This window comes from Lagenorhynchus albirostris, chromosome 6, assembly GCF_949774975.1.
Source record: "Lagenorhynchus albirostris chromosome 6, mLagAlb1.1, whole genome shotgun sequence".
Lineage (NCBI taxonomy): Eukaryota > Metazoa > Chordata > Mammalia > Artiodactyla > Delphinidae > Lagenorhynchus > Lagenorhynchus albirostris.
This window is the reverse complement of record NC_083100.1, coordinates 56,657,652-56,801,830: the sequence shown is the minus strand read 5'-3', so window position 1 is coordinate 56,801,830 and position 144,179 is coordinate 56,657,652. Positions and strand designations below refer to the sequence as shown.

Here is a 144,179-nt window from a genome sequence, read left to right as displayed (position 1 = left end):
AGATCTCCTTGTCTTTTTCTCTCCTGCTCTCACAAAAGGAAGAGGAGAGACAACTTGAAGACTTTGTTAGTTGGTTAGTGTTCTGAGAAAGGTAGCTGCACATCAAAATATCTCAGTGGCTGAATTCCCATTTCCAAAGTCAAGAATTACAAAGGAGGATGGGAGAGGCCAGTAGTCGCAGCTTTCCACTTCCTGTAACCCGGACTGTCTAGCCTTGTAAGAGCACAGGGGTGCCTTTCTGTTTTTTAAAAAATGATATATTTTCAAATGAATTCTTTGGAAGAAGTACAGGCAGAAAATTGGAAAGTTGGCCAGAAAGTATGTGATAAAAAACTTCTAACCTTATTTTCATCCAGCCCCCCAGTTCCCATCCCTGAAGGCAACTGTGGTTTTTCAAATATGATTTGAAAAACTGTGGTGTTAATACACAAAATCATCTGGATACTTGGGACAATTGTTGGGGGAGAGGGCAGGTCATTTCCCTCACTTTATAGATAGCTATAGCTCTATCTTTAAATTCTCTGTATAGTTCAACTGAAAGGCTTAAAGGCCCAAAATAATCCAGCTAAGAGCTTCAGCTCTCCTGTTAGCTGAATTTCTAGATTCTAGTGTAGTACTTCAACCCAATAATTCAGAAGTTTAATAACTGTGGAGGAATACTTTCCCTATAAAACAGTCATGATTGTCTTAGAAGATTGAAGTTACACTTAAACTCTTGTCCATTGCACCCACAGTTGAATGGATTTGAAGAAATAAAATGATCAGCTCTAACAAACTCAGCTGATTAGGGGGGAAAGATATCATTTAAAAAGCAGGTCTGTCAATATTATTCTTGTGTTTCACCATCTGCCCTTCACTAACTTGATGCTAATCGGATCTTGTTTGAGACAACAGCTCCCCCTCTGAGCTCTGTAGCCATTTGAAAGGACTCGTTAAAGACTTGTGATCTGCTTGCTCACAGCTCTCTCTGGGCTTACCCTGCAGTGGTCTTTGACAAGACAATGTTTCTTTTTTGATAAGCATTCAAAAGTGCACCTAAACAAAAAAATACCAACACGCTTGGTCATTTCCTTAATCTACCACCCTCTTCTCTGAGAAAAATAAAGCTTTTCCTTTTGAAGCTACTACTAGCACTTAGCCCTGATGGATGTCTTCCCTGATGAAGGTGGCTATTTTGTCATACGTATAATGCTGTTCTATGAATCAGGCCAATATTAGCTATTTTTTGACCAACCCCAGGGATCTTTAAAAGCTTTCTTAATGCATATCGCTCTACAGCTATATTCAGTATTAGGGAGAGTCCTGGCTGGAGATTGGGACGAACTAGGTGACCTCTGGAGGTCCCTTCCAGCAATGAACATGTTACAGGAACAACTCAATGACTTCTGCCAATTTTGTTTTAGGCCTATCATTGGAAGAAAGAGTTCAGTTCTGAGAATGCAGCCCCTAGGATTACAGTGATACTGTATTTATACAGGAAAAGTGCATATTTGACATTATTAAATACATCTCACCATTGGAGATAACCTGGCCCATGTGGATGTTTGTAGAACATTCCCCTTCCCATTATTCAGAGCCTTGTGTTACTTTGAGTCAGATCCTCGATGAAGTATGATGGTTACTACACAAATTGTGAAATTGCTGAAACAATCCATCCCATTTCTATTTTATAAGGTTTCGAACTAAATATGCTAATTTACCCTCTAGCAACTCGCTACAAGAATGAATACACAGTGGACAGCTCTATCTGTTATATAATGAACTATTCAATGTTCTTTTGTCTTCACAGAATGACCATGTGTCTATTTTTCTGGATTCAGGATAGCTGGGAGTGAGGATGAAGAAATAAAGCATTTAATAACATAAAAACTTTTCATTACTGTTCCTGACTACTGGCAAACAAAGGACTTGCTGATGTAAAAACCAAAAGCAATGTCACTTAGATCCTCAAAAAATTAATTGTATGTGATTTATTCTGCCTCAATCTTACATAAGGTGAGGCCCAAGACCAGAAGAGGTTATGTCTGATTATCATGTCATCAGAAAAGAGGAACAGGCTCAGGAGAGTTGCATTAACTCCGAAGTTCCAAACAAATGCTCTGTATTTGCTGAATATTGAATTTGAAGACATCAGGACCTAATCACCTTCTAAGAGATGTTTAGCTTGACCACAGACCTCTCAACGAGAAAAATACTCATTGTTAAAACTTTATTTGTGGTTTTAAAGTGAAACCATACTGGACGTATCTCACAACTAATGATAAATCTCTATCTAAATAGAAATCAAGATTTTCATGGCTTTGAATTCTACAGCATATTTCTGGGGCCTGAACATGCAACAAATATACAAAATAGTTCTATTTAACATCTCACTTGTAACTGCTTCTGAAGTTATACTTGTTACGCAGAGATATAATTTCAATAGAAACTGTTTAATTCAAGCCAAATGGAAAGAAATCCTAAATATTGGTATGAAAGTAAGGTCTATTATTTAGATTGTAAAGTGTTAAACACTATGTTGTCTATTTCTAATAGTCTTATGGGTATATTTAATAACTATAAAGAACAGCCAAAGAGTGGTCATTTGGACTTGTAATAGCTAATAAAGCAGGTCACTGACATCTTCGAGGCAGTTCTAGAGGGCTCTAGACTGTTTAGCACATCCCATTCTTAGGGGTTTTGTGCAGCCTAAACTACAATTTGAGGGAAACTCTTTAAGAAAAAAAAAAAACCCTCAAAATCATAAATACAAAATTGCTAGGGCACCTCCCTAGACCTGGTAGGGCCCAAGTTAGTGAAGTTTAAGTTTCTCTGGCTTCATCTCTGTCCCTTCCTGAAATGGTTGCTCTATTCCCACTACCCAGCCATTGCCTGTAAGATGATATCAATAATTGCTTTTCTCCGACATCTTGGAGCCAGAATTACTGTTTGCTCCTCTTCAAGTGTATCAAATAGTAGGTAATGTGAACAATGGCAGACTGGGGCTCTGTTCTGCTCTCTGAGCATCTCAACCCCACTCTGTTCTTCTGGACTGCCGGCTGGATGAATTACTTCACTGCCTTGGAGTGGGAGCTCTGTCTCATCCTGGAGGTTCTTTTCTGGTGTGTTTCCTTCTCAATGATACAAAGAGAAGAGAATTGTAGAGCTAAAGATGACACAGCTGCACTGCTGACTTCTAAGCATTTCCTGGAAGGGTGGAATCACTGAGGCTGAGGAAGAGGGCTGGGAAAATAAGAACACTGTTCTTAAGGAAGGGGACCTGGATTTTAGCAGTAGTTGTATTTTCGGATTAAATGGGAAAATAACTTCCCTGGTCTCGGTTTCTCCTATAAAACGAAGGGGGCTGGTCTGGATGATCATTACATTTCCTTATCATCTTAGTATCCTTCCATAATCCTTTGCTGGTTATTACTGAAAAGTTTATTTAACTATAATGTAGCTCTGTAAGATTAGCATCCACAAGAGGCACTTATTGAAGTAATATCTGAGTCTTTGGTAAGTTAACCTACAGAGCTTTAGAATGTATGTGTGGTGTGTGCGAACTGGGTAATGTTTCTCATGGGTCTCGATGCACAAAAAAGTTAACAATGAACAATGGTGATAGCCCCCTCCCCTGAAGTTACCACTTTGCTCTGAACAGATAAATTAGGGTCTACTAAGAAACTTCAAATGGGTGTCAGCGCTTTACATTCAGATTCTCAATCTCCTTGTTCTTAAGTCCATATTTCAAGCTTTCAGAATAAAGAAGTAATTTTGAATTTGTCTTCTTTGAAGATATGTGGGACTCCAAAGTAAATGCTTCGTTCTGTTGAAGACAAGAGATATGGATAACCAACTCACTCCTGCTTTCCATTAGTCACCAAGTTCTGCCTATTTTTCCTTCACGGGCTCCATCATCATTCATCTGTGCAATGGATGCCTTCCTTGTCTCCTTGCCTTCAGTCTCTTCGGCCAATCCATTTTAAAGCCACTTCTTCACCATGTTGTTCCACTGTTGGTTGTTTTTTTTTAAATATTTATTTATTTATTTAGGCTGCACTGGGTCTCAGTTGCGGCATGCGTACTCTTAGTTGTGGCATCCATGCGGGATCTACTTCCCTAACCAGGGATCGAACTCGGGCCCCCTGCATTGGAAGCATGGAGTCTTACCCGCTGGACCATCCTGTTGTTCCACTTTTAAATCCTTGGTAGCTCCTGGTTGGTTGTCAGTGGGAGAAACTCAAATGTCTTTAGCCTGAGACTCAAGTCCCCCAACATCTGTATTCATCCATGTTAATCTCATACCATTGCCTGACATAAAAACTTAACCCCAGGTAGTGTGATCTGTTCATTCTTTCCCCAAGGCAATTTATGCTTTTCTGCCTCTGAACCACTTCTCATTACATTCCTCTCTTGTAATTTTCTCCCACCTTCTCTTTGCCTATCCTACGTCATCCTTTATGGCACAGCTCAAATCCTATCACCTCTGTAAAATCTTTTTGCATCATCCAAGTTTAAAGTGAGCTCCTCTGAGCTTCTGTAGCATTTATTGTTTGTATTACTTGTTCAGCACTTACAACCTCCTGCCATTTTATGAGACCTCTTTCTCGTTCACTTTCTCTTTCCTTCTCCCTCTTCCTCCCTGCCACTGTCTCCCTCTTCCCCCTCCCTCATTAGTTCTCTCTCTATACTATTTGCTGAAAGTTGAATGCAGTTTTAGCAGATGAAGCGTACAGTGCTACTTGTTAAGTGCCTCTTCTACCAGGTGAAGAACACTATAACCACTTATTTGCTAAGTACTCTTTATATTTTATTATTTACTGTAGAAGACAAGCTATTCTTGACCACAGGATAAAATACCAATATCAGGCCAGCAGGTGAAGGAGGGAGAACTATAGACTTCTTTCATTGTGCCTCGAGGCACATTCTTTTGATTGAATACATCATAAACTAACAAAGAGTGTGAATGTTGTCTAAAACGATCCATTTTATCCTTTCAGACTATAATTTATAATGTACTTTGGTTGTTGTTTGAGGCTTTCTAATATATTGTGTTAATTACTACAGTTACAGTTACAGTTACTTGAGGACCTTATGGGAGCAGAACCTTTAGAGGAGGATTGTTGAAACCAAACAAGGTCTAGTGTGGAGTTTATTAAGAAAGGTCTGGAAACAATTAAATGTAGTGGTTACAAGAGTGGAGGCAGATAGGCTTGGGAGCAAATGCTGGGACAGATGACTCAGTAACACTTAGCTTCTACATTCCTCCCTTAAGAATGGCAATAATAACGGGACTTCCCTGGCAGTCCAGTGGTTAAAATTCCAGGCTTCCACTGTAGGGGGCATACGTTCGATCCCTGGTGGGGGAATTAAGATCACGAATGCCACGCAGCGCGGCCTAAAAACCCCCCAAAGTAACCATAAAAATAAAATAAGAATAAATAAAATAAAATAAAAAGCTTCTGCACAGCAAAAGGAACAACGAACAAAATGAAAAAGAAAAAAAGAATGGGAATGATAACGTCCTTACTTCATTGACTTTTGGAGATGAACAGAGATAATACATGCAGACTGCTTAGCACAATGTCTGATGCTTAATAAACAACCACTAATTACTAACACAGAATGAATTATGAGAGTTGTAATAGGCAGCCAGAACGAAAAGATGCAGGCTAAAGGAGAGAAATAATTTAGATATACCACAAATATTTATTGAGCTCCTGGGTGCCAGGCACAGAATATTAACAATCAGAATTGAAGAGATATTGAGAAGAAAACAAGAATTGCAGAGAATCAGTTTGGAGAGAATAAGTAAAGTCCTAGGGTTATTGATAAAGTTAGCAAAATTTGGTGGCACATGGTAACAGACTAAGGTAAAACGGCACTTAATGGATACCTGATGAGAGCAGTGGCTGAGAACTCTCTGAATTAAATAAGAGCCCAGGACCTTAGAAGAAGCCTGGGGGAAATAAAAAACAAAAGGGGCATTAGGGCTTCCCTGGTGGCACAGTGGTTGAGAGTCCGCCTGCCGATGCAGGGAACGCGGGTTCGTGCTCCGGTCCGGGAAGATCCCACATGCCGCGGAGCAGCTGGGCCCGTGAGCCATGGCCGCTGAGCCTGTGCGTCCGGAGCCTGTGCTCAGCAACAGGAGAGGCCACAACAGTGAGGAGCCGGCGTACCGCAAAATAAATAAATAAATAAAAATAAAGGGGGCATTAGGCCATTAAACACTGCTTTCAATTTACTGGATCATTCCAGGCGACGCAGAAAACTTAAATCCATCACACTTCTGCTCAATTTTTCTCTATCCAAAGGACATGTGAATTGACATGCATGGTATTTTAAGGGTCAGGTGTCATAAATTAGAACCAAGTGCTGATTTACATGACTTTCCTACATTGGGACACCTCCCTGTGTTGAATGGATCATCCTTAAAAATAGACTCTGGTTGCTGTGTTCTGTTGACTTCAAAGTTAAAATATGATCAACCACGTTTTTTCCTTTGTTACTGCAGAAAGGAGGAATTCCTCTCTTTACCTACTCTGCCAGTGGGGAATTGTGAATTTCTCAACTGTGCATAAACCTATAACTATTTCCATTGTGGGTTTAAGAAAGCCTGCTCTTAACCTAAAACAACAACAACAGAACAAAACAAAACAACTTGCTGCGAAAAGGACACTTTGAGGTCTTATATAAAGTCCTATATAAATAGAAAGTATTTTATTTTTCCTAAATGCCTAGGACCTAATTGTCAAAATAGTGTTAGTATTCAATTGCTTGCATGAGTTATTATTCTACCATATATAAATGTTTATATCTTCTCTTCCATTTGAAACCTGAGCTACATTTCAAATTCATGAATTGTGTTGGCTTCACTATAGGGGGCAAGAAAGAAATTATCAGCTTATGAAAGAATTGTAGAAAAGATAGATTCAATGTAAATAAATAAACTGAGCTCCAAAGGACAAATTAAACTATAATATTTCTCATTCAGATGAAGATAGCATACTATTTGTCCCTAACATCTTCAATTGACTTTAAAAGCAATTTGCATTTTCTTCAGTTTACCTGACAAAAAGCCCAATTTATTCTTCTGTTTTGACTGCAAATAAAATCCCACATGCAATCAGAATAATCTATTTTTCTAGCAGCATATGGTTCGTTTGCAAAATTCAAAAGCAGCTGTGTTTGTACCTCTGAAGACGCTTTGGAATTTGTCACATGTTTACACTATCCAAGAACTAAGTCCACTGTTATCGAAGGTTTGTGATTTTTGCCTTGGCCCTCGATTTTGAAAATGTATATATAAGAAAATGTTACAGGTTCCTTAACTCATCCCACATAAACACAGGCTATTGTAAGTTACATATTTTGTTATACCACTGCACTGAATAATCTTCATTCTGAATGATCAAAGATAATAAAAGTATTGTTTTATACCTGTCCCTAACTCAGTATGCATCACAAGGACAAAGGCAAGCCAGCCCCGGGTTATTCATAAGTAACAGTTTCATATTTTCCAATTCTGTCCTCTTTCAATTTTAGTTATAAAACATAATTATCATTTGAACTCAGGACAAATAGAATTAACTTAAAGCTTTCTCAATTAAGGTTATGTGGCATTAGGGACACTTTAATAAAATTCAAAAACACATTTGGGTCACTAAAAAATCCAAACTTTTAAATATTTTCTTCCCTTAATGTCAGAAGGTTCTATTAGAAGCTGCTCTCTTAGTGAAGAAGAAACAGTTATCTGTTAGTTTTACCTGTTTCTCTCTTTTGTTAAATTTAATATTTTTATTTAAAAAATAATATGCATGGTATGTAGCCAGTTTTATAAAATTATTTCTGTGTACCAAACTATCTCTCTATGTGTGCATCTATCATTCCTCACATCTATGTATATATAGAGATGTTAATATTAATGATGATTATTTCTACATAGTAGAATTTTGTTGATTTGTTTTCTCTGTAGTACATTTCTATATTGCTTAAAATTTTCAAATAATGAATCATTAAATGTAGAGATAATAAAGTCGTTACTTTAAAATATATGAAAAAGGGAAAAATGCGTTTGGTAGCCACATTCTTTGCATTTATTTTTGCCGGTGGAAGACCCCAGAGGAATTAGATAATGCATCTCATGTGCCAATTCCTGAATAATTAAATAAAAATGTCTGTAATATACATGGGTGTACACACGAGTCAAATAAATGATAGATAAGGTCTATCATTCATTTCTTCAATAGGGAATTCAGTACTTGGGTGTCACATATGTTCAATTTTCATCCTACCAGTTGGAAACCAGCTCTGAATTGTGCTGATAAAAGCAGAATTCATGACTAGCATAAGAATACCTTTAGCCTAAGGAAAATGGAGAACCAAGAAATATGGAAAACTACACTTCAGAGTATCATTTTTTCCGTACTTATAAAGCAAAACTAAAGAAATATTGGCTTTTATTTTATTATTATTATTTTTTTTGCGGTACGCGGGCCTCTCACTGTTGCGGCCTCTCCCGTTGCGGAGCACAGGCTCCGGGGCCATGGCTCATGGGCCCAGCCGCTCCGCGGCATGTGGGATCTTCCCGGACTGGGGCACGAACCCGTGTCCCCTGAATCGGCAGGCGGACTCTCAACCAGTGTGCCACCAGGGAAGCCCCTGCCTTTTATTTTAAAAGCAAGTTTATAAAGATACAAACAAACTTTTTATAAGAATGCGTATTCTTTTTTTTTTTTTGGCTTCGTTGGGTCTTCCTTGCTGCGTGCGGACTTTCTTTAGTTGCAGAGAGCGGGGGCTACTCTTCTTTGCGGTGCGCAGGCTTCTCATTGCGGTAGCTTCTCTTGTTGCGGAGCACGGCCTCTAGGCGCGCAGGCTTCAGTAGTTGCAGCACACAGGCTTAGTAGTTGTGGCTTGTGAGCTCTAGAGCACGGGCTTAGTTGCTCCACACGGGCTTGGTTGCTCTGCGGCATGTGGTATCTTCCCGGACCAGGGCTCAAACCCGTGTCCCCTGCACTGGCAGGTGGATTCTTAACCACTGCGCCACCAAGGAAGTCCCTATGAATGCACAGTTTTAATGAGCTTTGCATTTTCCTGGAGAGCAACACCAAAATATTCTTTAATTTCTTTCTTTCATTTCTGTTGCAGAAAGACAAAATTTCATAGTGGTCTGTGAGATAAACACACAAAAGAACAAGTCTAGTTAAGCCTCTAAGAGGGTAGTTAGGAATTAGATAACCATGATGAGAAAATGCTAGTTCTTTCACTGTTTTATTTCGAAGTTGGCTTATTTCATTAGCAACTTGATACCTCTACGTATGTGTGAGAAAACTTAAAATAGATGCCTATGTTTTTCAAACTGTGTTGGATATCTCCATTTGCCTGAAATTGTGAAAATTCTGTGGAGCCTCTGCTCTACAACGGCTGCCGTCGTTTGGTTGTTCTGGGCTGCCCAGTATCCACTCTTCCTTCCCGTAACAGCCCTTCACTTTTCCTTAAGGGAAAGGAACGGTTGATTCTAGTGGCCGTGGTGGTGATGCCAGCTCTGGGGCCTGAGCCTGACTTACTTTCAGGGTGTTCTCAGCCGCCTGTGGAGCCACCTGCAAGCCTAGTTCCATGGCCCTCCTGGAGATATAACTAAAATTAATCTTTTTTGTTTTCTGTTTAAACTGGCTTGAATGAGTGCAATATTTGTCTCTCAGAACGCTGTGTGATGCACTGCCCTCAAGGAACTTATAAACTCAGGAGTAAGGGAGATCAGACGAGTCCAAAAATAACGTTAAGTGCTTTAGGGGAGCTTCACATGCTGCGGACGGTGTCTACACAGCACAAAATGAAGTGGCAGTTGGGCATGCATCCAGTTGCTTTAATAATTTTGGCAGCCCATTGAATGCATAAGGCTGCAGGGTGGATCATGAGATCTCTGGAGAAGGGGATCCTACAACTTCCACTGGGAGCTTGCTGGGAGTTGCTTCACAGACTCTGGCAATGGAGAAGAAGAGTGGGGTTTTTTCCTTCGTCTCTTTTGGTTCCGAAGAACTTTCTGAGCTCAAAGTGGGAATTTTGGACTAAATGATAACAAAGCTCTCACTACCAATTGCTTCTTGCTTGGTTTCATAGTTTGATTAATTTTGATTCCTTCTGTTTCCACACCCTTCTGTGCTCCACTCTGTACTTCATACACATCTTTATTGTATTCGGATTGCTGGTTATTGCAATGATCTGCGTCCACGTCTCTCTCCTCCAGGGCAGGAACTGTAATATGCTCATCTTCCTAACTCTGGATTCTCCACCACACCCATTTTTGCTATGTTTGGTGTTATGCTGATTTTATGTACCATAATTACTGGAGAGATTTTTTCTTTTAGAAAGTTGTCCATGTGCTCCACTCTGATCCTTTTAGAAGGTGCTTCTTTCCATGCTTGGGTTAGAATGAAAAAGTAAGACAAGTTTGTCTCTGTATCTTCTTTTTCTGAGGCTCCTTCTGTCATAACTCCCCTGTGGGTCTACCCACACCTTCCAGTCAGTCGTGGATTAAATCAGCTCTAAAGCACTCACTGGCAATGTTCTGTCTTAACCTGGTTACATGAGTGATCTCTTTTATTGTTTTTTAAACTGTACCCAAAATTTCAATGCGCCCTTCTCCAATCAAAATAAGTGAAATAATGCACATTAAGAACACGTATCTTGGGACTTCCCTGATGGTGCAGTGGTTAAGAATCCGCCTGCCAATGCAGGGGACATGGGTTCGATCCCTGGTCCGGGAAGATCCCACATGCCAAGGAGCAACTAAGGCCATGTGCCGCAACTACCAAGCCTGCGCTCTAGAGCCCGCAAGCCACAAATACGGAGCCCATGTGCCACAACTACTGAAGCCCACGTACCTAGAGCCCATGCTCTGCAACAAGAGAAGCCATCGCCATGAGAAGCCCGTGCACCGTAAGGAAGAGAAGCTTCCACTCGCCGCAACTAGAGAAAGCCCGTGCGCAGCAACGAAGACCCAACGCAGCCAAAAATAAATAAGTAAATAAATAAATAAACAATTAAAAAGAAAAAAGATGGGATGCCCAGTTAAATTTGAATTAAAAAAAAAAAAGGACATGTATCTACCACTACATATACTGGGTTTCACTCTGTGTGAGAGAGAAGACTGTCTTACTACATTTTAAGCTTCTTCTAGAGGCAAGAACGAGACACTGAGAGTATTAAGCTCTGAGATGACATGGAAAGCAGTGTTGTAAAATGGATTAGATGGGAAGAGATGGAAGTCAGCCAGGCCATTTCAGGGTTCATTTCCATAGCATTGATGAGAGATGTTGAAGTCTTGAGGCAAAGAAGACAAAAACATAAAACAGGCACTTGGGAGGAAAAATGGGAAGGCGTTAGTGACTGATGCAAAAGAGGAGTGATAAGACCAGATACAGACCTTAGAGCTCTAGAAACAGAAATGACTAAAACAATTTTTTTATCATGGTAATATACATAAATTAAAAGTTACCATTTTACCCATTTTTAAATGTACAATTCAGTGGTGTGAAGTACATTCATACTGTTGTGCAATCATCACCCGATCCATCACCAGAACTTTTTCATCTTCCCAAACTGAAACTCTGTACCTATTAAAAACTAACTAACTCACCATTACTCTTCCCCTCAGCCCCTGGTAACCTCTACCCTACTTTCTGTCTTTGTGAATTTGCCTATTCTAGGCGCCTCACATAAGTGAAACATAATACCTGTCCATTTGTGTCTGGCTTGTTTAAATTAGCATAGAGTTTTCAAAACAGATGAGTTTGCTGTGCCTCACCTCCATTACAAGTCACTTAAAGATAAAGTTGTATTTTTCAAAATGACATCCATTATGTATATGCTTAAATTTAAAAAGCCTATTTCTGGGTTTTCTGATTGCAAACTTCTGGATAATTGAAGCCAAACTTTTCTCTCTCTGTGTGTCTGGGGTGTGAGTGGGGGGTGTGTGTGTGTGTGTAGGGGGTACTCTCTGCTCACCTACTAAGTAAGCACTCCTCCACTGCTCAGGAGGCCTTCCAACACCTGGAAACGCTACATTTTCAGATCTTCCTTGGACTCACCCCAGATTCAAATGTATCTGGCCAGTCTCCTATTCCCTTTGGGCTCTGTTCTCTGCTAATAGGTCAAGGAGGGTAACAACAGGTTGGTGTGCATTTCCCAGGTTAAATATTTACACTTTAACCAGGAGTATTTTTAATGGACCTTAATGAATCCTGGAGAAAATGTGGAAATGGAAATGTCAGAAGAAAGGCAAGCTGGTGGAGAAGAAGGTGAGACTCATGTGGCCAGGGCAGGCGTGGGGCTCTCCCAAACCTCCCGTGCAGATAGCACCCAGGATGGCTGCAGGGCCCTGGCACACACCTAAAGGTGGAGGTGCTTCAAGTGCCACGAGGTAGGGTGGAGGAGGAGCCCCTCACGGCACAGAATCCTAACTGTTTGGGTGATTGCCTAGTCCAGTTCCAGAATATGGGCTTGGAAATTAGAGGGCCTGAGTTTGAATTTCGGCTTCATGGCTTCGTGCCTAATTTTGGGCATGTCATTTGACCTCTTCTGTGCTTTCCCCACAAGTTGCCTTGTGGGGAAACGAACAAATGGTATCTACCTCATAAGATTGTTGTCAGGATTAAATAAAGACAATCTATTAAAGAGTATTTAAGAATGTTTTTTGGTATATAGTAAGCACTAAATCTATGTTAGCCACCCTTCACTTTACTCTTGAAAAAGACTGAGGCCCAGAGGTATTGCCCTGATGGTTCAGTGTAGAGCCAGGGTTGGAGCTACAGGAATAGGAAACTTTATGTGCCCATTAGCTCTCTGGGTTTCTTTTTTTTTTTTTCCTATTGAAATATAGTTGATTTACAGTGTTATATTAGTTTCAGGTGTACAGCGTAGTGATTTAGTGTTTTTACATCTCTGGGTTTCTTAAAGCCAGGAGGAGGAAGAATAGCAGGTCATAATCAAGAATGTTTTTATCCAAGTCTGAGGGAGAAGGTGACCTACTGCCCAAAGCACTGCATTTTATTTTCCCACGATAGAAAGAAGGCACGGGGCGGGGGGAGCCTGGTGACGCAGGGGCTGACTGCCAGTGAGACTCTTACGCGCGTGCGCGCACACACACACACACACACACACACACACACACACACACACACACACACACACACACACACACACACACACACACACACACACACACACACACACACACACACACACACACACACACACCCCTACCTGTTAGTTCGGCATTTTTTTTTAAGTGAGAGATTCTGGTTAAAGTATAAATGCCCCTCAAGAGGGGTTATATATTAACCTCCTGCATTAGTTATCCATTGTGGTGTAACAAATCACTCCCAGACTTAGTGGCTTAAAACAACAATAATCATTCATTAGACCCCCCAGTTTCTGGGGGTCAGGAATTCTGGAGCGGCGTGGCCGGACGGCTCTAGCTCAGGGTCTCTCACCAGGTTATGGCCAGACGTCAGCTGGGCTGCATCAGCCTGAGGGCCTGACTGAGTCTGAGGATTCAGTCCCAACCCGGCTCGCTCACGTGGCCGGCAACTCGATCTTCTCACGTGCGCCTCTCTGTGGGGCTGCTTGAGTGGCCTCCTGACATGGCTACTGGCTCCCTCCAAAACAAGCAGTCCAAGAAGCCAAGGTCTTTCTGAACAAGCCTCTGAACTGACACACTATCACTTCAGAATGTTCTGTCAGTCACACAGTCAACTCCACTCGGGGTGGGACGGGACAGCAAAGTATGAAGACCAGGAGGTAAGGATCTCAGAGGCTGGCTACCACGCCCATCTTCAGCTCCAATCCCAGTCGTGAATTAACCCAGGAATTGGAGAAACATGGAGGTGGTGTGGCGGAATTAGAGAAACATGGAGGCGGTGTGGCGTCTGGAGGGAGGCCTTAAATTGGCCCTGAGGGGGAAGGCAGGAAGACAGGAAGGCAAGCTTCATCCACCTTTCTCCGCCCTAATAAAGGGTCCGAAAGGCAGCTTGAATCACGAAGGCGTAGCCCCTGAAGGAGGCGACAGACGTCAGAAGCACACTCATCACTGATAAGTACCGATAAAATGTTTCCTCTTTGAAGCAAAGCAGTTAGAACTTTGAAGCTTTTGACAAATGTCCTGGTACTCACTGTCACCTGGCTGGACAGCAGTTTGAGATAGCTGCTGTCGCTTCTGCCAGTCTAATGTGTGTGACATCAAGTCAGTCTCTTCATGTCTTACTGTCTCCATCCCTAGAATGGGTTTGACAATATTAATTCACTGGTGGTTGTTTTGAAGAACAGGTTTATTATTACCAATACACATTATACTTATTTTCATGTTATCATTTTGCTTTAAAAAATTCATTAGTATGTTTAAAAGATAGTACAAAGATTCTCATAGATGCATTAATCAACACATTTACTTGCTCATTTTTCTTTTAATTTTAGTTTTCAAAAATGCCCAAAGGCTACATCCATTACAGGGTAATGGACTGCAAAATGTTATTTAATTGCAACGAACATATTTACTGGAGTTACGGAAAAGAAAAAATATATAATTCTATGAACTTCTATCAATTTAAAGGAATCAAAACAACCCCTGGAAAGGGGTAAGAGAACGCTTCCTCATGTTCTCACTCTCCCTCTCGCGCCCTTCTCTGCTCATTCACCTTAGCTCCACTGACCTTGAGAAAGCAGGAGACCTTGGGCCAGAGTATCTTCTACACTCAGAAGGCCCGAGACCCGTGGCTCAGAACTCTTGGGAGATGGATGTATCTCACACCCTCCTGGTTTGATTCTGATACAGGGCTTTAGAAAATTGCTCCCCACCAGCAATTTTCCAGAGCCTTCCTCCTCTGCAGCCTGAGAATGTTCAGCAGATAGATCTTCCAGGGACTGGCGGGGGGCAGGGGCTGGTGGGGGGTGGGGTGAGGGTGGGTGCAGCAACCACAAGCAATCCCACTCGTTGTGAGTTATTCCGGCGCTTTCCTCATTCACCTCACAGATAGTCTGAGCATTTTTTGGAGGTGACTAACCATGGCCTTACACCAACAATCTTATTTATGATTCTTCAATTATAAAATATTTTAAGGGAAGATTTTCCTCATAAATTTAAAACTGATAATTAAAAATATCAATAGATAAAACACATAAGTTCAGGTATACTTAATATACCCAGATTTTTCCAGCAGATCCTGGTACCATTACATATACGATTATATTTAATTCCATCGAAGATGATTACTTTGAACTGGATTCGCCTGCTGTCTATTTCTTGTTCCTCAGGGATCCTGTGAAAAATCCAAGGAAATTCCTTGCTGATTGGGGAGATATTAGATGCAACATATGGCCCACACATGTGATTAGTATTCCTCCAAGGAGAAACGCCAAGGGTTATATTTAGAATATGGGGTATGTGTTCAGTGGTTCTGGATGACCCAGGGGATTATTAGATTCTTTGTGTGGAATTTTCTGTAGTTAAAAGAGGAATCTGGAATTCTGACTGTGTGTTGGAGCTCATCTGTAGGCTTTGTCAGGTGTGAGGCCTGCCACATTTTCACTATTGTGTAGTTTCTTGAAAGCTATTCCTATGGCTCTTCAGAGATTTTCTGAGTTTCAGGGTCTCTACCATGTATTTTAGAGGAGGCTAAATTTTTACTTTAGAAAGTACACAGGTACTTTCTAAAGTAAAAATTAATAATTCACGAACAATGTTATTGGCCCCCAAATAAAATGGATTGAGCCTATAATAGCATTGCCAGTTTTGCGCCTACCTTAAATGAAATAATTCTACATTTTATTTTATTGTTTGTCCTGATGTTTCACCACAATGGTGTTTTACCATGCATTTGATCACGGCACTAGAGAATGGGATAGGATTTCTGATAAAATTCTGATGTTCATGTCTCCGTCCTGGGAGGCCACATGCTGATAAGTCGGGATTTCTGCTGCCTTGGTCCAAGGCCTTGGCTCATCTGACCACCTCAGATGCTCCACATTCCCTTCTCCATCTCCTGGTAGGATGTCATCTACTGTACTATGAACTCCTAGTTTTCTGTGTACCCTACTTAAGCCACTGAAGTCCTGAAGAATGTAAGGGCTGCCTATACTTGACTTTTCCACCTGAATATCCTACTCTCAACTCAGAATTAATACCCCTGACCAATTTACTCCTCAGAACTGGAGGTTCCCTTTCCCAGTTACCTGACTGCTGTCCCTGTGGTGACACCTACTTCTCTTCACTTCCAGTCAGCCAGATGAGAACTCTTGGGAAGTATACTTTTCTTCATTGTCTTACACTAATGTCTAAGTCCCTTTACTCACTTTTCTCTTCAAGTGTTTGGATTCACTTTCCATGTTCTCCTCATTTGACATTGCATGGGAAGCTTTGATTCTAGCTATTTGCCGTGACTCCTGTGTCCTCTCTCTCTCTCTCTCTCTCTCTCTCTCATTTGTGCTGCTCCCCTGGCCTCTAGGCAAACTGCACCAAGCTTAACTAGTTTATCTCACTCTCAAGGGCCACCTCTAGTAAGAATTTGCTTAACTCATCCAGCCTGGTTTTCCACTACTGCCGAAAAAACCTTCACTTCTCTCAGGTTAATTTCCTTTTGTCTTTTATTCATATTAAGATTTTACTTGCTTCTGTTTATTTTTTCAGGCATTTTTTTCTTCCTGAAATATTCCTTTTCCCATCTTTCAGTTCTCCATATTCAGACCTCTGATAATCCCGCCTCACAGTACTTTCTTCTTATCCTGTACTTAAAATTAACGAAACAGATCAAAACCATAAAAATGTGTTCATACTCTTTGATCCAGTAATACCATTTCTAGAACTGTATCCTAAGAAATGAAAAATTAACCAATGAGAGAAAGCTCTTGGGCACAAAGTTTCCTCTCCCGCACAACATTATTGATGATAATATTGAAGAACTGGAAACAAACTATATATCCAATAATAGAATTAAATAATTATCATACATCCCTCTGTGGAAATTTTGCATGCACAAAACAAATATTATAAAGACTGGAATTATATGAAATTTTATTTAAAATATAAAGTTAACTAAACAATAGAAACAGAATGCATAATATTGTATGTATATAAACATTTAAAGTCAGTCCTTAATGTGCAAATTTTAAACAAGCTTGGGTATTCCCCTTTTTTAGATAATTTAACACTAAAGACGTTACTGACAAAAGAAAAACACATCCATTTACAAGTTTCTATGTAAATAAATTTGAATTTTTGTTAAAAAGAATCTAACATCTCTTATGTGCGTATGACATCCTAGTTACTTTATAATCATTTAATCCTTAAAACGTACCCAGTGAGGCAGGTATTATTAGCTCCATTTTGAAAAAAACAAGCCAGGAGAGGGTAAAGAACTCTCCCAGGATCACACAGCTAGGAAATGGTAGATTCAGAATTTTCCCAGACTCTGATGCATGATAATCTGAAACAAAACATTTCAGAGGACTTCAATATTAGATAATGTGACTATTATCATCCTTAAAAAGTAGGGGACAAGAGAAAGAGAAAGAGAGTTTTGGAATTACTTACATGGACTTCTTCCTAAGGAGTAGTGGAAAACATCACAGAGGTTAATGACAAAGGCCATGGTGGTGGACAGGGTGTCTTCTGGGAGTCCTTGTTCACCATTCTTAGCTTAAGGTTTATGATTCAGAGGTGACAGTGATAAAATTCTTCAAGCACTTGAATGGTTTGATTAGGATGCAACCCACCCTCAAAATCAGATAGAAGATTGGATGCTACTGTCTTTCTATAGATGGCGATTCAGCTTGGTCCTTCATGAGACTTTGGTTGCAAGTAATCTGTCAGCTTTCCAGAGGTAGTTGGAGCTCCAGACTCAGGGCTGTTTCTGGAGCACAGAGGATCCTGGAGTTATCTCCCATGTATAGGTCATAAGAAGCTGTGAGGTTTGGGCAATCTTTGGCTGCAAGGGATACCTTGATCTGCAGAGAATTTTGCAAAAATAATGTTGGCAAAAAGCTAATTTTACTGAATTCATGGAACTGGTAGCCACCTGGAAACGGGTATTTCAGAGATTCATACATTTTCCTCTGGGACTTAACAGTGTGGATTCCTGATTGAAGAGGACAGGTAAGATGTAGTTTTTGAGCTTCTTCCATGCTCTTCGAGCTATATGGGGGTGGCCTAGGCACCATGGATGCAGTGCTAGCGAGAATTTTAATCTCACAGTGATTTGGTTATTAGGTCAACCTTTGATTCTACCCAAACTGTGCTGTACTTGTCAGAGCCTATGGATAAATAACGCCATTAGTTAAAAAGATGAGACTGTTCATACCTAAAAAACTCAAAATTTGTTTCACATGGCTATGGGCAGAAAAAAGGTCAGTGGCTAGTTTAGTTACTCATAAGCACCATCAGATAATTTTCAGAACAGTCCATGGGGTTAGCATGAATTGGGGAAATAATGCTTAGAGACAGCCCTTTGTTACTAGAGTGACCAAGACAGACAAGGATGGAGTGTACATTTGTTGTGTGGGAGGAGGGTCGAGGTAGGATGGCTAAAGATCATGTACGGCCAACTCTTATCAAAGTAAAAGGGAATGGAACTGCCTTTCCCCCTTTCCCCACACACATTTCAGGCTTCATATTATTCATATTGCATTTATATATAGTATGATTCATATTGTTCATATATATTCATATTGCATTGTTTTGACATTTTGTTTGCTTTCAAGTCTGCCCATACTGTGTATTTTAACTTGAAATCCACTGTGCAGAAATTCTGGGGTGCGGGAGGTCGTGAGGAAATTTTAACTTCCCCAAGCATGGTGCTAGCTTTTGTATCTCCCTCGGGGTGGCATTACTTTGGTTAAAATTTGCAGTTTTGTGAAATCTGTTCCCTGTTGAAGAGTGAGGAGTCCAAAGTTTAGAAGTGCCTCATGTCCACCAGTAGCCTTAGCATTGTTACCAACACGTTGTTAAATAACTCGGTTGTGTGGTATTTGCTAATGTGGGTATTAAAATTCCAAACAATTAAAAAAAATTAAAGCTTTTAGCGTGAGCAGCTTCAGGGGACAGAATATGCTGAAATTAGCAGAGGGGCATGGAATGACTAAGAAGATCCACCAACCCTTCTACCTGAAAATCTTAATGCCAGAGTAGAGAGGCCTCTTAGATCTTTGTTTTTCTTTCTTTTTTTTTAAAAAATTTTATTTATTTAGTTATTTATTTATTTATGGCTGCGTTGGGTCTTCGTTGCTGCACGCGGGCTTTCTCTAGTTGCAGCGAGCAGGGGTTACTCTTTGTTGCGGTGCGTGGGCTTCTCATTGCGGTGTCTTCTCTTGTTGTGGAGCACAAGGTCTAGGCGTGCGGGCTTCAGTAGCTGTGGCACGTGGGCTCAGTAGTTGCGGCTCACAGGCTCTAGAGCTCAGGCTTGGTAGTTGTGGCTCATGGGCTGTAGGCACGCGGGCTCAGTAGTTGTGGTGCATGGGCTTAGCTGCTCTGCGGCGTGTGGGATCTTCCCGGACCAGGACTCGAACCCATGTCCCCTGCATTGGCAGGCAGATTCTTAACCACTGTGCTACCAGGGAAGCCCTGTTTTTATTTCTTTTTAAAAGTACTTTTAAGCTTACCTAAAGTCTCTTTTTATTATGGAAATATAAAAGCAAATATGCAGTCTAAACTTATCTTGAGAATTCTATTCACTTGGATGATTTTCAAGCTAGATAACTGTGATGCAACTTGGATATTTTCTTAGCTTATGTTTTCTGAAAAAAAGATTCAATATTTTGCTTTTGATGTACATCAGATGAGCAAAGAATGGAATATCATATCTCGATATGCTACTTAGGGATTCTATTATGAAGAAATTTTGGAGTTTTCATAGTGGTTGTTATATGAATGGTATTATTTTTAATAAAAGCATGACTTTTGGCCATCATTTTATTCCCCTTTCACTGAGCTATAAGCAGCATCAGATAACTTTCTTAAGATTGTGAAGAAAAAACCCTATTATTCTATCGGTGACCTTTGCCAGGCACCTGCTCTCTTGAACTGCTCATGTCTCTGGAGTGTCTGACTAAGGTTTCTTCTGGTCAAGCCATCGACAATCCAAATGTCAAACAACAATGTGGCCATTTTTCATCTTGAGATAAGCGTTTCTCCAGTAAGATGATCAATTAGTCTCATTCACATTTTAACACTCCTCCCCATGTATTTTTATGCCATACAAGGATCTCTATAGTCCTATTACCTTCTTATTAGAAAACCTCTTCATTTAAATTTCAGGCTATTAGAACACATAGTCAATCCAAACACACCTCATGTATGACCTATACATGTATTGACAATTTCATTATACCAAAACATCCTGCAAAGGTGGTATTATGAAAAAAAAACTCTCTTCTTAAGGATATGAACTAAAGTCTTTCATAGAAAATGTCCCACTTTATTTCAAGTTCTGGAAATGTTTTTTTTCCTGAAGCAAAACTTATGTTTAATTAATTACAAATAGGATTTTTTTTTACTTGGAAATAAAGCATTTCATGGAATGTTATGTAAGAAAAATTCCAAAATGTATTTGCTTTTTGCTGTAAAGACACTTAAGATGCTATATTTTATTCTAAAGAAAAGTATAATGTGGGAAACATTAGGTGTACATTTTGAGAATAATTCTCAGAGAATCATTACATATTACTTTTGGAAAGTTTGAGTGCTGTCTGGGTTTGCATGGATATAGCTATAACCACTGCTTCAAATGCAGCCAGATTTTAAATATGAACTGTTTTTTTTCTTAATTCCTTGTTAATGGTTCATCATCCACATCTACCCAAGTTTTTGAAACTGTTTTACATTACAGCTGGACGATTTATAAATCCTGCCCAAGAGATACCTATGTTTTAGAGAGACTTATGAATGCTCTCGTTTTTAGAGAGCTAATTTTTAATTAATGAAATTTAAAAAGACCCTTTCAGAGAATGTTACTTGGGAGCTCAGAGTGCTTACACCTCTGAATATAAACTGTTTCAAGTCATTTTAGGAAGCACAATAAAAATATAGTACTAAATATATATGCATATGTGTGTCTGTGTATAGTGAGAGAGGAAAAATAGTTCCATGTCCAGAATCAGTTTTTAGTAACACACTTCAGAAATTTGGAATAGTTAACATAATCAAAACAGCTGGCTTAAAATAAGAAGATACTTTTCGACATTTGAAAGTGAAACAGCAGGTCCAATAGGCATTATTAATAGAATGATCTTCATTGGTTTATTAATTCATTCTTTCCTAAGACAAGCCAGTGACAAGCACCTAATCTGGGCCAGGTAATGTACAAGGCACTAGAGATACAAAGATAAATGACAATCTGTGCCCTCCTAGAGATTTTTTTCCTCTTGGAGTTTTAATGTTTAATTTCTTTTGTGCTTTTATTAGGAAGGAAAGGCAGAAGAGGAGGAAAATGATTGTCTAAAATAGGAATGGAAGCTTGAGTCAGAAGCCTGAACTCATTCCATTATTAGAATGGTCTCAGTTCTCCAACTGAAATGAAACATACACACTCCTTTTCTCTCATGCAAAGGGAGGATGAATAGTAACAAGAAAAGGGCATGGGTTCTGGAGTCAGGAAGGTATGGGCTGGAATACTAACCCTGCTACCAGTTGGATTGTGCCTTTCTGTAATTTACTTAACTAGCCTCCTCGTAGATTGCTTTCTTCATTGCAGAATGGGAATAGAAACATAGGTTGGTCCTTGCTAAAAGCCAGTTCTTTCCCCTCCTAGTGCCTTCCTTTCCCTTCAAGCACTGAATATCACTGATCTGAAAACAAGGCTCCAAACAAAAAAAATTAAAATAATTTGAAACCTGGGAACTATAACTTTCAAACGATGTAGCTTAACTGCTAACCTGGATGTTTTATAAGTTACTGGAGTAAAAATGATGTTGGGGACCCCTAATTTCTTGGTCTGGCTGTGCATGCTTGGCACTGGTCCCAGACTAAATATAGCACATCTTGCTCCTTGGGTCAATATAATTTCTAATCCCTAGGTTGAATGAGCAAACCTTCCCAGACAAAATTTAATTCTCAAATGCATTTAGGTAGACAGTGGTTGTATCTAACAGTGCATCACCAAGTGAAAACAGGTCATCAACATTAGCTCAGCTAACTGAAAAGAAACTTGCATTAGGAAGCCAGCAATCTCACCAACAATCCTGCTGGGGATTGACTAAACATAACTGTTAATTGAAAAAAAAAATGAAACATAGAATATTAGGGATATATTCTCCCACATAATTCCCCGAAGAGTAAATGGAAGCTCAGCAAGTGTATCCTCAGAAGAGAATCTACCTCTTAACATCCATGTCCGTCGCTCAAGCTCCATTCACAGACTCTTGGAGGGGGGTGAAAAAGGAAAGAAAATCCCATGGAATTTTCAGGTAAGAGTCCATCTCTTTGTACTTACCAGTTCATCACAACATAGCCTTAGCTTTAAAATGGCTGGACCGTTTAGAGTCACGTGTTCTCATCTCTGGAGGATGGACTTGGCCCTTTACCTTTCTAGAATAGATTAATGGGTTTCATCTCACTTACCCACATGAGGGACAAGGTTTAAAAAGCCAGGCCCCTCTGATTTAGATGGACTGTAAAGCACTTTTTTTTTTTTTTTTTTTTTGGCCTTGGTCAAAATGTCTCTGAATTCTTAGACTTAAAGCTGAAAACAGGCTTTATGCTCTCAGAGTGTCAGGAGAAGTTAAACGTCTTTATTTTTCCATTCATTTCCCTTGAAATAAACAAGCTTATATTTTCCAGTTTCTTCACTAACTGGAATCAATTTCTGCCGTGGATGAAAGTTACTATCACAACTGAGTGTGAAAAATCGATGAGAAATTTAAGACTGCTGTTTCTGCCACCACTTGTAATGATTACGACAGCAGGCTTAGACTGCCTACACAGTAGTCCTATAAGCCAGGCCCCAAAGAATCCTTATATCTCTGTGCAATCCTTCCTAGTAAAACAACCATTTTAATCTAAATGAGACTGAAAAAGGTATCCTTTAGCAATTTGTTGTTTGGCTTGTGGCTGGTATTAGTTTTCTGTAACTGCCTTAGCAGAGTAGCACAAACTTAGTGGTTTAAAACAATCCAAACTGATTATCTTACAATTCTGGAGGTCAGAAATCTGATGTGGGTCTCACTGGCCTAAAGTCAAGGTGTTGGCAATGCTATATTCCTTTCTAGGGGCCTTAGGGGAGAACCTGTTTCCTGGCACATCCAGGTTCCAGAGGCTCTGTATTCCTTGGTTCAGAATCCTCAAAGCAAGCAATAGTAGGGTGAGTCTTTGTCATATCACATCACTCGACACTGATTCTTCTTCTGCTTCCTGCTTCCACTTTTAAAGACCCTTGTGAATACTGGATAACCCAGGATAATCTTTTTATTTTAAGCTCAGCTGACTAGCAACCTGAACTCCATCTGTAACCTGAATTCTTCTTTGCTCTGGAACATATATCCACAGTTTCCGGGGATTAGGACACAGACATCTTTGTCTGCCACGGGCTGAATAAAACCTCCTCTCAAAACAAATAAAAACAAGCAACAACAAAAAAGGCAATACATTTCCCTTTTTCAGAAGAGTAGAATAAAAACCTTTTTCAGATGAAGACATTTGTCATTTGGTTGGAGCCTTGGGAGCAACTATGTTTGAATCACAAACCCCGAGTGAGCCTTGTCGAGCTGGAGGAGTTCCCAAACTAGTGACAGTCGGAGCTAAAATAAAGTTCTGAGTCCTCTGGGGGTTCACCTCCTGTTTCAAACAGTAAAATGGAGTAAACAATTACTTTCTTACAGGTGTCTGGAGGAAACAGTTTAAATATGTATCATTCTAATCTGAACTGGGCTGAGAGAGCTAGCTGTCTCCCCTTTCCTAAAAGCTTACATTACAAGTTCCTGTACTAGGTGTGAAGACCCTGACTACCGTACTGGCAATCCAGGGTGGGCAATTTTGTAGAGAATGGCTTTGATTGGCAGCTGGCGCATAATTAGATACTTACTATCATTCCATAATTGATACATCTTTCTCTATCTTTTTCTGATAATTTGGGGATAGGGAGTCATCTTTATTTCCTCTTCTTCCTCCCACCCCTCATTTCTGCCTGATTGTGTCTTTACCCAGCGCCTCGCAAATGGAAGGGTATAAGTTATCATTCTGTGAAATGTGTGAAGTTTTTACAGCAGAATCCTATGTAACTGAGGCAAATCACTAGATTGGGCTTGGGTTTTCTCTATTGCCTTCTCATTCTTCCTCTGACCGTTTAAAAAATGTGATATAAAGGACCTTTCCCAAGTCAAAAGATTCAAAGTATTTCCATATTGCTATAAAAAATCTTTGTACTTACAACTTTTTATTTATTTACTTATTTTTGGGTGTGTTGGCTCTTCGTTTCTGTGCGAGGGCTTTCTCTAGTTGCGGCGAGCGGGGGCCACTCTTCATCGCGGTGCGCGGGCCTCTCACTATCGCGGCCTCTCTTGCTGCGGAGCATAGGCTCCAGACGCGCAGGCTCAGTAGTTGTGGCGCACGGGCTTCGTTGCTCCGCGGCATGTGGGATCTTCCCAGACCAGGGCTCGAACCCACGTACCCCTGCATTGGCAGGCAGATTCTCAACCACTGCGCCACCAGGGAAGCCTTGTACTTACAACTTTTATTGGCTGCATAATATTCTCGTAAGTGGAAGTACAATAACTTACCTGATTTCCTCGTTCTCTTTGGGCATGTTGGTTACTTTCTATTTTGTTATTTCAATTTGCAGTTGAAAATAACAGCAATTATTGTCTTGTGTATCTGGTGCTGTCTTCTTTTTTTCTTTCACCGCTTTGGATTTTCCTTGGTACAGTTCTCCGTTTGTTGTAGTAAGTCCTCAGATAATGCTCAGTGGTCAGTGGATGGCAAAATTTCTGAGTCACTTCATGTCCAAAGTTATCTTTGTTTTTCTCTTCATTAAATATTAATTTAGATGGCCGTTGATTTTGGGTTGAAAATTGCCACACGCAAATATATGGCAATATCAAACAAGAGAAGTTCCATCTCCTCAATAAGAAGATAATTTAAAAGTTTTCTGCTAAAATTGAATATACAGTTTTATACATGCAAACAAAATAGGTAATGTATATTTATAATATTTAACTTTATCTTTAATTTCATAACACAAGCATTTAAAACAACATGTTAAAAAATCACTTGTTCTTGTTTGAAATACTGCTTTCTTTTTTCTTGTTGAATTCTTTAATATTTTTGTTGTGGTAGAATATACATAACATAAAATTTACCATTTTAACAATTTTTAAGTGTACAGTTCAGTGGCATTAGTACATTTACATTGTTGTGCAACCATCACTACTATCTATCTCCGATTGGTGTTATCTTCCTTCTGGATTAGGAATTTATTATAGGTGTGATTACGTGGTTAGAGGGTTTGAATCACCTGCCTGCTTTGAAATTCAATAATATTGTAGTGTCAAGCGCATGGATTATAGCGTTAGACAAATCTAGATTTGAGTCTTGAATCTGAGTAATATTTTACAACATTGGGGAAGTTATCTAACCTCACTAAATCTCACTTTCTTCTTCTCCAAAGTGGCGGTAATAATGGGACCTAATAATACCTAATAATAATCTGTCTGAAATGATATATATAAAGTACATAGTATGGTGCCTGGCACATAGGAAACACCCATTATTTATTTAATAATATGTAAACATATGTAGTATGTAAACCTATTATTTATCATTATTATCATCATATTCACAATCATATAGAATCAATTATTCTTTGAATACTGTGGCTTCTGGCATTTTACCTCCATATTGTAAGGATATTTTAAACAATATTTGCATTTTGAACAAGTTGTGATAGTATCAGGATTATGTAAGGTGCCATTGGGGTGATTCTTGTTAGACTTGAAGGATCACCTTTTTACAGAACATGGAATTAAACCACAGAAGTATTCACAGCACACCACAAGGCAGATTTCAATATCAGATGAAGTGCGGTGGGAAAGAATATAAAACAATGAAAGAGAGAGACAGAGAGACAGGGAAATAGATTGATTTTGAAAAAGTCAATAACTAGGGAAGCTTCTAGTTATTAATCCATTAAGGAAAGCAATTGTAGAAAAAAAGGGGATCAACGTATAATCAAGTCCTGCAAATATCCTCACAATACACTCATGAGACAGTGAAGAGTGTCTAAGCCTAAATACAGGAAAGCTTACTATTCCCAGCCTCACACAGCCATTCATTGGCTGATTAGAATTTAGGTTCCCAATCCCATGATTCCATTTGCCTGTGGCTCACTGATTAAGGACTGATTTTAGAAGGAGGTCCTTTTTACTTGGAACAAGTGGGTCTTTACACAGACACAGACTCATGGAGAATAGACAGAGCACAGCTGAGTGGCAGAGCTGACATTTGTCCTATGAGATCCCTGCCTACCCTTCTCCACCTTGCTCCCTGCATCAGAATTGGCAGGCAGAAGTTGCACTAAAGGGCTCTCTCTTTTTTTTTAAATATATTTATTGGAGTATAATTGCTTTACAATGGTGTGTTAGTTTCTGCTGTATAAAAAGTGAATCAGCTATATGCATACATATATTCCCATATCCCCTCCCTCTTGCGTCTCCCTTCCCCTCTCCCTGTCCCACCCCTCTATGTGGACACAAAGCACCAAGCTGATCTCCCTGTGCTATGCGGCTGCTTCCCACTAGCTATCTATTTTACATTTGGTAGTGTATATAAGTCCATGCCACTCTCTCACTTCATTGCAGCTTACCCTTACCCCTCCCCGTGTCCTCAAGTCCATTCTCTATGTCTGTGTCTTTATTCCTGTCCTGCCCCTAGGTTCTAAAGGGCTCTCTTGCCCTCCAACTTTCTGCTGGTTTTGCCCAAGGAGACTGGAGGGAGGAGAGTTTTATCCTTCTTGTCTCCTCCCTGCGGGCTTGGGTCAGGCTGGCTGTGTCCTAGCTTCTGTCTGGCAGCCCTCTGGGCACAACCCCTCAGTCTTCAGGTTCCGGTAACTTCTCTACACTCTTGTTAGTGCAGGGTAAAAATAACCCCAGTGCACTATCGTATTGTTCCTTGTTCATTCCTTATACCTTGATCATAACCTTGTAAATAGTCCTTTTACCAAAATCTCCTCAAACAGTCCCCATATTATCAGCTTTCTGCTGAGACTCCAACTGATACACAAGCTTTATTGCTGCTAACCAGAACTTTTGGGGAAGAAAGAGGAGGTGACCTAGCCTAAGAGGGATCTAGATGCTTACCACTCCAGACTGGGTTTGGCCCATGCTGATGGGAAAAGAATGTGAGTGGAGTTATTCCAATAGCTATGAGTCCTCCAGAAAACTGGATCCTTCCTCTTCCAGTCAAAGGGGATATGACATTTGCATTGATGGGGTCTCACCAGGACAAGAAGAGAGACCTGGACTGGGTGGTGTCCTGTTGCCCTGGGCTGTCCTGGAGAGTTGGCCATGAGGCCCCTCCCCTGGGTATAGCCTTTTGTCTAGAGTGGCCAGGCAATCTGGAGCTGGGCAGCCCAGGCATTTACTGATTCTTAAAAGTCATAGAGCTAAAAGGCAGCCGAATCCTTACATTTCAGACCTATCATTGGCACCTAAATTACAGTGATTTTTTTGGCCACACTGTGTAGCATGCAGGATCTTATTTTCCTCACCAGGGATTGAACCCATGCCCCCTGCAGTGGAAGCGTGGAGTCCTAACCACTGGACTGTCAGGGAATCCCTAGTATATATAATCAATATAATATCCCAGTATTATAATCAAGCTTTATATCTAAGGCTTTCAGGCTTTGGATACTTCAAGGAACAGTTTAGTGACCAAATAAAGTCATTTGTTTGGAGGTCTCTAGACTCCTGAGAAGAGATTATCCTGGGAAGCCCTACCACAAGACCAATGTTGTCCCATATGGGGACAGCAGCTTTGACGTTGGAGTTGCTGCTTTATGCCCTCTCTTGGGAATGCTTTACACATTTGATAGGCTGCCAGGCTCTAGCCAACAGGGAGAGCTTCTTCTATTCTGTACGAAATGGGAAAGCCCAATTCTAACCTTACCTCCAAACCCCTTGACTATCATTTAGCTATCTTCGCTTCTCTAACTGCTTCAGGCTTTAATTTTCTACCCCTCACTTTGGTCGCTGACTGTGTAGAGGCTACCTTTTGTTGTTACTTCAAAGGTGTATGTTCATTTATTTATTCAAGTATTTATTGAGTGGGCAGGGACTGGGCTATAATGGGCAACTGTGAATATGATGAATATAATCTCTGCTGTCCTAGAATTTATAGTCTAGTGGAAGATACAGATACATGGAAAGATAATTACACATGCTTGTTCCTTGTTTTGCCAACTTTATTGTAAACAAGAGGCAGAATTCATACCTACTGTTTTGTGTCCATCAAGTACTAAGTACATAGTAACATTCAGTAAATACTTTGTTTTATACATTTCCTGTTAATAGTTCAAAGTTTGTTACTCTGTGTATTCTTTGGTGTGAAAGGCATCAAATCTGGCCTCTAGGCAAGGAAGGAAATCAGATTGCAAACTGATGCTTTCTCAGCACTCTCTCTACACTCCGGGACATCGGTCAAAGCAGACTAGCTCGCTTCGGGTGTCTGCTAGACCTGGCCAGCTCCCCTATTCTAAGCCTTCTTCCTGGAGGTACCCATGCTCCCTCACTGATGAGCCTGCCCACCACACTGGGAAGAACTATTTTACAGTAAGGAAAAGAAAAAAAGAGGAAAGAACAGAAAGCTCTGTAGCTAAACCAGTTTCATCTCTCAGGGATAAAAAGCTGTTCTCCAAATGACTTCATTGTAGGGAATGGGAAAGGAGTCTATCTGAGGCTCACTGGAGTTCAGCCACTATCTCTTACTTTGGTTTTCTTGCTACATTCTGGATATGTATTTCCACTGCTTGATGTATTTTACTATTGCTCTTTTAGGAACTAAAGCCCAGTTATTCCAACTAATATATTCTAATATTGTTTGGGAATGGTTAGTTTCAATTATTAATTTAATTTCCAACATTCTTGACATTTTAAGACCTTTAATTAAGATGAATTTGTTAAATGCATCAGGATTTGCACGATGGAAATGGTTCTTTGCGAGGTTCTTTTTAAACTGAGTGGTTTTAAATGGACAGTAGCCCTTATATTGGTCACTATCATTTAGTATTAATACTAGCCTTTCCATCTAGATCAAATTAAAGACTTAAATCAAATGCAAATTCAAGAGTTAAATCAATTATAGTTATAATTACATTAATAAATTTCTTCAAAATTTTATTTTTATGAAGTTACCCACTTATGTAACTTAATTTTCATTCATCTTAACCAGTTATGATTTTTATTTAAGATTGTTACCTTAACCTGCCAGCATGTCCATCTTATATTTGTAGTAATTTGTTCATGATCTTAGGCTTTATTATGTATGTATTTATTTACAGTTTTATTGAGAAATGATTGACATATAACACTGTATAAGTTTAAGGCATATAGCATAACGGTTTGATTTACATATATTGTGAATAGGTTCAGCTAACATCCATCTTCTCATAGAGACACAATAAAAAGAAAAGAAAGAAGAAAAGAATAACGGAAAAAAAATTTTCTCCTTGTGATGAGAACTCTTAGCATTTACTGTCTTAACTTTCCTGCCTATCACACAGCAGTGTTTGCTATAGTCATCATGTACATTACGTCCCTAGTACTTATTTATCTTATAACTGGAAGTTTGTACCTTTTGAAAACTTTCCTTCAATTTCCCCTCACAAGTCTGATCTCTTTTCTATGAGCTTGGTTTTTTCTTTTTTTTAGATTTCCCATGTAAATGAGATCACATAGTATTTGTCTTTCTCTGTCTGACTTATTTCACTTAGCAAAATGCCTTCAAGGCCCATCTGTGCTGTTGCAAATGGCAAAATTTCATTCTTTTTTACAACTGAATAGTATTCCATTATACACACACACACACACACACACACACATATGCTGTATCTTCTTTATCCATTTATCTGCTGATGGACATTTAGGTTTCTTACATATCTTGGCTATTGTAAATAATGCTGTTATGAACATTGGGGTGCATGTATCTTTTTGAATTAGTGTTTTTGTTTTCTTTGGATATATACCCAGGAGTGGAATTGCTGGATCAAATAACAGTTCTATTTTTAGTTTTTTGAGGAGACTTCATACTGTTTTTCACAGTTGCTACACTAATTTACATTCCCATCAACAGTGTACGAGGGTTCCCTTTTCTCCACATTCTGGTCAACATTTGTTATTTGTGGTCTTTTAGATGACAGCTATTCTGACAGGTGTGAGGTGATGTCTCATAGTTTTGATTTGCATTTCTCTGGTGAATAGTGATATTGAGCATTTTTTCATGTGCCTGCTGGCCATCTGTATGTCTTCTTTGGAAGAATGCCCATTCTGGTCTTCCGGGTTAGACTTATTTATAATTTTGAGGCCACTGGAACTTCTTCTATCACTGTCTGCAGGGAACGAGGTAAAAGGCTCCTCTGCTGTTTACTCTGCTGCTAGACTAAATCCTAAACTACTCTTCTAGACCCAATCTGGTGCTCGCCGATCCCACTGAGACTTTCTCCACAGGCGACTATAACTCATTTATCCATATAGTTCATTTATCCATCTAGTTCTTACCTTGTCCTTCTGACTGGAAGTGCTCCAGTTGTCTTCTGGCTTACAACTTCAGCATCTCCTAACTTCCCCATTCCAGCAACAACTACAATGGCTACCACAGGAAATGTTCTCCCAACCTCCACATTGGAAGGGAAATGATGCTTCCATCAGACTTGTCCCAGGCTTGAGATGGAACCCAGATGCCCTGTTCCTTAAAAAAAAATTTTTTTTTTTTTGCTAATTAAATGTTGAATTGTGGAAACTGGTGGGATGGATTGGATCCGAAACCAACCTAGAGGTGGGCTTAGGGCTGAATGCTTTAGATAGAATTAGAATATAGCACGCTTTAGCAGAATTAGAATATGGCAGAAAGCCAATAACTGGTATTTTCACCTATTACTTTAATATTTGCAGCTATTCTGCTGTTTAAATCCTTTTTATAACTAGGATGAATTAACCAGAGCTGTGAAAAGCATAATTTTTCTCAAGGAATCTCTAGGAGAAGGAGTAATGATTTTCAAGGTAGAGAAAAAAGTATAAGTATTAAGAATGAATTCACCTAAGATGGAATAAACCAGGAATCTATAAGAAAATACATCAGTTAGGTTTAAACCTTGTAGCAAGTAACAGGAACCCAAAATAATAGTGGCTTTACCTAAGTGGAGCTTTATTTCTCTCCATGTAAAAATATTTCTTGATTTCTAGATTTCTACTTCTGTAGACAGTCCTTGAAGTCATCAGGGATTCAGGCTCCCCCGTCTTTTGGCTTTACTGTCTCTAGTGTTCCATTTCCTGGCCCAAAGTGGCTGCTAAAGCTCCGGCTGTCACGTTTGCATTCCAGCCAACAGGAAAGAAGGCTATTACATATATATCTATTACTTTATCACATTAGATATAACTTAGTCATATGGCCATACCTAGCTGCTAGGGAAGCTGGGAAATGTCTTTTTCCAAGTGGCCACATGCCCAGCTAAAAATCAGTACTATTGCAAGGAAGAAGGAAAGATGTTGGGGAATAGATAAATATGATGTAACTGGGGACTGTTGGGGGTAAAAGGATCCATGAGCATTCTATGAAAACAACTGCCAAAGAATTTCTGCCTTCTAACATTAAGCAAATAATTTAAAATAGATGTGAAATCATTTTCTGGAACATTTTTATAATAGAACTACAGCACAACTCTCAAGAGCCCGGTAGTAAAAGCACATGACAAGTTATAACTCTTAATGTAGGTGCTGAGAATGAAGAAGAGTGAGTGACTGTTGAAAACAAAGACCTCAGAGACTTTCGGATGAAGGGACACCAGAAGTGTAACAGCAGCCTGTCACAACGTGAGGAATGGTTTTGATCATTGTCAGAGGAGTACCTCTGAATCGCAGATTTGGGACTTGCAGAGTTTTATTTGGGTCAGGTTCTCATGGGAAGCATTTCTGTACTTAGATTTTCAAATCAGAGAAACTGAAATCTCAACTCCAGAGGATACCAATTATTTTCAAAGTAGCATTTTCCTTCCAAATGAGTCAATTTCAGTCCCTTCTTGCCATTTCCTGAAGCAATAATATATTTATCCAGTGTACTCCAAGTTAACTTAATGTGTTTAATTTGTTATGAGGGAATGATTCATGTACCCTGAAAAATAGAATTCACTAGTTTGAGTGTGGGGAAAAAATCCAAAAGAATGTTCCCTATGAACCACCAGATCACTTACCATCACATTTGGCCTCATTTGTTCCCTCTGGAGGACTTTCAGGTCAAAATCTCTTGAGGCTAGGGAATCTTTCTATTTCACTTGGTATCCCAAGTGCCTAGCACAGTGGCTTTCACAGAGCTAGCTCTCCATAAACATTTGTTGAAATAGTCTGAAGATGGTTCATCAGAGACATTGACAGAAAAGCACAGAATCAAAATTAACAACACAGCTCTTAGTTAGCCTTGGGTTGTTTTTAGTACTTCTAAGAGAAAAGAAAATTCACAGCAAGACGGCCCTGGGAAGTCTTGAGCTTTTGTAAAGAAGTGATGAAGGAAAAATATTTATTTGACAACTGCTCTTCAGTGTGAAAAATCCACAGCTGTAAACCACAACGAAGCAAAGAAAACCTAATCTATAAGAGCTTAAGCATTTTTCCATACTACATGTCAAGATACACGATTATTCCTTTTGCTACTTCTGTTTGCCAGTTCTGCCCATTTGCCAAAATAAAGACGTTCTTTCTCCAGCCAAACCTCAGCTGTGAGAGTGAACTAATGACTTAAGAATGGAAAACATGCTTCCTGCAGGAGGATTCCTGGGGAAGACAAAAAACACGTAACTAGGACCAGTTATAGAGTTTGTGAGGCTCAGGGCAAAATTAAGATGTTGGGGCCCTTTGTTCAAAAGTCAGGAAAAAAGTGCCATTAAAGTTACTAAAATATAAAGCTTTTTCCTTTCTTCCACCGCCTCTCTCTTGACTTGTCACATTGCTTTTTATTATTACTTAGTTTTGCTTTAAGTAAAGAAGAATTAGTTTAAATTACTGGTATGATTTTTACCATTCATCTTTTTATCGTGGAATTCCAGTTTTTTTTTTTTTTTTTTCCGGTACTAGGGCCTCTCACCGTTGTGGCCTCTCCCGTTGCGGAGCACAGGCTCCGGACGCAGAGGCTTAGCGGCCATGGCTCACGGGCCTAGCCGCTCCGCGGCATGTGGGATCTTCCCGGACCGGGGCACGAACACGCGTCCCCTGCATCGGCAGGCAGACTCTCAACCATTGCGCCACCGGGGAAGCCCTCAACTGTTTTTTATTTCACTTCTCGATACATGCACATTCTACCAACACTCCACAGAAGCCAATGTCTTCCATAAAATGCTTACCTTGTACTTGCTTTGAGTCCTGCTGAACTCCCATGCTGAGTCCACTAGAATTCTGTGCTCATGCAGCACCAGGACCGCTACGTGCAAATGGGCTGGCAAGGAACTATGGACACACATATATTGTGCGTATCTGCTTATGCTGCACTATGCTGTGCCTTTGGACTTCACTTACAAAACACAAGTTCAAAGATAAAATTATTATGAATTTCAACACAGTGACAGTAGCACATTAAACCAAGTATGGGGCCCTTCTGAATGTGGGGCTATGTGACTGCCCAGGTCACACATCCATGAAGCCAGCCCTGCAAGTAACCAAAGTAAGAGTTACTCTTTCTTTTTCAATAAGTTGAAAAATGTGTAATCATAGGAGGAGCACAAACAAAATGAGCACATGCCAATAGGGGCAATATAAAAAAATAGTACTGTAATGGGTAACTCAAACATGAGGTGAATCTTGAAATATTTAAAAGAGTTAATAGGAAAAAAAGAATCTGAAGGCAAAGTTCAATTGAGAGACATCTGAAGTGCAATAATAGTTGTGTGGAAAATTAGTGGATTAAAAATTTTTAAAGAATTAAACATTTTTGTTTATTGCTGCAAACCTTACAACTTTTAAGAACTAAAGTTTAAAAATTACAGAGCGGTCGTATTAAAAAACTACTCACAATTTTAATATATTTTGAAAAATTTGTTGCATATATCTCTAACATAACCATGTTTACTCCTAAATCAGGGAGATGACTTAAGAATAAACAGTCTTGTTCTTTTCATGCACTCAAATTTTGTATAACTTTGTTAATGAGAGTCAGCGCCATAATAGCCCCAAAGGAAAATCCATCTAAACATTTTCAACTTGAAGAATTTAAAGAAACAATGATAAAGAAGCCATTAATTTGTTTTCATTTTAATGTATCTTGTTTTATATTAGGGTGAAAAATTCAGCTATATTTTCAAATGATCAATAAAAATAGAAATAGCTATATTAGAATGATACAGAAAATCATTTGTGACAAGAGGGCCATGATTAAGTTGTATGAATATACAGCTCTGTGAGTATTAAAGTGTTGCTGCCAAATAAAGATGTATTATACACTCACTAATAATGTTTTATAATAAAATTAACCAAAAGCCAGATTGTTCTTGTGCTTAATCAAATATTCCTTAAAAATAACTCTTCCAAACACATACGCATGCGTGCACGTACACACACCTACACCCACACACACACACTTGACTATGCATTGAGTATTTCTAAAAGAACATTCAGGAAACTGTAGTTAGGTGGTTCCACACCTCTGGGAGTGAGATTGGGTGTTGAGAGAAAGACTTTTACTTTTCACCTTTTCCCTATCTTCTATGCTATTTGGATTTTTTGTCAGGAACTTGATTTTGTTTTAATAATTTAAAAACTGGTTAATTAACAAAGGTAGTCATTCAGTGTGTATACACTAAAACACAATCTACAGGCACACAAGGAAGATACATGTTTCTACCTTGCCTTCATTTCTTTCTTAAGTTGGTTGCAGCCAGCCTCTAGCCAGGGGGGCATCTCTGCATTAATAATGTCATTGGGGGTCCCCAGAGAAACAAACGTCTGCAAAGGAGAGGCACTTCTTGCAATAGAAAGGCTTAATTGGCAATCATGAGGAAGAGCAGTATCCATGAACCGTTTCCTGTCATATGTTGTATGTAAATGATATTCTCTCATACTTTTAAAACATTTTTTAAATGGAAAAATTCAGATATATACAAAGGTAGAGAGAAACGAGGCCCCACGTAACCATCACCCAACTTCAGCCATGGTCAACTTATGCACAATCTTGTTTTGTTTATACTCCCACCCATCCCCTCCTCCCAACTGAATTATTTTGGAGCAAATCCAAATATCCTATCTTTTCATCCATAAATATTTCAGTATGTATTCCTACGAGGACTATAAAAAAATAACCACAATACATTATCACATCTAAGAAAATTCTCAGGAATTCCTTACTATTGTTAAGTATACAGTTACTCTTAAAATTTCCCTGATTGTCTCATAAATGTTTTTTATGGTTGACTTGTGTCTCTGTTTTTTTCCTTACCCTTTATTTGTTGAAGAAACCAGGTACTTTGTCCTACAGAGTTTTCCGTAGCTTCAATTTTGCTGATTGCATCCCCGTTATCAACATGTTTTCTGTCCCCTGTATTTCTTGTAAATTAGTAGTTAGATCTGGATGTTTGGTCAGAGCATCTCCTATTATTGGGGAAGACTACTTCATAAGTGGTACTGTGTACTCCCTGCTACATTACCTCGGAAGCTGCATCATGCCTGGATGTCTCTCTCTGTGTGAGATTAGCATTGACCGGCAGTTTAGGGGCTGTCAGTAGAGCGCACTGTAGTATCCTTCTCACTGGTCTCCCCACTTTGCCCTTGCTCCCACTCCATAAGGGGTATTTTCTGGGGAGACTGAGCTGTAGGTTGGCTCGGTGATTCTACTGATCTCTGTGGGTCGGCTGGGCTTGGCTGGGTGATTTTTCTGGGCTCATCTAGGGCTCACACACTAGTTGGTCAACTAGCAGTCTGATCTAAGGTGGCCTCCAGTGGGATGGGATGAGCCCAAGCATGTTCTCATGGGTAATTACAAAGGTCCAAGAGCTTTCCATATTTGATATAATCTGAGTCATTAAAAAGAGCAATCCTTCTTAGAAAATTCTTCATTGGGCTTCCAGTTAGTTTTCAATATGAGCATTCAATACAGATATACTATCTGATAGAGCTGACCTTTCTGAAGTTTCGGCAGTTCATTTTGTTTCTTATGTAACAGGATAAGGTTTATCATTAACGTTTTCTTGTTCTTGTACTTACATAGTTTTATAGACTTTCTGACGTGATTAAAGGTCTTTATCATTTTATTCTTGAGCTTGTCAGTTCAGTCCACACCAGAATTCTTTATTTCCTTTAACTTGTCTCATTGACTCTTTTACTTCCTGAACAATTCTTTTTCTTTTGGAAGCCCAAGCAGATTTACAGACATTCCTGTTTTAGCTGTGCCGGCCTGTTTATTCAACTTATCCTTAGGAGATTCAGGTGAAACCTGTTGCAGTTAGCTTATAAGCTTCTGTGATATTTACTTAACAAATGTGGCCTTTAGGAGATCAAGGTAGGCATTGACTGAGTTGACAAATAAGGAAAATAGTGGGATGGCAAACTCAGGCACAGGTAGAGGGGAGAGTCACTCTGGTATGATGCTTATATGAGATGAGGGATATTTTCCCCCCCAATGTTGGAAGCAGCTCTGCCAAATCATTCATTTCTTCAATAATTTACAACTTCTTGGGCCTCTTAGAGTATAAAAATTATATCTATATCTATTTTTGCCCCCTTGGCTTGACCAAATATATCTTATTTGTTGCTTCATACTCTTCAAACAATTTTAAAAGTAATAATTCACTTCATAGTGACAAAACCTTGTGTCATACTTCAGGAAGTATTAATTCAGAGGCAAAAAAAAAAGACCCTAAAGCTCAGGAAGATGGCTTTCCTCTAGCTCATGGCAGAGGCGAGAGCACACAAGCCTAACTCTATGCTTACAGACAACCCCTTACTCACCCCATATGCAAAAGCAGGTAACTTACAGCCTGAACTTGAAGGATGTTGCATAAGAAAGTATTTTGCTGGAAATTAAGAATTGAAAGCCTTGGATGGATTTTGCTAAACAACACAGTGATCTGTGAATGCTAAAGAAGTGGAAAAGAAAAGCAACTCTTTTTTCAGAGCTTAGCCAGCCTTATGTGGACCCTAAGGGACAAGCTCAACAATAATTAAAAATGAGAAAGAGCTTGAGTGTCTTACATTATAAACAACCTTACAATCTGGGAACTTCAAAAAGCCTTCTGGAATACCATTATGACGAATCAGTTAAAAATATTATCAGTTTAACACTGATCAATAAAACATTCTCAGTTTAAAAATATTTCTTGAATGTCTTAACACTGTGTTTGGTACTTCCAGGGAAGGCAGATGAAAAGAAATTGGCCCTCATAACTTTTTAAAGAGACAGTAACCTCTTTTGAGTCACAGACTACTTAAGGATCATTTGAAAGCTATGAATTGTCTCCTCAGGAAAATGCACATCTGAACATACACTCCAAATTTTACATTTGGTTTTGGGGAGTTTAGTGGGCTTTCCAGAAGCCCTTTCATGGATCCTCTTGGGGTGAGTTATGGACTTCAGTTGCCCCTAGTGCACTGGGAAGAAACTAAGTAGGAGTCAGATATTCCCCTAACTTGCCATTTGATCTTGGTGAAGTCATTCATCATCTTCAGGACTCAGTTTCTCCATCTGTGGAAAAAAGAATAATGGACTCAATAACCTTCTTTACATAACGTCCTCTGTCTTTTGGACAGTAATCTGGCTGGAAAGTTAAAATGAACATTCACAAAAATTCAAGGCAAAATTTTCCCAACATTTATTATGAAAACTGTTAGACAAACAGTGAAAAGGGGAGAATTTTATAGTGACCACCCATATCTCCTTCATTGAATTCTACCATTAAGTTTTATCACATATTTATGCACTTAGTAATTCCTCTATTCATCTATCAATTCATCTCTTTAAAAATGCATTTCAGGGCTTCCCTGGTGGCACAGTGGTTAAGAATCCACCTGCCAATGCATGGGACAAGGGTTCGAGCCCTGGTCTGGGAAGATCCCACATGCCACGGAGAAACTAAGCCCGTGAGCCACAACTACTGAGCCCTCAGGCCGCAACTACTGAAGCCCATGCACCTAGAGCCCGTGCTCTGTAACAAGAGAAGCCACCGCAATGAGAAGCCCGCACACCGCAACAAAGAGTAGCCCCCGCTCGCCGCAACTAGAGAAAGCCTGCGCACAGCAACAAAGACCCAATACAGCCAAAAATAAATAAAATTAAATAAATTTTTAAAAGTGCATTTCAAAGTAAATTAGATATCCCTACTTTCTAAGTTCTTCAGTACACATATCATTAAGTTGAGTTCAACATTTGTTTGCAGTTTTCTTCTTTTGGTGTGAAATTTACATATAAGGGAATGCACAAATCTTAAGTTTACGTTTGTTGAGTTTTGACAAACTAGTCACTCTATAATTGATCACTTGCTACACCCCAACTCTTCTGTCCCTTCTCTGTTTATTGTACTCAGCTGGAGAAACAAAACTCTGCTTAAATCCAGCTCTCCAACCAATAAAAACTTATCTGTGATGCTTAATGAGATGAGACAGAAACAACTATGTTGACTGTGTGTTTTAAATTCATGATTACTAGCATCAAGTGGGGGCATCATGCTTCCTAGCAGTTATACTGTTTGCTTAGTCAGTTTCTCCCACATTTTAAACAAGTGTTTTTCAAACTATCTGTGGTGAAGGGCCAGTTTCTTATAATTTAAAATTCATTTTAGAATAATACTTTTTTTTTTTTCGGTACGCGGGCCTCTCACTGCTGTGGCCTCTCCTGTTGCGGAGCACAGGCTCCGGACGCGCAGGCTCAGCGGCCATGGCTCACGGGCCCAGCCGCTCCGCGGCATGGGGGATCCTCCTGACCGGGGCACGAACCCGTGTCCCTTGCATCGGCAGGCGGACTCTCAACCACTGCGCCACCAGGGAAGCCCTGGAATAATACTTTTATAAAATACAACTGAAATGGGTTACAAGAAAAATGAAATAAAGACATGCAAAATGCAAATTCTAAATTTGTCTAAAAATTACTCTGTCAAATTGCTATAAAAGATTCTAAATGCTTACTCTTAATTTCTGTATTTATCCTTTCATGGACAGGTAACAGAGAATTTGCAAGAAAGCACTGGTCTGCGTGCTACCCTTTGAATAGCACTACTGTAAGTGTCTAGACTATTTTGTACCTTCTCTCCTCAAACCGCCACCACCTCCTTGCCTTTTTTTACTCTCAGTTGATGACTTCCCTTCACCAAGACACTTGAATGAATCAGAAGAGAATTTTCACAGCTCTCACCATCTACCTGTATCCGCATCCACATGCACTGTCCTTTCTCATGTTACTGTGGATGAAGTGCCACATTCCTTGAAAAGGCCAATCCTTTCATCCATTTACGGCGTCACACTCTGAACTCAAGGGTGTTGCAACGGCAATTCTCTCCCTCTCTTCTGCATCGTTGTTCCCCCTCCCTATCTCTATATATCATTCCCATCAGCACACAATCATGTTGTTATTGCTCCCATCTTAGAAAACCTCCCTTGGCCCTCCCTTCCTGTCCAGCTACACACTTACCTCTCTGTCCCTTTCCTGCAAAACTCTATGAATGAGTTGTTTATACCAGCCCTCTCCAATTTCTCTCCCTAATTCTCTCTTCGACCCACTTTAGACAGATCTTCACCCCCAGCACTGCATTGAAACTGCTTTTTTTAATGTCACCAAAGGCATTCGCATTTCCAAACCAGTAGTCATCTCTTAGTCCTCATCTTCCTTGACCAATTGGCAACATTTGACAGTTGATCCTGTTTCTTAGAACACTTTCTACCGTCTTCCAGGACATCACTCTAGTTTGCCTTTCCTCCGACTTTTCTGGCCTTTCCTTTGGAAATGTTGGAGTACCCAATCCTTGGATTTCTCCTTTTTCCTGTCTCCATTTATTCTCTATATGATCTTAGTCAAATTCATGACTTTAAATATCATCTATAGGCTGATGAATCTGAGGTTCTCGGAACCTCTCCCCTGAATCCCAGATCACCTGCTTATATCTCTCATTGGGTGTCTAGTGAGCAACTGAGCATTTCAAACTTAACATGTTCAAGCATGGCTCCAGATACTTCCTTCTGCCCCCAAATGCTTTCTCAGTCCTCTGTATTTTAGTTAATAGCAACTCCATCCTTCCAAAGCCCTAAAACTTTGGCATCATCATTGGCATTTCTCTTTCTCACACACCACATCTAATCCCTCAGCGATTCTTGTTAGGTATCTCAGTTTATCCAAATGATGAAGAGTTTTTGCATAAAGATTGAAGAGTAATACTTTTTAAAACAGAAATACTAGGTGAATGCCAATATAGCCTCTGTGCCCATTGCATATGGGGATGGAAAATGAGCAGCCTCCATTCCAGAGGGCTGCAGAGGGTTGCTGGGGCACAGAATGTTCTCAGATTCTCCACAGGCAAGAGGGGAGTCAGATTTTGTAAACAGACTGAGGATGAGAGGAATTTGCTAACGTTAGAATTACTGTTCAGAGGGCACAAAGGAGAAGACTCAGGAGATAACACTGGGAGGTTATGTCATCGCCATCATCATCACCATCATTGTCGTCATCTCCATGTAGTCTAACAGCCTATTAGAAGAGTAGTAGGGATACGTATACATATAGATGCATTGGGTTGGACCCTAACATCTTAAATGTGATATACATGTGGCAATGTTAACTTAATAATTTAATGCCAAGGCCAAGTAATCAATAATGAAGTCCCAAATTGTAGCTAATTTATAAGAATTGAAGAAAAAGGACAAATATTGCATGATTCCACTTACCTAAGATACCTAGAGTAGTCAGATTCATAGAGACAGAAAGAATGGTGGCTGCCAAGGGCCACGGGAGGAAGGAGGGGAGTTAGTGTTTAATGGGTAGAGAGTCTCAGCTTGAGAAGATGAGAAAATTCCGGAGATAGATGGTGGTGGTGGTGATGGTTGCACAACGATGTGCATGTACTTCATGCCACTGAACTGCACACTTAAAAATGGTTAAAATGGTACAGTTTATGTCATTTATTTTTTACCACAATAAAAAAATTGAAGCAGTGTGTATTTTAATCCAAGTGAGTTCACAGAATGTCAATTGCACACACTAATAGGGGTCTAATGCTGTGGAAAGTGTTCTACTCAGTTCCTTTTGTTTAATCCTCACTCAGCCTCATCAGGGAAGTATAACTATCTTCATCATAGAAGAGGGAAAACAGAGAACCAGAGAGTGTTCCTTTTTTTTGTTTGTTTTCTGTTTTAGTTGATTTATAATGTGTTAGTTTCAGCAAAGTGATCAGTCATATGTATATATATATATATATATATATACACACACACACACATAAAAAATATATATAAAAGAATCTGAAAAAGTATGTATATATAATATAGATTATTACAAGATATTGAATATAGTTCCCTGTGCTATACAGTAGGTCCTTGTTGTTAGCCAGAGAGTATTCTTATCCAGTCATATAGCTGGTAAGCAATGGAGCTGGGAATTATATCAAAGCAAACGTGTCTCCAAAGTGTATGTGCTTTCTACATGCTAATCCCATCACACTGCAATAGGGGAGATGTCAGTTCTGTTTTTAAAATGTTCTGAGGTCCACATTTAAGCATGTGGCACAGTAGCGGACCGCTGGCAAACACTAGCAACAGGCAGTTAAGGCAGCTTCTTGTAGACAAAAGCCAGACTGTGCTCAAGTTGAGAAGCCAGTGCTGTGAACCAGAGCAAGCTCCAGGAGAAGTGACCGAGGCCTTTAATGAAAGAACACTGCTCAGTGGGAACACTGCCGAAGGACTCACCAACATACATCGGATTCCTCAGCCATCTCTGCACACACAGGCAGTAATTGCTGTCATGGGGCATCACCTCTGGATAACGCACAGCCAAAACACGATGTGCTCAGAGGGAAAATTAAAAGTTTATATCTGTACTTTATAAATATAAGCATTTCATAAATACAAGGCATGAAAATGATTTAGATTTCACAAAGCAGTGTGGGAACAGGAACGGTTTTATCAGATGCGTGTCATAAAGTTCATGAACTGCTAAAACAACGGTGCCCGAAAGGAATTAGGTACAGACCACTCAGGGAAGCTTTGTATAATGCCACCTTGATTTTTTTTTTTCTTTTTCCCGCCAAAGCATGTTTTGGAAAATCTATGCATGTATCCTATTGTATAGAAAACTTCAAAAGACTAAAGTGGACCACTGCAGAAACCTCAGAATACTGTCTTGAGAATACTTCAAATATTTTCAAAACACATCAGTATAAAACATCTGCACTGTAAGTTAAAGATGCCAATTGGGTTGCCAGTAAGGGCAAAGTTTAATATTCCCAGATGTTATTATACAGTATCTGTGATATGCTGGCTGAGTAGGGTATTTGAATACCCTGTACCACATGTACACTGTGGTATTTTTTCAAAATGTAAATCTAGTCCCTGGAGATATAACAATAGCAAGACTGAATAAATTGTCTGAAAAGTAAAATTCATATTTCTTTTTTATTGTTAGTTTGAAAGATGGGGGAGGGAAAGAGCAAGAGAGCTAATTCCGCTATTAAACAATATATTTTTCTTATCAAAATTATAAGTAAATTCTTAATAAGCATAGATGTGAAATGAATACTTTTTAATTTTGGCACTGAATATTCCTATTACAGATCTTCAGGAGGAAGTAATGGAAAGTAAATATGCTAATTTACTTAATAAACTCTCTTGTTGTGGTATTGACCGTGTTATAGTATACTCCATTTTTAAAGCTTCCTATATTTTAAGACAATTGATTGAATTCTATCTAAGATATTCAAAACAAAACAAAGCATGGTGATTTCACAACATCAAAAAGCCACACCTATATTACAGAAGTATTTTGGAGAATCCATAACATCCTTCCCCTTGTGGGAGTTGGTAGCGACGATAGAACAGTAAAAGCAGTTTCATTCTCGAAACTTTCTCCTACTTAACTCCATTCGGAGTTGAGATTCAGTGATAATAACCACAAAGAACATTTTTAAGTGCAAAGTTATTTTGGTTAACCCAAAGAAAAATTTTTATCCAGTCACTGTCTCATTCAATTATTCGATAGATTTTGAACTCAAAATATCATTATAGAAAGCAGAAAGGGAAAGTTATCAAGTTGTCCTTCATAAAAGTAATATAGCTAATGTACCAGTCTCCAAATATTCTGGCATTATGCAAAAACCTTCAAGGTATAGATCAGTAAACAAGATTTCTAAACTCTAACAGTGGGCAGTTGTGCAACATTGGAAAAGTAATTTTAGCTCTTTGGAACTATGTTTCTTTATCTTCAAAATAAGAAAGTTAGGTTAGACTGATGAAGTTAGCTTTATCATCAGAGTACCTCATTTCAGCAGTTGTCAGAGGTGTCCTAGTTTGGAACTTCTAATTAGCTTATGTAGTCAATCTGAGGACAAATGCACAATGTCTGTTTGATGTTAGGCTAGGATGAGGGGGTTTTCAAAGTTTCCTTCCATCTCTAACCATCTATGATCCTATGACTTATTTGGTGGCTATCTTTCAATCATCTTCAACAACAATGTGTTATGGGTGTTATTGGGCTAGGCAAGGAGGATACTAAAAAGTTTAAAAGATTCCTCTTCAGTCTAATTGGGAAGATAGGTTAGATAGATAAAATTAAGGGAACAGAATAGTGTGTACTGGTTGGGAATGACGCTCTAGGACCAGAGTGTTGAGGAAGGCCTTCACAGATCGGACTGGAAAGAGTTAACAAGGTAGAAGAGGGTGGACCTGTGCGAAGGAGTGATAAAGCCTTTCTAGGTGGGATAAACAGAGTCACTGGGAACATAGGAGCAGGAATATTTAATGTCTGTCTTGGAATAATGCGTAGGCCAGTTCAGCTGGAAAGAATTGTGTTATTATTTAATGAGTCTTTAATCCCAAATTGTGTACAGCAGCTTAGCTGTTATTTTAGCAAATGTGGTAGTTATTATTGCTATGTTTAGCCAGCCTGTGGTGCATCAGACTATCCAACTGTTTACAATTACTTTTATTAACCCTAGGGAAATTATTGACGTGTCTCAAAATCTAACATTGACACAATGGAACAATCGACAAATATTTATTGAATCCATATAGCGTGCAAGTCTTTATGGGGCCTAAAGCTGGATTGGAAAGTTTCTGGCCCTAAGGGAGAACACTAGCTGCTGTTATAAAATGCCCTCGAGGAAAAGCAAAATAAAATACAAGACAATATAGCCAGTTTAGCACCTTAAAAAATAAACCTTCAAGCCACCTATACTTACAAAAATGATCTTACTCATACCCACGATGCGAATGATTATCTTGGTATGCTGATCGGTCTAAACCTCTAGCTCTGGTCCAAGTCACTTTTTTTTTTTGGCTGTGCTACATGGCTTGCGGAATCTTAGTTCCATGACCAGGGGTTGAACCCAGGACCTCGGCAGTGAAAGTGAGGAGTCCTAACCACTGGACTGCCAGGGAATTCCCCCAAGTCACTTCTTACCCTCATAAGCTCTGAAACAGCATTTCCTTTATTTTTTTCTGCGGATCTCTACCTGGTATCTCACAACCATGCCAAACTTTAAGCTCCAATAGATTTTGACATAATCTTCTCTCCCCAACACAACATCTCTCTCCCAAACAAAATATAACAAAAGCAGAAACCACTACCATCATAAAAAAGCAGCCACTAAAAAACTCCAAACCAAACAAATCCAAACCCATCCTTTCTCTGGCAATTCCCACCTTGGTGAATGGCACTACTTCCAATAACCCAGTCACTAGGTCAGAAATTTTGGACCCTGTAAGAAGGGCATGATGAGATGAGGGAGTATGGCATACACGAAGGGGGTAGGGATAAGGAACCATTATGAGGCCAAGGGATGTGCCTGTCTTAATCACTGTATTTCTACAGAATCTGTCACTTAGTAATTGTCCAATAAATGTTTGTTAAATTAAGTAGAAAGTTGCCCAAGAGCAGAAATTATTGCTTTATCAAAAGGGAGGAGTAAATTGTTATTCATCTTTTTGCTTTTTTTGGACAGCATAAAATTTTGACCCACAGATTCTTAAACTGGTCCTGAGCTCTTGGGTTCAGTTTCCTTAAAGGCTAAGTAGACTTCTGTGAGCTAGCTTCAAAATCTACACAGATAAAAATGAACTTATTTACAAAACAGAAATAGACTTACAGACTTTAGAATTTATGGTTACCAGCGGGGAAGGGTAGTGGGGAGGGATAGTTAGGGAGTTTGGGATTGACGTGCACACACTGCTCTGTCTAAAATGGATAAACAACAAGGACCTACTGTATAGCACAGGGAACTCTGCTCAATATTATGTAACAACCTAAAAGGGAAAAGAATTTGAAAACGAATAGATACATGTATATGTGTAAATGAATCACTTTACTGTACACCTGAAACTAACACAACATTGCTCATCAACTATACGCCAATATAAAATAAAAAGTTAAAAAAAATCCAACCAGCATTTATAATCTGACTTCTGAGGGAGATCGTATTCAGCATTTCAAGCAGCCAATTTATAAAGATATCTTTGGAATACAACTTGTTTGTAAATTGGGGATTCTTTGTACTCTATGTGACAATGATGAGTGAATATTTGAGATGCTAGAACCTAATGGTGTACTCAGAGGGGCAAGATTCCTTCCAGGGTGTAGGTGAGAGAGCTTTTCAAGATGAAAGATTTGAATAGAAACTTTAAAAAATGGGCAGGGATTGAAAAGGAATAGAGAAGGAAGACGGGCATTCTAGATGAGAGTAAAATTATGAACAAAATCAAGAATTAACAAGGAGTACAGGCGGATAGTGAGTAAATGTCTAAGTTGTATAGGGAAGTATGAGAGAAATGTAGAAAGCATGTCACTCAAAGAGCAGCTTTTTAGGAAGATTAATCTGGTGGTTACCTGTGGTATGATTTGGAATTGAGAGAGACTGGAAATGGTAAAATTGGTTGAGTCTATTTTATAAATTCCGGCATGAGGTACTGGCCTGAACCAGGGTGATAGTAGATGTACAAGGAATATGAAAAAAGATAATAGGAAATGAATGATATTTTATTATTTCACAGAGCAGAAATTATATCCTAAGCCTTCTGATTTATAACTAATATATAAACTATAGTGAGACATTCTCTGAAATACATCACTGTAAGATCTTGTATTATTTTTCTTGAAGGTACTTTTAAAAAAAAATTGTTTATTTGTTTGTTTTTTTTGGCTGTGTTGGGTCTTCGTTGCAGTGCCCAGGCTTCCCATTCTCGTGGCTTCTCTTGTTGCAGAGCACGGGCTCTAGGTGTGCGGGCTTCAGTAGTTGTGGCACAAGGGCTCAGTAGTTGTGGCTCACAGGCTTAGTTGCTCCGCAGCATGTGGGGTCTTCCCGGACCAGGGCATGAACCCGTGTCCCCTGCATCGGCAGGCAGACTCTCAACCACTGCGCCACCAGGGAAGCCCCTCCTGGGCCTTTTGACTCCATTGGTTTGGTGTTCTCCCTAACCCTCAACAGCGTCCCTCTCGTCTTCAGAGCACCCTCCTGCTCCCCCCAAGCTCACAGGTGCCGGCTTTAGAGTAATTCTCAGCATGCTGTTCAGCTGGGGCTGCGGTGTGTCAACACTAGGAGTACTCTGGCAATCTTCCAGGGTAGGAAAGTTCTGTTTCCTGTAAAATAAAAATAAAATTCCTAGATTCTGTGTTTGACTTTGAAGGCAGAGAGGAGGCTGAAGAAAATTGGTTTACAGTGTGCTCTAAAATTTCCAAAGTGTATTCCAAGATACATCTTGTCCTGAGGATCCCTTTGGAAAAAAAGATTGGTTAGGGCATCATTAGGTGGGACTTCCCTGGTGGTCCAGTGGGTAAGACTCCGTTCTCCCAGTGCAGGCGCCCGGGTTCCATCCCTAGTCGGGGAACTAGATCCCACATGCATGCCTCAACTAAGAAGTCTGCAGGCCACAACTAAGAACTAAATATACTGCATGCCACAACTAAACATGCTGCAGTGAAGATCCCACTTGCTGCAACTAAGACCCGGCGCAGTCAAAAAAAAAAAAAAAAGGCATCATTAAGTTAATTTACTACAAAACGTATGCAAAATATTTCTTTTTGCACATAGTATGACCTCTATTAAAATGAATGCTACAACTCAATGAACAGATTTTTGAGAAATCCATCCAACTCTTTGTTATCTGGCTTCCACTGTTACTATAATTTCTTTAACTTTTAGTTGGTTAAAAAAAAAGTGTAGAGATCTGCATACTGTTCTCTCTTATGGGAATTCATAATCCATGGAAGTATGTTAATAGCTCTGAGAAATCCTGTTTAATTTTGATTAATCCAATGTTTTTCAAAACTTTTTGCTCTCCATTAACATTTTTCGAATAATACCTGTTATCAGCCTGAAGGAACTAGAATGCTGGGAACTGAGCTTTGGGAAACACCAGAATTACCTGCATTCAATGGCGTTTGCTCAGGCCTCACTGACTTTGCAGCTTCTGCATAGAGGCTCACTTTTACTCTCTGGATCTTTCTTCTTTCTTGGCCTCTGTGACTTCCCTTAGTCTGATGTTCCTCCTACCACTGTGTGTCCTAGGCCTGGGTGTTCTTCAAAGTTCAGGCCTCAGCTTCCAGTTTTCATCTTCTTTATAAAAACTCTCTTCCTTTGGTATTACATTCCCTCTCCTGGTTTCAATTATCATCCATACCTAGATTAAAAGAAAAAAATTCAGTCCCTAATACTTCTCCTAGCTTGAGTCCTGCATCTCAAAATGCCTCCAAAACATTTTCACTGCCACCTCAAATTCGACATGTCTACACTTCTCTTCCCACAATATGTGCCCCTTTCTGTGTATATACACAAACAATAACCAGTTACAGTTTATAAATTTGGAGAAAACCCCATTTTAATAGCAATAAAGAAGATTAAATACTCAGGAATAAACATAATAAGAAATGTGAAAAACCTAGATGTGAAAAATTTAAAACACTCCTGAAAGCCAAAAATGTAGACTTGAACAAATGGAAAGACATTCTCTATTCCTGGATAGGATGAGTCAACATTATAAAGATGTCAGTTCTCCTTAAATCAGTGTATAGATTTAATGCAATTCCAATAAAAATACCAACAAGCTTTTTTTTATGGAGCAATATAAGTTGATACTGAAGTTCATGTGTAAAAATAAACATGCAAGAATATACAGGATAACATTCAAAATTTATGAGAAGAGAAAGACACTGAAGAAGATAAGTTACTTCATGTAAAAAGGAAGGAGGTTTTAAGAAAAGAAACATTTATCTGCTAACTTCTACAAAAGAAATGCAGGAACAATAAACCAGAAATAATGAGATTGGTTACTTATAGGGAGTGGATGAGAATGGGTAGAAAGAATGTGTACTATGAATGAGGGAGACTGACATTTCTCTGTGACCGTCTTTTTATATTGCTTTGACTCTTAGAACCATGGTAGTGTTTCACTTGCTCCTCCCTCCCCAAAACAAATAATTGAAATAAGCCAGGACTTGGAGGTAACCTCAACTAGAACATGAAGAGCCATAAATGAACCTAAATGTATTAAATGAATAACATAGTCACACTGAAATGTGTGGGGAAGAAAAGAACTAACTTAACTAACCTTGGAAAAATAGTTTTTTAGCTATAAACTATAAGGCTAAAGCCAAAAATCCTGCACAGAAATATTGTACTCTATTTAGTAAATTTGTTTCCCATGGAGATATGGCTTTGCAATTCAGAAACTACTTTATGTGTACACTATGATTGAACAAATAAGAAAATATATTGTGGATAATGCGAGCCAGGCTTCTCACTGTCAGAGAAAGAAGTTACAAATAAGGAAAGGGGGGAAGGCTAAAATGAATTTTGTGGTGTTGGATTAAAATTGAAGGTATCAGTATGAACTCATGGTTTTATATATTTATAATGTATATTTTATATAATGTATACATATATGTATTGTGAAAATAAAGGAAACCTCATTTGAACTGGAGTGGGGAAGTCCTGAAGGAGGAGCTCTCATATACTACCACTTGCCACTCCTTGCAGACTCCAGCAGGAAGAAGCTTGCTTTACACCTCTGCAGAAGGTGGAAAGGTTTTTCTCCTTCCCTAGCCAATGAGAAACCACTACACTCAGCCAACCAGAAGCTACCACCACCCTGAACTCCTGCTCCCCTCCAATAAACTTTTGTGGCAGACAGCCCCTCCTAACCTCCTCCTTTTCTCTGTAAAAGAAGATGGCTTCTCCTCTGTTCTCTAGATTTGTCTATGTATGGTTCACCATGGTTTGCATGTCCCGAACTGCAATTCCTCTGCTATTCCTGAATAAACTTAATTTTGCTAGCTAAACCACTTGCCATTTTGTTTATATATGTTGATATATATATATATATACATACATACAGATATATGTGTTGATATATTCACACACACGGATGAATAGTTTTAGAAATAAATATAGGTGTGTGTGTGCATGCGTTACCATACACACATTTATTTCCTACCTTTGTTCACTGAGTGGGTCTGAAAGCAATAAAAACCCAGTGGCATTGGGCATACCTAGCAACCAGATCTTGATTTCTAACTACCACTCCACTAAAAGAAATCAGGCTTCCTTAGAAAATGATTGATTCCATGGCTGGAGCAGGGAAAATACAAAATGAGCCTGGAACATCTTCTAGTGCTAGAAAATAAGGAAATGCTCAAAAAATGATAGAGCCATTTTGAAAAGACACAGGAATCAACTTGAAAGATCTACCAATAGCCAAATCTGGGGAAATTTGAGCAACAAAATAAACTATGATAGCTTTGGTTTATAACCAATAGAATAAAATTAATATTCATGAATCCATACTGATATAAATGAAAAATCAAATGAATAAATAAATAAATTTAAAAAAGAGGAGAAAGCACAGCCCTTTCTCGAAGTAGGATTCTATTTATAAATGTGAGAGGAAAGACAAAAGTAGAAAATCACCATTAGGCAAACATCAAAGTAGTAATTGTTGCAGGCAAGAACCATCAATGGGTATCAAAATTAGTGGACAGAAGTATGATCAGAGACAGGATTTTGTATAGTCTCAAAGTATCTTCCACAATGTACTTATCAATTACAAAATGAAATGTAACTGTGCAGTGGAGAAAACTCAGTATCTTAACCAATGATCAGATTGAACATGACCAGTAATAAGATGTATTGATGTCTACCCCTCATATGATGTATTGAAAAAGACACAACATCACTTCTGGGGGACTCTTGCCAAAAACTCATAACCTCAATTTATCATGGAAATATCAGAGAAATTCAAATTGAGAGACATTGTACAAGATAACTGAGCAGTATTTTTCAAAAGTGTCAATGTCATGGAAAACAAAGAAAAAGAAAACTGGAGAAACTGTCACATATTGGAGGAGACTAGAGACATGACAACTAAATGCATGTGAGAGCCTGGACCAGAAAAAGTAAGTTAGTAGGAAAACTGGAGAAATTAGTATAGGTCTGTAGATTCGCTAATGGTATTATATCACTGTTAATTTCCTGGTTTCAGTAATTTTATCATGTTTTATTTTACATTTACAAATGCACATACATTTTACAAATACATTACATTTACAAATACAATTTTGTATTTACATAAAATATAAAATTATATTTTTCTCTAAGATATTAACATTAGATAGAGCTGAATAAAGTTTATATGGGAACTCTGTACAATTTTTGTCACTTTTCTGTAAGTCTAAAATTATTCAAGACAATAGTTAAAAACAATTAGATAAAAGGACTTAACTACAGCTACTAGGAAGATATACTTCAATACTCAGGAATGGAAATTTTAAAAATACTGGGAAGGCTATGATACTAATTTTAATTTTAGGCTTGTTATTGTGTGTTTTAATCCAACTTACACTTTCCTTAATATGCTTTCTTACCACAAAATGATCAGGCAGTGCTGGTAAGCTTAAAGTGTTTTCCAGTGTGCCATTCTTTTTCTAAAAGCCTTATATCTTGCTGTTAACATACACTTCAACATGATGGACATTAAAGAAAAGTTGAAAGATATATTTTTAGCTTATCATAGGAATATATTGGCTACTTATATGACCTTTAAGTGTTAGATACCAAAGTAAATTTATTATTATTAAAAAAAGTTCTCTTAGGTATCATCTTTTTTCATTCTGTCTTCATCGCATCTTAAGATACTGAGATTCGTTGTTTTTCACACTTGTGTTTATGTATGTGTGAAACTACATCTTTCTAGATACATTATATATGCAGGTTCTCTTTCTCAGATATGGGGGAGTTTAGCTACAAATCCTCTGGAGAAAACTGGATGAGGGAGTCCTGTGCAAAGAAACAAAATTCTCTTATCCCTCCTTAGCTAGTGAAAGGCCTTCCTATTTGAGTTTTTAATACTTCAGCTTTAGATTACAGTTGAGATGCAACTAATGTGCTTTGAGTGCTCCTCATACAGTACTTTTTCTCATGATTTTGGAGTAGTAGCCTAACAACACTGCTGGTGTTATAAATACGACTTTAAACAAAGCAAAGGCAGTTATTCTTTGTGATTTTATAGTTGGAATTAGGTTCTTTACTGACAGTAATATACAGACAAAACTAAATAGAAGATCTCAGTAAAGTTCATGTGGGCTCATGCGAATGATCGGGTTCAACAGCAAAGAGAGGAATAGTCAGTCACTTATTAAAAACTTTCCAGGAAGAAAATGGGAAACATTGCTGTGATTGGTGAGAAGTGCTGCTTTCCAATATTAGTTGCTTCTATTCCTTTTGAGTTCCTGTGTTTTATTTCTGGGATACTGTTTTAAAAAAAGGGAAGCTGGTAAGATACCAAATGTTTCATGCTGAAATTTGAGCTGACCAACAGCTTAAAATCGCTGCTTTTAATTTTGAGGAGTATATGGTGAGATGTTTTCATTTTATCTAGAAAGGAAAAAAATAATGAATTGCCATGAACAGAAGCATGTTGTGCCCCTGAGAGACTGTGAGGTTCACACATGTGCCAAAATAAGGTTGCTCATTACCCCTGTGAAGGCTAAGATATTTGATGAGTTTTCAGGTTACTGAAGGTGCACTACGTACCAGCCTAAGGAGTTAATTTTCAGGCATCTAATTTCAGAAAGGCATTTGGTGTCCTGGCAAGGGCATTTCACTTACCCTGAAGAGTTTTGGTAGCTATGGCAACACAGCAACTTAAAATATTTCTTACGTCACATTGCCTGTGACTTTGAATGGGTTTGGACACTCATAACGCTTGTTACACTGTTGAAATGGCTTGTTTGCTTGTGCATCTTCTCAACTGGGTCCATCTCAATTAGATGGTAATTCAGAGCAGACACTGAATTTTGTTCACCATAGTATCTCCATGATCATGTTAAGGGCCTAGCATTACAAAAGGGGGTCCAATAATTACCTGATGAATGAATGAATGAGTGAATAAATCTCATGCTCTAATACAGATTCTGATTTGAAAAAAGGGCAAAGGAAAACAGTGGTGGCCATGTTGATGGACATAATCTTATAGATGCCAACTTTATATCAGAGGTGACCTATTTTTCCATAATGAGAACCTTTTCCTCCAAGTGTCTCCAAGTGTTCAGGGGTCCTTTCAAATTTCTGCTGTCTTAGCCCCATTCTTTACCAGTTGTTGGTGACACACATGTTGTAGACACTCTTGCTTCAGGTTCCTTAACCACTTTCCTCTTCAGCTTTGTTTAAGGTTTATAAGGTAAAATATGAAAACTCAGACAAAGTTTAAAGTCAATGCCAAACCATCATCAAAAGCAAGAGTCTCTATAGCTAGTCTACAAAGTTTGCTAGTTTCTCCCTATTCAATGCACCAATCAGTATTTGACGATAGGAGTCACGCTTTGAGATATATCTCGTCCAGGTGTGTGCAGCATTGACTAAGGACATGCAATCAAGCAGTAATGTATTTTGGATGTTGTTCTGTCTGCACGTGTTCTTCTCTCGTTACCGTAGCAGTGAATCTCTGCTATGGAACATGCAACTTGTTAAGGCAGGTTCTCAAGAGTATAATTAAGGCCGTGGAGACCTGTACTGTGAGGCCTGCATGTAGACAGGCTAGCGTGCTTGTCCTCTTAGTCACCTTCTAAAAAGTTCTACTCAGTGTGATAAAAACACTTTTTTCCTAAGTTGTAAAAGTGGTAGAAAATATGACAGAAAGTTTAGAAGACAGCCAAAAGAAAAAAGATCAAAATCCCATCCCTATGTTGCGACAGTTTTACCACATATGAGAAATCCCACCCAGTTTTTTTGTGCATATTTTTACATCGTGGTATTCACAATAAAATACATTTCACATTCTGCTCTTATTACTTAACGTTGCATCATTCATATTTTCCATGTTTCCATGTTGTTATATTCACACATATTATTTATAGCTTCAGAAAGCGTATATCCTTGTTAGCCCGCTCTGGAAGGATAATATATACACCAAGGGATGAGACAATTGTGTGTGGGTTTTTCGTTTTGTTTTGCAAACCTGTAAGTTTACTGCTCTAGTGATTTAGGACTGAGTTAGCTTATTACATTTATGTAAAAGTAATTACTTTTCTGTAAGTATAATAATGTCATAATAAATATATATAAATAATAAATATAACTTGTTGAAGGTATCCTCAGCTCTTCCTTTTAGTTAACACAATCATCAGAATTTCTCTCTCTTTCCCCCACCTCAGAGACTGTAGTTAAGACATCATTGCATTTTATTATCCCCTTTGTAGAAATAAAAAATACCAAAGAGCTTAAATGGCTTTTCTAGTTTTAAAACAAGTGGCAGCCACAGTGTAGCACTCTTGAGTCTTACTGTAGACTGTGGTACTATGGTTTTGGCTCCTAGCATCTTTTCTTCCATTTTTACTTCTTATAACACGTCCCATTTCTCCCTGGCCTGGTTGATCACTGAACCCATTCACTTGGACAAAATATTAATCCAGAGGTGAGACCATCCAAGCAATTATCATTCTTCCCTGGGATTGATTTAAGGAAGTTGGGGTTGCCCAACTAGGAAGGTGTTAAGTCGGTGCTGCTGGCAGCTATCTTTCCTGCCATCTGGGAGAAGGTGTGTCTTCAATTAAAAAAAAAAAAACCTGAACAGAGATGAGAGGTGGTGAGACAGAGAGCTGAAGCACTAAGGTCCTGGTTCCTAGAGCTCTTCATTCAGTTCTGGGAATTACTCTTGTGTCTTTTCTGCCACTATGAGGCAAAAAACTTAAACTTTCTTATGTTAGGTTTAATTGTGTTTTTATAACTTGCAACCAGAGAAGTCCTAACTCATTCAGTTCCTGTAACTGTAGATAAGACACTTATCCACCACCAGTGAAGAGCACCCTCAGTAGATACGGTTAAGAGACTCAGCTCCCAATAATAATGTAAAGCTGTGAAAATGAGGTAACATACATATTCTGCAGAATATTTTGGAAATTAAGCATTTTCACTTCTTTTGATAACCAGTTAATGTTTGAAGAATCTAGGCCCACTAGAATCGATAATGTAGATAGTTCCCAAAGTGTAGGCCAATAGACTTGCAGTTCATATGAGGGTGTGCTAACCTAAAATGCAGGAGGGTGGGATCAGAAAGTGAGAAAGGGGTAAGAACCTAATAGTCCTGGATTGACCATGATTTCTTAGGAATTAAACAAAATGCGGGAAAGAGGGGTTGAGAGAGATAAGAACCAACGGCTGTCACATTTCTGTACCCTTTAAAAAAAAATCTCTGTAATATATTAGATTGCTTATAGTTGCCTACAGTTCCATTGTTTTTAAAGAAGTAAAAACTGTTAACAGATGAACAGAAAAGCTCTGGTGCATAACATGGTTACCTTAGTGTTTTAAACTATATTAACACTCTATTTGGATTGATTGAATTAATCATAGTTAATTCTGTTGATGGGAGTTGGGGGGGAACTAATTTGACAAAAAAGACCTGAATTTATTATATCATTGTTAAGTAAATAGTATAATTTTGAAGAAATCTCAGCCTCAAATTTTCTCTTGCAAGCATTTTTGAAAAAAGAAAATATTTACATTTAAAATATTAACATTGTGCTACAGAAAAACGAAATGAAGATAAAATGCCTTAGTACTTTAAGCTTAATAAAGCACATATTCATCATGATCACTATATATTTTTAATTTAACATGGTAATATAAAATCCAGATTAAGACTTGAAAATGACATTGACAGAACAGTTTTGCAAGAAAAGTGATTTTGTTAGGGCAAACAGTAAGGCTGTTAGCGTCATGCATTAATATTTTATTTTAAGTAATTGTGTGATTATCCTTTTAGTAACATATGAATTCCCTAGCACTTTTGTTTTATGACCTCATTCTTAGAAATTCCAGTGGCTTGTTTTCTTGTATGTTCCCTAATTGTGGTGATCTTAAACAGATCTTCAGTTTTAAATCTGCCAGTTGTTCTAATACAGATGCATAAATATATTTTCTCCAGTTGGCTATTTATTACAAAGACAGCTTGTTTGTGGGCACCGTCAGGACATCTGCATTTTATTGGATTTAATTTTTAGTAATAAAGACCTCCCACATTTATAGATTCTTTCCAGCACAAATTAGCCTGTGTGGGAAGCAAAGAACTATCAGTCAGGGAGAAAAAGTGAATCCATATGGTGCCAATGATTCTGTTTCCCTGGCTACAATGAAGAAAGAGTTGAGCGTAGACGGTTTCCCCTAGCAGATCTTTGTTTTTTTCTCAAAAGCTTGCTAGAACAGGATTGGTGTCAGTCCCAACGCAGTACCTTTCAGCCAGCCCAGGTCATCCATGTACCACGCATCAAGTCATAGACGCTCAACTGAAATATCGAGGGTGAATTCTCCTTTTCTTCTAATCTTGTTCTGTTTCTCTTACATGTGTGCCCAGTCCCTGGCTCTTGCCATTCTCTTCCATTTTGGGGCTCACCTCTGCCCTTTGGACTTGTTTTGTTTTTGCCAGTCCAAATCCTCAGCACTTTCTCAGGGCTTTGGTTCAGGTTCCCACACAGGGTCTATGATATGGAGAAATCTTTAAAAAAAACGTGCTTGTGTCAAAAAGCAGTCAAAACATTCTATCTTTAGCTTTTTAAAGGTGACAAACTAAACTTGGTAATAGAACTTGAACAGATGATGGCTATTCTTCACTTTTAAAAGTTATATATAATTCCCTGTTGTGAGAGAACAGACAGGAACTGAAAGTTTTTCTTTCAGTTGACACCAAAGTACCCGGAACAGTTCATTTCCCTTGGTCAATGTCATCCATGGGATGAGGAGGAAACTGGGCATAGCATGCGTACACTTTACTATCAGTGTTAAGTCCTTCAGCACAAGAAAAAACCTATTATCTCTGCCTCTTGGCAACTCTTAATCTCAGCCAGAGAGAAGATGCTGCTTTTTTTTTTTTTTCGGTACGCGGGCCTCTCACTGTCGTGGCCTCTCCCATTGCGGAGCACAGGCTCCGGACGCGCAGGCTCAGCGGCCATGGCTCACGGGCCCAGCCGCTCCGCGGCATGTGGGATCTTCCCGGATCGGGGCACGAACCCGTTCCCCCTGCCTCGGCAGGCGGACTCTCAACCACTGCGCCACCAGGGAACCCCGATGCTACTTCTTAAACACTACTATGTTTATGTCTCCGTGAGATTTTGGTAAATTTAAATTTAGTTTAACAAGTTTCCTAGCTGTAGAAGGTGATACAAATATTGATGACTTATCCTTAAAAATTTATTATCTAGTACGGTGGGTAGAACTGTGTTCCCTACCCCCCACCCCCAATAAGATATGTACACATTTCTAAATGCTGGTACCTGTGCATGTGACCTTAGTTGGAAATAGGGTCATTGCAGATGAAACCAGTTTAAGATGAGGTCATACTGAATTAGGGTGGGCCCTAAACCAATGACTGGTGCCTTATAAGAGGGAAATGTGCCCACATAGACACAGAGGGAGAACACCGTGTGATGACGGAGGCAGAGATTTGAGTGATGTGTCTATAAGCCAAAGAAGGCCAAGGACTGATTGCTGGCAATCCCCGAAAGCTACAAAGAGGAATTCCCTAAGAATTCTTCCCTGCAGCTTGGAGAGAAAGCATGGCTCTGTTGACACCTTGATTTCAGACTTCTAGCTTCCACATTTTTGAGAGAATAAATTTCTACTGTTTTTAGCCACTCAGTTTGTGGTTATATGTTATGAAACTACTGCACTAGTTAAGGAGGCAGAAATGTGAACAATAAACTGTCACACAGTTTTAGAGACCTATGGAAGCATAAAGAAAGGAGACATTGCTTTCTAAATGTCATGGGCAATAATTTTTGGAACATCAGGTTTCTTTGCAGAAACTTAGTAAGCTATCTGACTTTTAAATGTACTGTGTGATTCTTTTTTTATTGAGGTATGATTGACATACAACATTGTATGAGTTTCAGATGTACAGCTAAATGATTCCATGTTTGTATGTACAGTTGCAAAATGATCACCACAATAAGTCTAGTTAACAGTCTGTCACTATACATAGTTACAGAAGTTTTTTCTTGTGATGAGAACTTTTAAGATTTAGCAATTTTTAAATATGCAATACATTATTGTTAACTATGGTCACCACGATGTACCTTATATCCCCTTGACGTATTTTATAACTGGAAGTTTGTACCTTTTGACTCCCTTCAGCCATTTCACCCAATACTTACACCCCACCTCTGGCAACCACCAATCTGTTCTCTGTATCTATAAGCTTTTTTTCTTTTCTTTTCTTTCTTTCTTTCTTTTTTTGAGATTTCACTTATAAATGAGATCATATGTTGTCTTTCTCTGACTTATTTCAGTTAGCATAATGCCCTCAAGGTCCATCCATGTTGTTGCAAATGGCAAGATTTCATTATTTTGTATGGCTGAATAATACCCCATTGCATGTATAAACGAATACCACATCTTCTTTATCATTCATCTGTTGATGGACACAGGTTGCTTCCAAATCTTGGCTATTGTAAATAATGCTGTGAACATGGGGGTGCATATATCTTTTTGAGTTAGCATTTTTCTTTCTTCAAATGAACACCCAGGATTGGAATTGCTGGTTTGTATGGTAGTTCGATTTTTAATTATTTTGAGGAAACTTTATACTGTTTTCCATAGTGGCTACACCAACTTACATTTTCATCTACAGTGCACAAGTTTCCCTTTTCTCCATATCCTCACAAACAATGTTATTTCTTGACTTTTTGATGATAACTGTTCCAACAGGTGTGAGGTGTATCTCATTGTGATTTCGAATTGCATTGCCCTGATGATTTGCGATGTTGAACATCTTTTCATGTTGGCCATCTGTATGTCTTCTTTGGAAAAAAGCCTGTTCAAGTTGTCTGACCATTTCTATTTTACTTTATTTTATTTTATTTTGGCTGCACTGCACAGCTTGTGGGATCTTAGTTCCCTGACCAGGGATTGAGCCCGGGCCCTGAGCAGTGAAAGCACAGAGTCCTAAACACTGGACTGCCAGGGAATTCCCTCTGCCCATTTTTAAATCATATTTTAAAAAATATTGAGTTGTATGAGTTCTTTATGTATTATAGATATTAACCCCTTAACAGCTATATGATTTGCAAATATTTTATCCCATTCAGTAGGTTGCCTTTTCATTTTGTTGATTGTTTCCTTTGCTGTGCAGAGCTTCTTAGTTTGATGTAGTCTCACTTGTTTATTTTCACTTTTTTTTTTTTTTTTTTCAGTACGCAGGCCTCTCACTGTTGTGGCCTCTCCCGTTGCGGAGCACAGGCTCTGGACATGCAGGCTCAGTGGCCATGGCTCACGGGCCCAGCCGCTTCGCGGCATGTGGGATCTTCCCCGACCAGGGCACGAACCCGCGTCCTCTGCATCAGCAGGCGGACTCTCAACCACTGCGCCACCAGGGAAGCCCTATTTTCACTTTTGTTGCCTTTGCTTTTGTTATCAAATCCAAAAAAATCATCACCAAGATCGATGTCAAGTTGCTTACTGCCCATGTTTTCTTCTAGGAGATTTATGGTTTTAGGTCTTATATTCAAGTCTTTAATCCATTTTGAGTTTTGGTGTATGGTGTAAGGTAGCGGTCCAGTTTTATCCTTTGCATGCAGCTGTCCAATTTTCCCAGTATCATTTATTGAAGAGATTGTCCTTTCCCCACTGTATATCCTTGGCTCCTTTGTCATAAATTAACTGACATATACATTGGTTTATTTCTGAGCTTTCTATTCTGTTTTATTAATCCATGTGCCTGTTTTTATGCTAATACCATTCTCTTTAGATTACTACTGCTTTGTAATATAAATAGTTTGAAACCAGGAAGCATGATGCCTCCAGCTTTGTTTTTCTTTCTCAAGATTACTTTCGCTGTTTGGAGTTTTTTGTGGTTCCATACAAATTTTAGAATTGTTTGTTCTATTTCTGTGAAAAATGCCATTGGAATTTTTATAAGGATTGCATTGAATCTGTATATTGCTTTGGGCATTATGGACATTTTAAAATATTAATTCTTCCAATCCATAGCACAGAATATTTTCCATTTATTTGTGTCTTCTTCAATTTTTAAAAATCAATTATTATTATTTTTTATAAGTTTATTTATTTATTTATTTTTGGCTGCGTTGGGTCTTCGTTGCTGCGCACGGGCTTTCTCTAGCTGCGGCGAGTGGGGGCTACTCTTCGTTGTGGTGCGTGCGCTTCTCATTGCGGTGGCTTCTCTTGTTGCGGAGCATGGGCTCTAGATGAGTGGGCTTCAGTAGCTGTGGCATGCGGGCTTAGTTGCTCCGCAGCATGTGGGATCTTCCTGGTCCAGGGCTCGAACCTGTGTCTCTTGCATTGGCAGGCCGATTCTTAACCACTGCGCCACCAGGGAAGTCCCTATTTTATTATTTTTGATGGAATTGTAAATGGGATTGTTTTCTTAATTTTTCTTTATGACATTTTTTTGTTACTGTATGGAAACAACAGATTTCTATGTATTTATTTTGTATCCTGAAACTTCACTGAATTCATTTATTAGTTTAAAGTGTTTTTGGTGGTCTTTAGGGTTTTCTACATTTAATATCATAGCATCTGCAAATAGTGACAGTTTTTCTTCTTCATTTCCAAACTGAATTTCTATTATTTCCTTTTCTTGCCTAATTGCTATGGCTTGGATTTCCAATTACTGTGTGATTTAAAATGAGTCACCTCATCACTCTGAACCTGTTTATCATCAGTGAAAGAGGGGCTTTGGCCCTCCAGATGATCTCTGAAGTCTGTTTCACTTGTAATATTTCATTCCTCTAAATCTGTAATATAGTCTGAGTTTTCTTGAATTGTTTATGTATAATTTAAAAAGTTATTAGGTTAAGGGGTAAAAAGTCACCTATGGGATTTAGGTGTCTCCACTTCCTGTCCCTCTTACCCCTGAAAGGGATGAACTGAAGTGTGTGACTAGAGTATTTTATTCTCCAAGATGAGCTTCATTTCAGGTGTACAGAGATGAAGGGCAAACTTTTAGCTTAGGTGCTGCTCAAGCCGCCTTCTCTCTGGCAAGCATGTTTGAATAAAGAAATAAACACTAACGTCTGTCCATGGACTAATCAACCTAACAGTATAGTTGAACAGAGGAAATTAATGTGGGTTTGAATCTGGGCTTGAGTGGACTCCCTGCACAGGCAGTTTAAAATCCCTAAGCCTGTTTCTTTATCTGTAAAATGGCAATAACATCATCTTATTGGTCATCTAGAGGATGACATGAAATAGAATACTGTACATATTTTTTAAGTGCCTAGTATCCAGTGGACACTTAAAACTGTTACTTGCCTTGATGATATCCCTTATTTGTGAAATCTAAAAAATACAACAAATATTGTATTTGTGAATATAACAAAAAGGAAACAGACTCATGGATATAGAGAACAAATTAATGGTTACCAGTGGCGGGGGGTAGAGGCAATACAGGGGTGGCGGAGTGGGAGGTACAAACTACGAGGTGTAAGATTAGCTACAGGGATGTACTGTATCAATACAACACGGGGAATATAGCCAATATTTCGTAATAACTGTAAATAGAGTTTAACCTTTAAAACTTATATAAAAAATAGAATTAAAAAAATCACCAACCTATACAATTAAGAGCAAACAAATGCTTGTTGTTTGAAACGACTTTAAAAAAAAGTTACTTGCTTACAAAATCCTCGCTTAGAAAGGAAACTGAAAACCTCTGGGGTACCTCCGCCTTCCGGCTAGGCTGGAGTCGGGAATCAAACACCCTTCTCCCCTCTCCCTCCCCTCCCCCCGCCCACCGGCGGCCCCCAGCGGCCTTGAGCCCGGAACAGCACCGCCGGGAGGAGTCAGAGGCGGGGCCGGCGGAAGTGCTTGCTCGCCGCTGTCAGCTGCGCCGGAAGTTCCTGGCCTGGCCTGGAGGTAACCTTAGGGTCTTCGCCGCACGAGCAGGCACGGCCGCCGCGGGGGTGGGCTTTGCTAGTCCGAGCCTCAGCCGGTGCCAGGTCTGTTAGGTGCCGGGAATCGCCGGGGTGCGCAGGAGTTCGCTGAGGTTCCCGGGGAGTAGGAACCGCGGGCGCAGGGCCGCCCAGCCGACATGTCTCTAGTGGCAGAAGCCTTCGTCTCGCAGATTGCAGGTAGCGTGCATGGCCGCGGACCCGGACGGAGGCGGGGACCGGCGTGGTGCAGTCGTGGGGAGCACTTTGGGCTTTAGGACTGCAGGTTTCCTCCAGCCTTGCAGCATTAGACGCTGAACCCAGGCCTGGGGATGGAGGTGGGCACTGACTACCAGCCGCATCTCATAGATGAGAAAACGGAGGGGGAGAAATTTGGCCAAGGTCACCCGGTAGGACTGGGAGTTCCATCTGTCTTTCCTGGGCACTGCTTTGTCCAGCTGCCCACTGTGTCTGGACGTGTTGGGGTGCGTGGAGAACGCCGTGGGTTGGAATTAAGGTAGGGGCGTGGCCATAGGGGCAGGGCTTCCGAAGGCTTCAGTGATTAAGTATGGGGGCAACCTCGGTGTGGGACCTGAAGTTTAAGGTGATTGTCACTAGTGAGTCGCCATTGTCATTTGAGTGGCCACCGAAGTTTCCTCTCCGAGCAGCACAGTATTATCATTTGCTACGTCTCTAGGATTCATTGACACATTTTTAAGTCTACATGAATTTTTTGAAACACCTTTGACTTGACGGACTGAACATGACTGATGTAAATAGATTTATAATGTATTTCTGTTATCGAGGTTCTTATTTACTGTAGTGAAAGAAATTACATATTGTTGAGAAAGTGAGGAGACTATTGTAGGTGTAGGTTGATGGGTCATAGTTAATCTTTAAATGGAGTTAATCTTAAACAGCCTAGCAGTATTCTCACGGTGAGTATGGTAAATATTCAGTCACGAGGATAAATAGGTACATTTACAATAAGGTACTATTTTTGAAATGGAAAGTATTGAATGTGTTACAGAATTTGCCAAAATGTTTTTCATTGCATTTGTGTGAACATACACTTCTTTTTTTCCTTTTTTCACTTAAAGACTGTTTTCTAAAAGAGAGGGAAGTTCCCACTAGATTGCAAGCTTCATGAAAGCTGGGATAATACTTACTTTGTCTCTAGTATCCTTTTTTCTTTTTAAAATTTATTTATTTATTTTTGTCTGCCTTGGGTCTTCATTGCTGCGTGAGGGCTTCTCTCTAGTTGTGGTGAGCAGGGCCTACTCTTTGTAGCGGTGCGCAGGCTTCTCATTGCAGTGGCTTCTCTTGTTGCAGAGCACGGGCTCTAGGCATGTGAGCTTCAGTAGTTGTGGTACGTGGGCTCAGTAGTTGTGGCTCGTAGGCTCTAGAGTGCAGGCTCAGTAGTTGTGGCGCACGGGATTCGTTGCTCCGCAGCATGTGGCATCTTCCCGGACCAGGGCTAGAACCCCTGTCCCCTGCATTGGCAGGTGGATTCTTAACCACTGCACCACCAGGAAAGTCCCTGTCTCTAGTATCTTGAGGACCTGTCAGTTGGTGCTCAGTAAATATTCGTGACCTGAATCAATGAATAATCTTGAGATTTCAAACAACGATTATTTCTATTTATACCATTTATGTTTAAAACAAATTAGATCATTAATTTAATTTAGATTGCTGCTATGTTAAAATATTTCAGTGTATGCTGATATTAGTATACTGTATTCCCTAATGTGTGATTTCTTTTAAAGAAAAAATGATGAATATCTTTTAGTAAGCTTTTAATAAGTTTGGAACTTTGCTTCCATTAGTGAACTTTAAGAATTTCTAGGAATTTTATCAGTCTGTCATCTTAGCTTTTTGGAGTGGTCACTCTAGGAGGAGGCGTTTATAGATGGATAATTCAATAAATGGTGTTGGGACAACTCATAAGTCATAACATTGCTAGAATAAATTCCAGATGAATTAAAGATTTAAGTGTAAAATAAGAACAAAAACCAAATTGTAATAAAATAATTAGGAAAAAATATAGGAGATAATAGCGTAGGAGGCCCAAGCAAGACACAGAATTCAGAGTTCATGGAAGAAAAAAATTATGGATTTTATTGCACATAAATTTAAAAAGCTTTGTACAATGAGAGACATAAGTTTCTACAAATTAAGAAAAAGACAGTCCAACAGAATCAAAGATAAAGGACAGGAACAGGCAGTTCACAAAAGGGGAAATGCAAATCAGCAGTGGAGGTATGAAAAGATGCTCTCCACTAATTTCCACTCAGTTGGACCCTCAAAGTATTGGTGAGTCTGTAAGAAATCACTGCCTTTTGGGAACTTAACATAGCAATATTTATTTAAATGCTGTTACTTGACCCAGAAATTCTTCTTAATGAGATTTATCTGATAGAAATAGAAGGACCAGTATTTAAAGAAATATACAACAGTAATAATTGTAGTATTATTTGTAATAGCAAAAACCCAGAAATGTCCTAAGTTATGGCATGCCCACATTATTACAGATACTAAAAGTGAAGAGGTATATCTGTTAAATGTATTGGCTTGAAAACTCTGATTATCTTAAGTAAAAACAAGTTATAGAATAGTGTATGTGTGTATATGTATATAGTATGAACCCACTGTTGTTAAATAAATGAACCCTGTATAAACATGTATATGTAAGCAAAGAAAAATGTAGAAGAATATTCAACTAATTTTAACTAGTAATGTCAGGGTAATAAGGATAGGATGTTGGTGGAGTGAGAATATTTTACTCTTGAATTTAAATGGTTCTAATTTAAAAAATTTGAAAGATTATATTTTGGCAACAGCGAAAAAAGGGTGGCTATACCAATAATTTATATGAAACCTTGTATTTGACTTGTAAGTGTGACTCAAATCTAACAACTAATCACAGCAGTCTGCTTCTGGAAGTAATAACGGTTTTCTTGGAAGAGATCAACCTCAAGAGATTAGAGATATATATCTACATAGTCCCGTTATAACTTAATAAGTAAATGTGAATCTGTTTTTGTAGTTGAGAGCTCTGTTTTTTAATGTGTTTAACACTTTGCTTGTTATACTTTCTTTCAGTGAGCCAACAAACTGGTATTTCTTTTGGAAACATTTAACGACATCTTACATCTATCTGTGCTATTCATGAAGTGCCTTGAGAACCTCATTCATAAGGACATCTTTTTGAAAGCCTTCTCTGAACTCCCCCATTTAAATGAACCTTCTGTCTCTTTACCACTAGTGTATCCCTCACCAAGTCCTCTCAGTTCTTACTCCTTATTATGACTCAGTAGCTATTCTCTCCATCTCCACTGCTATATTATTACCTTAGTTTACAGCTTTGTTATTTCTTGCTTGGATTACTGTAGTAGTGTCTGAATAGGTTTTCCTGCTTTCAGTCTGTTCTCTTTCTAGTACAGCCTCTACACTGCAAAGCCTCTGTGGGTTTTTGTCTGTTTGTGTTGTTTTATTTTTATTTTCCTAAAATGCAGATTTAACTCCTCTTGTTTTAACACCTCATTGGTTCCCCACTGTCAGTAGACTGGAGTGAGGCATACAAGAGCCTCTGTGAGTTATTCCAAGTCTGTCTCTCCAGCCTCATCTCTCATCACCCCTTTCCTTGAACTCTTGCCTTTCTAAACTATTAGTAAATAAATAAACTATTAGTAGTGTCCAGTGTTGCCTTTTCCCTGAACTGTCCACTTTGCTTGGATAACTCCTGTCTGTCCTTTAAGACTCTGAGCACATTTTAGCCTGTAAGTCTACCTGACATTTTTTTCCTGTGTAATAAGAAAGGTTTATTGTTTTTTTTCTTTTTTCTCATAATAAAAATGATACATTACTACTGTAGAAAATGAAAACAATCCAAAAGAATACAAAGTAAAAATCACCTAAAATCATAAATTTAAAATCTCATCCTCATCATTAAAACTTTGGTGAACAAAGCTACCTCATTTACTCTCCCTACAAATAAAAAAAATGAACATAAATAATATATAATATGATTACTTTTTTGTAATTTGTTTAGTCATGTAGCATATCGAGATCTCCTTCCATGTCTATGAATGGACTGACATATATATCATCATTGTTAAATGGTTGCATTAGTATTTCAGGGTAATGAAGAAATCATAATTAGCTTATCTAGTCTTACTATGATGGGTATTTCGGTAGCTTATCTAGTCTTACTATGATGGGTATTTCGGTGTTGTGTTAATTCGGCCTGAGAAGCAGAAGTGGTAGGAGCTCTAGCGCTACTTCTAGCTCTGTACACACACACACACACACACACACACACACACACACACACACACACACACACACACACACACACACACTCATGCACGCACGCACGCGGAACTGGCTTATGCTGTTGTTGTGGGGTTGGCCAAGCAACACACACACACACACACACACACACACACACACACACACACACACACACACACACACACACACACACACTCATGCACGCACGCACGCGGAACTGGCTTATGCTGTTGTTGTGGGGTTGGCCAAGCAAATGCTAAGTCCGCCCAGACAGCCCTGAAGGGGGTCCAGGAAGAGAAGGGAGCATGTGCCGCAGGTGCTGCTTGCAGGGCCCAGCTCAGGGAGGACTTAGGTCCTCTGTTGGTAAGTTGGGCCCACCCAGGATAATCTCCCTTTTGATTAACACAGGGTCAGCTGATCCTGGACTTTAATTATATCAGCAAAATCCCTTCACAGCAACGCCTAGATTAGTATTTGAATAACTGGGAGGTGTTTGCTACAAAATGGCTGTTGCCTCCCTTCTGTCTTCCCAACACCTGCTGGAGGATACCCCTTGTAGCTCACCCTAATAAACAGTAGAAAGGGTATTCTGGCAGATGTAGTTCAGTCTAGCCAGTTTCATGTACCTCAAAACCATCACAGGTGTATATGACTTTGTAAACAGTGCTTACAAATACATGTTTGTGTATCTGAGTAGTTTCTTTGGATAAATTTCTTAAAGTGGGAGAGAATTTTGAATTTTTCTTTTAACTCAGTGACATGGAAATAAATGGTAACTTATGATTTTGAATGAATAGCTTGGATCTCTATATAATGATATGCTAGATTAAGAACTTTAAAAAGAGGATGAAAATAGTCCTGGATATTGAGTGGTTTTCAAAATCTTTTGTAATAGCTTATGTATTTTAAATTTTAACTGGTTTTTTTAACTGGCAAAATTTTCCAATACATTAGTTGAGTTTCAGGTTTAAAAAAAATTATTTTTTTCAGATAGTTGGGTAGGCACATATCCCGGGGAAGGATTGAGTATTCCCATTTGGGTTGTATGACCATATTTGGAGTAGTCACTGTAGCCGAAAGGACAGAGTACTGTGATGGACAGTCCTGACTCACTTGCCCATCTCTTTACCAGGAGTGACTCCAGTTTTTAGGGCTCCACAGTGCCACCAGATACACTCAAAAAGCTAGAGAGGTGCTGAGCGCTAAACTGCAGGAATCTCCTACAGTGTCGATCACTTCCTTCACCTTGCTTTCTTCCTGTGGACTTGGAAGTGAGAGTCAGACCTGGGTTCTTACTCAGCTACTTGCTAAATGTGTGACCTTGGGCAAATTACTTGCCTTTTTAAGCCTCAGGTTTCTTATTTGCAAAGTGGTAAAGATAATTATAGATTATTTAAGGAATAGATGACAAAGGATAGAAAATGCTTGGCATTGTGTCTGGGACATAGTAAGCACTCAATAAGTGTTCATTAATATTATTTTTAGCTCATTTACCTATCAGTTTTTCTCTTTTACTGGACTTTGCTTCTGTCTTCCTGTGTGAAGATATAAGTTTGGTAAAGCTTTTAAAATTACCTATAAATAGGGCTTCCCTGGTGGCGCAGTGGTTGAGAGTCCGCCTGCTAATGCAGGCGACACGGGTTTGTGCCCCGGTCCGGTCCGGGAGGATCCCACATGCCGCGGAGCGGCTGGGCCCGTGAGCCATGGCCGCTGGGCCTGCGCGTCCGGAGCCTGCGCTCCGCAGCGGGAGAGGCCACAACAGTGAGGGGCCTGCGTACCGGAAAAAAAAAAAGAAAAAAAATTACCTATAAATAGAATACATAATTTATTTCAATAATATAAAACATCTGTAAACAGTTACTTTTATTAAAATTACTCCTGTAATAAATTATTATAAGATATTTGTTTCAAGATTATACCTTTGATAAGTTCCAACCATATTTATCTTCATTATATAATTGGATCTTCAGTATAGGTCATAGGTATAAATACTCTGAGACTTTTTCAGTGGTGATTTGTGTTAGCATTGCCAAAAGGTTTTAGCCTTAAAAACTTAGCTGCTAAGTATCTGGTTGATGATAAGAGTAAGCGTCCTTTTTTTTTTTTCCTTTTCTGCGGTACGCAGGCCTCTCACTGCTGTGGCCTGTCCAGTTGCGGAGCACAGGCTCCGGACGCGCTGGCCCAGCGGCCATGGCTCACGGGCCCAGCCGCTCTGCGGCATGTGGGATCCTCCGAGACCGGGGCACGAATTCGTGCCCCCTGCATCGGCAGGCGGACTCTCAACCACTACGCCGCCACCAGGGAAGCCCCTAAGCGTCCATTTTTGACCCACTGTGCTAGATGATATATTGATACATAGTTGCTAGTATTAACAATTTGATCATGTTAGGCATTTTTCTTGTTTTATGGATGAGGAACTTGAAACTCTGTTAGGTAATAGAGTATAAAGGTTAGGAACAAGGCCATTGGAGTGAGACAACTGAATTCTAAGCTCAGTTCTGCTTTCTGTTTTATGATCTTGGGCAGAGCTTTCTGGGCCACAGTTTCCTTATTTGTGAAAAGGGGATAGTATATTTTATAGTGTATTCTAATCACCTAGGGTAGTACATGGTATGTTCAGTATGTGGTAGTTTGTTACTGCTTTTGTTCCCTAGGTGCCTCTGAGGATGTTACCTTTGTACTGTTATCCCTTTACCATTTTGGTCAGCAAAATATCCAAAGTGTCTTTATTTTTATTAATTTCTATACCATCGTTTCTGAATGATCTTATTACTTCACTAATGTGTTGATATAGTTTAAGCATATTAGTTAATTTCATCATACTGTGATTATTAATCTTTTGAAATCAGGACAATATCTGTTCTGTTCTTTATTTAGAAGCTCTGTAAACTATGTAAAGGATGAAAAAGAAGACTTGGAATATTTCATTTATCTCATTGTGGTCATGCAGGTGCTTAATTATTTAAATTTATTATTAATTTCATTCTCGCAGTTGCATTAATTTATGGTATGATCTAGGAAAGTAGTTTTATAGGTTCCATGGCACCGATATGTAAGCATTTTGAAAGTAAGTATAATCAATATAGGCATGTTTAAAAAATTTTGTTTTTATATCAATAATAAAGTGCTTTTTATTCCATCTTTCTTCCACATGAATACTGGGAAATTTGGACTTTGAAAGCATCTCAGAAGCGTCTTAGAGCCCAAAGTGGAAACTATGGGTTAAAGGTCCTTTGTAAGATAGAAGTGATGCTGTTGCTCACAAGATTTATTAAGAGTGAAGAAAATGATAGTCAAGGCTCTTACATCTGTATATCTAATATCTAATAATTGCAACAGATATTTGAAAAAATACAATGCGTTCAATTCTTTTGCTCTTGAAAATAAAGATATTTTGTTAGTTATTTGTAGTCCACATTCTGAGGATTCTCCAGTATTGAGGGAGGCACGGAGGAATTATTGAGAAGTTATTGAAGTGGCCATTACATTTCAGAGAATCTTTTTTCATTTGTATTAGTTGTATGAATAGACTCATACCATAGTGCTTATCACCTTGGCATATGTAAAGTTGATATTGAAGGGGCAGATGGAGAAGCAAAACAAAGACAAAATAGGTTATACTTTAGATTAGAGGCAAAATACAGTTTATTGACAGCAGTGTGACCTATTTTCTTTTATCATATGAACAGGTTGAAAACCAAATTCTTAAAGACAATGTTTATTTCCTTTTAGAAAACTTTGGTATGCTGTTAAGATCACTTGGAAAGCTTGTTTTTGATCTCGTATAATAGTCCATATTGAGCATAATGTGAGTTTTGATTTTCTTGTGTGCTTCATTAACATTCTGTACTCTGAAATTACATGATTTTTCATTTTTAACTTAAAAGATTTTGGTGATGTATGCCCCATAAAATTTGTCAGTCTTTCTTCTGTGAAGACTTTTTTTTTTTTTTTGTGGTACGCAGGCCTCTCACTGTTGTGGCCTCTCCCGTTGCAGAGCACAGGCTCAGGACGCGCAGGTTCAGCGGCCATGGCTCACGGGCCCAGCCGCTACGCAGCATGTGGGATCTTCCCCTACCGGGGCACGAACCTGTGTCCCCTGCATTGGCAGGCGGACTCTCAACCACTGCGCCACCAGGGAAGCCCCTTCTGTGAAGACTTCTGAGTTATTAATGTTAGCTCAAGCCTTTCATATATGAGTGAAAATTGAAAGAAAACATCAAACTTCTTAACATTTTTCAAACATTTTTGATATTTCTTGATAAGTAGTTTTCAGATGGGCTGAAGATGTCACATGAAGATGAGATATTAAATTCAGGCTTCTCATTTTTTGTTCAAAGACAGAAGTTATAATATTCAGCAAATCCAGCCACAGACATTTATGTGTAGAAGTTTCTGCCTTGCCAGTAAGAGAAATGCACATTTTAATTTTTTATTGCTTTGTAAATGATCCTGTACTCTATTCTTGAACACTTCTTATTTTTGTACGCTCTATAAATGAATCATGGTTTTCAACTTTCCTACATCAGTAATAAAAATGAAATTTGATTGGTTAGTAATAAAGAAGGTTCTTTTCATAAAAACAATCATTTTGTCATGGCAATTCCCATTAACTGTAACTGCATTAGCAAAATAGAAACCATAAAAAGCATTTCATTATGCTTGTACACTTAGCTATGTTTTTGTACTGATTATATATATATATATATATTTTTAAACATCTTTATTGGGGTATAATTGCTTTACAATGGTGTGTTAGTTTCTGCTTTATAACAAAGTGAATCAGTTATACATATACATTGATTATATATTTTTATCTCTAAGAACTTTTATAAACCAGAGAAGTTTCTTCATGGCTTAACCTGAGATGTTATCATTCCTAATTTGGTTAGATGGTTTTATTTCCAGACTTACAGCAATTTTTTGCTGTCAGATATCTTTTAGGCTTTAGATAGCAAAAGACCTGCTTGTATTTTCCACAGAATATGTCTTTAGGTTGAGTATCTAATTTGCATTAGGTGCTCTGCTAAGTGCTGGGGTACAAAAATGAGTAACAGTTGTTGCCTTTGGTGAACTTATATTCTTGTGTTGGTCAGATCCATTGAAACAAATACAGAGTGGTGTATCCTGTAATAGAAATGCTAATTTACTGAGCCTTTTACCTCCCTTCTCTCAAACTGAATTAGGGGTGTTAGATATTTAGTGAACATCTCAACTCCTCTCCCTGCCCCTCACCTTCTGTCTAGTGCACTTGTGATTATTTTTTTTTACCCAGTTCATATTTCGTCTCCTCTCGTGAATTCTTTCCTGTCTTCCTCAAGCTGATTGTTATTTCTTCAAGAGGATTCCTGTAGTGCTTTATACATCCCTCTGGTCTGATGCTTATATTAATAACTGTTACTGAGTACATTCTGTGAGCTTAGAGACTGTATATGGCATTTACGTAGTTTATCTAATTTTTTTCTTCCAAGAACCTTACAAGGTAGATGATATTTCCCGTTTTTACAGATGAAGTAAATGAGGCAAGAAGAGGTTATGCAACTTGGCTAAGGTCACTTAGGCAATAAGTTGTAGAGTTGGGAGGGGAACCTGGGCATGTCTCACTTCAAGACTTATGTTTTTTCCCTACACCACCTGTATTCATTTATTGTATTGTAAATGGTTATGTGCATCTCAGTCACCTCTTCTCACTCCCTCTGCTCTGTGCCCCCCACCCGCTCAACAAAATTAGATCTTAGAGAGCAATGGCAGTTTTATATTCATCTTTGTCCATTTATCATAGTCCCTGGTACATCTTCCAAGTTTAATAACCTATGGTTGTTTAGTTAAATGCTTTAATATATTTTTTTCAGCCTCTCTGAGGATTTTCTATCCCTGTGCTTCTGTTCATGAAGGGATTCTGTGATGGTTAGTCTATGTTATCTTATTTCTTGTTTGTTTTCCTTTTTTTTCCTTTCCTTGTTTTCCTTTTTTTTGTTGTTGTTCTTGGGGAATCTGGCAATTCTGCCAAGACTTCTGCAGGTATAACAACAGATCAAATCCTCTGTAGGGAGTCATCTGTTTCACGGCTAGCTGAGAGGAGTGAAGGAGGAGGAATAGAGAGTTCTTTGGTTACCTAGCTTGATATGAGAGAGTGAGTATATGTCACGTACTAGAAAAGGGCAGATACTTAAAATAATAGGTACTATTGTTACAGTGATTGTAATTGGTTTAGAGTAGTGGAGAGGATTGTTTCTTAGTTGGAGGGACATTTATTTTCCATTTTCTAGGATTAGATTTAGAGAACCATTAAATCTTGAAGGTTAACACTGTTAACAATGTTGAGGTCTGATACTTGTGTGGGACTGTTTGTCTTCTCTCTGTTTTTTGGCCAGATACTGCACTTTTAATCTTAACCAGCTGTTTTTGCATAGTTCTGCTATCGATCTCATATTCATCTCTATTTCTGAGAAAAGTTCAGACACAGTGTCAGTGTTTCCTCTTTTATGAATTACAGATTACCATTTTTAAAAAGAGAATTCAAATTTTGAGTCCTAGCTACAAGGTTCATATCTGTTCATAGTCACCTGGAGTTGGCCTGCTGTTTATTGGAAATTAATGAAAAGTGGTGGATCTTTTTTATAATGGGGTGAAGTCTAAATATAGCCATTTGAGAGGATGACACATGAATCCTTACTAAGAATGGAAGGTTTTCAGTTTAACTTGTATTCATTTTAGCCTGAGTTATTGGCTTGCTGATGCTGTGAATTTGTTTTCTTCACCCTTCTTAACCTCCAGAAGTTTGTCAGTTTTATGAAATTGATCCTTGAATACCATTTTGAAATTGATCTCTAGTGTCACATAGATAGATTCAGATGGCTCACGTTCAAGTCTCATAACTACTAACTTAATTTTACTTTCCTTATTGATTACATCTAATGGAAAAACTATCATTTAACCACTTTTTGGTTCCAAAGCAAGTGCAGCCTCAGTTCATTAGTCTTAAAAGCTTATTCTGGAACACTATTAAATTGCAACATGTTACTGAAGCATGTTTTAAAACATGGCTTTAAGCCATATCCACAAATACTTAAGTAGAATAAGATGGGTAAAAATCTTCTTGAATAAAATTAATCTACATAGATCCTTACTGCCACATTCTATGAGGCAAATGAATAAAAGGGGTGAAAAGAACTTAATCTTATTTGAAGTGTACTCCATGTCCTGTGGACAGTACTTTTTTTTTGTGTGTGATGGTGGTCGCAGACCATCTGCATCAGATTTACTGGGAGTGTGTGTGGCAAGTTTGGATTCTTGGCCCTCGTTTCTACAGTATCAGAATATCTGAGTTTAGGGTTTGGTGGAAATATGTAATTTTACAGAGTTCCTTAGCGGATTCATATACATTAATGGTTGAGAACCATTGTTGTAGGATGATTGTAATTTCTTTAATTATAATTAATTAATTATTATAATTATTACCTAAGAACGTTTATTTGTGGGCTTTGTAAGAAGTTAGCTAATACAGTTCTGTGTTCATTGAATCTGGAGCCAGACTACCTGGGTTCAAACCCTGGCTCTTGTCACTTATTAGTCACTGTGACTTTGGCAAATTACTTATGGTTGTTCCTTAATTTTCTTAGTGTAAAATAGGGATAATAATAGTAGTGTCTACCTCATAAAGTTGTTGTGAGGTAGTTACTATGTCAGGCACTTAAGTGCACAATAAATGCAATAAGTCTTTTAAAATCTATTTCAGTTTTACTGAGGTATAATTTATATACCCTTTTAAAGTGTACAATTAATTTTTAAAATATATTTGCACAGTTGTGATTATTACCACAATCCAGTTGTAGAAGAAACATTTTCATCACCCTCAAAAGAAATTTCTTGCCTGTTTACAGTCATTCCCATTCCCATCCCAGCCTGAATCAACCACTAACCTACTTTCTGTTTCTGCAGATTTGCCTATTCTGAACATTTCATATAAATGGAATCATACAATGTGTTTTCTTTAGTGACTGGCTTTTTTCACTGGGAATAATGCTTTTGAAGTTAATCTGTGTTGTAACAGGTATTAATGCTTGGCTCTTTTTTTTATTGCCAAATAGTATTCTATGGTATGGATATACCACATTTAGTTTATCGACTCATCAGTTGATGGTCATTTAGGTTGTTTCCACCTTTTGTTTACTGTGAATAACACTGCTGTGAACATTCTTGTACAAATCTTTGTGTGGATATGTTTTTCCATTTCTCCTGGGTGAATACCTAGGAGTGGAATTGCTGAGTCATAATGGCAATTCTGTGTTTAACATTTTGCGAAACCTCCAAACATTTTATACTCCCACCAGCAATGTGTGAGAGTTCCAAATGCTGTACATCCTCTAAATATTTGTTATTGTCTGTCTTGTTGATTAAAGCCATTCTAGTGGGTGTGAGGTGGTGGCATCTCATTGTGGTTTTGATTTGCATTTCTCTAACAACTCATGATACTGAGTATCTTTTCATGTGCTTGTTTGGCCATTCATGTATCTCCTTTGGAGAAATATCTATTCATATCCTATGCCGATTGAAAGGATTGAGTTATTTGTCATCTTTGTTATTGAGTTGTAAGTTTTTTATATATTCTAGATACTAGCTATTAGGGTCTTAAGGGACTCTTAACTGCTGTCACCATCCCCCCCACCCCCCACCATTATCATCTGCCTCAGTAGCAGTCTAGGTAGTTTTTGACCAGAAAGAGGTAGATTCTCATTATTCTCTAGTTTCATTTGGGCACCGGCTTTGGTTGTAAGAGAGAAGTTCTGCCCTTTACAAGTTTTCCTAAATTTTCAATCTGTTCTGCTTTTCTTCTTCTGCCTCCTGAATGGTAGGATATTAGAACCCATTTGCCTTGGATATTAATTCTAATGTATCATTCATTCATGTGCCCTCACTTTGAATCATTTTAGTCCTTTGTTTACCACGTTGTTACAAATGAATAGGTGGTTGGAGATATTGATGAGGGATTTGTGGGGTTGATTTGTCTGCCATGGGCTCAGTAAATTGGCATTCATTTGGCATTCTGGAGATTGTGTGCTGTTTTATGTAATTTTTTTTCTTAGCTCTGTGTAACATGTAGACAGAATTAAGCCTTGTTATGGGTGTATCAGATGATCTTTATTGTTATTTTCAGATAGGCTCCAGTATTCGTCAGAGTTTTAAACTTGAAACATTATAAAGATAACAGATAGGGAGATGGGCCATATGGTACCACTAAAGTCTAAGTGCCTTAAAGGCAGTTACTTGATTTTCTTTATAATTTTATCCCTAGTGCTTAGAATGGTACCTGGCACATTATATTCAGGGTGTGTGTGTGTGTTTGTGTGTGTGTGTGTGTTCTGTGAATATTTATTGAACGACTGATAAAACAGATTTGTAGAATGTGGCTTAATTTACTTTCTAAAATGAGAGCTATGTACAGTTTACTACACATACTTATAGGCAACAAGCAATAAAGAATATGCAGTGGATTCTGATGTCAATCAACAAGTTTTTAAGGACTGATGATAACTTGTAGCCAAGGGAATGGTTCTAGTGTGAATCTTCTTCCAAAGTTTGGCAATCCCTTTGTATTTTTGTCTTACACTTCTCTAGTCTGTCTTAGAATGTCTGCTCCTTGCTTCAGGACCCTTATTTCAATCTAAGGTGTTTTTTTTTTTTTTTTTTGGTGGTACGCGGGCCTCTCACTGTTGCGGCCTCTCCCTTTGCGGAGCACAGGCTCCGGACGCGCAGGCTCAGCGGCCATGGCTCACGGGCCCAGCTGCTCCGCGGCATGTGGGATCTTTCTGGACCAGGGCACGAACCCATGTCCCCTGCATTGGCAGGCAGATTCCTAACCACTGCGCCACCAGGGAAGCCCTAAGGTATTCTTTAATCTTTCTATCTGCACTTCCTTGCAGTATATATTTTAAGTGGCTCCTGTGATCTGAATGTTTGTGTCCCCTCCAAATTTATGCATTGAAACCCTAATCCCAAGGTGATGGTATTAGAAGGTGGGGACCGTTGGGAGGTGATTGGGTAATGAGGGCAGAACCCTCATGATTGGAATTAGTGCCAAGAGATCCCAGAGAGCTCCCTAGCCCCTTCCACCATGTGAGGACCCAGCAAGAAGTCGCAGTCAGTGACCTGGAAGAGGTCTCCTACCAGAACCCAACCATGCTGGCACCCTGATGTTGGACTTTGAGCTTCCAGAACTGTGAGAAACAAATTTCTGTTGTTTATAAGCCACCCAATCTGTGGTATTCCATTATAGTAGCCCAAGTGGACTAAGACAGAGAGTAGCCTTACCACTGTGTTACAAAATACTACCTGTCAGTATTTTAAATATTGGAACTATTTTAAGTTTATGGAAATGACAGCATGGCACTACACCTCTCCATTCTCTAACATGAGCCACTTTCTTTAAAATTTTTAAAAATTGAAGTATAGTTGATGTACAATATTGTATAAGTTATGAGTGTACAATATAGTGATTCACAATTTTTAAAGGTTATATTCCATTTATAGTTATTATGAAATATTGGGTATATTCCCTGGGTTGTACGATACATGAGCCACTTTCTGACATGAACATTGATCTCCAACTGTTGAGGTGATGGGAGAATGTTTTTGTTTTTTTTAAAAATATATTTATTTATTTATTTTTGGCTGAGTTGGGTCTTCTTTGCTGTGCGCGATCTTTCTCTAGTTGCAGCCAGCGGGGGCTACTCTTCGATGCGTTGCTCGGGCTTCTCACTGCGTTGGCTTCCCTTTGTTGCAGAGCACGGACTTTAGGTGCGTGGGCTTCAGTAGTTGTGTCCCGTGGGCTCAGTTGTTGTGGCTCACGGGCTCTAGAGCGCAGGCTCAGTAGTTGTGGAGCACGGGCTTAGTTGCTCCGCGGCATGTGGGATCTTCCCGGACCGGGGCCCGAACCCATGTTCCCTGCATTGGCAGGTGGATTCTTAATCACTGCGCCACCAGGGAAGTCTGAGAATGATTTTAAACTCTTATTGTGTGAAGCATCATGTCCTGCTTACACATCTTTGAATTGTACTATAGTTTGCAGGCTGAATTGTTGAATCTAATATATAGCTCTTAAAATTCTAGCTTTGATAAAGTCACATGTCATCATATTTTAACTCTGAACATCTTAAAAATCTACTTTAAATGAAGGCTTCATATCATAACTGCCTAAAACTTGACAGGTGTTGAACTTAGTGTCTATGTTGATATCACTGAGATCATCAGTATAGTATTTATGTCAAACAGTAAATTTATTTCCTTCCTTTCTCTGTGTGTCTTGCAGTAACTTGTCCATGTTTAAGAGCTGTCAAATGTTCTTTGAGCATTTTGTTATATTAGTTGTATTTGCATTTACACCTTTGGCAGAACGACATCCAAATTTGGAGATAGGTTGCATGCGTTTCTTATTCCTTTAGACTGTCTAAATAGTCTTTGGAAGCGGAAGAGATGACATCAATGAGCTTTTGGAATCTAGTTGCCTAAGGATAAACTGGGTTTGACTTCATTAGTGCACAAATGATAGTTTTGTGTACAGTTATTATAGCATTAATCTACTTGATGGATTGGAAATATGACAGTACTGAAGCAGCATGTAATATTAGTGCCTATTATCCTACAAATTATGTCTTCACCTACATTCATATGCCAGAGGCGTCATGTTGTACATTAAGAATGAAGAATTAAAAAAAAAAAACCCCGACAACAGAGGGCATCTCTTTTTATGGCCCTTCTCTTGTCCTTTTAGATTAGATCATCAAGAGATGGACTTTAGAATTAGACTTGTTTATTAGGTCGTAGCACTTTCATACTGTGAAATACCCTGAATTGAATGGAATAGATAGATCATTTGCCACCAGAATGACTTATCACCCAACTTGATACTATAGAAAATACTGCAGGTAAAATGGAGTCTTTAAGAAACCTAGGTATATACATATGTGAATTTGTTGGCTAGTAGTCATTTCTCTAAAAATTGTAATGGATTTGTAGTAAAGAATATTGATGTTTTTGTTATATTGGTTGATAAAGCTTAAAAATAATAGGTACCTGGGGCTTCCCTGGTGGAGCAATGGTTGAGAGTCCGCCTGTCGATGCAGGGGACATGGGTTCGTGCCCCGGTCCGGGAAGATACCACATGCCACGGAGCGGCTGGGCCCGTGGGCCATGGCCACTGAGCCTGTGCGTCCAGAGCCTGTGCTCCACAACAGGAGAGGCTGCAACAGTGAGAGGCCCGCGTACCACAAAAAAAAAAAAAAAAAAAAAAAAAATACGTACCTTAAAGATAATTAAATGAGAATCAAGTATGTATTTCTGGGGGCTATGGGTTTTGCTTTATCATGTGTGTATTTCTAGCACAAATTCATTTATTTATGTATTGTTTATTTAATTTATTTATTTATTTATTTTTTGTGGTACGCGGGCCTCTCACCGCTGTGGCCTCTCCCACTGCGGAGCAACAGGCTCCGGACGCGCAGGCTCACTGGCCATGGCCCATGGGCCCAGCCGCTGCGCGGCATGTGGGACCCTCCCGGACCGGGGCACGAACCCGTGTCCCCTGCATCGGCAGGCGGACTCTCAACCACTGCGCCACCAGGGAAGCCCTGTATTGTTTGTTTTATATTAGGGCTTTCAAAAGTCCAAAAGTATGTGTTCTCTCTCTTTCTAAGCTTTTTCCTCCTCCAACATAAATACTTGTGGGAGGTAGAAAATATCTTTGAAAAATTTAAAAACATTCCTTTGCATAAAAAAAGCTATCACTAAAGGCTGAGACTTTAAGAGGAATCACCTTTCCTCCTGGTAAAAGAGACACTAGTGTAAAATACTCAGGGCAGTTTTACCTGGGCAAAATTGGAAAGAAAGGATAAAGGGGTTAAAAGACCTTTAATAATGTTATTTGGATAGAAAGTTATGCGGTGTTCTGATATTTGCTTTATTTCTAAATGTTTTTTATTTATACCTGTAAAATAGGAATATATTTCTTCTTTATAAAAATGATAAACACTTTCATGGACCTTTTGCTAGGGAATAAGAAGTCATTCTAATTTTCAAGAATGAATGTAGGTCACTAAGAGTATCTTGGAGTAAGTTATTGCTTTGGTATGAAAATGATATAGTAGTTTCTGATTGTGAAAGAATTAATTTCTGAAAGGTGGGTAGTTTTACTTTGGAACTCTTGTGGTAAAGATTAGTTTTAAATGATACTTAGACCAAAAAAATTTAAATATTGCTTAATTTGAATTTCATATTTTGGCATGTATTGTACATATTATTATAAATGCCATATTCAAGTTTGGAGCAATTGAGAAGCCTAGTCTTTAATAAATAATCTCAGGACCATAGGAATTTTCACATTCTAGGAACTTAACTGCCTAGAAACGGAGATAAGATATTGACATAATAGAATAGAGAAGAAAGCAATATATGATATAAGACAAGTACAAACTGCTATGAGCAGTATAGATAAAGGAGAAATTAGATTTGTTTAGTTACAAAAGCCTTCTTGATAGAGGTAGCATTTTAAGCTTGGTCTTGAAAAAGGTGTAGGATTTGGGTATGTGGTAGGGAAGGAATATTCTGGACAGAGGGGAACAATTTGAGCAAAGTCACTAAGGTGAGGAAGTATGAAGTATATGGGGGAAATTTTAAGTACTCTGGTAGGATACAAGGGTACTATTATTAGGTAGATGGGTAGGCCGGTATTCCCTTCCCCCCACCGCCATTAATTTGTGTGTGTTTTTTCCAAGCTTTTTTCGTGGTCAAAAAAGGTGATTTCACTAGAATAGAGGAGGACTCTTCTTTGTTCAAGGGTACGTGAATGGCTGGGTTCCCTGTTGAAACTTCAAATAAGTAGTTATTTAATTAGAACAATGTTTTCCAAGGTGGGGTGAGGTATATATACACCCTGTTTTATGCAGGACAATCCTTTGAAGTACAGGAAGAAAATATTGGAACTTAGGTTTCAGTTTATTTTTAACTGTTTTTTTTTTAGTGTATTTTTTATAATGTGCATGATTTATTAGCTTAGGAATACCAGCCATATGATTTCCAAATCTATTTGGGTCTGCATACTCAAGTATTTCTTTTTTTTTTTTTTTGGCTGCGTTGGGTCTTCTTTGCTGCGCGCGGGCCCTCTCTAGCGCAGCGAACGGGCGCTACCCATCGTGGTGGTGGGCGGGCTTCTCATTGGGTGGCCTCTCCCGTTGTCAAGCACAGGCTCCAGCAGCCGCAGCACGCAGGCTCAGTAGTTGTGGCTTGCGGGCTCCAGAGTGCAGGCTCAGCAGCTGTGGCACACGGGCCCAGCTGCTCCGCAGCATGTGGGATCCGCCCCGACCAGGGCTTGAACCTGTGTCCCCTGCATCGGCAGGCAGATTCCCAAACACTGCGCCACCGGAGAAGCCCCCTCAAGTATTTTATTGATGGGGACATGAGATTTTAAAAAGTGATATGTTAGAGTTAAAGAATATGGAAAGGGGAATAGTGAGATGACTTGTCAGATGGTTGAGGGCCTTGTGTTGGTCTTAGGAGCATTTCAACAGTAATATCCAGTGAAAATTGTATATTTGGTATAAAACATAGAAACAGATTTCCAGTTTTAGGGTCAGTGCATAGGTAAGTTTACAGGATTAGATTCTGCCAACTATTTCAGGCAGCTGTTTAATATTTTCATAGTTGTGCGATTGGTTGTAGTATTGGAGTTCTCTGGGTAAGTTTCCCTTTTTTTGGCCAGGTTGTGTAGTTTTCTTATCTTCCCTGATTCATTCTTAGCCTAAACAGTACAGAATCATAATAATGATAGTAGTAATAGTAAACACAAACATTTATTCAACCAGCATTTACTGATTGCCTGTTTGGTGCTAGGTTCTAGGAATTAGGTGGTAAGCAAAAATCAGACATGAACACTGGATTCATGTGCTTATTTTCTAGTGGGGGAGGTAAACAAGTAGTCCTCAAATCCCTGTAAAAATGTTGACTGTGATAAGTGGTTCAAAGAAGTGTGCATCTTATTCAAGCTTGAAACAGAGAGGGTTTGAACTATTCCGGAGGTCACTGAAGTCTTCCCTGAGGACAGGACCAGCTACATAATTTGTAGGGCCCAGTGCAAAATGAAAATATGAGGCCCCTGTTTAAAAGAACAGGGGCCTCAAGACTGGCACGGCAGAACATAAAAGCACCCGTGGAGCCCTTCTAAGTACGGGCTCTGTGCAGCTGTTCAGGTTGTAAGTCCATGAAGCTGGCGCAACCTGAGGAAGTGATGTTTTTGCTAAGATGTAAGGACACTAAAGGAGGGGAAGATAGCTCCAGGGTAGAGGAAACAGCTTAAATGAATCTCTGGGGCAGGAAGGAACGTGATGCATTCAGAAACTGGGTGAAGGCCATTGTGGCTGGTGTATAGAGTGGGTGGAGAGGAATGATGAGGCCAGAGAGGGAGAGAGGGTGATGTGTAAGGCCAAGCCGATCTTTATTCCAAGAGCCACACAAACTACTGATGTGTATGAAGCATAAAAATTACTTTTGATATGCAAATAATACCAGTAATTGGCACCTTGACAGTGTTAGACAACGTTGTCTCTCAGTCCTCATTTTCTATCAGTCTCCTTTTCAGAAACATTTATCCTCACCTTCTATATTTATTCTAAGCTTGGCCCTTCCCTAAGGCAGGTTTAAAAAGGCTCTTCACATCAGGGAGAGATTTTGGTGGTAGAAATTGAAAATAGGATAGGTGAGTCATGAAATTTTATTCACTATTGAATTAGTCTGTGGTCTAAAACATTTTAGGTTGGCTAAAGTAAAACTAGTAAGAGATGAAAATGTTTTATTATTTATTTTTAAAGATTTTTCTTTTTAAATGAGGCAGATTTTTAAGGTCTGTTGTCAGTACTATTATTTTGAATTCTTAATCTCCCTCTCTTTTACACATGATCAGGGACAAGGGTGGATATTAACTTCCCTACCCTTGGGAAAGAGGAGTGGGGAAGAAATTGTATTTTTGGACTTTGTCTTTCACATAACAGGCATTCTCAGTGAAAAGGCTTTAATTAATATTACCCAAACCAAGAAATAGGCTTTGTACTTTGTTATGTGTAGATAATGTTCATGATTCATGGACTTACTTATGAAAGCTCATTTCCTAGAAAGAAACCTACATGGTTGATTTGTAGATCCATTGCCATGCCACACAACTTAGTATTTTCACTATTGTCTCTCTGTTGAATAACACACCAGCCATTTCTTCTCCCATGTCATTCATTCCCTGATCATTCCCTGCATACTCTGCTATTTCTTGCCTCCTGGACTATGGATATACTGGAATTCCAAGCTGCTAAAATAGCATGGTTATATAGGTTTATATCTGCCTACTTGCCTTCTCTTTTTAAATGATAGGTTCTGTTTGTGAAGATAACATCAAATGTTTTGGCAGAGTTACTTTCTGAGAATTTACTTTCAATAATAATTCCTGAGTTGGAACATAGCCTGTATATTGGAGCAAGGAAAATATACTCCGTCATCCCCATTTCCAGCTTTAGGTTCTTAATAACAGAGCTTTTAGTATTTGTAGATAACTCCTTTGTTCTTACTTGCAGTCGGGTAATATGTTGCAAGATTTCTGTTACTTTTACATATGTCGGTTGTATTATATCAGGAGAAAGGGGGTGATGATAAATGAACTTTTAACTGGAATTACTGAACACAGAAGTTCCTATTCATATGAGAACTCTGATACTGCAGAGTAGTGATGTAGCTTCTGATTTATCAAAGAACACTTAAATTATATTCAGCATATATTTAATGCTAAGTGTATGTTTTGAAAATTTGTAATTCATGTCTAATATGTACACAAAATAGCTAACCGAAAGTTAAAATTACCGGAATATTTAATTAGAGCACCCTATTACTTTAACATAGTTGATAATTAAGTTCAGTAAAACTTTGATTAGCCAGAATGTTTAGGAGATTGACTGGTAGGTTTCTTTCCATGCACAATTAATGATCACCAACTGTACGCAAAACATGGCACAGTGTGGCATACACAGATGCATATGACGTATTTGTGTCCTCAAGGAACTTAATTTCAATGTCTTTGGAACTTCTGTAAATTTTATTCCTCTGCCTTATTGCTTTCTTTAATAAGATTAATATAATGCATATAATTGAGTCTTTGATGATGTAGACTCTTATAATGAATGAACCTCATTGTATTGTTTCTTATATAGATGTAAACAGTGTAGGTGTGCTGATCATACAGTTTATCCTAAAAGGTTATTTTTTAGTAAATTGCTGATGTCAGCTTGTTTTTGTTTCCCTGACTTTTATTTTTAAAACTATTACACAGGTTAATTGGGTTCTTATTGAAATTTTACTTTGTTAAAAAGTTTACAGTAACATATAGTAATATTTAGTTGCACTGCCTTTTTGGTATGTGAGTTGAAATTCAGTAGCCTTTACATATATGTATACAGACAGTCCCTAACTTACAACGGTTTGTAAGTTAGGGATGGCACCTTGACAGTGCCATCATGGACTTACTTATGAAAGCTCTTCACATATAGTAATATTTAGTTGCACTGTAATATTTAGTAATATAGTAATATTTAGTTGCACTGCCTTTTTGGTATGTGAGTTGAAATTCAGTAGCCTTTACATATATGTATACAGACAGTCCCTAACTTACAACGGTTTGACTTACGATTTTTCGACTTTATGATAGAGCAAAAGCAATACGCATTCAGTAGAAACTGTATTTCAAGTTGTGAATCTTGATCTTTGCTTGGGCTAGCGATATGTAACTAGATACTCTTGATGCTGGGCAGCAGCAGGGAGTCACAGCTCCCAGTCAGCCACGAAATCACAAAATCAAAAGGGTGAACAACTGATACGCTTACCACCATTCTGTACCCATAAAACCATCCTGTTTTTCACTTTCAGTACAGTATTCCATAAATTACATGAGGTACTCAACACTTTATTATAAAACAGGCTTTGTGTTAGATGATTTTGCCCAACTGTAAGCTAATGTAAGTGTTTTGAGCACGTTTAATGTGGGCTAGGCTAGGCTATGATGTTTGGTAGGTGAGGTATATTAAATGCATTTTCAACTTACAGTGGGTTTATCGGGATGTAAACCCATGGTAGGTCAAGGGAGGTCTGTAATACTGTGGATAACAGTGTGCAAAACTGTGTATGGTCCATTATTTGCTTGGTGACTTCATGTATTATCCCTAAGTATGAGTTTAATTTTGTGTAGCCCAGACCAAACCAAAATTTATAATTTACAATAATACAATGTTTTTCTTTTCATTCTAAAGTGGAAGTAAAAGGAAATTAAGGTGTCCACCCCTCCCTCCCACTCCTAAGACTGTTTTAGTGCATCTTAAATGATCAGTCTTAAGAAAAAAATGCTTCATGTGTATAAATTTCTTTTTTAAAAAACCAGCTGGAAGTATATATTAAAAAAATAATTTGTTACTGTGTCACAGAGACTGTATTAATTTAAACACAGTAAGAAAAATACCAATTATTATCAAATTTCATATTTGACTTTCTTGCTGACAGCAAATATAGTTAGAATGTTAGAATTGGTGATTCTGATGTTTTATGGCTTTTACAAAGAAGAATTCAACAAATGATATGCTGTATATTCTGTCAGTGGAGGCATTGCTTCTTAAGTGCAGTTGATTAGACAAATTCAATCCTAGTGCTTTTTCCAAGCACTGGTAGGTTGCTAATATTCTCTTTGTAGTTGGAGTCTTCTCTGGATGAGAAATTGAGTCAAGGTCAAGCCTGGCTTCAGGCCTAAAATTAGCTTTAGTAGCTCTATTTCGCATTGTAGGTACTTAACTGCTTCATCATGTTACTTCCCTTTGTTTTTGTGAGATGGTATTGGTGAGGTCAAGGCAATGAAATGTAGACAACAACAGGATTCCTCTGTCTGTTTAAATACTACCAGCTTATGAGGAAAGATGCACAGCCTGATACAGATGTATTTGATTCTTTCATACAGTGTTGTCTTTTGAAAATTTACTTTGTTAAAAGTTTACAGTAAAATATTATAAATATTGCTTCACTACTTTTCTTTTTGATAGTGAACTGAAATTCAGTATCTTTTTATATGCATGAGTAACATTTTGGATATGTCTGTGTTTGAAGGAGGCTAAAGGAATAGTAGCATTTAGGCTGTTTTATTTTTTTAATTTTCCCTTTTGATTGGGCAAGATGTCTTCCACCTCCTCCCCATAAAAAATGAAACTGCCACCAAACATTCACTTAAAAGAAATTATCTAACCTGCTTATATAGGTTCCCGTAGAATCTAAAGTAGTGTGACTAGTTGCCATATTTAAGGTGTCCTTGGCAATTGACTTTAAATGCTCTAGGCAAATGTATGTGATTATTAATTTGGTTGGTCATTGATATGTTTTTACCCTATGTGCCTAATTATCACTGCTGTGTTTCCACAGCTGCAGAACCTTGGCCTGAAAATGCTACATTATATCAGCAGCTGAAAGGTAGGTACTTGTTCTCAGTTAAAAATGGCTTTGTATCAAAATATATTTATTACCAAAAACACCCTTCAATAATAGAATCCTTTGCAAAGAGAACATAAAATATAAAGAAGGGATTCCCTTGTATAATTTGTCTAGGAGATTTTACCTAAATTTATATCTGCCAGTGTAAACCAACTATTCATGGCCTATAAGGTCCTTAGTTTATTATTGACTCATTATATTGGCTGCTGTAGGCAGTGTAAAATGATGTGGTTGCAGGAGCAGTTGGCAGATTTACTGTGCCAATAGCTGACACAGCAGATTTTTGAAGTCCTGTGGTAAAGTGGGCTCTCAGTAAAAAGGAACTGTTAAAATGTATAGGCTAGGATGGTTCAGGCTCCCTTTAGCAGCTCTTCATATATCATCAGGTCACATTATGGACCCCATTTGGGGCTCAGCAGCCTGCTACAGTTGTCAGAAGACTGCAAAGTAATGAAGACTAATAGGCAGCAGCCCTAGTCTTCTAAGCATGGAATTTTTATTGCAGCGAACTTGTCATCTTTCTTTTGTGTGACAGACCTAGACACACTGTGTAATATTAACTGTAAGCTGGTTTTATATGATTTTGAATGCTTTTACTTTTAACTAGAGAGGTTTGAGTAGAGATACTATTTTACTTAATGAAAAGAAGAGGAGTTTCTTGAAAACTTGGAAAACGAATTTGTTTTTAAGTGAGCGATTTTCATTATATATTGTTGATAAAATACAGTAAGTGATCAATTAGTTTTAGAGGAAATTGTTGATAATATACAATAAGTGATCAAATAGTTTCAGAGTAAATAGTTTTGTTTCATTGTTATTTACATACTATGATAATTTAATCAAAATTATAATCACACATTGATATAGACATATAGACACAAGAGCATTGATATAGAGCTTCATGATTACATTTTCTTTTTAGAAATAGGAATAGTTTTTAAAAATGAAAACACTTACAAATGTATTTTACTTGTTTAGCAGTTATGCTTTTGACTCAGACCTTTCATTGTATTTCCACAGGGGAGCAAATTTTGCTTTCTGACAATGCAGCTTCTCTTGCTGTGCAGGTAAGTATGTAAATAATGTAATTTTTTAAATTTTGAGTTGCAAATTTTTTTTCCTCTCCAGTCTGATACTGTATGTTTAGAATTTTTTATGATTTATCATTATCAATATAACATCTCTTTGTGAAGTATAATTTTATTATGTAATATTATTCACGTAATTGTTGCCAGTATGTAAAGTGAACATAAAAATCTTCATTATTCATTCTTTTTATAAACATCACTTATGTTGTGGGTGCATTTTCTTTATTTGCTGTTTTGCTTTTGGCTAGATATGATGGTATTGATTAGTTGGGGTGATATGTTCATTTATAGGCACAAAACTATTTTCTAACTTAATTTGTAAAGTTTTATTCACTACATATTTTTAAGCATCATTCTCTCATTCTAGCCTTAATCCATTTGGTAATCATGAAGCAAACATATTCTTCTCCAGCCATTCCTTATATATTTATCGATTACATTAGTGTCTGTTATCCCCAGACCACTTACTGAATATAATAACTCTTCAAGGTGTATATCACAGTTGTGTAATCCAAAAGATTAGTGGCCCTGTAAACTTTAAACTGCACTATAGGAAGAATAGGATACTTGGGAATTGTTTGCCTTAAAAAAAAAAAGAGAAATGTTTATGTAGATTATGGAATTATAATTATTGAAACATTTTACATATTTAGTTGCTGTTTGGTTAGCTTACATAGTTTGAATCACAAAGAGGATTTTATTGTGTAGCACTTAAAAGAGAAATCTAAGACGTGACATTTGTTGGAGATGAGACTGTGAGCTTCTTGAGGACAGAAAGAAAAGGAAGAAGAGGGACTGCTTTTGCTGCGTTCTAGGCATGATGCTAGGCACTTGGTCATCTTGTTTTTTTTAAATTCAACTTGATAATCATCTGGGCTTAATAACTATGTCTGATACATAGTTTGTCATTCAGTACATTTTAGTTTTGTTTAAGGCAGGGAAAGAAAGAAAAGACAGAAAGAAATGTGTTTGGACAATAATTTATTTGTATGAGTATGAGCTTTTTTAAGTTTCTTTTAGAAGATTTATATATTTTTACCAAGAATATAAATTTTGTTTATTTTATTTACTTACCTTTATTTTATCTTTAGGCACTAGTACTATAACTAGTGTATTTTCTTTCTTACGGTAATCTTTGAGAGGCAGAACTTCTTAGTTGGTTATACTTAATAAATATTGACTTTATACTGCCTTTTTGGCAGGGGGGATAAGGAAGTTGAAATTTAAGTTTAGTTTTCAAATACTAATGACACAGTGTCTAGCTTATAAAATGTACTCAATAAATATTTGTTGAATGAAGGGTTTATAAGTGTGGTAGAAGCAATCTTGCTTGATAACTGATAGCACAAGTAAATTATTTGCTGTGTGTGAAATAGTGTCTTCAATCTTTATACTTTTGAAAAGATAGCTTCAGGGCACAGTGAATTTTTTTTTTTTAACATCTTTATTGGAGTATAATTGCTTTACAGTGGTGTGTTAGTTTCTGCTTTATAACAAAGTGAATCAGCTATACATATACATATATCCCCATATCTCATCCCTCTTGTGTCTCCCTCTCTCCCACCCTCCCTATCCCACCCCTCTAGGTGGTCACAAAGCACCGAACTGATCTCCCTGTGCTATGCGGCTGCTTCCCACCAGCTATCGATTTTACATTTGGTAGTGTATATATGTCCATGCCACTCTCTCACTTTGTCCCAGCTTACCTTTCCCCCTCCCTGTGTCCTCAAGTCCATTCTCTAGTAGGTCTGCATCTTTATTCCCGTCCTGCTTCTAGGTTCTTCATGACCATTTTTTTTTTTTTTAGATTCCATATATATGTGTTAGCATACTGTATTTGTTTTTCTCTTTCTGACTTACTTCACTCTGTATGACAGACTCTAGGTCCATCCACCTCATTACAAATAACTCAATTTCGTTTCTTTTTATGGCTGAGTAATATTCCATTGTATATATGTGCCACATCTTCTTTATCCATTCATCTGTTGATGGACACTTAGGTTGCTTCCATGTCCTGGCTGTTGTAAATAGAGCTGCAATGAACATTGTGGTACATGACTCTTTTTGAATTATGGTTTTCTCAGAGTATATGCCCAGTAGTGGGATTGCTGGGTCGTATGGTAATTCCATTTTTAGTTTTTTAAGGACCCTCCATCCTGTTCTCCATAGTGGCTGTATCAATTTACATTCCCACCAACAGTGCAGGAGGGTTCCCTTTTCTCCACACCCTCTCCAGCATTTATGGTTTGTAGATTTTTTGATGATGGCCATCCTGACTGGTGTCAGGTGATACCTCATTGTAGTATTGATTTGCATTTTTCTAATGATTAGTGATGTTGAGCATCCTTTCATGTGTTTGTTGGCAATCTATATCTTCTTTGGAGAAATGTCTGTTTAGGTCTTCTGCCCATTTTTGGATTGGGTTGTTTGTTTTTTTGATATTGAGCTGCATGAGCTGCTTGTAAATTTTAGAGATGAATCCTTTGTCAGTTGCTTCATTTGCAAATATTTTCTCCCATTCTGAGGGTTGTCTTTTCGTCTTGTTTATGGTTTCCTTTGCTGCACAAAAGCTTTTGAGTTTCATTAGGTCCCATTTGTTTATTTTTGTTTTTATTTCCATTTCTTTAGGAAGTGGGTCAAAAAGGATCTTGCTGTGATTTATGTCATAGAGTGTTCTGCCTATGTTTTCCTCTAAGTTTTATAGTGTCTGGCCTTACATTTAGGTCTTTAATCCATTTTGAGTTTATTTTTGTGTATGGTGTTAGGGAGTGTTCTAATTTCATTCTTTTACATGTAGCTGTCCAGTTTTCTCAGCACCCCTTATTGAAGAGGCTATCTTTTCTCCATTGTATATTCTTGCCTCCTTTATCAAAAATCAGGTGACCATATGAGGGCACAGTGAATATTTTAGCTCAAGCACTAATTCTTAACCCTTTTTTTAAAAAAATATTTATTTATTTATTTTTGGCTGTGTTGAGTCTTCGTTTCTGTGTGAGGGCTTTCTCTAGTTGTGGCAAGCGGGGGCCACTCTTCATCACGGTGAGTAGGCCTCTCACTATTGCGGCCTCTCTTGTTGCAGAGCACAGGCTCCAGACGTGCAGGCTCAGTAGTTGTGGCTCACGGGCCAAGTTGCTCCGCGGCATGTGGGATCTTCCCAGACCAGGGCTTGAACCCGTGTCCCCTGCATTAGCAGGCAGATTCTCAACCACTGCGCCACCAGGGAAGCCCCCTCTTAACCCTTTTTTAGTTGCCATTTTTGGGATAACTCTTTCAGGATCTCATGAAAGCGACTATGGAATGTTTCTCTAGGAAACATTCCAGTGCGTATAGAAGTATAAACATACCCAGGCAATTCTGCATGTGGTTTCAGGAGGCTTACTGATATCCCTGCTGAAGGTATCTGGGGGTCCCTTGTTAAGAGCCTCTAAAACTAAAGAATAGTAGTTTAGGAAGTACTGAAGTAATTTTCACCAATAGGAAGGTTATTTTGGGTAGGAATAGACCAGTAGTTCTTAACTGAGGGAGGATTACTACCCCACAGAGGACATTTGACAGTGTTTAGACATTTATTTTTTTTTTAACATCTTTATTGGAGTATAATTGCTTTACAAACTTGTGTTAGTTTCTGCTGTATAACAAAGTGAATCAGCTATATGCATACATATATCCCCATATCCCCTCCCTCTTGCATCTCCCTCCCACCCTCCCTATCCCACCCCTCTAGGTGGTCACAAAGCACCAAGCTGATCTCCCTGTGCTATGCGGCTGCTTCCCACTAGCCATCTATTTTACATTTGGTACTGTATATGTCAATGTTACTCTCTCACTTCATCCCAGTTTACCCTTCCCCGTCCCCGTGTCCTCAAGTCCATTCTCTACATCTGCATCTTTATTCCTGTCCTGCCCCTAGTTTCATGAGAACCATGCTTTTTTTTTCTTTTTTTTAGATTCCATATATATGTGTTAGCATACAGTATTTGTTTTTCTCTTTCTGACTTACTTCACCCTGTATGACAGATTCTAGGTCCATCCACCTCACTACAAATAACTCAATTTCGTTTCCTTTTATGGCCAAGTAATATTCCATTGTATATACGTGCCACATCTTCTTTATCCATTCATCTGTCAGTGGACACTTAGGTTACTTCCGTGTCCTGGCTATTGTAAATAGAGCTGCAATGAACATTGTGGTACATGACTCTTTTTTGATTATGATTTTCTCAGGGTATATGCCCAGTAGTGGGATCGCTGGGTCATATGGTAGTTCTGTATCAATTTACATTCCCACCAACAGTGCAAGAGGGTTCCCTTTTCTCCACACCCTCTCTAGCATTTATGGTTTGTAGATTTTTTGATGATGGCCATTCTGACTGGTGTGAGGTGATACTTCATTGTAGTTTTTTTTTTTTTTCTCATTGTAGTTTTGATTTGCATTTCTCTAATGATTAGCGATGCTGAGCATCTTTTCATGTATTTGTTGGCAATCTGTATGCCTTCTCTGGAGAAATGTCTATTTAGATCTTCCGCCCATCATTGGTTTGGGTTGTTTGTTTTTTTGATCTGGAGCTGCATGAGCTGTTTGCGTATTTTGGAGATTAATCCTTTGTCTGTTGCTTCATTTGCATATATTTTCTCCCATTCTGAGGGTTGTCTTTCCGTCTTGTTTATGGTTTCCTTTGCTGTGCAAAAGTTTTTAAGTTTCATTAGGTCCCATTTGTATTTTGGGTAGGAATAGACCAGTAGTTCTTAACTGAGGGAGGATTACTACCCCAAAGAGGACACTTGACAGTGTTTAGACATTTTTGATTGTCACAACTGCTAGGGAGGCTGCTTTTGGCATCTATTGGGTAGACACCAGGGATGCTGTGAAACAGTGCATGAGATAGTCCCTCCACAGAAAGAATTATCCAGCCCCAAATGTAAATGGTGTCAATGTTGAGAAACCCTAGAATAGATGGTTTAAATAGTTTTCAGCCCAAACCAAGATATCGTTATATTACTGTTAAAAAAAATTAACATTTTAAATAATCTGGGGAAGGAAAGAATAAAGAAATCTTAGTGTGTACCTTATCTAGTAATTCTGTTTTTATGGTTCTTATTAATTTCCTTTCTCACCATGGCATCTCAAATCACAGTTGCAATTAAAACCAGAAAATAAGAACCTTTTAAAATGCAGAATTTTGCATAACTGTTTTAATTTTTTTTGTTATCCTACGTATGTCACTTAGATGATAAATTAACCAGCATATATTAAAAATTCTTGGTTTTCTTCAATATTCTTTGACTTGACAGCTGATAGTAGCCATGACTATAAATGTGACTTTTCCAGATATCTGATGTAAACTTTATGGAGTAATTTTCTTCTATATAGTGGACCAGTATCCGTTTAGAAGAATCAGTTAAATGTATAAAATTGATCAAAACAATGTGATGGGTATCCATAAACTGGTTATTTTCTAGAAGATATCAGATATCAAGCATCGGATATTTTAGTAGTCTGCCAGTTAAGCCATCAGGAAATTTAAATTTTACTTACCACATAGAATTGGCATTTATTATATTCCTGGAACTGAGTGGTTAGATTTTTTTTTTTGTTGTTGTTAAAGGAACTTTTATGATTTCAGTTTAAAAGAAAATAAATTTTTTTCCCCCATGGCTGTTATTTCCTCTTAGATTTGCTTTCCTTCTTTCATCCACAAAGTATTGGTATTACCTGAAGTGTTTGCCTAGTCATAAAATAATCTTGTATGTTGAATATTTTGAAGTATTAGAGTAGCGTGTTCCTCTGGTTCTCATGAGCAGTGTGTGTGTGTATAAATATATATACACACACACATATATATGGCAAGGTGCACATACACAGTATTACATACACAAACATGGGGGAGAGAAATCTTCTATTTCATAATATTACTTCCACTTTGAAGCTTGTAATGGTTGGTAAAAGAATTTTGATAACAATTCTCTGTTGCTGTCCTCTCATCCCCTAAACCTAAATCAACTGTCCAGTAAATATATAATGTATATAATGTTGCCCATATATGTAATTTAAAATTTTGAAGTAGCCCCACTAAAAGAAGTAAAAAGAAACAGGTGAAATTAATTTTAATAATATATTTTATTTAATATTATCAAATATTATCATTTTAACATGTAATCAGTACATAATTTATTAACGTGATGTTTTTGGTTTTTTTATATTAAGTTCAAAATCTGTTGTGTATTTCACACTTACAGCACATCTCAATTTCTGCCAACCACATTTCAAGTACTCTGTATGTAGCTGGTGGCTCTTGTATTGGGCAGTACGTGTCCAGAAATACTGTATGAGCAAATGCATATGGACTTCAAAGTTTTCTGCAGAAAATGTTTCATTTGATTTTTCTTCAAGAAGTTTATGTCTTTACTGATTCAGTATATGTTGTTTTTTATAGCAGATTCCACAAATGAAAATGGGTGGTTGGTCTCTGTTGCAAATACCTTAAACATTACTCTTTGTTTCAAGTTTCCTCATCTGTAAAATGGAGATATAATAGAAGCTATCCTACTGGGTGTCATGAAGACTGAATGTGTTAAAAAATATGTAAAATATATATAAAAATTAAAGCATTTAGAAAAGCACCTGGCATATTGTAAACATGCAATGAATATTGGTTATTATTTCCTTCTTTCCTGATTCTTTGACGGAAATATACATAATCAGTGTCAGCATCAGGAATGGAAGCTTGCAGGCTTTGTAATGCCTAAAGTAATTAAAATAAATGTTAGGTGTAAGAATTATTTTTGGACATATTTAAAGCTGTATGAACATTAATAATTTTTATATTCATTGTTTCATTCCGTAACTAAAAGTTGTTAATATAGAGTGCTTGAATTCAAACAAACCATTATTTTAATAATACTAAATAAGGTTTGTTTTAAAGTTGAGTATTTATTGAATGCTTTTATTGTCTAAGGCACCTTATTGAGAGCTTTTATGTGCGTTATCTCATTCAATCTTTACCGTAACCCTAGTGTAGGGCACTATTATTAAGCTCATTTTAAAGATGTGGAAACTGAAGCTTAGGAAAGCTCTGGCCAAGGTCATAGAGCCCACAAATTGAGGAGGTAAACAGACACCAACAGCATTGGTGGAGTGCCTACTATGTACTCATCACTGTGCTGAGCACTTATTTCTTATGAGCTCATTTAATCCTTATAATAACTCTATGAGGTCAGTGCTGTTATAATCCCCATTCTGCAGATAATATTAATAAGAACAACAGTAATAACTGAAGCTAAAATTTACACAGCACTTACTCCATGCGCCAGGTCTTGTTCTGTGTACTTTAGGTATCATAGATAATGTTTACACACAGGCACCATATGAGGTAGGTAGCACTGTTATTTCCATTTTGCAGATTAGGAAGTTGAGGCAGAGAGGTTAAGCAATTGGCCCAAACTTATATAATTAGTAGTTGACAGAGTTGGAATGCAAATCCAGGGAGTCTGGGTCTAGAGTCCACCCTTGTAACACCTTGCTGCATACCAGTCCAGTCCAGTGATACAGACCTTTGGAGTTTTATCCAAAAATAAGTAGACACTTAATTCAAAAATCATTTCTGACATTTCCTAGCAAATTATATCTTACAGTTTACGGATTACATTAAGATGTGAGAGATAGATATGTTGCAGCTTTTGGATCTCTGAGATGTGATAAAGGTAGTATTACCTATGTTATGGGTTATTAGGAAGTTCAAGTTAGGTAATAAATGGGAAATTCTTTTGAAAAAAGTAAAAGCAATAGAACTACAAGATGATGTTGAATGCTGAGTTAGTGCCTATTTTTGCTTCAAAGATTTATATACATATTTTGTGAATGTCTTTATATAATAAAATGTTACTTCTAGTAAGTTTTAGAAAGGATTTTTGTTTATTATGTATGAAGCCAATTTAAAAAGAAACCTGTTTTCCTTTTTTGTATGGCTTAATCTAAATATTGTAAAAGTTTAGTTATTGAATTTATTTTTTAGAGAGTGTCTCAAACTGATGATTATTAGAATGCTGAATGAAAAAGTAGTCTTACTTTTTACTTCTTCATTTTTTAGTTACTTCAAGTAAGAATAACATTTAAGCTCAGGTTAAGGGAAATAATATTCTTATTTTTTCCTATCCTTTGTGAATAAATACTTAATCTCTAAAAATGAAAGGGAACACACAGAAAAAAACTATATTCTTTCTGTTGAATATGTTGTTTTTTTTCCTTCAGGTTTTGTGGTTTTTATTAACACAGGCTGTTACAAAAAAAAATTTGTTTTGCTTTTTTAAAATTATATCTAGTCATATAGATAGACTAGAAAGAATTATTTACTATTGGTACAAAAGGAAGTAAACTGGGAGACCGAAGTCCTATTTTAACAGTAGGAAAATATAGTTTAAGCTATTCCATTGAGAGCCTGCCTCTCTGTATGCTCCCCCAAGTTTAATCATTAAAAATGTCAGCATTTTTATAGGCCCCATTAATACTGGGCCATGAACACTAACATGTCAGATCTGCTGATAAGCAGTTAGCTGACCCTTGCTTTTTCCTTTTCACAATTGATGCTTTTTAGGTGGACATATTAATTTGAAGTTAAATGATAACATCCTAATGTAGTGATTGGGGAAGAACAGGAAAGAGGAGTATCTCTCTTTCCTTCAGGACTGCAGGTCAATTGTTGCATTGGAGAAAGAACTGTGATTATGAAATTACAGCTGTTGTAAACTTGTTGTGTCATTCAGATGGTCACAGTGGACAACTTACCTATAGAACTTTAGAGGAAATGATTTTGAATTTTCAGTTTGGTTTAATACATTTTCTACTTTAAACAGCTTGTTTATGGTTGTATGTAGTTTCTAAGTGTCAGTTTAAACCTGATATAAATACAATAGGTGGGAATGCAGTGATACATTCATTTTAATAGAGAATTAATAGAATACTATTTTATGTAAAACATTTTTAAATTGATATCTTTCTTAAAGTTTTATAAAGTATAAAATTTTAGTTTTTTAAAGTATGTTTATCCCTTCCACTTGATCATTTTCTGCAAGATGAGGCTTCTGTGTTCACTTTCAGGATTTGGAGAAGGAAAGCTAAGGGATAGAGAGAATTTAGTGGATCCTTTTCAGTGTTGTAAATTAGCAAAATAAAGGCTGCAGATGTTTCCTTGATATCACTGAATTTAAATTCTTCAGATTGAATGTGTTACATTACATTACCTTTTTTATATCAGAAGTATTATAAAGCATTTTGGTGATATATGCATATAACACCTGGAATGATTTAAATGTATAAAATGTGACCTTTAGGAGGGATGATTGTGAACTTAAAGTGCAAATAGAATTTAGCAGATTAAAAAAATTCTCAGTGTTAATATTAATCTCTCAACACATAAATGGTATGGTGTATATAAAACATTTAAATTAATCTTACAGATTTGTGAAAATGAAGTATATTCAAAATAGAATTAGATGGCTATTAGAGTTGTCATTTTTAGTAATTAGTGAAAGAATATAAAATGGTTATACAGGATAATGGTTTGCTAATATAAATATCTATGTAACTTAGCAGAAATTTACATTTCTGTAGTTCTGAGAGTTTGCAAGTTAGAGTATCAACCGTATACTTTTCTGTTTAAAAAGTAAATAGCAAGCAAGATTTTAAAATTTGTTACTGTTAAACAGAACAATAAAGACATAGCAGTAAGATGAAAAAAATGACAGTCTATTTTTTAAACAGAAAAAGGCTAGAATTCTTCATGATTAGATATACAGTATCAACGTAATCGATCTAGCAGCATTATATTTGAGCTGAAAATGCACTTAAATTTGAGACCATACACTACCCCGTGTGAGCGAAACATCTTTCATATAGTTCTAAGATGAAATTACCCTTGAATGAATAGCATCTTCATTTATCTTCAAACCTCTTCTGTGCTTTTAGTGAATCTACTCTTTCAACATTCTACAACAAGAATTACATTATACCATTATACCAGAGTATTTCTGCAGTGTGAAATAGATTGGTTTGGAAAATGAACCTGGCTTTGATATAAATTACATTGCCAGGTACAAAGGAATTTGTTATTTTGTTTAAAATAGTCACAAATATAATTAAGGTCTTAATTTATGTTAAACTACAAATATGGCTATTACTTTAACTGGATTAGGAACTTAATCTGTCACTTCAAGAACGATACCTAACACTCTTCATTTGTAACCTTAGATACATTATTTCAATTACAGGGTCTGCAGCTGTTTGATATAAAAAGTGAATTATTTTGTAGATAGATTTGTTCATGGTTTTTAATTTTAAAACATGTCTCTTCAGTAAGGTGGAAAATAATCCTTCAGTTGTTGTCACAGATTTTCCTTTGTGTTTGGGTAAAACAAGATATGAATTAAAATTCAGAACCATTTTTATTTTGTGCCCTGAAAATGGTATTGTGTGCTTTAGAATAGTTCTTAGTGAGTTCTTACCTAAAATATTTCAAATTTAATTATGAAATGAATAGAAGCTTTGTCCTAAAGAAGAAAACCTGAGGCCTGCTGTCTAAGGATAACTGGTAATGGTTGAACTGAAAATGGATTTTTTTCTATTTAGAATTTGGATAATTTTGTTAATGTTAAGTTTACATACATTTAGAAACTATGTTTATAATCCCTTAAATTCTACAGTGTTAATCAATTTAAAGCACTCAATCTTTTAAAAGGTTATTGAGGACAATTCTTTAAAATTTTGAGTTCTTTTAATATTTTTATTGGCAAGCAATGTTGATTTTATTGCTTAAGTGCAATTAAAGAGTATTGTTATGTATTTAACTTATAAGATAAATGTTCATTTTATTTTTGGAATAAAGAAAAGAAGTTAATTGGTGTTGTTCACTGGTAAATGATTCAGTATCGAGTTACCATTAGGTTATTAAAATGAAATGAATACATTTTATATTGCTGCCATCTACTATTTAACTTATACTAAGAATTTTAAATTTAGTGGGTTTTGTTGTTGTTGTTATTGTTATTTTTCTCAGTTGGGAATATTTAATCTGTAAATCACAAAACTTTACAACATTCATTATAGGAGCTCAGAAAAAAAGTAGTTTCCTGTCATTATTCCCAAATTGTTCATTGATTGCCAGCTCTGTGACTGGTACTATATTAGGTTCTTGGGTTACAAGAATTATTCTTTCTGTGTCTTTGACTATTTTATAACTCTTTTACTTAATTTTGACCCTATGATTTACTTTTATTTATATTTAATTCTAACAGGGAAAGCTTATATTTTTTCCTATTCTGGTTATCTTTTTTGTTGCTTTCTTTCTGCACTTGATTTTTTTCTACAGCTGTCAGATATTGATATATTTAAACTTGAGTCATATATTCCAAGAGTGGTTTTCAGGTGAGAGTTGTGTTAATTAGGAAGGTCCTATTTTCTGATGTGGTGTTTCATATGTGCTCCCAATAGCATTTCATGTTTTTGGTAACAAACTTGCTGTATTTAGAGCTTTTTGTGCATATTGAATTGTGGTTTCTGATGATTTCTGCATAGCTAATTTTTTAAGAAGTTGAATTCCTGTTATTGTTTTTCTAAAACATACCTACTTAAATACCTCTGAATTTAACAGGAGTTACATTGATCTTTTTAATGCAGTGAGCTTTGGTAACATAAAATAACAAAATGCTAATCTTTGTTGTAGCTTACTCGTTTTCTATGAACTTAGGTATGTTTGTATTTATTATTGTGAATATCTGTGTCTTATTCATTAAGCAATCGTTTATTGAGAACCTGTGGTGTGCTGAGGATAAAGTAGTGAACAAGATAGGCGTGGTCGTCATGTACTAATGGAACTTATGTTCTGTAGAGGGAGGCCTTTTATCAGTTTCATCAGTGTGTATGACTTTGAAAAATTATTTGTAAAGTAAAAGTTTATGTCAATATCAAAATGTCTTCAGTTGTTTTTGCCTTGTTGAGAAGATTTTATATTATATAAGCTTTTGGTTATGTTCCCTTATTTATTCTTTTAATATCTACTTAGAGATTTCTGTCTTAGTGCACAATTTTTCTATTTTGATTATAAATAAATATAACTAAGTTACAGTATATAATTATTATTTGCCCTTTTCTCTTAAGGAGGTGTTTAATAGGTAATAAAATAAGTGAAGTTTTCTTGTGAAATCACCAAGGTTAAATAGTCTTTCTTCTTTTGCAGATAGCTTTATGAGTATTTATTATTACTAATATTATTACTACTAATTTTAATAATAATACCTTATATTTATTGAAATACTATTTGCCAGACAGTATGTAAAGTGTTTTACATACAATACTTCAGTTAATTTGCAGAATAAGGTGTCTTCATTTTAGAAATGGGAAAGCTTACAAGGTAAAGAAACTTTCTCAGATTAACACAGTCATCACCAAGATTCCACCCAGAGCTGTCTTACTGCTCTATTAACTTTTTTTTGTTCTATATTGACTTTTAAGACTGATGCAGGGGATTCCCATTTTTCAAAAGACACTATAGTCTCCCACTTAAACAGTTTGCTTCTTAAATCTCTACTCTGTTAGGATCCATTAGGTTCTGCTAGGGCACTTAACCAGTGACAAATAAGGAGTGAGAGTGTGCTAATAGTAGCCCAGTCATAAGAGTGGTATGGCTTATGAGTCAGCAACAGAAAGTCAAATTACTCTAAATGATGGTAAGGACAGCATCTCAATGAGGCAGCATCTTCCATGTGCAAATGCAGTGACCAGGGTGGGCCTGTTGTTGGCTGGCTGTGTTTCCATTCAACCAGGGTTGAGCCCTTTACACCATTTCATGAACTGAATATTTTTAATTACCTTTTTGGTTGTTGTTAACATAATGCAATTAAAACAAAGGATATTTGATATTTTAAGGTTTTTAAGGTTGTAGATTCTATTTCCTTACTTTTGTCAGGGACCATCATAATTATTGTTTTCTGTAAAAGAAATTGATGACTTTTTGGCTTAAATTTAATTCCACTGATTTCCCTCTAGATTTTTTCTGGAACACTATTTGAGATGTTTCGTTTTGTTTGATTTGCTCATTAATGTTATTCTGCTTACCTGCTTATATTAATTGTGAGACTTGCATGCTTATTTTAAATTTTCTGACAACTGGGACATAGTTGCTGAGATTTTAAAGGACTCCGGCTGACAGTGGCTCCTTCATGTGTTACTTCTCAGTAAATTTTCAGAAGATAATACTGTTCTTATCAGATGGTTTCTTAGCTTCTTAAAGCTTCTTGTTTAACCAGGTGTTAAATTGACTTTTCAGTTTTTAAGCGTGGTGGGCTATAGATGCAGAAAAGATCAAAGATTAAAACTGTCCTTGATTGTGTTTTTATTCTGCATAATATCTGTAGCTCCACCCATTCCTTAACACCTTGATATTACCATACTTGCAGGAAAGTGTTGACAAAGATGATACTGATTTGTGGGTATTTCTGTCACCTTTGTTCATAAAAGAGATGGGGTGGCCTTTGAGATTGGGCTTCTTGATGTTTCATTAGAATCTGTTTATTTGGTTTCAAAGCATATAACTGTGCCATTTGCAACTCCAGACCTTTGAAAAGAGAGCAGAGTTTTCTGCTGTTCATTGCCTGTCAGAAGTCTAATGGAGAAGCGGTAATTAGAGAAGACCATCTAAAGACCCCTGAATCCTCCTCCTCGCACCAAAACCTGCTCATCCCACAGTTTTTCCTATTTTGGTAAATGGCAATTCTGTCTTTCTTATTGTTTATGTGAGAAACTTTGAGTCATCTTTGGAGTCCTCTCTTTTTTTGCTATGTCCACATCCAGTTACCAGCAAATCTTTTTGGCCCTACCTTGAAAACATAGCCAGAATCTGACTTCTTACCACCTCCAGCTCTCCTATCCTGGCCTGGGCTGCCATCATTTCTTGCCTGGATTAGTGCAAAATTTTCTTAACTAGTTCTTGTGTTTCCACCCTTCTACTCTTTACAATCTAATCTCTGTATAGTGGTTTGTAATCCTTTAAAATGTCAGTCAGATTCCAGCAATCCTCAGCTCAAGCCCCTGTAATGATTGTTCGTCTCACTCGGATTAAAAGCCACAATCCTTACAATTATCTGTATGTCCTACATGATCTCCTGGTTGTCTCTCTGAGCTTGTCTCTTACCACTCACTTCCTTAGTCTGCATTGTCACACAGGTCTCGTTGCTGTTCCTCAAACACTCCAGTTGAAGCACAGAACTGCTTTGAACTTGGACTGCTCTTCTCCTAGAAACCTACATGGCTTGCTCCCTAACTTTCTTCAGGTTTATGCTCAAATGTTATGTTACCGGTGAACCCTTATCTGACCATCCTACATATAGTGGCAATACCCTCACACTGCTTTGTATTTCTAAGTAGCAGGAATCACAGTGGATCTATTCTTGTTTATTTGCTTATCATCTGTCTCCATTAGAATGTAAACTCCATGAGGTCTGGGACCACTCTATTCCCAGTGTCAAGAACAGTTTCTGATATTATAGCACGTGCTCAATAATACTGAGTGAGTGAGTGAATAATTGCTTTCCATTCATTCTTCTAGATATTCAAAATTATATCCTCCTACCAAGTTAGTTCACAGGAAGCTATGCAATGGACCAAATAAATTAGCTTTTTGCAGGCCTTATTAAGCTATGGTTTAAGTGATTTGCTCCAGGCCTTTAGAAGAAAAATAATACAAAAAGGAATTCTGCATTTGGTGTATACTGTCTTATGTCATTCAGTAGCCCAGATGAGAAATGTCTTTGGAGTTTAGTGTGAGAAGTTCAGTTGAGGGGCAACCCCATTCTGTTTTGAAGGCTACAAATATTCCATTAATAGATTCACCACAGTTTATTGAACCACAGTTTATATTCACCACAGTTTATTGATGGATATTAGGCTATTGTTATAATTATTACTTTGCTACTATAAATAGGGCTTAGGTGTGAATATCCTTATATATATCTTATATAATCTTATGTAAATATGCCCATATGATATATTTCTAGCAATACAATTACTGGGTCAAAGGCTATGTGTATTTAGAATTTTGGTAGATGTTACCAATGTGCCCTTTAAAAAGATTACATTGATTTATACCCCGACCAGTGGTTGAGTATAAATTTTGTTTTGAATTTTGACAAAAGCAGCCTTTTTTTTCCCCCTGTGTTTTTATTATCAGAAGTTTCTATTGTTTCATTTAGAAACGTTCATGTATGACTAGAACTAGGTGTACTGAGTTTTGGATTCTCTACTCTTTGTTTATTTTGTGGTTTACGTATTGTTCAGATTTTTGTGTGTTTGTTCATTTATTCATTGAGCTGATAATTATTATCTGTTATGTACCAGGCACATAACTGGGAATTACAGCAGTAAAAGCTAGTTTTAGAAGACAGAGTGTTCTGAAATGAGAAGGAAGAGGAATCAGAAGCCTTGCCACCGTGTTACTGAAGGATTGCTGTTACAGGATCCCTGTCTATATTTCTGACATTCTTTTTTTAAAAATTTATTTTATTGACGTATAGTTGATTGACAATGTTGTGTTAATTTCTACTATACAGGAAAGTGATTCAGTTATACATATATATACATTCTTTTTCATATTCTTTCCCATTCTCGTCTATCACAGGATACCGAATGTAGTTCCCTGTGCTCTACAGTAGGACCTTGTTGTTTATCCATCCTATATATAGTAGTTTGTTTCTGCTAACCCCACACTCCCAGTTCATTCACCCCTCCCACTGCTGCCACCCCCACCCCACCTGACCCCAGCAATCACAAGACATTCCTTTATCTGCAACATGTGTTAGGTTTTCCCCCAACATTTAAGATGCTAGTTTTATGATCTAATAAAAGGAGTGGCACTGTTATCTAAAATAACTTTAGAATATAGGATTTAAAGTATTTGTAAGGGTCAAATTGATTGGTAACAGATTGTTCTTATTTCTTTAGACTCCTGGCCTTAGTTTCAATTATATGTAAATGAAATATATTGTTTCTCAAGACTAGTTTTTACAAAATATTTGAGCTGTAGTTCCCAGAAGATATGATTCAGAAGTAATTACTGAAGAAATAGAATTTAGAATCTTCATGGATTATCATAGGTGTTACCTTCTGGGATTGTTTCTAGAATTTCTCTGATTTAAAAGTTGTCCAAGTATGCTATTTCTAAAGAATTCAGAGTTAAGAAAAATGTGTAATCTTTTTATATTTTTTGCTTTTTTATAATAGCAATTGGTAACATTATATATCCTTTTTAGCTTGGAATCAGGAATTTTAGAGTTGCTGCTCATGTTAACGGACATTTGAGTTCCTTTATTTGATTATATGGACGAAGTTGCTAGGAGCATTCTTGTATGTTAGTGGCTATATGCCTCGTTTCTTTTTGGTGTATTTCTGGGAGGGGAATTGTTGGCTGACAGAGTAGGCATCTGCTTAATAGTCAATATTACCAAACAGTTCAAAGTGGTTGGCTTGTTTACCACTCCCACCATCAATATATGGGAGTCTTATCACACACAGAAAACAGTCGACTGTCCCACCCTTACCTCACCCCAAATCCTGATACCCAGAAACAACCACTTTCTGTTCTTTCAGCTGTATTTTTTTTCCCTTGGTATTTACCTCTATATTTCTAAGTAAGATGCTTGTGTTGCCATTTCATTTTTTAATTTAAATATATCTATTGAATTCCACTATGAAATTTACCATTTGCAGCTCTCTTCCGCTTCTCCTTCTCCATTTTCCCAATAGTTCTTTAACTTCTGTTAAATTAATATTCAGTGTTTATATTATAATTAGAATGTAAATATTGACCCCAGCTGAGTGGCTTAGTGTACAATGAACATATTCTTTCTATATGATTTTTTTTCCATTGAGTAAATAATTGCTTTATTTAATTCATTTGGGTAGTTTTCTCTCCTAAACTCTTTGAACTGTAAAACTCCCCCTCACAATGGTCAAACGCGTCAGGTCCTTTATTTATTTATTTATTTATTTCTTGGAACTATTACCTTTGAAAGCCCTGTTCCTTCTACTTTAATTGGGACAGTTTCTTACTTGGTTGGCGTCATAGCTCGTTGTTAAGACTGCTGTTCATCATCATTCAGGGAATTCTTCTTGCCTTCCTTTTGTGTTGGATTCCCTAATTTTCTGCATCCTATGTTCTTTTTTTCTTGGTTTATTATTTTTATTTTAGGCTTTTAAAAAAGACCTTGCTTGTGTTATGTTTTTTTAAAATTCTATCTTCACACCTGATTGATTCCTTGGCCACATGTAGAATTTTAGGTTGGCAAGATTTTTTGTTAGAATTTTGAAAGCCTTTTGTCATCCTTTAGCTTTTGGAACTTCTTTTGAGACATTCAGTGTCATCTCAGTCCTTTGTATGCTTTGCTTCTTTTCATTTTCCTTTTTTCCCTTTTTCTTTCTTTCTTTTTTTCCTTTCCCTTTTTCTCTCCTTTCTTCCCTCCCTCCTTTCCTTTCTTCCTATATGCCTTGAATAGATTCCTTGACCTCCCTGTACTTCTGTTTTCTCATCTTAAAATAGGGATTTTTTTTTTTGTACCTACCTCATAGAGTTAAGCTCTTATGCAAGTACCTGGCACATAGTAAGTGCTCAATGAATATTAGCCATTATAATTTTTCTTTGAAGTTGCTGTCTGCATTTTCTGTTTCCTCTCAACTACTTTTTTTTGTAGTTTGTTTTGGCTCTGTATGTTTGAGACTTTCCTCAAATATCTGTTGATCTCTGCTAACAATTTATATTTAAGATTGAGGCACTAAAAAGCTGATGGGGCATTGAGGAACTTTTTGACATGCGGGCTTCACTATAGACTGATTGCACAGTGGCCATTTTTTGGCCACTGTCCCTACCCCTCACTAAAATCATCAGTATTGGTAGGTGTTTTCTATGGAGGGGTACTCTGGAGGACTTAATGTGGCTGCCAGTGTTTGGGAGCTGAGAGGGAGAGGGTGCTGTGGCTCTCTACAGTGTACATACTTTCCCTTAACCTTCCTTCCAGTGTGACCCTCTACCCAGGGCCCTCTGCTGTGCCTGGGTCCTGCGTCAGGAGCCTCTCTGGTTGGGTTTCTCCAGAGAATGAACCCCTGTCTCCTGCCAGATTGGGGGCGGGCTAGTTGTCTGATGCTTTTATAGACTTTCATCCAATTCTCCTGTTTGTAGTCCTTTACCTCACCTCTGCCTTCTGTGGTACTTGGTGCCTCCAGTTTCGGAATCTTCCCAGTTTCTGTGTTGCAAATGTATTGATTTTCTCCTCTGCATGCCCTTAGGTTTCAGCTTGCTCTGCCCTGCTAAGTCTGCTTTTTATCTTTAAAAATGGGTTGACATCTCTGGTCTGCTTTGGTCTCCTCTTCCATTCTTTGTGTTTTTTCTGGGTTTACACATTTTCTGCTTCTTCACAGTTACTTCATTGGATTTTTTGAAAGGTTGCAGAGATAAATGTGTAAGTTCAATCCTTCATGTTTAACTGGTTCTCGATGATCTGGTATTACTTTTTTCCTCTGAATTTTTTTGTGGAAATAAAAAAATATACAGACATACCCTTCAATGAATTTTTTTGACGCTATGAACTCAATTAATTCACTCAATATGTTGAAACTACATGAAGCTGATTAAATTTCAGGGTCTTAGACTTTAGGTACTGGGTATTATGTTCTGTGTGCATGTGTGTGTGTGTGTGTGTTTAAAAAAGTCCTACCATGTCATATGTTTAGGTACTCAGTAAATTTATATTCAAAGAATATATTGATTGGCTGTGCTTTAATTTATTCATTCTAAAGTTCTTAGTTTTCACATTTTAATAAACTTACCTGACCCATTTTGTCAATTGGGGTTGCTCAGCAAATGAGTAAACCCTATATTAGTTCTTTCTGAAAATTGAAAATATTATGGTGTTTAATGTCTCACAGTCATCACTGTAATACTATGCAGGTTGTTTTTATAATATTTAGCCTAATCTCTTTCAGATGATGTCAGCCTGTTTTGCTAAGGTATCTTTTATGCACTGATTACCATTGCTATTGCTATTGCTATTACCATTGCTATTGCAATAGACCCACAGTGTCCAGTAGAACTTTCTGTGATGATGGAAATGTTCTGTTATTTGTACTGGCCAATAAATATGGTAGCCACTAGCCACATATGGCTATTGAGCATGTGAAATGGCTATTGAGCATGTGAAATGGCTAGTGTGACTGGGGAACTGAATTAAAAATTTTATTCAAATTTAATCAATTTAAATTTAAGTTAAATAGCCACAGGTGACTAGTGGCTACCATACTAGACAGCACAGTTATAAATCATTGTTCTCATAGGATGTGCTAAATTTTTTATTTAAATTATTTTATGTTGTCAGTCACTTGAATTAGTTTGGAATAATGTATCCAACAGAGGAATAGGAGTTGGCTGAATTTTCCTAACTTTCCTTATTATGATTAGAACTACATTTTTCTTTGTATTTACATAAGAATAAAAGTATGCAGATTGCTATTCAGAATTGAAAATAAAATGTGTTTTAGGTTGGTGTATCACACCTGTTTTAATTAGAGTATTTGAGGTGCTGATAAGAGATTGAAAGTGCAAGTGAAAGGTGAAAGTCCTATTCTGGAGCCTCAGAGATTTTCCTCCTGTGCTACAAGAGAAAGGAGAAATACTGTTGAATCAAAGTCTGTTTTGGATTTGGAATTTTTATATTCTTGAAGACAGTAATGGTAATGTTTTGGTTTGCATTTTTAATGTTTGGATGAAAATACTGTGTTTGTGACATCAGACTTCTTTGTGATTAATTCAGATTAATTCAGAAAATTTCTTTTGAATCAGGGATGAAGAATAATTGCAGTAAATGCCATAAAATTAATCTTTGGCTAAGTAGAATTGTGCCATCAATTGAGGTCTGTGGTAAGTTGAATGTTGTTAAATTGGTTAAAATTAAGCCAGTTATTTTTTAGTAAAGAAGTAAAAAATTCACAGGACTGGAAACACGGCTTCAATTGTAGAACGTTTCAATTTTGCTTAATCTCTTTTAGTGAAACACAGCTTTTTGGAACAATGATTAGTACAGTTACCAATATACATGGAGGTTAGCAAAATATACCATATTTACTATTTTATATAGTACTATGATTGTTAACTAACAACTGAGTATTATTCTGACCTTTGAGAAGATGCATTAAGCAGTTCTTTCAAATTCTTTTTGTTCTTCTGAAGGCCTAAACCCCCTCTTGGTCCTACATTCTCGGCAGACGTTTTTTTCTCCCATTTCACAGAATATGAGCACTCCCTCATTTTCTTGTCCTTCTCACTTATCAGCTTGCAGTCATCATCACTGATGCTGACCACCCCTTGCAAGAACAGTGGAAAAAGTGTCCTGTTTCCTGAAAAAAACAGATGCTTCCACCTGTGCTCTTATTTCATTCCTTTTTATCTTCTCATGGATCTTGTATGTCAGTTATTTTGCCTGGTTCTTGTCATTTCAGCCTATTTCCTATATAAGTTTTAACGAGCTCAACCTTTTTCCATCATTGGGTACAGATACATATATAATAGAAGGGAGCTGACCCTTCTTAATTCCCTTCTTCCTTCTCAGTCTTCTTGAAAGGTCTCTTTATACTTATTCTAATTCTTCCCTTCTTAGCAATCCGTGTTTTAACAAGCCTTCCACATGACTTTGATGGTACACTGACGCTTGAGAACCACTACCTGGAGCCCATACTTGTGGGCCAACCAAGAAGCTCACTATTATTGTTATAAATTGGGAGCATAGGTTATAGTATTTAGAGGACTGTTAGCTATACTTACATAGACATAGAGGAGTCAACTTTTGTTTGGGTGAGGTGCTGTTTAAACCTAGAAACAGTAATTGTTGGTAAATTAGTCAGGATTAGGTTTGGCTGTGAGTTATGGAAAACCCAAAATAGCAGTGGCTTAAAAAGATAGAAGTTTCTTTCTTTTCTTTCTTTCTTTTTTTAATACAAGTAATCCAGGTTTGGGACTGAATGATTATCAAAAACTTAGACTTCCTGCCTCTTCTTGTTGCTCTACCATCTTCAACACTCAGCTTTTACTGTGATTCAATTTGGCTACGGTGGCTGTAAGTCATCTTTTTCACATTCTAGTCAGCAAGAAGGAAAAAGAGGAGAGGTCATATCTCTTCTTTTTAAAGAAACTTCCCGAGCAGTTGCCCGGAACTTTGAGTCCCGTTGGCCAGAATTTAGACATTGGTCACACCCAGTTGGAAGGAAGCTTTGGAAATAAAGTTCTTATTTCAGGCAGTCATGTGTGAAGATATAATTAATGATTTTAAAAAATTGTTGTATAAAATTATATGGTTTGCATTTACCATAAATAATTTAACAGTTCCCTATTGTTAGACAATTAAGTCACTTATAAAATTTTTGTTGCTATAAACAAAGTAAAAATAAACAATTCTATATCTTTAAAAAGTGAGTTAATAAGCATGAAAGCTACACATTAGGATGTTGAGTATTATTGGAGAGAACTTTGAAGTAGTAAAATGAACATTTTGAGAGTTTTCCCCTAAGACAGGAAAGATAAGGATTCTGTAAAGAGTAGTGGAAGTTAGTAATAGCTTATAAAGTTTGGACTTTAGTCATCTGTTAAAGAAAATTAAATAAATACGCAGTATTGCTGACTTACATAAACTAATGCAGTAAAATAAGTGTATAATTTACATTTATGTGTATAAATGCTTTAAGTTTTATACATTTACTGGTGTCTAAGTCATATTGATTTTTAGTATTGAAATGACATTTTATTTTTGTTTTAGAGTACAAATCTTTCACTTTAAGTTGATTCATTCTTTTTCTTTTCCTGAGCTATTAAGTTTGGAAAAGAAATAAATAAAAAGTTGTGTTCGAATATGCATATACTTTCACTAGACTTACCGTAGACTTCTCTTGGTTGACAGGCCTTTTTGCAGATGTGTAATCTGCCCGTCAAAGTGGTTTGCAGGGCAAATGCAGAATATATGTCTCCATCTGGTAAGTGTTTTTTAGTTTTGTTTTTCTTCTCTGTTAATATCCTGCATTGATAATATTGCAGTGATAGTCCAGTTTGTACCTAGATTTTTTAAATGCCTATATTTTTTGTTTACCCTTTGAAGAATTTTCCCATTCTATAAAGTAACAGTTGCAAACTTGACAGTCTTGGGGTGACATGTCTACTCATTTCAACTCTGTGGTCAGAGATGATTACTGGAAAGTTAGGGGAATTGTTTCAAATAGTAAATGTTAAGAAAATGCATAATCTCAGATTTCCCCCAGTCTTATTTACATAAGACTGTTCCTTCTTCAGAAAACAAATTTTAATATGTGGATCCATTTATTATTAAATACACTTCTCTAAATTGTATTCTCCCATTATGCCAATGGAAGAAGAGAGATTGTGGAATAATTAAATTAACGTGTCATAGATCTGTCTTTGAATGTCTTTGGTCTTTGGTTTCTGATTCTTTTTGTTTCATTTTAAGTTTTTAAGTTACTTTTTCTTACTAAGGTTTTAGCCTTTCTGTTATTTTTTATAATCAGTATTGCCTTTTCTGTGTATCATGTATTAGTAGATTAAGGTACAGTTTTAAATAAATATGATTCAGGTAATTTTTAATATAAAAATATAGTGCCACCAAATCTGATAAATAAATAGAATTGGTATGGGTTATTATAATTATGGTTTTGCTGGAGCAATAATAACACATAGAACCACTGCTTTATGAATAAATTTGTTGAATATAACTGATTGGTACAAGTGTATTACGTTGCTTTTTAGGGAGACATTTATCGATCTCTTTATTGTGGTGATAATTTAGGAATGACTTGGATCGTTAGGAATGACATTTTTTCATCATAAACTCTTAAGGGTGGTAATAATTGTCAACAGTTGTGAAGACACCCTCTCTATACACACTGAAAATTCTATATGAATATCTCTACATTTAGGTTTATGAATATACATTTTAAAAACGTTTCAATATAAGAATTTTTAGACTTATAAACATATACATCTTTTAGATTCTTGAAGGCTATTAATTGAATCATTTTGTTTTAAGTTTATACATAGGTTTTATAAACTTTATTGAATTCTGGTGAAATGAATTATATTGGGTTCTGTCCATCTTTTTCCTCTGTGTAGTCATACAAAGAGTGTAGATATACATATAAAAAGGTTAGTAATCTAATACTAAAGTTAATATCTTTGACAAATCAAGGAGAAGCCATATAGCTTATCCACCTATTTCCTAAAATGACTGTACTATATGTAGTATTACCTAGGTAGTTATCCATCTTTATAGATTCTAGGAAAGACAAACATAAATAGTATAGAGACTACAATACATGCATATATACATATATGCATAGGAGAAGTCTCCTATAGGTAGATGAAAATGACACTTTCTATTAAGGTATTTAAATTTCATCATCTCTAGTGTTTCTTTCATCATATGATTTGGGTGACCATGGGAATGTGTTATATTTTATTTGCTTGTTTGATCTGGTTGTTGGTAGATTTTTAGAGCAGAGAACACCATGGAATAGTCAGAAGACCACTTGGCTAAGAGTTAGGAAATTTTTAGTCTAACCCTTCTGTGACTTTGTCACATGTTAACAGTTTTCTTGGGAAATTCACTTCTTTTCTTTGAGCCTCAGTGGCTTCATCTGTAATATGAGGTGGTTGCATTAGATGACATCCAAGGTCCTTTCTATTTCTAATATTCTCTGAATAAATAAACTTGCTTGGCAACATCTTGCTTTCTTTAAATATAAAAGTTCCAAAAATGATTATTCTGCCTAAAATGAGAAGCAGGGCCTTTGGGGTTTTTTTTATGACCTTTGATTGGTGCCAGAGAATAACTGTCTCACTCTGCTTTTGCCTGATCACCTCCAATAATAAGGATATAACACTGGCTCCACCTTAAGTCAGGCTAGTGACAGAAAACATTATTTACTTCTAACTTGTTGCCTTGATTTTTTAAAAAAAATTAATTAATTAATTTTTTGGCTGCATTGGGTCTTCGTTGCTGTGCATGGGCTTTCTCTAGTTGTGGCGAGCAGGGGCTACTCTTTATTGCGGTGCACGGGCTTCTCATTGTGGTGGCTTCTCTTGTTGCGGAGCATGGGCTTTAGGTGCCTGAGCTTCAGTAGTTGTGGCACGTGGGCTCAGTATTTGTGGTTCGCGGGCTCTAGAGCGCAAGCTCAGTAGTTGTGGAATGCGGACTTAGTTGCTCCATGGCATGTGAGATCTTCCTGGACCAGGGCTCAAACCCGTGTCCCCTGCATTGGCAGGTGGATTCTTATCCACTGCACCACCAGGTAAGTCCCTTGTTGCCTTGATTTTTATTTATTGCTTTGTATTTAGAGATATATGAGTATTCAGTTGGCTACCCACACTGCTTCCCTGCTTCAGAATCTACAATGCTCGGAGTATTTTTAAGAAAAGAAACAAAATACAGGCATACCTTGAGATACTGTGGGGTTTGGTTCCAGACCACCACAGTAAAGCGAATATCGCAATAAAGTGAGTCACATGGATATTTTTGGTTTCCCGATGCATATAAAAGTTATGTTTACACTGTACTGTAGTCTGTTAAGTGTGAAATAACATTGTGGCTAAAAAAACACTATACATATCTCCATTAGGAATATTTTATTGCTAAAAAATGCTAACCATCATCTGAGCCTTCAGTGAGTCAAAACCTTTTTGCTGGCGGAGGGTCTTACCTCCATATTGATGGCTGCTGGCTGATCAGGGTGGTGGTTGCTGAAGGTTGGGATGGCTCTGGCCATTTCTTATTGTTTCTTTCATTCATTAATTCATTCACTCATTGATTGATTGATTGCTGCGTTGGGTCTTCATTGCTGTGCGCGGGCCCCCTCCAGTTGCGGTCAGTGGGGGCCACTCTTCGTTGTGGTGTGTGGGCTTCTCATTGCAGTGGCTTCCCTTGTTGCGGAGCACGGGCTCTAGGTGCGTGGGCTTCAGTAGTTGTGGCACATGGCATCAGTAGTTGTGGCTCGCGGGCTGTAGAGTGTAGGCTCAGTAGCTGTGGCGCACAGGCTCAGTTGCTCCGCAGTACGTGGGATCTTCCCGGACCAGGGCTCGAACCTGTGTCCCGTGCATTGGCAGGCGGATTCTCAACCACTGTGCCACCAGGGAAGTCCCTGGCCATTTCTTAAAATAAGACAGCATTGAAGTTTGCCTTTTCGATTGACTCTTCCTTTCACAAATGATTTCTCTGTAGCATGGAATGCTGTTTGATAGCATTTTACCCACAGTAGAACGTCTTTCAGAATTGCAGTCAATCCTCTCAAGCCCTGGTGCTGTTTTATAAACTAAGTTTATGTAATATTCTAAATCCTTTGTTGTCATTTCAACAGTCTTCACAGCATCTTCACTAAGAGTAGATTTTATTTCAAGAAACCACTTTCTTTGCTCATCCATAAGAAGCAACTCCTCATCCTTTAAAGTTTTATATTTATAACAAATATAATAATAATGAAAATGTTTGAAGTATTGTGAAAATTACCAAAATGTGATACAGAGACATAAAGTAAGCAAATGCTGTTGGAAAAATGGCACCAATACACTTACTCAATTCGAGGTTGCCACATAACCTTCAGTTTGTAAAAACATGCAATATCTGCAAAGCACAATAAAGCAAAGTACAATAAGACAAGGTATGCCAGTATAAACTCTGTCTTCCAAGAACTCCAAACTGGATAATGAAAATGAGAAATATACTTTGATCTCAAAATGTACCACCACAAAATACTCTTCAGTCTAGACATTCATTCACAAATCGTTTTCATTCTCTGGTCATATTATCTCAGAGGACCTGCACTATTTCTATCAGTATAGTAGTTACAAAGATATTATCCCAAGTTTAAAAAGAGTATGATCTAATTCTTAATGCAGATAAGAAATTTTTTTCTCTTTTGAAAGATTTATAAAGCGGTAGAAAAAAGGAATGCAGAATTCAGTGTTTTTATATTGGTAAATGGAAATGTCTTCTAAATACCTCTGTTGAGTTGTATTCCAAAAGGCCTGCCTTTCCTTTGTAATGTCCTGTGGACGCAGATGAAGCTTTTGTTGGTGCTGTGCACCTCATCCATTACCCTCAGGCTGTCTAAGCCAGAGAGGAGTGAATCTCTTGAAAAGGACCACGAAGAAGCCAGCTGTTAGTGTGAACTCTATTTGAACTAGGTCTGACAAAGTTTCATCCTCTAGCATTTGAGGTAGACTTTATTGCTATTTGGAGATCGTCATCTCTGATAATTTCATCTATTATTAGTATTTAAAAAAATGAAATATTACTTTTTTAATGTGGCATTTATTTAGGGAAACCAATTTTTATAAGCATACTAATTCTTTTTTCCCCACGTGTTGGGAGCATACTTTGTATTATAATTCATAAGCTAGCATACCTTCAAAGATTGTTATTGTCTTAATTCCTGAAATTTTTGAGTCAGATAACATTTATAAATGCACCATTATGTGCTTAAACAATTGATCTGAATGGGTACCTGAGATTTGAAAGTAGTAGATGTAAAAAAAAAAAATAAGCTTCATAAATGTAGCTTAAATATAGATTGATTCATTGTACTCTGAAGGGAAGGCCCAGTTTAATTTTTTCGGATCTATCAGTGGTCATGAACCAATGACTAGGCTTGGTTCATATAATTTGAATAATTAGTATTTACTGCTATATAGTGATTTATTAGTGTTAGCTCTGAAAAGGGAATGTTTTGATCTGTTATTACATATAAGAACGCTAGAAATGAATCTCCTTTTTTTTCTTCTGTTTTAAAATTAGTAATTAATGTTTAAAAATTTTTAGAATTTAACATACGCATTTAACTATAATTTTCAAAAGTCATAGTGTTAGGAAACTGTGTGCATTAATAAAACATATCCCAGTTTTGTGTTGATTTCCTTTTTAGCACAAACTTTAATTTATGAAGAGTGTTTTCACATTTTTTTTCCCCCTCAACAGGTAAAGTACCTTTTATTCACGTAGGAAATCAAGTAGTATCGGAACTTGGTCCAATAGTCCAATTCGTTAAAGCCAAGGTAATAAAAAAGATATTAAATGCATTTGATCACAGTTACTTTTAAATAAGTCATTCATCATTCTTTAGGGTGTTGTAACATTTACGTTGATTTTAACCTAGTTTTACAAAATGCTGATATAAACTACCAGAGAAATATTTCTAAAGAGTAAGTTTTTTTCCCCCCATAATGTAAGTCAGTGGCAGAAGAGGCCATTTGACCTTTACAAAGTGATAGATAATTTTCTAACTCATGCTTAAGAGAATTTTGGTCACAAATGACAACTCTTCATTGTTGTAAAATATCAGGTTAACCTTTGAGAAGGGAGTTATAGAATATGTTTAAAAGTTGAATGTATCAATGCTAATTTACCCATTTGAATTATTATTCAGTTTAGATTTTAATAGTTATCAAAGAACAACCTCCATTAACATTTTGGGGAACATGCTTCCAGAATTTTTTTTTGCATATGTAGAAAAATACAGGTCATACTATTATGTATTATTTTGCAACCTGCCTTTTAAAATCATCAGTGTGTTTTGAAATTCTTCCATTTAATGACTATAGATATATATTATCCTTTTAAATTGTTGTATAATATTCTATCATATGGATGTATTATGATTTATTTAAGTCTTTATTGATGGACACTGAAGTTGTTGCCAATTTTCTGCTCTTATTGAGTGCTAATACAAATATTCTTGTACCTACACCTTTGTACACTCGTTAAGTTATCTCCTTAGGATAAATTCCTAAGAGTGATAATACAGTGTTATAGGGTATGCATTTTAAAAATCTTACAACTAAAGCTTATACTATTTTATGCATCTACTCATTACTATACTGTATTAGAATTTAAAAATTAGTGTCTATTTCCCTATCCTTTACTAATAATATTTAAGAAAATCTTTGACCACTTTATAAGTAACACATGTCAATCTTTGGAATTTATTTTATTACTAAAAAGGTTAGTCTCTTAAAAAAAACAAGGTTTACTGACCATCGCTCTTTTCTTCTTTTGTGAAATAATAATGTAATTTTGTCTCTTGAAAGATACATTTTTATAATGACAAGTAAATACTTCTTATTAATATTTTGTAGTGATAGCAAAGTATTATTTTTTCACATAAAATAATTATGTTTTAGGGGTCATTTTGGAAATAAATCCATTGGACATTTACAGTAAAACATTGATGTTGTATTACTTGGTAGTAAGATAACTGAAAGTTTTTGTATATTTAATATGATGCTCTTTTAAAGTTTTTTAAATTCCCTTTAGGGCCATTCTCTTAGTGATGGGCTGGATGAAGTCCAAAAAGCAGAAATGAAAGCCTACATGGAATTAGTCAACAATATGCTGTTGACTGCAGAGGTATAATAGAAGATAATAGGCCTTGAAAATAAGCTTTTTCTCTCATAAAAGATCATCTTTCTTATGGGTTATGTTAAAGTTACTGAAAAATAGGAAAACAGTCAAGCCACTTCTAGGGCTAGTGTCGTTACCCAAATTATTTGATCATTATCATTGAACAAGTTGCCTGATATTATCATTTCTAGTTTTTCTGTTTCTAAACAGGAGTGACTCTTGCCCACTCATTATTTTATTTTGGTCTTGTGAAATTCACTTAAATGGTATCTGTAAAATACTTTAATGGCATTTAGAGATGTATTCTATGAATAAGAAATATTTTTATAGGTACCACCATTAAGTTTAATAATTCTATGTAGCAACATTAGCCAAGAAAAAACAAAAACAACCCTCACATATGTGACTTTTATGACGTTGGCTTATAAAAAATTACCCTGGCAAGAAGTAACTTTGTTTATCCATTTTCTCTTTGATACTTTAAAGTTTTGGTGACTGGTTTTTTTTTCCTAGCTGTATCTTCAGTGGTGTGATGAAGCTACTGTAGGGGAGGTGAGTGGTTCTGCAACATTTATCTTAATTAAAATTTAATGAAAAAACACTTTTGCTCAGAATCATAAGTCCCTGCTCATAAATGAAACATTGTGGTTTATACCATTAGTGATATAGTTTTTCACTTTAATTTTGCTTGCACATACATTTTAGGGAAGCTGTGTGTCATTGTTTGATATAACTGGTTGCAGAGTATGTGAAAGTTTATATATTTTTAAAGAGAATGGTTTAAAATTTTAATTTTTAGATTGCAAGCTATGTTTTGTTTTATTTTTTCAGATTGCTCTGTTTGTGGTCTCTGGAAATATATTTCCCTTAGAATTTTATTTGTGAAAACAGGCTATGTCTTTAGAATCATGTTTTTAACATAATCTTTTTGCTTTAGATCACTCATGCTAGGTATGGATCTCCTTACCCTTGGCCTCTGAATCATATTTTGGCCTATCAGAAACAGTGGGAAGTCAAACGTAAGATGAAAGCTATTGGATGGGGTAACAAGACACTGGACCAGGTCAGTTCAGATTGAAGTTGGTAAAACCCTCAACTTTAATACATACAGAAAAAAGATTTTTAATTGTTGGTCCTTTAAAAAAAAATCCCAGGGGACTTCCTGGCGGTCCAGTGGTTAAGACTCTGCACTTCCAATGCAGGGGGTGCCAGTTCCATCCCAGGTCGAGGAGCTAAGATCCCACATGCTGCGCGGCGCAGCCAAAAAAACCCACAAACTCCCAACATAATAAAAAAAATTAACAAAACATTTGCTCTTATTTTCTCTGACATGAAGTACTTTTTTGTTTTATAAAAATCACACATGCTTATTGTAAAACAAATTATGTAATACCGAAAACTTCAAAAACGGAATAAAAGTTGGCTGGAATCCTACCATCTAGAAATTGCCACTGTTAACTATATGGAGAACACTCTTCTAGGTGTCTCTTAATAACATTTTCTTTAAATGGGGTCATAGTATAACTGCCACTCTATAACCTAATTTTTTTTATCCATTCAGCAATACATTGTGGACATTTTTTTATGCCAATAAATATAGATCTGCAGCATCAGGGCTTAAAAAGAAAAACCCAACCCTGTTAGATGCAGTGCTTAATATACCTGCTTTTCTTTGGTCTTAAATTTACTGAAGTAGCAAAATTATAAAAATATACATCTTGTCAAGGTCATGAATTTGAGCATCATTAAGCTAATTAATGTCTCATTTTCAAGGATACCCCTAGTCCTAGTCAGCCAACTCATTGATGTGTGCCATTGACCACAAGGGGGGTTGGGTAAATGAATAGGGATGGAGTAAATAAAATCTATTCCCACTAGTGGGAAAACAATTTAAATGATTTTTACTCATGGTAGGTCAGCAGTGTCATCTTTATGAAGCAGATTTTTTAATATATGTGAAGTCATTTGATTATATGGATTCAGGAAAACATTTTTGTAGGGAGTAGAGTTTTGAGATAAAAACTTTCTTGATCATAATCCTTATAAGTAACTTAAATGTACTTGTATTTAAAGGAAATTTGCTCTCAAATTTTCTTCCGGTTTGTTGTATAGAAATTATTATGTATGTTCTCTATGTGGTCTATAGTCTGATTTAAATATACTAAAAATGGTTACCTAAATTTATATTTTTATTATAAACTATGATACATATTAAGTTTTAGACACATTTTATTGCTTTGCTAATTTAAATATTTTTCTCTGGGGTCTGTTGCTTGTGTTAGGTCTTAGAAGATGTAGACCAGTGCTGTCAAGCTCTTTCTCAAAGACTGGGAACACAACCGTATTTCTTCAATAAGCAGTAAGAATTTATTCTTTTTAGTTAGTTTCTTTTCTGTATTATTATTTTATCATACATGTCGTATCAAACATTTTATCATAGAGGAATTGTTTTATCAAGAAATATTTACGAAAAGATTTAGTTATATTAAAGTTCATTTTTGCATTCATTAACCATTTAATTTCTTGGGTGTCAGGCATAGCACTAGCTTCTGGGAGACCAAGATTTCTAAAATGCAGTGCTAGCTATTAAGAATTTTCTCCTGAGGGTAGACAATGTAAACCAGTCATTATTGTATGATATGATAGAGGTTCTACTAGAGGTAGTTCAAGGTGCTTTGTATGGAACTATGACATCTTAACAAAATCTGAGCTTGCAAACTACTATTAAAACGTGAAGTGTAGCCATACTTGTCTGTATAGGATGATACCCTGAGGACTAGAAAAGTGAATAAAACTAAACTGTAAACAATATTGTTGGATGGACAAGCATTATTATGAACTTTTCTTTTAAAATTTAATGAAAATATTTGTAAAGCATAGAAATAATTGTGAAGGATATAGATTAAATATATGTATGTGTATATATGTAAATTGAGTAATTCATGTTTTATTAAGACAGAATTTTTTTGTAATTTGGAAAACAATATCTAACGTAGGCAAAGAATGAATTTTCCTTTTTTTTTTAAAGTTACAATTTTAGTATATCAGAATCAGCTATCCTGTGATCCAGTTTAAGATGGGTTTAAATTAGCATTTTAACCTGATTGGTTTGCTTAGAATTCTAATCTTTTCTTGGCTTTTTAATAAAAATCTCTTGACTTTTAGATGATAATTTATTTTTTATTTTTTTTATTTTTTATTTTTTGGGGTACACGGGCCTCTCACTGCTGTGGCCTCTCCCGTTGCGGAGCACAGGCTCCGGATGCGCAGACTCAGCGGCCATGGCTTACGGGTCCAGCCGCTCCACGGCATGTGGGATCTTCCCGGACCGGGGCACGAACCCGTGTCCCCTGCATCGGCAGGTGGACTCTCAACCACTGCGCCACCAGGGAAGCCCTAGATTGATAATTTTTTAAAAGGTTTATTTGTTATTATTTATTACATCTTCATAGGCATTCATCTATAGCTATATCAAACATCTTTTGGTAGAGATGTTAATATTTGTAGCAAAAATGGCTATGGTGAAAGCTTGGAAATATTAAAGTTATATTAATGTATGTGCTATACAACTGATATTAAAATAAAATTGGGCTCTGTTGATCTTTGAAGCAGAAAGGTCATAGAGTTCAAACCATGAAATCCTGGTAGGTAAAGTTTCTACAGCTATGTTCTTATTTCTAGTGATGTTTGCTATGCTGATTCTAGTTGTTTAGTCTCTAATAAAAAAGAAAGGTATCAAAATGTTAGTATTATGTAGTCCCCTTTCTTTCTGATATAGGAATTCTTAGGAGCTGAAAAGCTCAGAAGGGGTGCATTTTATTGTTTGAAGTGCATCACTCTGTTTTAGGAGTTAGTTTTGTTATGCACCCTGTCTCCATGGGAAGCCAGGATAATAGATCTAACTTATTTTTCTCCTCATTGAAACTCAGTGTCAAAGAGTTAGTAACCAGGTATCATTTGGCATGTGATTCAGTGGAAATATCAAAAAATATTTTTCTTCATAAGGGTATAATTATTATTATTTTTAACAACCTTATTGGAGTATAATTGCTTTACAATGGTGTGTTAGTTTCTGCTTTATAACAAAGTGAATCAGCTATACATATACATATATCCCCGTATCTCCTCACTATTGCATCTCCCTCACATCTTCCCTATCCCACCCCTCTAGGTGGTCACAAAGCACCGAGCTATTTTACACTACCAAATGTTAAATAGATAGCTAGTAGGAAGCAGCTGCATAGCCCAGGGAGATCAGCTCAGGTATAATTATTTTTAAACTTGCAATGAAAAATTCAAAATTTAGAATAGGTACAAAAACAATTGAGAAACTGTTTAACTGGTATTAAGATGTAGGTTTTTGAAATAATTTTACCTTATATGAGACTTAGATAAACATTTTTATGATTGAAGTATAGAATAGTTTTAATTTTTAGTTTTAATTTTACCTAATTGTTTAATATTAAAATTTATTTCCCTGTGTATCCTCTCCTTACCCTCTAAAATTAGAATCAGCTTTTCTTCTAGCTTACCTACTAGACATGTTGAGAGGCCTCATGAAAGAAACTCAGTAGCTTTACTTGATGTGAGAAAGGGAAAGATAGTTGAGGGAGATCTTGCAGCAAGAATAGTAATTGGGAAAAGAGGACAAAGAAGCTAAATGGTGGAAAGGAAAAAGGAAAGCGAATTTGAAAAAAATTAGAAATAATACAAAGTAGATACTAACAATTGTCCTTTTTATCTTTCATAATATATAGTTGGTAGCTTTTAAATATTTAAATCATATTTCTAAAATGCAGCTCAAACAAAATCTGTGTTATCTGTTGTATCTGTGATCTTGCTGATGTGATATCTGTTAACACACCTACACAAAGACTGGGTAATTTATTCCCTTTCACCTGGTGAGTGGATTTGGAATAAAAAACCAGAACTGTTCTTGAAGTGATATTTTCATGTTACCTTTTTAATAAAGGGGAAGAAGAAGAAAAAAATAATTTTTCTAAATGTAATCAGAATAGAAAGAGTTAATACTACTCCAAAGCATTTATGAGCTCCTTGAGGGTTTGTGTTTTCCAAACAAAATCTATTAGAGGAAGCTCAGTAAATGTTGGTTAAGACTAGATTAAATTGAATGAGAAATTGGAAAAGGAGTTAGGTTTGAAAAAGAAAAAATACTGCTATTAACCATTAAGTAAATGGTAAAATTTGAAAATATACCTTCATATACTGATAGGAAAGTATTTTGAAGAAAATGATGCAAAAATAATACTTGGGAACCTTAAGAAAAATTTCAGGGGGTAATGGGATTTCATTGAAGTTTATTCAATTGAGAAATCACTAGTTAAGAAAATTAAGGGGAAATTGCTCAAAAATATCCAAAAGCAAAATATAGCAAAGTTGATGGCAAGGGGCTTGATTTACAAATTTGAATGATAGTCCTAAAGATCAGTGATTGATACATAAAGAAAGGATATGTAGATTATTTCTGTTAGTATGAAGAAATGACAAGTTAATAGTATAATGGAAAAGAAAAATTGGGGAACATTCAGACAAAATTAATGTTTTTGAAACTAGACTGTGAAACGTATCAGAAAGAGAAAGAAATATGGAACCATAATAATTGAAGAAAAAGATAAGTACAAAAAAATTTTTAGTGGGAAAGGTTAGGAAAACATTCGCATTTTATGGTACTGTTTTTATTTTGATATTTAAATGAAAGAATAGTAGATAATCGGTGGATGTTAGCTGAACCTGTTGTGGCAACGATTTTACAATATATTTATGTAAATCAAACCATCATGTTGTACACCTTAAACTTATACAGTGATGTATGTTAATTATTTGCCAATAAAACTGGAAAAAAAGGAATAGTAGGTAACCAACAGAAACGTGGAAAGAATGATAATGCAAGACGAGAAGGCAACAATGTGAAAGTTGTTGAAGGTCTTAGGAGGAGAGTTGCTATCTATATCCAAATTACAATCTACAAACTACTTAGTAAGCAGAAGCGTGGAAATGTTATGTTTTCTCTCCATATTGTATAGAAAAGGTAATTAAAACTGGAGGTACATGAAATCTTGGCTTGATTAAACAATTCAGTGGAAGTATTGGCTAAAGTGTAATTTTTTGTCCTTGTCTCTCATAGGAGTTGCAAATATTTTTCTGAGCTTACTGCTTTTTTTAAAAGTCAGGTTTATCGTGGCATAATTTACAAAAAGTAAAATTGACGCTTTTATGTGTATAGTTCTGTGAGTTTTAGCAGTGGTATACAGTTGTGTCCCCATTACCACAGTGTACTTTTTTTTTTTTTTTAAATATATTTTTGGCTGTGTTGGGTCTTTGTTGCTGCGCACAGGCTTTCTCTAGTTGGGGCGATCAGGGGGCTACTCTTCGTTGCGGTGCGTGGGCTTCTCATTGCAGTGGTTTCTTTTGTTGTGGAGCACGGGCTCGAGGCGCGTGGCTTCAGTAGTTGTGGCACGCAGGCTCAGTAGTTGTGCCTCATGGGCTCTAGAGCGCAGGCTCAGTAGTTCTGGCTCATGGGCTTAGTTGCTCCGCGGCATGTGGGATCCTCCCGGACCAGGGCTTGAACCCGTGTCCCCTGCATTGGCAGGCAGATTCTTAACCACTGCGCCACCAGGGAAGCCCACAGTGTACTTTTTAAAAAGAAAGAATTGTGGGAATTGATAACATATATGTCAGAGTCAACTAATATAAGTAGTTGCTGAAATTTGTAAGGATTACAAAAAATATGCATTAAGTTATGTGTGTGTTTTGTTTGATTTAGTATAGTGTATTCTACTTCCTGTTAGATGTTCTAAAGTGTATTCTACTTCCTGTTAGATGTTCTAAAAGTAATTTGTCACGAAGTTGCTATCTTTAGGTAACAGCAGATCAGTTTTTGTATGCTCATTACCCTACATAATTCAGCACCTTTTGAGTTATGTGGATGTATATTTGAAGCAAATAATATTTTGACCACTTCAGGGGTACTTCTAGACTACTCTGGTTTGAACATACCTTCATACCTGAGCTCATTCAGAGCCTTCCCTTATTGATAAAAGATGCCCATCTACCCTACTGGAAGTTGCATCAGAGAATATATTCACCTTTTCTTAGGCTCTAGTACAAGAAGCAGAGGGTAGTTAATCCTAAATAAGGATTAGGAAAATAAATCCTAAATTGGTAAGATACACGTTTTAAGAAATATGTTTAGGGATCTGGAAGAGTTGGTGTTTATATTACTTCTCACAAAGTGCCTCAGCTCAATATTTATCCACCTTCTACATCCTTGGTTTTTCTCAGGTATCCATTTGTTATTGATTCTTCATCTGTAATGCTAGGATCATGGTGCTATTAAGTCCCAGGACACTTGTGATTTTTTAAAACTGTCCTATTGACTACCCTCTTAAACATGGCCATAAATTGCACATTTGACTTTGATTAATACTTCATGAATGTGTCAAAAGAGGGAAGGCTTTGGAAGAATGTGAATAACTACTATTGAAAAATTAAATATCCTATACAACTTAGGCAGGATGCTTTCTTTCTCTTTCGTGTATTCATTCAGCAAATAACCATTCAGTTCCTTAGATACTTTGCTAAGAACTGGGGTTATAAAGATATATGCAGTGTTATCTTTAGAGAACTTAGAGTATAATGGGGGAAACATTAAGTAAACAGTTATGGTATGAGAAGTACTTCACCTTTTTATCGATTCATTAAACACATATTTATTGAGAACCTACTTTGGGCCAGGCATTGTTGCAGGTGTTGGGGACACAGCAGGAAACAAGTAGACTATGTCCTGGTAGAAAGAGATAGACAGTTAATTAAAAACAAATATTAGATAGTTTTAAGTGCCATATAGAGAATTAAAATAGAATCACATCACAATAAGCGGCTATATGTCCACTTTAGTTTGAGTGGTCAGGGGACGCTGACCACTCAAACTAAGATGTGATATTTAAGTTGTATTCTGAAAAACGAGGAGCCAGCAGTATGAAGTCAAGGGCAGGGTGTTCCAGGCAGCAGGAATAGTTGGGTCAAGGCCCTAAGATTGGCTAGAGTTTATGTTCAAATGGAAGAAGCAAAACCATTTATGGTTGTGTGTAGAGAATGGTAGGAGATGAGGCTGAAGAGGTAAACAGGAGCCAGATCTTCTAAGATTTGTATGTTTTGGATAAGGAGTTTGGCATGTTAGTGTAAGTGGAGTGGAAATTCATTCCAGTGTTTTATGCTTGGAGGAGATATAGATAAGTGGTGGCATTCAGGACATATTTTGGTGGTTGTGTCTCACCAGGCTTGCTAATGGATATGGGAGGGTAAGAGAAAGAGAGGACTGAAGGGTAACTCAGATTTTTGGCTTGAACAGGTGGTGGGTAGTGGTGACTTTTATTTTGGGAAGATGAGGGGACAAGAAGGTTTGAGATGCTTATTCAACATTCAAGTGGAATTGTTATATAGGCCTTTGAATGTATGATCCTGGACTTTAGGGGAGAGATTCAGATTGGAGATAAATATTTTAGGAATTAGTGGCATGAAGAGATACAAAGCCATGCAACTATTAAAAGAAGTCATTCATCAGTGGCGATCAAGGCCACATAGCTAGTAAGTGACAGAATTAGGATTTGACGGACCCCCAAATCTGTTTTGCCAAACCAGATTACTGCAACGTATTTTGACAGTTTAGGTCGACTAATATGTTTTCTCAGTAACTTTTTCACTGTAGGGCTGACAGCAATAATTAGTTCATAATAATGATGGTATTTTCTCCTTTTAGTAATATTGTACTAGTACAGTACAATGAGGGGGCTCAGGGTGCTGACCCTTTGCTGCAGCTGAAAATCCATGTATAACTTTACAGTCAGACCTCTGCATCTGTGGTTCTACATCTGCAGATTCAGTCAACCCTGGATTGTGTAGTATTGTAGTACGTATTTATTGAAAAAAAACCTGCATGTAAGTGGACCTTCACAGTTCAAACCAGTATTTTTTTAAAATTAATTAATTAATTAATTTTTGGCTGCGTTGGGTCTTTGTCACTACGCACGGGCTTTCTCTAGTTGCAGCGAGTGGGGGCTACTCTTTGTTGCAGTGCCCGGGCTTCTCATTGCAGTGGCTTCTCTTGCTGCGGAGCACGGGCTCGGTAGTTGTGGCTCAGGGCTCTAGAGCACAGGCTCAGAGAGGTGTGATGCATGGGCTTAGTTGTGGCGCACGGGCTTAGTTGCTCCGCGGCATGTGAGATCCTCCCAGACAAGGAGGATCGAACCCTTGTCCCCTGCATTGGCAGGTGGATTCTTAACTGCTGCGCCACCAGGGAAGCCCTCAAACCAGTGTTGTTCAAGGGTCTACTGTAATTATTTTAATGTAATATAGATTGGTGATGTCCCATTTATAGACCGTTAGTAGCAAGGTAGATAAATTTCATCTTTTTGTTAGTAATATATAATTAAAGGGAAAGAAAACATAGAAAAAATTTTGTTGAAGCCATTCTTACATCTCCTTCAGAAATCTAAGTTTACTTTTAAAATGGTAAAATTAAAATTAAATCATGTTGTAATATGATGATCAGGTAATCAGGTATCATTCTGTTTTCCTAGCACCACAGTGAAATTGTCTGCTTTGACAGCATTTTGGTTATGCATCTACAGAAGCACTTACTAAATTGTGTTGTGGTAATTTATGTTTTGTGTCCATGTCTTAGAATATCTTTCTTGCTTTTATATCTTTAGCATCTGGCATAGTTCCTGGCACACTGGAGACCTGTTGTATATATTTAGTGAATAAATTAATGAATAAAATGAATATGATCATTTACACCAATATTATTATTATTTGAAGGTTACACACTATATAATTCCATTTGTGTGACATTCTTTTTTCTTTTACACCAATATTATTTTAACATTTAAATGATGCTATTTAAAAAAGCAAGTCACACAGCTAGCAAATCGTAGTTTAAAAGATCTTTTTTTCTTTCATATCTTATAACAGAAACTCCAATAAAATAGAATAAATTCTATCAAGTTGGGGTAGGATTTATTGCTTACATGACTTTTTTTCTTTTAAATAGATGAATAAAGTGTTTAAAAAAATAGTATATAGTCTACCATACAAGTTAAACACTGTTCATGTTACTCTCATTTCTGCTTTTGTCTTAGGCCTACTGAACTAGATGCACTGGTATTTGGCCATCTGTACACCATTCTTACCACACAGTTGACCAATGATGAACTTTCTGAGAAGGTGAAAAACTATAGCAACCTCCTTGCTTTCTGTAGAAGAATCGAACAACACTATTTTGGTAAAGTCAGCTCATCCATCAGATTGTCTTAGAGTTATGTGTTAATTTAGTCATTATTTTTTAAAAGTTTAACTTTTGAAATATATGTTACTTGAATGATGTAATAGATAATAGTATCAGAATTTTACAACCAAAAATACTGCTTTTCACAACCTCAAAACAAATTACGTAATGTATCGTATACGTGTACCTTATACTGCTATTTGTGTATACATTAAAATAATTTTGAATGATTTCATTTGATATGTTGTACTCTATATCTTGAAATTTTTGGTTTCTTTGACATGTGTATGCATATAAAAATAAAGCTCAAACAACTGTGTGGCCGGTGTATTTACTTTCTTTCCATCTTTCTGAAAGCTACTCTCTGAGCTTTATACATGGAATAAACAGTGTCTTTTCTAAGGCAATAATTTGTATTCCATACTCCCAAGATTACTTTGCTAGATGTAATGCATGGTAAACCTGGTCACGGGAAGAATGTTCTTAACGGTTAGCACTTAGAAAATGCGCATGATTACAAAGTGATTAAATCCTGGAACAGATTACCATTTAAGAGCATTTTTCTTATCTAAACTTTATTGAACTTAAAAACATTTTATCAGAGCAGCTATAATTTACATTTGATAAAGGGATAAGTTTCAAGGACCTTATTTTTTTGAAACTTCTTTTTGGAGAAAATAACATGTTAATAATGCTGTTTTATTCCTTTTGTGGGGAAGGGAGGATAGATTTCACAGAAGTATCAATTTATACATAAGCATAAAAGATTATATGCTGTATTTCTTTCAATTTTTCTAATATTTTATGTAAAGCCAGATATGCTATAAAAGAGATGTACAAATAATTTCTTGAAAATGTCTAGAATAGTAGTACTTCTATATTCCTTTTTATGTGCCAGACATTTTAACTCATTTAATCCTTACAAAAACTATGAAGGTTATTATTCCCAGTTCACAGAAGAGGAAATGGAGACACAAAATGGGTAATACCTTGCCCAAGGTCATAGGGTTAGTAAGTGGTAGAGTTGGAATTCAAACCTAGGTGTCTGGCATCTGTTTGGCTTTTAAAGAAAACTACATTTTTTTTTTTTTAAGATTATAGATTTATACCTTATAAGGGATGTATTAGGTTCTCCTTAGCCCAAGTCCCACATAAACTTTGGGTGCTCCCTTTTGACTATAGTGCTATTTATTATTTTCCTGAACTAATTTTGTAATTTGTTTTATTATTAAAATAAAAAATTCCAAGTTATCTGTGCTTTTGTACAATTTTTATGACAGTTTTTTTTGGTATGTATTTTTGTATGCTTGTTTTATACTGAATGATGCTCTTTTAATAATGCCATAGGGCTTCCCTGGTGGCGCAGTGGTTGAGAGTCCACCTGCTGGTGCAGGGGACGCGGGTTCGTGCCCCGGTCCGGGAAGATCCCACATGCTGCGGAGTGGCTGGGCCCGTGAGCCATGGCCGCTGAACCTGCGCGTCTGGAGCCTGTGCTCCGCAATGGGAGAGGTCACAACAGTGAGAGGCCCGCATACCGCAAAAGAAAAAAAAAAATAATAATGCCATAACGTTCATTTCATAGAACAAGTACCTTCTGTACTCAGTATATAAAATCTAGACTTTTTTCTTCAAGCCTTTTGGATATAAAGATATTACAACAACATGGGCTCTGATATTTTAATGTTAATCATTACAACTGGCTGGCTGTATTATCTTAATATGAGAAACTTTGGCAGACAATGGTTGTTTATTCCAAGTTGAGATATTTACTCTTATTTAAGACTTACTGACTATGGATCACTTTGATAGAGGTCTTGTTTTTCTCTAGTGTTGAGTGAATCACCCTCAAAACAGAATGTCTTAAAAAGTAGAAAACTTGACATTCAGTTATGGTTATTTAATACCTGCTTTTATCTTTTAAATTTGGGTCCATCAAACCAAGTCACAGTAGCTAAAAATTACCACTGAAAAGCTAGTTTGCTGACCAAAGAGTTAAAGGTTTTGCTGCCAAAACACTTAGGTGTGTACTGAATTTTAAAGTAAGTAGCATGATTCCTTATTTAAATTAAAATTTAAGTCATAAGTAGTGAGAAACTTTAAATCAAGATGGGTATAGTCTACCCTGTCATTTGATGACTTCTGAATGATGTACATTGTTGGGTTTAAAATAACTACAGTCATCCAGGACCTCCCACAAATATCAAGATCTTTGGATGCTTAAGTCCCTCATAAAAAATGGTACAGTATTTGCAATAACCTACACACATTCTCCCATATACTTTAAATCATCTCTAGATGACTTGTAAATGCCATGTAAATAGTTGTAAACACAATGTAAATAGTTGCTGGTGCGAGGCAAATTCAAGTTTTGCTTTTTTGGAACTTCCTGTTTTTTTGTTTTTTTTTTTTTAATATTTTAGGTACGCAGTTGGTTGAATCTGCTGATGTGGAAATTGCAGATATGGAGGGCCACCTGTATCTTCTATCAAACCCTTTAGAAGCCTAACTTGTTACTTTTTTAATTGATTTGAATGTTGGATGAGTAGATATTGTATTAATTCATTTGGAACCCTAAATCCAGGAAAAGGAGAAATTATAAAATATGTCAATCTAAGAGACTAATATATTTTGATACTTTTTTGATGAATAGATAACAAGTAGTTTTCTTACTGTTGTTTATGATTGTCGTTTAGTGAGAATGGGTAAAAAGCAGTTGTACATTGAGATATTTCAAGATACTACGTTCTAAAGTAAAATTTAAGATATAATTTTTTGCACTTATTTTACTTTCTTGTTTTAAAGTATTACAACCAGTCGCTTCTTATGAGATAATTTGTAAATTTCATTGAGTCAAAAGGAAATATTAAAAAGTTTGATTATATGTAGATCGATAGAATATTTTCCTAATCTATTTTTAAGGTCCTAAGAATTGGGATCGGATTTCTATTTTTCATTTTTTTTTACATTTTTATCAAATTATGGTAATTGAATTTGTCATAAGACTGTAGTAGAATCTCTGGGTATTTCTCCATTTTTTTGGCCACGCTGGCTTGTGAGATCTTAGTTCCCTGACCAGAGATTGAACCTGGGCCCTCAGCAGTGAAAGCACAGAGTCCTAACCACTGACCACCAGGGAATTCCCAGTCTGAGTATTTCTACTTAGTCTTGTTTTCTGTGAATAGAAATAATTTTATTTAATACTTTATAATCAGTATGCCTTTTGCCATATTGCAGTAGGACTTCCAGTACAGTGTTGAACAGGAGTAGTGAGGATGGACGTCTTTGCCTTGTTCATGATCTTAGGAGGAAAGTATTCAGTCTTTCACCATTAAGTATAATTGTAGGTTTTTGTAGTTAGTTGCCCTTTATCAGGTTGAGAAAATTTCTGTTTCTAGTTTGCTCAGAGTTTGTGTGTGTGTGTGTTTCAATCATGAATGAATGGTGTATTTTATCAGAAGCTTTTTCCATATCTGTTGAGGTGATTATATATATTTTTTCCTTTAGACTATAGAAATGGTGAGTTATGTAATTGATTTTCAAATGTTGAATCAACATTAGTTTCCTGGGATAAACCCCATATGGTCAAGATGTATTACTCTTTTTATATATTGTTGGATTTGATTTCCTAGTATTTTGTTAACGATTTTTGTTTCCATATTCTTGTGGCATGTTGGTCTCTGGCTTTCTTGTAATGCGCTTTTCTGGGTTTGGTATCAGGTTATTGCTGGTCTCATTAAATGAGTTAGGAAGTATTCCTTCCTCTTCTATACTCTGGAGTTTAGATTCGGTACTACTTTTTCCTTGAATGTTTGGTAGAATTTACCAATGCAGCTAACTAGGCCTGAAGGTTTCTTTGTTGGAAGATTTTAAGCTTAACATTTTTATTTACTTAATAAATTTAGGACTATTCAGATCATCTGTTTCTTCTTGAGTGAGCTTTGGCATGTGCCTTTCAAAGAATTTATTTTCTCTAAGTTGTTGAATTTATGGGCATAGAGTTGTTCTTGGTATTCCGTTTTTATCCTTTCTGTGGTACCTGTAGTGATGTCCTTTCTTTTATTCTTCATATTTGTAATTTTTATCTTCTCTTTTTCTTGGTCAGTCTGTGCTAGGTTTATCAATTTTTATTGATCAGCCCCCTCCCCAATCCAGCTTTTGGTTTCATTGATTTTTCTCTGTAGTTTTGTTATTCTCATTTTCTTGTCTACCCTTATTATTATTTCCTTCCTTCTTGCTTTGAGTTTAACTTGCTCTACATTTTATAGTTTTTAAATATAGAAGCATAGACTGATTCAAAGCTTTCCTTTCTAATGTAAGCATCAATGCTAAAAATTTCCCTCAAAGCACTGCTTGGAGGGAATTTTGAAATGCCATGGTTTTATTTTCATTTGGTTCAAAATATTTTCTAATTCCCTTGTGATTTCTTCTTTGACCCATGGGCTATTTGTAAGTGTATTCTTTAATTTGAAAATACTTGAGGATTTCCCAGGTATCTATTATTGATTTCTAGTTTAATTCTGTTGTATTTCTAGAACATATTTTATATTTCAGTTCGTTTAAATTTGTTAATATTTGCATTATGGTCCAGTGTATGGTTTATCTTGGTGAATGTTCCATGTGTAATTGAAAAGAGTGTGCATTTTTCTGTTATAGTATGGAGAATTCTATATGTGTTAAGCTCATCTAATTGGTAGTGTTGCTCAGGTCTTTTATATCCTTATTAATTTTCTGCCTACTTGTTCTACATTGCTGAGAGAGGAGTGTTGAATTATGGCTTTTTTCCCCCTCCTTTTATTTCTATCAGTTTGCTTCATGCATTTTGAAGATCTTTTGTTAGGTATATATATATTTGGGATTATTATTTCTTCTTGAAAAATTGATCCCTTCATTGATATATACTGTCCTTCTTTATTCCTGGTAATATTTCTTGCTCTGAAGTTATTTGTCTGATATTAATTTAGTTATTTCAGTTAATTTAGTTATTTGATATAGCTACTCAGTTTTTCTTTAAAGTTTGCAAGGTCTATATATATCTTATCATTTTTCTTTTAGCCTTCTTACATACTTAAAAAAATTTTTTTTTATAAACAGCTTAGAATTGGATCTTGGATTACCTGACAGTTTCTCTTTTAATTGTTTAAGGTGTTAACATTTAATGTAATTATTGATGAAAATGGGTTAAAATATATCGTCATGCCAGATATTTTCTATTTGCTTTTATTCTATGTTTCTTTTAATGATTTCTTCTTTCTTTTGGATTGATTGAGGTGTTTTTTAAAATGAGGCCATTTTATCCCCACTATTGGCTTATTATTTATACCTTAATTTTTTTTTGTAGTGATTACGCATGGTTTACAATATATATCTTTAATCAGAGCCTGTGTTCAAATAGTATATACTGCTTTACTCCCAGTCTGTGGCTTGTCTTTTCGTTTTCTCAATGGTGTCTTTGGGAGAGCAGAAATTTTTAATTTTGATGAAGTCGGTTTATCAAGTCTTTCTGGATTATGCGTTTGTTATTATATCTAAGGAATCTTTGCCTAATCCAAAGTCCTAAAGATTTTCTTCCATGTTTTCTTTTAGAAGTTATATTGTTTTAGCTCTTATATCATTTAAGTCTATGATCCATATTGAGTTAATTTTAATGAGGTGAGGTAAGAGTCTTAACTGTTTTCTGGAGGTTTTTTGCATGTGGATATACAACTGATTTGTTGATATATTTGTTTCATGTGAGAAATAGGGAAGAAGGATCTAGGTGGGGGTTTTGTGCCTTTCCTGTAATTGCTGCTATTCTCCTCTCCAGGGAACCACACGGGACACTTTCTCAGATTCCCACCATGTCTCCCGTTTGGGTTTTTTTTTTTTTTTTTTTTTTTTTTGGTGAACTTCCTGTGAGTTCCTTCGAGAAGACCCTGTGAGTAAATGTGAATTCCTCTTTTCGTTTGTGGCCTCCAGGGTTTTGATAGGCTTTTGTTAGCTCACACTCAGCCTTTAGCCATTAGTTTAAAATATTAGCTAAGTTCTTGCTGTTGTCCAGTAGTGTCTGTCTCAGGTAAGCAAGTGCTTATGTCCCTTTTCTCCTTAGATTTTGGGTTAGTTGGCCCTGCAACCTCAGCTCTCTGCTGCTGGGTTCAAGAACCAGGGTGAATTTGCAGATTGTATGGTGTTCGTCATTACTGTAAGGGGGGGAGCAATGCTCTTTTTAGCCTTCTACATTCTAAAATGGGAAATCTGAGTTGCTTTTTATTTTTTGAATTTTATTTATTTTTTATATAGCAGATTCTTATTATCTATTTTATACATATTAGTGTATATATGTCAATCCCAATCTCCCAATTCATCCCACCACCCCTCCCCCTGCTTTCCCCCCTTCCTGTCCATACGTTTGTTCTCTACATCTGTGTCTCTATTTCTGCTTTGCAAATGGGTTCATCTGTACCATTTTTCTAGATTCCACATATATGCGTTAATATATGATATTTGTATTTCTCTTTCTGACTTCACTCTCTATGAGTCTCTAGGTCCATCCATGTCTCTACAAATGACCCAGTTTTGTTCTTATTTATGGCTGAGTAATATTCCATTTTATATATGTGCCACATCTTCTTTATCCATTCGTCTGTCGATGGGTATTTAGGTTGTTTCCATGTCCTGGCTGTTGTAAATAGTGCTGCAATGAACATTGGGGTGCATGTGTCTTTTTGAATTATGGTTTTCTCTGGGTATATGCCCAGTAGTGGGATTGCTGGGTCATATGGTAATTTTATTTTTAGTTTTTTAAGGAACCTCCATACTGTTCTCCATAGTGGCTGTATCAATTTACATTCCCACCAACAGTGCAAGAGGGTTCCCTTTTCTCCACACCCTCTCCAGCATTTGTTGTTTGTAGATTTTCTGATGATGCCCATTCTAACTGGTGTGAGGTGATACCTCATTGTAGTTTTGATTTGCATTTCTCTAATAATTAGTGATGTTGAGCAGCTTTTCATGTGCCTCTTGACCATCTGTATCTCTTTTTTGGATAGATGTCTATTTAGGTCTTCTGCCCATTTTTTGATTGGGTTGTTTGTTTTTTTTTTTAATATTGAGCTGCGTCAGCCATTTATATATTTTGGAGATTAATCCTTTGTCCATTGATTTGTTTGCGAATATTTTCTCCCATTCTGAGGGTTGTCTTTTCATCTTGGTTATAGTTTCCTTTGCTGTGCAAAAGCTTTTAAGTTTCATTAGGTCCCATTTGTTTATTTTCGTTTTTATTTCCATTACTCTAGGAGGTGGGTCAAAAAAGATCTTGCTGTGATTTATGTCGAAGAGTGTTCTTCCTATGTTTTCCACTAAGAGTTTTATGGTGTCCGGTCTTACATTTAGGTCTTTATAATCCATTTTGAGTTTATTTTTGTGTTATGGTGTTAGGGAGTGTTCTAATTTTATTCTTTTTTATGTAGCTGTCCAGTTTTCCCAGTTATTGAAGGGGCTGTCTTCATTGTATATCCTTGCCTCCTTTGTCATACATTAGTTGACTGTACGTATGTGGGTTTATCTCTGAACTTTCTATCCTGTTCCATTTATCTGTATTTCTGTTTTTGTGCCAGTACCATATTGTCTTGATTACTGTAGCTTTGTAGTATAGTCTGAAGTCAGGGAGTCTGATTCCTCCAGTTTCGTTTTTTTCCCCTCAAGATTGCTTTGATATTCAGGGTTTTTTGTGTCTCCATACAAATTTTAAGATTTTTTGTTCTAGTTCTGTAAAAAATGCCATTGGTAATTTGATAGGGATTGCATTGAATCTGTAGATTGCTTTGGGTAGTATAGTCATTTTCAGAATATTGATTCTTCCAATCCATGAACATGGTATATCTCTCCATCTGTTCGTGTCATCTTTGATTTCTTTCATCAGTGTCTTATAGTTTTCTGAGTATAGGTCTTTTACCTCCTTAGGTAGGTCTATTCCTAGGTTTTTTATTCTTTTTGTTGCAATGGCGAATGGGATTGTTTCCTTAATTTCTCTTTTTGATCTTTCGTTGTTAGTGTATAGGAATGCAAGAGATTTCTGTGCATTAATTTTGTATCCTGCAACTTTACCAAATTCATTGATTAGCTCTAGTAGTTTTCTGGTGGCATCTTTAGGATTATCTATGTATAGTATCATGTCATCTGCACAAGTGACAGTTTTACTTCTTCTTTTCCAGTTTGTATTCCTTTTATTTCTGTTTCTTCTCTGATTGCCGTGGCTAGGACTTCCAAAACTATGTTGAATAATAGTGGTGAGAGTGGACAACCTTATCTTGTTCCTGATCTTAGAGGAAATGATTTCAGTTTTTAACCATTGAGAATGATGTTGGCTGTGGGTTTGTCATATATGGCCTTTATTATGTTGAGGTAGCTTCCCTCTCTGCCCACTTTCTGGAGAGTTTTTATCATAAATGGGTGTTGAATTTTGTCAAAAGCTTTTTCTGCATCTGTTGAGATGATCATATGGTTTTTATTCTTCAATTAGTTAATATGGTATATCACATTGATTGATTTGCATATATTGAAGAATCCTTGCATCCCGGGGATAAATCCCACTTGATCATGGTCAACGATCCTTTTAATGTGTTGTTGGATTCTGTTTGCTAGTATTTTGTTGAGGATTTTTGCATCTATATTCATCAGTGATATTGGTCTGTAATTTTTTTTGTAGTATCTCTGTCTGGTTTTGGTATCAGGGTGATGGTGGCCTTGTAGAATGAGTTTGGGAGTGTTCCTTCCTCTGCAATTTTTTGGAAGAGTTTGAGAAGGATGGGTGTTAGCTCTTCTAAATGTTTGATAGAATTCACCTGTGAAGCCATCTGCTCCTGGACTTTTGTTTGTCGGAAGATTTTAAATCACAGTTTCATTATGTGTGATTAGTCTGTTCATATTTTCTGTTTCTTCCTGGTTCAGTCTTGGAAGGTTAAACCTTTCTAAGAATTTGTCCATTTCTTCCAGGTTGTCCATTTTATTGGCATAGAGTTGCTTGTAGTAGTCTCTTAGGATGCTTTGTATTTCTGCGGTGTCCATTGTTACTCCTCCTTTTTCTTTTCTAATTTTATTCATTTGAGTCCTCTCCCTCTTTTTCTTGATGTGTCTGGCTAAAGGTTTATCAATTTTGTTTATCTTCTCAAGGAACCAGCTTTTAGTTTTATTGATCTTTGCTATTGTTTTGTTTTTATTTCATTTATTTCTGCTCTGATCTTTATGATTTCTTTCCTTCTACTAACTTTGGGTTTTGTTTGTTCTTTCTCTAGTTCCTTTAGGTGTAAGGTTAGATTGTTTATTTGAGATTTTTCTTGTTTCTTGAGGTAGGATTGTATTGCTATAAACTTTCCTCATAGAAATGCTTTTGCTGCATCCCATAGGTTTTGGATTGTCATGTTTCATTGTCATTTGTCTCTAGGTATTTTTTTATTTCCTTTTTGATTTCTTCAGTGATCTCTTGGTTATTTAGTAACGTATAGTTTAGCCTCCATGTGTTTGTGTTTTTTACGTTTTTTTCCCTGTAATTGATTTCTAATCTCATAGCATTGTGGTAGGAAAAGATGCTTGATTCGTTCAATTTTTTTAAATTTACTGAGGCTTGATTTGTGATCCAAGATGTGATCTATCCTGGAGAATGTTCCATGTGCCCTTGAGAAGAAAGTGTAATCTGCTGTTTTCAGATGCAGTGTCCTGTAAATATCAATTAAATCTATTTGGTCTATTGTGACATTTAAAACGTGTGTTTTCTTATTAATTTTCTGTCTGGATGATCTGTCTGTTGATGTAAGTGAGGTGTTAAAGTCCCCCACTATTATTGTGTTACTGGCAATTTCTTCTTTTAGAGCTGTTAGCATTTGCCTTATGGATTGAGGTACTCCTATGTTGGGTGCATATGTATATATAATTGTTATATCTTCTTCTTGGATTGATCCCTTGATCATTATGTAGTGTCCTTCCTTGTCTCTTGTAACATTATTTTAAAGTCTATTTTATCTCTTAAGAGTATTGCTACTCCAGCTTTCTTTTGATTTCCATTTGCATTGAATATCTTTCTCCATCCCCTACAGTTTCAGTCTGTATCTGTCTCTAGGTCTGAAGTGGGTCTCTTGTAAACAGCATATATATGGGTATTGTTTTTATTTCTTTTTTTTAATTTGCAGTACGCAGGCCTCTCACTGTTGTGGCCTCTCCCGTTGCAGAGTACAGGCTCCGGACACGCAGGCTCAGCAGCCGTGGCTCACAGGCCTAGCTGCTCCGCGGCATGTGGGATCTTCCTGGACTGGGGCACGAACCCGTGTCCCCTGCATCAGCAGGCGGACTGTCAACCACTGCGCCACCAGGGAAGCCCTGGGTCTTGTTTTTGTATCCATTCAGTGAGCCTGTGTCTTTTGGTTGGAGCATTTAATCCATTCACATATAAGGTACTTATCGATATGTATATTCCTGTTACTGTTTTCTTAATTGTTTTGTGTTCATTTTTGTAGATCCTTTTCTTCTCTTGTGTTTCCCACTTAGAGAAGTTCCTTTAGCATTTGTTGTAGAGCTGGTTTGGTGGTGTTGAATTCTCTTAGCTTTTGCTTGTCTGTAAAGCTTTTGATTTCTCTGTCACATCTGAATGAGATCCTTGCTGGGTAGAGTAATCTTGGTTTTCGGTTCTTCCCTTTCATCACTTTAAATATATTGTGCCACTCCCTTCTGGCTTGTAGAGTTTCTGCTGAGAAATCAGCTGTTAACCTTATGGGAGTTTCCTTGTATGTTACTTGTCGTTTTCCCTTATTGTTTTTAATAATTTTTCTTTGTCTTTAATTTTTGTCAGTTTGATTACTGTGTGTCTCAGCATGTTTCTCCTTGGGTTTATCCTGCCTGGGACTCTGTAATTCCTGGACTTGGTGGCTATTTCCTTCCCCCAGTTAGGGAAGTTTTCGACTATAATCTGTTCATATATTTTCTCAGGTCCTTTCTCTCTCTTCTTCTTCTGGGACCCTTATAATGTAAATGTTGGTGCTTTTAACGTTATCCCAGAGGTCTCATAGGCTGTCTTCATTTATTTTCATTCTTTTTTCTTTATTCTATTCTGTGGCAGTGAATTCCACCATTCTGTCTTTCAGGTCACTTATCCGTTCTTCTGCTATTGGTTGTTTCTAGTGTATTTTTCATTTCAGTTATTGTATTGTTCATCTTTGTTTGTTCTTTAATTATTCTAGGTGTTTGTTCTTTAATTCTTCTAGGGCTTTGTTAACATTTCTTGCATCTTCTCGATCTTCGCCTCCATTATTTTTTCCGAGGTCTTGGATCATCTCCCTATCATTATTCTGAATTGTTTTTCTGGAAGGTTGCCTATCTCCACTTCATTTAGTTGTTTTTCTGGGGTTTTATCTTGTTCCTATATCTGGTACATAGTCCTTTGCCTTTTCATTTTGTCTTTCTGTGAATGTGGTTTTTGTTCCACAGGCTGCAGGATTGTAGTTCTTCTTACTTCTGCTGTCTGCCATCTGGTGGATGAGGCTATCTAAGATGCTCTGCAAGTTTCCTGTTGGGAGGGACTGGTGGTGGGTAGAGCTGGGTGTTGCTCTGGTGGGCAGAGCTCAGTAAAACTTTAATCAGCTTGTCTGATGAGAGGTGGAGCTGAGTTCCCTCCCTATTGGTTGTTTGGCCTGAGGCTACCCAGCACTGGAACCTACAGGCCTTTTGGTGGGGCTAATGGCTGACTCTGGGAGCGCTTATACCAAGGAGTACTTCCCAGAATTTCTGCTGCCAGTATCCTCGTCCCCATGGTGAGCACAGCCATCCCCCACCTCTGCAGGAGACCCTCCAACCCTAGCAGGTAGGTCTGGTTCAGTCTCCTATGGGGTCATTGCTCCTTCCCCCTGGGTCCTGTTGCACACACTTACCTTGTGTGTGCCCTCCAAGAGTGGAGTCTCTGTTTACCCCAGACCTGTCAAAGTCCTGCAATCAAATCCTGCTAGCCTTTAAAATCTGATTCTCTTGGAATTCCTCCTCCTATCACCAGACCCCCAGGTTGGGAAGCCTGACATGGGGCTCAGAACCTTTATTCCAGTGGGTGGACTTCTGTGGTATAAGTGTTCTCCAGTTTGTGAGTCACCCACCCAGTGGTTATGGGATTTGATTTTATTGTGATTGCGCCTCTCCTACTGTCTTATTGCGGCTTCTCCTTTGTCTTTGGATGTGGGGTATTTTTTTGGTGAGTTTCAGTGTCTTCCTGTCGATGATTGTTCAGCAGTTAGTTGTGATTCCAGTGCTCTCACAAGAGGGAGTGAGCACACATCCTTCTACTCCGCCATCTGGTTTTTTACTCTTGAGGCAAGAAATGCTCATTAAGAATTTTAAGTGCTGACTATTTAAAGCATTTTTATTATGGAAAATTTCAAACATACAAAAAGAAGAGAAAATAAAAAGAACTCCCATGTACGTATGAACCACTACGTCACTTCAACAGTTACCAAGTCAGGGCAGTCTGTACTCCCATTCTTTTTTATATGCTTTATTTACTTTATAATATGTGTTGCCCAAAAGTTCATGTAAGTCTGCTTTTGAAGATGTAATATATAAACATGTTCTTAAAAATATTTTGTTGTTATGTAGATTATATCCACACCTAGGTTAAAAAATAGAACATTACTGGTATCTTAAAACCTCTATTTGACACTATTTTCATCTAATCCCAACTCCTTGCTCTACCACTGGAGGTTCCCGCTATCCTGAATTTTGTGTTAATCATTCCCATGATTTAATTTTTTACTTTTGATATTTCTATAAATGGAATCATACTATATGCATTCTGCTGTGTTTTTCTTCTTTCACACAATATTACGTTTAAAATTTTCATTCATTTTGTTGCACCTAGCAGTGGTTAATTACATAGTATTCTTTTATATGCAAATACAACACTTTATTTCTCTGTTCTGTTGTCAGTGGGCATTTTGGCTGTGTACGGAATTTTGCTGTTAAAAAAATGCTGCTTATGAACAATTCTGTACGTATGTTCTGATATAAATGTGTAAGAATTTTTCCAGGGTATATACTTCGGAGTGTAATTGCTGGGTTGTCAGGTATGTGTCTTCCACTAGGTAATTCCAAATTGCTTTCCTAAATGTCTGTGCCAGTTTACACACTTACACTTACCTGCCACTTGGCAGATATTTGGAATTATTGGACATTTTCTTTTTCCATTTGGGCTTTAGTTAGTATTTTCCAGATTACCAATGAACTGAGTACATATTTATATTTATTGGCCATTTTCTTCTTCCTTTTTTTTTTTTTTTTTTTGAAATGACTCTTCCTAGTGGCTTTGCCTAGTTTTCTGTTGGGTTGTTTGCCTATTCTTATGATTTATGGGAGTCCTATTTGTATTATAGATATTAATGCCTACTTGGTTATAAGGGTTACAAATATCTCCTAGCTTGTTGTTTGTCTTTTCACTCCCTTTATGGTGTATTCTAATGTACAGAAGTTCTCAATTTTTATATAGTCAGTGATGATCAATCTTTTCCTTCATGATTTGAGATTTTTGTGCCTAGTTTATACAGGACATCCTTCCCAATCCTTATGTATAAGTCAGGCTTCAGTCTTACAGTCCTCTCATTCACGGGACTCCAAAATAAGGCCTTACTTTTTTTTCCATGGGAAGTGACTCCTAAAGCCTTGTGGCTAGTTTACTTTCTGTATTTTAATCAGTCCAGTGAACACAGTCTTGTGAACCAGTATGGTTATGGTAGGTCTCAGTGTCATAGAGCGGGTAACTGGAAACTATACCCATTGTTTGATGTTAAAATATTTCCATGTATTTATTTTAGTGTTCCCCTTGTAAGTTCTTGCCTACTTTACCAACTGAGTGGAGACCTTAAATGAGATGTTAAAGGTAATACCACAAAGAACACTTTATGAAATTCCTAAGCACATTCAGTTTACTTTTTGTTGAAATTTGTGGAGAAAGACAATGGGAAACTGACAGCAGATATGTTGAGAAAGGTATAATTTTCAGCTGCATAGCACTCCTATATAAAACTTAAGGAAAAGAAAAAAAGTCAAGTTCTTCAAGAACTGGTTAGCTTGAAGAATTGTTCTACAAAAAACTAAACTCTGTCTACCTGGCTTCTGTGTTCTATACAGAGTTTTTTGGAGATAATTTATGATGACTCTATTATATTGGTCTATTCCATGTATGGCTATCCTACTTTGCATCAAAATCAAGTTCTCTTAATTACTATAGTTTATATCAAATTTTGATATGTGATAATGCAAATCCCCCATTTTATTCTTTATCTTCATAAATTGAAGTTGGACCTTTGCCCTTCAATGTCAGTTTTAGGATCAACTTTTAAAATTCCATCAAAAACAAGAAGAATTTTGATTGTGTTTACATTGAATCTCTGGATCATTTTGGGAAGAATCACTACGTTTACAAAATTGAGTCTTTATATTCATGAATGTGTCATGCTTCCACATATCTCTTTAATGTCCTTCAGTAAGATTTTTCTCCATAGAGGTTTTGAACATCTTTGGTTGATTTTGTTTCTATTTTTTCACTCTATTTTTAGCCATTATAAATAACAATTAAAAATTTAAGTTGATATAAAAAATGTTCATGACTTTTGTATGAAATCTATCCAGTAATCTTTTGAATGTTTTTATTCTAATGATCTTTCTAAGGATCCTTTTGGGTTTCCTATAGATAAAATAATATAATGCCTAGATAATGGCAGTTTTGTTTCTTTTAAACTTTCGTTTCTTTTACTTGTCACATTGTGGTAACTAGCACCTCTACGTTAATGTTAAATAAAAATGGAAGATCCTTTTCTTGTAGATTAATTAGATGGGAATTGACAGTTTAAAAATATTGAGTTTCTGCTCTTAAAACATGGTAAATATCTCCATTCATTTAGATTTTCTTTTGAGTACTTCTTGAAAGTTTTATATTGTGCTGCATATAAACTGATTTTTCCCCCCTTGTTACAAGTTATATTTTCCTGCTTCTTTGCATACCTGGTAACTTTTGATGTCAGATATTGTTAATTTTGTCTTTTGGGGGGCTGGATATTTTTGTATTCCTATGAATATATATATATATATATTTTTTGGCGGTACGCGGGCCTCTCACTGTTGTGGCCTCTCCCGTTGCGGAGCAGAGGCTCCGGACGCACAGGCTCAGCGGCCATGGCTCACGGGCCCAGCCGCTCCGCGGCACGTGGGATCTTCCTGGACCGGGGCGGGAACCCGTGTCCCCTGCATCGGCAGGCGGACTCTCAACCACTGCGCCACCAGGGAAGCCCCCTATGAATATTCTTGAGCTTTGTTCTGGGATGCAGTTTTCAGTTGAATTTGGGTGTCTTTCTCTCATGGAATTGGTTTTCTTTATATGTTTGCCAATTCTTCATTGTCTGCTCGTCTTTCTTTGTTTTTGAGAATTGCTACACATTTCTTTGTGGGTGCTAGTTATATTACCTTGTCTGATTCTTCTCATTTTCCATGATGTGCTTCTAAATAGAGTTTGGTGGCAGTTTGTGAGTGTGTTGTTGTTCTTCATTCTTGGGATTAGTTGTTACTTGTGTGCTTCACTGTCTCTCTAATCTCAGATCTATGTTCACTACATCATTCTGAGAGCAAATACTATATTGCTGTTGAGCACCTCTTTCTTAGCCAAAGCTGGAGATGGAGGAGAGCCCCATTAGCCAAGGTGCTCTGAATTAATTTTCCTAATTAATCACTTGAATATCTAAAATCCCTTCCTGCAATTTGTATAATAAGGTGGTACCTACCAGCAGAGTTTCCTTGGACTGTTGCTATTTTTTGTGATAACCTTCTGCTTCTACTTGGAGCTTTGGTTTCCTCCAAACTTATTTCTGTGTAAATCTTATGCCATCTGCATTATTATTATTATTTTGCGGCACGCGGGCCTCACACTGTTGGGGCCTCTCCCGTTGCGGAGCACAGGCTCCGGACGCGCAGGCTCAGCGGCCATGGCTCACGGGCCCAGCCCGTATGGGATCTTCCCGGACCGGAGCACGAACCCATGTCCCCTGCATCGGCAGGCGGACTCTCAACCACTGTGCCACCAGGGAAGCCCCTGCATTATATTTTAAAGCACAATTTCTTCAGAATTTCTGCCTCTCTGGTAGCCCTTTTTGTTTGTTTTCCACTGTTGCTATAGATATATTCTTTTAAAATACTTATCTTTTCTGACAGTTTATGGGCTATAGGGTAGAATATTGTGGACACGTGTTCAGTGGTTACATGTTTCATTATATGAAGGTGTACCATAAGTAGTTTATCACCCTCATTAATAAGAGATTTAGGTGGTTTACAGTGTACATATGTTATATTGTAGTAAACATTCTTGAACATATATCTTAAAATATGTAAATATTTCTGAAGGGTAAATTTTTAATGGAAATTTTTTGTGAAAGCATATATGTTTCCTGCTTTTGATAAATTTTAAGAGTATACGTTGTCAAATTATCCTTCTAAAAATGTGTATTTACATTTGTTCAAACCCAAAGAATGTATAATACCAAGAATGAACTGCAGACAGTGGACTTTGAGTGACTATGATGTGTCATTGTAGGTTCATCAGTGGTAACAATTGTACCACTCTGGTGAGGGAGGCTGATGGAGAAGCTCTGCATACTTGGGGGCAGGGAATATATGGGAAATCTCTGTACTTTCCCTTTAATTTTGCTGTGAACCTAAAATTGCTCTAAAAAACAAAGTCTTAATTTTTAAAAGCGTATTTATTTAGTAAAGACTTATAGTAGTTGCAGATGTGAGTCATTCTAAGCTCTTTACAGATATTAAATAATGTGTTCTTCTCAATAACCCTATGATGTAATATTATCCCCATTTTAGAGATGAGAAAACTAAGGGGGCACAGAGAGATTAAGAAGTTTGTTCACGGTCATATAGCTAAATTATATCAGTTCACATCACACAAAACTGTGTTTCACCATGAAACATTTAAATATTTGCCAATCTAAGTGAAAAGTAGTATTTCATTACTCTTTCATTTTGTATTTCTGTATAAGTGAGATTAAACATATTTTCATATCTTTATTAGTTATTTGTAATGTCTGATTTTGCTCATTGTCAATTAGATTGTTTCTTTTCCTTATTGATTTACATGTGATCTTTGTATCATGCATAAATTAACCCATTGTTTTCATAGGTATTGTGGATCTTTGTCCTCAGCTTGCCATTTGCTTTTGACTTCATTTTTTCCAGAAGTAAGTTAATTTTTTAAAATGTATTGTCATATATTCTTTTTTATTATGGCTTGATTTGTATGCTTATTTTGGTCTAACTGGAAGTTATCCTGAGGCAAGAATTGAGAGAGTTAAGGATTTGGCTTTATTATTTGTATGTTCATTTATTTACCTATTCATACAAATGGCTAGCCAGTTGGTCCAACAGAATTTTATGAATTCACTGATTAGAAATGCCATACTTATCATACTAAATTCCAATTTGAAATTTTGTCCAGAAATGTTACACTAACTTTTGTTATTATGGTAAATTACAGTATTTCTTGTTACATGGATTTTCAGTTTTCAAATCATTAAAATGCAGTAGGATGTAATTAATAGTGAAATAGCATCAGGCATAACTTAATTACTCAGAATGAAGCAGAAGGTATTCTAGGATATTATAATGCTTCAGGTTATTTTTATGAAAATCAGTTATAATTAGAATGAAGAATTTTAGTACCAATTGATTATATCTATTGCTAGAATGCTAGATACATCATAATTATTAATATTTATAAAGTTCTAAAACATAGCTTATTTGATTTGCTCTCATTCTGTTTAAACACTAAAGGTATAAAGTATTCATTTTATCCTCACCTGCCTACTTGATGAGATCGTATTGGAGGAAAAAATATTGATTCTAATTTGAAAAACAATGTTTCTCCCTCCTGAGTCCTAACTTCCTCCATTAGTGAGAGAGAGTAAAAGGCTATACCTTAAAAAACAATCATACCCTTTGTATTTACTAAGTATTTTGAAAACTTTACCAAATTACAAATATTACCTAATATCTTAGGTGATGGATTGTTAATTTATACTGAGTATTAGATCAATGTCCTAAGTTTGGTGTGTTAGATATTATTCAGTATGTTTGTGCATTTCACACCCAAATATTTAATATGTGAACTTTCAGTGATTATTTAGTTGAAACTGGGGAGGGAATAGCATACTTAAATCTGTCTGTGCCCACGTAACATGTGTATTTTGTTAATGTTGAACATGTAATTATTTCATTTTGGTTTAATCATACATTCAAAAGAAATACCATTTATAGGCACAAAGTTGTTTCTGGGGGATTAGCTCCTTATTGTTTTTCATTGCCTAGGTTTTAAAACTATACAAAAGTTATTTTAAAAATAATGTATAAAAGACTATAATATAGCTTAGACCAGAAAAATGACTAATTTTATGGGATTTTAATCAGAAATGTTGGCTTACCGAGTTTAATACAATGTACTTTCATCAGTGTAATGTTTCACTCCTATAAAACCAGAGAGCATTAAAAATAAAACAGTAAGGATATTGCTGTTTTTAGCTTTTTATTGTAAATATTTAGTTTGAATTCCCAGTTCTCTTTACTTTTTTCTGTTGGAATAAGCAAGGTATGTACTTAAGGATATCATTGAGAATTTGTATCACAAACAGGGAAACTGAAAGACAAGAAGAAAGTGCATGAG

The 144,179-nt window shown here is 36.9% G+C and overlaps 1 protein-coding gene across 3 annotated transcripts; it reads left to right on the top strand.

Moving 5' to 3' along the window:
• Positions 1-61,719: 61,719 nt before the first annotated feature.
• Positions 61,720-126,715, top strand: MTX2 (metaxin 2). 3 transcript variants are annotated; one of them, XM_060151415.1, is made up of 10 exons: positions 61,720-61,954; positions 85,526-85,573; positions 86,615-86,661; positions 108,661-108,733; positions 113,737-113,813; positions 115,072-115,164; positions 115,672-115,710; positions 116,096-116,221; positions 117,441-117,517; positions 125,319-126,715. In XM_060151415.1, the coding sequence occupies exons 1-10, from the start codon at positions 61,915-61,917 to the stop codon at positions 125,491-125,493; spliced, it is 795 nt and encodes a 264-aa protein (XP_060007398.1). In that variant the 5' UTR covers positions 61,720-61,914; the 3' UTR covers positions 125,494-126,715. The 3 variants fall into 3 exon arrangements, with proteins under 3 accessions (XP_060007398.1, XP_060007399.1, XP_060007400.1); XM_060151416.1 differs by lacking the exons at positions 61,720-61,954; positions 85,526-85,573 and adding an exon at positions 106,554-106,631; XM_060151417.1 differs by lacking the exons at positions 61,720-61,954; positions 85,526-85,573 and adding an exon at positions 100,285-100,431 and having other exon boundaries at positions 86,642-86,661.
• The last annotated feature ends 17,464 nt before the right edge of the window (positions 126,716-144,179 follow it).

Coding starts and splice junctions, on each gene's coding strand:
- MTX2 (XM_060151415.1), top strand. CDS start 61,915: ATGTCTCTAGTGGCAGAAGCCTTCGTCTCGCAGATTGCAG. Junction 108,734..113,736: donor AGAATATATGTCTCCATCTG/GTAAGTGTTTTT, acceptor CCCCCTCAACAG/GTAAAGTACCTTTTATTCAC. Junction 115,165..115,671: donor ATATGCTGTTGACTGCAGAG/GTATAATAGAAG, acceptor TTTTTTTCCTAG/CTGTATCTTCAGTGGTGTGA.